The 139503-nt window shown below is 47.6% G+C and overlaps 1 protein-coding gene and 1 long non-coding RNA gene across 2 annotated transcripts; both read right to left on the bottom strand.

The window, feature by feature from the left end:
* Positions 1-92997: 92997 nt before the first annotated feature.
* LOC123083107 (uncharacterized) lies at positions 92998-97225 on the bottom strand. Its single transcript, XR_006439209.1, has 5 exons — positions 96254-97225; positions 95976-96077; positions 95802-95908; positions 94256-95727; positions 92998-93125 (listed from the first exon to the last, which is right to left on the bottom strand). It is a non-coding gene; the product is annotated as an uncharacterized lncRNA (long non-coding RNA).
* A 25246-nt stretch (positions 97226-122471) lies between these two features.
* On the bottom strand, positions 122472-125083 carry LOC123083106 (subtilisin-like protease SBT1.2). The gene has a single exon (XM_044505237.1). The coding sequence runs from the start codon at positions 125027-125029 to the stop codon at positions 122642-122644; it is 2388 nt and encodes a 795-aa protein (XP_044361172.1). The 5' UTR covers positions 125030-125083; the 3' UTR covers positions 122472-122641.
* Positions 125084-139503: the final 14420 nt, after the last annotated feature.

The following is a 139503-nucleotide window of genomic DNA, read 5'->3' as shown; positions in this document are numbered from 1 at the left end:
TAAAGTGGCTACTAGAACTGGTAGAATGACTTAGGAACCTTTGTATCCTGAAGGCCACCCTAAGAGAATTGAACAAGATTCTCAGAGAAATAATATTGATGCACCTAGTTCTTCTAAAAAGAAGAAAAAGAAAAATGATACTGTGCAAACTTCTAGTGAACCTATTGCTGAACCACCTGATAATCCAAATGATATCTCTGTGTCTGATGCTGAAACACAATCTGGCAATGAACATGAACCTAATGAAAATGTTAATGATGATGTTCATAATAATACTCAACCTAGTAATGATAATGATGTAGAAACTGAACCTACTGTTGATCTTGATAACCCACAATCAAAGAATCAACGTTATGATAAGAAAGACTTTATTGCTAGGAAACATGGTAAAGAAAGAGAACCTTGGGTTCAGAAATCCATGCCTTTTCCTCCCAAACCATCCAAGAAAAAGGATGATGAGGATTTCGAGCACTTTGCTGAAATGATTAGACCTATTTTTTGTGTATGCGATTAACCGATATGCTCAAAACAAATCCTTATGCTAAGTATATGAAAGATATTATTACAAATAAAAGAAAGATACCAGAAGCTGAAATTTCCACCATGCTTGCTAATTATACTTTTAAGGGTGGAATACCAAAGAAACTTGGAGATCCAGGAGTACCTACTATACCATGCTCCATTAAAAGAAACTATGTTAAAACTGTTGGAAATATGCCCTAGAGGCAATAATAAAAGCATTATTATTATATTTCTTTGTTCATGATAATTGTCTTTATTCATGCTATAATTGTGTTATCCGGAAATCGTAATACATGTGTGAATAACAGACACCAACATGTCCCTAGTAAGCCTCTAGTTGACTAGCTCGTTGATCAATAGATAGTCATGGTTTCCTGGCTATGGACATTGGATGTCATTGATAACGGGATCACATCATTAGGATAATGATGTGATGGACAAGACCCAATCCTAAACATAGCACAAGATCGTATAGTTCGTTTGCTAGAGTTTTTGCAATGTCAAAGTATCTCTTCCTTCGACCATGAGATCGTATAACTCCTGGATGCCGTAGGAGTGCTTTGGGTGTATCAAACGTCACAACGTAACTGGGTGACTATAAAGGTGCACTACAGGTATCTCCGAAAGTATCTATTGTTTTATATGGATCGAGACTGGGATTTGTCACTCCGTATGACGGAGAGATATCACTGGGCCCACTCAGTAATGCATCATCATAATGAGCTCAAAGTGACCAAGTGTTTGGTCACGGGATCATGCATTACGGTACGAGTAAAGTGACTTGCCGGTAACAAGATTGAACGAGGTATTGGGATACCGACGATCGAATCTCGGGCAAGTAACATATCGATTGACAAAGGGAATTGCATACGGGGTTGATTAAATCCTCGACATCGTGGTTCATCCGATGAGATCATCGTGGAGCATGTGGGAGCCAACATGGGTATCCAGATCCCGCTGTTGGTTATTGACCGGAGAGCGATCTCGGTCATGTCTACATGTCTCCCGAACCCGTAGGGTCTACACACTTAAGGTTCAGTTACGCTAGGGTTGTAGGGATATGTATATGCAGTAACCCGAATGTTGTTCGGAGTCCCGGATGAGATCCCGGACGTCACGGGGAGTTCCGGAATGGTCCGGAGGTAAAGATTTATATATGGGAAGTCCTGTTTCGGGCATCGGGACAAGTTTCGGGGTTATCGGTATTGTACCGGGACCACCGGAGGGGTCCCGGGGGCCCACCGGGTGGGGCCACCCATCCCCGGGGGCCACATGGGCTGTAGGGGGTGCGCCTTGGCCTGCTTGGGCCAAGGGCACCAGCCCCACATAGGCCCATGCGCCTAGGGTTTAAGGGGGAAAGAGTCCTAGGAGGGTAAGGCACCTCCTAGGTGCCTTGGGGGGAGGGAAACCCCCCTTGGCCGCCGCACCCCCTAGGAGATTGGATCTCCTAGGGCCGGCCACCCCCCCTTGGCACCCCTATATATAGTGGGGGAGAGGAGGGACTTCATACCTTGAGTCCTTGGCCTTTGGTTGCCTCCTTCTCCCTCCCCAACACCTCCTCCACCTCCTTATTGCTTAGCGAAGCTCTGCCGGAGTACTGCAGCTCCATCAACACCACGCCGTCGTGCTGCTGCTGGTGCCATCTCCCTCAACCTCTCCTCCCTCCCTTGCTGGATCAAGAAGGAGGAGATGTGGCTGTTTCCGTACGTGTGTTGAACGCGGAGGTGTCGTCCGTTCGGTGCTAGGATCTCCGGTGATTTGGATCACGTCGTGTTCGACTACATCATCCCCGTTCTTTGAACGCTTCCGCTCACGATCTACAAGGTATGTAGATGCATCTATTCACTCGTTGCTAGATGAACTCCTAGATGATCTTGGTGAAACGAGTAGGAAATTTTTTATTTTCTGCAACGTTCCCCAACAAAAACTGTTTTATGTGATCTTGGAGCCGGTGTTAGTGTTATGCCTCTCTCTTTATATCGTAGACTTGATTTGAATAAGTTGACACCTACTGAAATATCTTTGCAAATGGCTGATAAATCAACTGCTATACCTGTCGGTATTTGTGAGGATGTGCCTGTTGTGGTTGCAAACGTTACTATTTTAACGAACTTTGTTATTCTTGATATTCCCGAGGACGATAATATGTCTATTATTCTTAGAAGACCCTTTTTGAATACTGTAGGGGCTGTTATTGATTGCACTAAAGGCAATGTCACTTTTCATGTTAATGGTAATGAGCATACGGTACACTTTCCGAGGAAACAACCTCAAGTTCATAGTATCGATTCTATCGGAAAAATTCCATCGATTGTATTTGGAGGTTTTGAATTTCCTCTTCCTACTGTCAAGAAGAAATATGATATACTTATTATTGGGGATGTGCATATCCCCGTTGAGGTAACCTAGTGTTATTCGAAATTTCTTTGGTTCCATGTTATTCGGAATGAGTTCGTTAACAAGACTTGATCAACCTTGTTAGTGGATTCCTTTTGATGAGCATGAGATGGATGAAACTAGAAGCACAACCTTCTGTACTCTCTCTATACTTTCTGTTATTTAGTTGAAATAAAGTGAAAATAAATAATTTTCTACCTGTTATCTGATTATCCGTGCAATATAAAAATACCTCAAAAATAAAAGTTCTCCAAATGCCCTGAAAATTAAATATGATTTTTTCTAGAATATTTGAGGATTTATGGAACAAAGAACACACCAGGGGGCCAACCACCTTGCCACGAGGGTAGAGGGCGTGCCCACCCCCTAGGGCGCGCCCCCTGCCTTATGGGCCCATGGTGGCCCTCCTCCACTTATTCCTGCACCCATCCTCTTCTTCTTCCTCCCACAAACACGAAAAACCAACTCAAGCACGAGTTCCAGCCCTCTTTGCTGCCATTTTCAATCTTCTTGCTCAAAGGACCTCTCACAAAACTGCTTGGGGAGATTATTCCTTAGTATGTGACTCCTCCATTGGTCTAATTAGTTTTTGTTCTACTGCTTTATTCATTACAAATTTTTGCTGCTTGGGTGACCCTGTTCTTGAGCTTGCATGTCAAATTTATATGGTCAAAAGTAGTTTTGATGCATGATATAGGCCCTAGGCACTTGTAGGAGTAGTTGCTATCAATATTATTGAGTTTGGTTTACTTTTATTTTGAAGTTACTAAAAATTTTCAGAATTTTTCAAAGGAAGAAATATGCTTAGGAAAATGTTCCAAGGTGGTTCTTCAAAGAAGCAAGGACCCAGGCTTGCAATGTGTGATGCTGACGAAGAGCCACCAAGAGACGCTCCAGTGCGTCCTTGTGAGTGGCCTTCTGAAAATTTTATGGATCGAGCGGGAATAAAAGAAGAATTCAACGCATATTTGCGTAACGCTGATCTTGTGAGCTTTGAGGAAGAGAAGTGCAGTCAGTATCATAACCTCACATGTTCCTTTGTGAGGAGGTTTGAATTTTCCACTTCACGTAATTCTCCAACTGTCCTGTTTGATCTATATGATAAATCTTACACCATGGACTTAGAGGATTTTACCACTGCATGAAACTTCCACAATGGGGTAGTATAAGGGATCCTCGCAAATCTGAATTTAGAGATTTTCTTGCTAATATAACTGTGGGAGAATCTAGAGATATTACACAAGCTACCATAGGGAGCATCCACTTTCCGGCTATACATTATTTTGCTCTCTTCGTAGGTAGATGCATAAATGGTAAAGATGAGGCATGTCATGTGTGTGTTCCTGACCTCAGTATTCTTAGGAGTGCTGTGTTAGAAGACAAATCATATAATTTGGGAGCTATTGTTGCACGTAGGTTGCATCATAATAGATATAATGGAGATTTCTTTGGAGGAATTTATGCAACCCGCTTAGCTAAATTTCTTGAGATAGACGTTCGTGAAGGATACATGGAGTTGCCTCCTGCTTATTTAGATTTAGATTCTATGGTTTCTCACCATTTTGTCGAGAGGAACGAATCACCTCTCCAGTACCGACAAATCTTTGACAGACGCCGTGCTGTCCGTATTACTCTCCTTGCTCCTGCTTTCTTTGATTATCAGGCAAGAGGAGGATATACTATTACCAGAGAGGAGGCAGATGAGTACGAGAGGAGAGCGGAGGCCGCTCGTCGCCACACTGCAGCTCAGGAGGCGATAGCCGCTGCATCACAGTACGACCCAACAACTATTATTATGGATATCAGTCAGGCCAGCCGTGGCCATAGACCAACTTAGGCCAAAAGCCTAAGCTTGGGGGAGTACGTATTTCTCATCGACATTACATTTATGTTCACACACACTCATTGCTAGATGTCGGTGCTCATACTTTTTCATTATATCATCCATGCTAATTTATTTTCCTTTTTATACTTTCTTCTTGTGTGTTTCATAAACCTTAAGAAAAACCAAAAAAATTAGTTGTAGCTTTTAATTAATTTACTTTCCATGCTTGTAGTAGTTATTAAAAAGAAAATCCAAAAATATTTCCCGTTCTTCTTTTGCTTGTTGGGAGCTTTCCCGTGTAAATAGTTTTATTTCTTTTCTTTTCTTTGGGGGTCAGTAGGAGAAGACCATGATTAAATTGTTGAAGTGGTTCTTATATGCTTTATTGTTGATTTAACCAAGAGCCCATATTGCTTTGTCTTCTCCTGTTTATTGAATGCTCGCAGATTCCAGCTTAGTCTAATGCACATGCACTCTTATTATTATTCACACCATTCGGTCGTGCAAGTGAAAGGCAATTATGATGATATATGATGGACTGATTGAGATGAGAAAAGCTGGTACAAACTCGACCTTTTTTGTTTTTGTAAATATGATGAGTTCATCGTTCTTGATTCAGCTTGTTATGAATAAACATGTTTGCAATGACAATTAGAGATCATAGTTGCTTGTGCCATGCTTGATTAGCTATGAGTTATAATGGTTTACCTTGCGTGCTAACATGCTATTAAAATGGTTATGATGTGGTATGATAGGGTGGTATCCTCCTTTGAATGATTTAAGTGACTTGACTTGGCACATGTTCACGCATGTAGTTGAAACAAATCAATATAGCCTTCACGATATTTATGTTCATGGTGGATTATATCATACTCATGCTTGCATCCAATGTTTATTAATTTTAATGCATGTACATGGCTGTTGTCGCTCTCTAGTTGGTCGCTTCCCAGTCTTTTGCTAGCCTTCATCTGTACTAAACGGGAATACTGCTTGTGCATCCAATCCCTTAAACCCCAAAGTTATTCCAGATGAGTCCACTATACCTTCCCATATGCGGTATCTTCCTGCCGTTCCAAGTAAATTTGTATGTGCCAAACTCTAAACCTTCAAATAATTATCCTGTTTTGTATGCTCGAATAGCTCATGTATCAACTAGGGCTGCCTGTATCTTCCATGTTAGGCGGGTTATTCTCAAGAGGAGTGGACTCCGCTCCTCACTCACGAGAAAATGGCTGGTCACCGGGATGCCCAGTCCCATGCTTTATGCAAACTAAATAAAAAATAATTGCAAAACAAAACTCCCCCTGGGATCTGATGTATGTTGGAGGCACTCGTTATTTCGAGCAAGCCATGGATTGATGTTTGTTGGTGGAAGGGGAGTATAAACTTTACCATTCTGTTTGGGAACCGCCTATAATGTGTGTAGCATGGAAGATATCGCCATTTCTTGGTTGTTATGTTGACAATGAAAGTACACCGCTCAAAATATTATTCACCTCTATTTCAAAACTGAGCTCTGGCACCTCTACAAATCCCTGCTTCCCTCTGCGAAGGGCCTATCTATTTACTTTTATGTTGAGTCATCACCCTCTTATTAAAAGCACTAGCTGGAGAGCGCAGCTGTCATTTGCATTCATTACTATTAATTTATATTTGGGTGTGACTATGATTGGATCTCTTTTACCATGAATTACAATGTCTAGTCAGTTCTTGATCTTTAAAGGTGCTTTGCATTTATGTTTTGCGGTCTCAGAAAGGGCTAGCGAGATACCATCTTGTTATATCATATTATGATTGTTTTGAGAAAGTGTTGTCATCCGAAATTTATTATTATGGCTTGCTAGTTGATTATGCTATCGATATGGGTAATCATGAGACCTGAGAATTATTGCAAATATGGTTAATTATAATCTTTGTTGAAAACTTGAATGCTAGCTTGACATATTTACAACAACAAGAGCAAACAGAGTTTGTAATAGTTTTTCTTTATTTCTTTCAGTTTGTCAACTGAATTTCTTGAGGACAAGCAAGGGTTTAAACTTGGGGGAGTTGATACGTCTCCGTCGTATCTACTTTTCCAAACACTTTTGCCCTTGTTTTGGACTCTAACTTGTATGATTTGAATGGAACTAACCCGGACTGACGTTGTTTTCAGCAGAATTGCCATGATGTTGTTTTATGTGCAGAAAACAAAAGTTCTCGGAATGACCTGAAACTCCACGGAATATCTTACAATAAATAATAAAAAATCCTCGCCAAAGATGAAGACCAGGGGGCCCACACCCTTGCCACGAGGGCGGGGGGCGCGCCCCCCCTAGGGCGCGCCCCCTACCTCATGGGCCCCTTGGAGACCTCCCGACTCCAACTCCAACTCTATATAACTGCTTTCGGGGAGAAAAAAATAGGAGAGAAGAAATCATCGCGTTTTACGATACGGAGCCGCCGCCAAGCCCTAAAACCTCTCAGGAGGGCTGATCTGGAGTCCGTTCGGGGCTTCGGAGAGGAGGATTCGTCGCCGTCATCATCATCAACCATCCTCCATCACCAATTTCACGATGCTCACCGCCATGCGTGAGTAATTCCATCATAGCCTTGCTAGACGGTGATGGGTTGGATGAGATTTATCATGTAATCGAGTTAGTTTTGTTAGGGTTTGATCCCTAGTATCCACTATGTTCTGAGATTGATGTTGCTATGACTTTGCTATGCTTAATGCTTGTCACTAGGGCCCGAGTGCCATGATTTCAGATCTGAACCTATTATGTTTTCATCAATATATGAGTGTTCTTGATCATATCTTGCAAGTCTATAGTCACCTATTATGTGTTATGATCCGTTAACCCCGAAGTGACAATAATCGGGATACTTACCGGTGATGACCGTAGTTTGAGGAGTTCATGTATTCACTATGTGCTAATGCTTTGTTCCGGTTCTCTATTAAAAGGAGGCCTTAATATCCCTTAGTTTCCATTAGGACCCCGCTGCCACGGGAGGGTAGGACAAAAGATGTCATGCAAGTTCTTTTTCATAAGCACGTATGACTATATTCGGAATACATGCCTACATTACATTGACGAACTGGAGCTAGTTCTGTGTCACCCTATGTTATGACTGTTATATGATGAACCGCATCCGGCATAATTATCCATCATTGATCCAATGCCTACGAGCTTTCCATATACTGGTTTACGCTTATTTACTTTCCCGTTGCTATTGTTACAATCACTACAAAATACCAAAAACATTACTTTGCTTTTGTTACTCTTTTGTTACCGTTACCATCACTATCATATTACTTTGCTACTAAACACTCTGCTGTAGATACTAAGTTTCCAGGTGTGGTTGAATTGACAACTCAGCTGCTAATACTTGAGAATATTCTTTGGCCCCCCTTGTGCCGAATCAATAAATTTGGGTTGAATACTCTACCCTCGAAAGCTGTTGCGATCCCCTATACTTGTGGGTTATCAGATGGCGATGGTCTAGTAGTTAGGTCGCGAACTAGACTACGCCCGCATGGCTGGGGCGGGCTGGGAGCGCGCCCGGCAAAGAAAGATTGCCGCGTATGTCATGCTCGTCGCGGAGCCACGTATCCCACAACGGGGAGTCGATGGCGTACCTCCAGTCATCGATGAGGTCCGGTGGCGGTTGATCTCCTTGCGGTGGCCGTGGCCTCTAACCGGGGTCAGAGGAATGGGCACCTGATCCGCAGAGAGATGCCAGTTATTGGGGAGGTGCACGTCGTTCCACGACAGCGGCGTCCATGTCTCCCAATATCTCTTGCAGATCTCCGCCTTGACGTACGGCCGCATCCGAGGTGCAGCCCATCCGACGAGATGTGGAATGCGGGCGGTGGAGGTGGAGGTGGAGTGGTGGAGCGGCGACGACGACTCGGCCTCGTGATCGTGCCTTGTCTTGTGGTTGGGAAACCAGCGACCAACCATTGTCCCCGGCAGGGATAGGTGGAGGAGCGACGGGCTAGGGTTTGCTTGTCGGAGCTTGAGGAGGCATGCGTCGATGGAAGTGGAAGCCTGTGGACTGGCCGGTCCACGGCTTCCACATTAAAAATGACGACGACCGGGTGGATGGGTGGCTGGCAGGTGGATCCGACCGCCCGTGTGCAATTAATTTGGGCAGTGGGAGGTGGGTGGGCAACCGACAGGCGGGCCTAAGGCGGACGAGGAGCGGGCGCGTGGACGTCCGTTCGCCGTCCGTCTGAACGCAAACTGGGCGCATGTTTGCGCCAGAAATGGGTCGAGCCGGACGTCAACGGCCGTTTTTTGCAGATGGGGTCACGCGTTGAGCCGTCTCCTCTGTCCGTTTGGCCGAAACGAACATGATTGGGTTGTGCGTTGGGGTTGGCCTTAGCTTAGCTGAGATCGATTATTTTGAAAAACAAATATGCTTAAACATTCTTAAATTTATTATAGACACATGTAAGGTTGGTTCGGACCGCTTCATCCCACAATACCGCCGAATCAAAATAAGACGTTGGTGATAAACAGTATGAACATCACCGCCCACAACTCCACATCTATGTTTCATAAACAACCTCAAAATGTTTCAGCTCCTAATCCGATTTACATTAATAGAAAAAAAGACTTGGAGTTGTAGACATATCCTACATAAATGTTGTTAAATGATTTCAGATTTTTTTGAAATGTCTAAATATGTTTTTTTATCTCACGATCTCATGTACTCGCCCTGGCGGGATGATGACTCGGATCACCTCGGGCACTGCGATGCCATGGGCATCTTCCGTGTACCGATGTCTGGACTGGACCGAGCAGAGCACTGACTGCGGTTGGGTGCTGATTGATCTTGACAAGCCGTGACTGTGCCCACCACGGGCTTGTTCGTTTCGATCCGCTTAATCATGAGTGGTAAATCAATATCGCATGCCAGAATGCAAACGTACGTACGTCCCACTGGATGGATAGAGGGACACCCGTCCGGCCATCGTCCAAAGGGCCTCTTCAATGCAGAGATTTTTCATGTGGATTTTTGAAGGAGCAGTATCCTTAGAAAAAATCCCAGTGTCAGTCGTTTTATTCCTAGGATTGAACCATCAGGAACTGTTCCTCCAGAGGATTTTTATTTTGCACCACATTTCATAGAAAAATCCGCATACGCTTAGGCCTCTTGTAAAGATTTTTTTTTCCTGTGATGCAACCAAACGAAACAAATTCTTATAGGTTATGTTTATCAGAATCACGTAGATCCTATTCGGTTGCACCCTGCAGGAGAACACAAGCAAGGGGAAAATGCAAGAAGGTGGGTGCGGCCGTGCGGGCATCATGAAGGAGAAGTCTTCCAGGAGCAAAGGCAAGAGAAGTGGCGCCTCAAAGGAAGGCTCTCTCATCCTTGATCCATCTTGTCAGTTGAGAGCTCTGAAAAGAAGGGAGGCGCGTGTCTTTAAAATTGAAGCGGCGCCTGTGGCGGTGATAGTTAGCTTTATTAAGGAGGAGGCATCGCTTTGAGCTGTTGCGAGTGGCAAGCACTTGAATAATATAATGCCGTGAGAATAATTCATCAGTGTTGTGCCGCTTTGGCGGTGTGTGTGTTACAAACTCCTCTTCTTAATGAATGAAAATGACAAATCTTTTGCCTTGTTTCAAAAAAGGAAGAAAAGTACTCCTCTTCTTAATGAATGAAAATGACAATTTTTTTGCCTTGTTTCAAAAAGAAAAGAATAATAGAAAAAGTGGCGCCACAATGAAGACGTCTAGGACTGCTTGATGGATGCCTCGTTGATGGCCGTTGTGTTTTCGGCAGGAGTTCCCTGACGAGATTGCGATCCATTTGTTCGGGAATTTGCGGGTGTAGCGTTTTGGGAGCTTTATGGAGGCCGTCTTTGCGGTCGTGGGGATTCATGCTTTGAGAGTAGTCTACATGTGGCCAAGTTGTACCAGTTTTCGTCCGGTTTCACCGTCAATTTGACATGGGTACTTGCTTGGAAAGATCAGAAGTGCTGGGTCATCGATTGGCATTCATTTACAGCTAGCAGCTACCACAAGGTAGCATCAGTCCTCTCTTATATTTCTTTGCAGTGGGAGTACTACCGAAAATCCCACAAATCACTCCGACTCTGATCGCCTCCGCAGTATGCTATGCGTCGTGCAGAGAAAGCGTTGAAAACAATCAGCCAACACAAAAAAGCCACAAGGGAATTAGACAGATGGAACGACCGATTAAACACACAAAGGCACCGTGGACCAGAAATCAGGAGACACGTAGATGCATGGGAAACGAAGAAGCAAAGCGCGCTCGAACTGAAGAGCACGTAGTAGTGGTAGTAGTACAGAAGAAAGGGAATCTGGTAATTTACATCCAAGTCGAACTAACAGAACAGCCAAGCATTAGACTTGCCTACATGCATGCATGCATGCACGCACGCACGCACGGTTGCGCGCAGCCCCAACGAATCAGTTAGCCCGTCCGGGGCAGCGCGGGCTCGGATCCATCCACAGGAGTCGCCGGCGGCGGTGTCCACTACGGCGACCCTCGCGCCCATGCGGCGTCGGCGGCGGCGGCGGCATTGGCCGGCGGGCGGAGGGAGCCGTCGTAGGTTTCCGGTGTGTGTTGGCCGGAGAAGAGACGAGAGGCGCCCAGTGGCTTCTTGGCTTGAGTGTCCCTAGCACAGAAGAGAGGGGAGAAGGGGAGGCGAGGCGAGGAGCGAGTGAAGTGCATGTGGCGGTCACACCTCCTCGCTGGCTGCCGGGATTTAAAGGCCACACATCATTCACACCACACACTGTGTAGTTTTCTTTTATGCTACATTGAGTAAACATCGCCCATTTTACTGAACTCTTTCCATAATGAACACCGTCCATGTTACTGAATCAAGCATGGCATCTCTTGTCTCATTTTCTTTGTCTTTGCAGGTTGCAGCTAAACCATCTCAAGGGATTTTAGAACTACTTTTAATACTGTCATCAGCACTGTTGATAAGTTTGTTGCTTCCCTAAAAAAATTGAATTTTGCTGCGTGGAGTACGTCAAGATGCATGACGGGTTGGCCAAATAATTGGTCGCCAAGACTCGACTCGAGCAGCGCCAATTGGTTGCAGGTCAGCACTGCCATCCATGCACTGGGAGATACTCCGTAAGAGAGAACAAGCTTGTACACGTACCTGAAACGAAACGAAACGATATACTGGAACAAGAGGCTGTGCGCACCTAAAACCTTGCGCTCCGTAGTGAATGAGATCGATAATAAAATCTCGCACGTCCCGTCGTGTCCTTTGTTAGGTGCTAATTTAACCGAGTAAATTGCACAGAAGTACCATAATTGGGGCATTGGAAGCAGATTGGTACCAAGTTTGGTAATTTTTACATGTCAGTACCAAGTCTGGGGCTATACGTTACAAAAAGGTCTAAATCACGTATAAACGCGTATTGACAGTGTATCTGACCGGCGGGGCCCGCCTGTCAGCTGCCGACGTGGCATTTTTTTTGCAGAAAACCCCCCGCACCTCCTTCGTCCTCACGCACGGCGGCGCTCGATCTGGATCGAGGGGAGGAGCCCCTCGAGCCCGAGCTCCTTCGCCTCCCGTAACCCCAGCCCGCCCCGGCCTCCTCCTCGCCTCGCCGTCGGCCGGCCACCGGAGCACCACCAACGGCGACTAGGACCAGGCCGTCCCCGGACCCTGCCTCTCTCCTTCTCTTCCTTCTTCTTCATGGACGTCATCAGCGGCAAGGCGCTCACCCGCGTCACCTGCGCGCTCGTCGCCTTCGTCGTCCTCGCCGCCGGGGTCACGCTGCTCGCCCGTCATCACATCTACCGCCCGCCCCTCGGCGTCACCGTCGAGGACGCGGCCCTCGCCCGCCTCGCCCTCGCCGACAGAAACGCCACGGCCACCGCGCTCGCCTGCGACGTCTCGCTCGCCATCGCCCTGCACAACCACCACTGGCTCAGGCGCGCCGAGCACACGGCGCCGCTCGACGCGGAGCTGCTCTTCGTCGGCGCGTGCTTCACCCGTGTCGCGCCTTCTTCCTGGACGCCATCGGCGGCAAGGCGCTCACCGAGGCAGTAGCAGCAGCAGCAGGGAGCGGAGGCGTCGCGGCGGACGCAACTGTAGGAGTCGGCGGAGGCGCGCGCGGCCGCGGCGCCGCTGCCGTGCCCACGGTGCCGGAGCCGGGAGACCAAGTTCTGCTCTTCACCGGCGCGCGCTTCGCCCGCATCGCGCTGGCCGGCGCGGGGGCCGTGGTCCGGGCGGGAAACACGGAGGCGTACCGCGCCGTGGCGGCGGCTGACAGGGCGGGCATCGCGCTCGGGAGCGCAGGAGTGGCCGAGTTCGTCAGGGAGAGCACGGCGGGACGCGCTCTGCCCGCTGGAGCTGCTGCAACGGAGGGGGGAGAGGCCACGACGCGATCAGAGGCCGCGGCGGGGCAACCAGAGGCCGCGGCGGCGCGAGCAGGGGCAGCTCCGGCGCGAGCGGGGGCGGCGGTGATGCGAGAGGAGCTCGGGCTCGAGGGGATCCTCCCCTCGATCCAGACCGGGCGCCGCCGTGCGGGGGTTTTCTGCAAAAAAAATGCCACGTCGGCAGCTGACAGGCGGGCCCCGCCGGTCAGATACACTGTCAATACGCGTTTATACGCGATTTAGACCTTTTTGTAACGTATAGCCCCAGACTTGGTACTGACATGTAAAAATTACCAAACTTGGTACCAATCTGCTTCCAATACCCCAATTGTGGTACTTCTGTGCAATTTACTCAATTTAACCGGGCTCATCATTGTCGGTACTGGCACTGTGCAGCAGGGGGTGTCTGAATCTGAATCTGGTGCCCGGCGCATGAGTTGAGACCCGAGATCTCGAGTAAGGAAACATTTGAACTTTTTACACCATCAGATGCCGATTGTTTTTTTTAAAACAGGGGCAAAAGATTTATTTAAGACAAGAAGAGAGCTTATTATAGAAGTCACCAATACATGGCATGAAAGATTACTCACACAAAATAATAGACCCTAATTTCTTTGCTCCTGCGGTGACCCAAAGATTTGCCTCGCAAACGATAAAGTTTAGCAAGATTGGTGGCGGAGCGCTCTTGTGCCGGAACACACGGGCGTTCCTATTACTTCAAATGGTTCATGACACGAGCATGGAAAGAGAGGTCATAGCCTTCCTATTGGGGACTTCGGTGCCGGTTCTAGTTGTCCACCACTCCTCCACCGAATCCTCTAGCTGCCATGTAGAAGTGCCCATGTGATGAAGGCCGAATTTTGCGATGGCGATTGTTACCTTGCTGGCTTAGGCTAGCTACACGCTCCCTCCGTCCCATAATATAAAAATATTTTTAACACTACACACTAGTGTTAAAAACACTCTTATATAAGAGAATGTCAAAAATGCTCTTATATTATTATGGGACGGAGGGAGTAGTAAACACTGGTGGAGCTACATATGCTCATGCAGGGGCCATGGCACCCCAACTTTGACAAAATGACTGAAGAAATTTTACCTGGAGGTGCGTAATTAGACAAAATATAGTGTATCCCCCCCCCCCCCCCTCCCCCTCCTCTCAGAGATTGATGTAGTTGTCTTTTGCGCCTCCAACATTTCCTGTCTAGCTCTGCCACTGGTAGTAAACATACACACCGGAGAGGCAGGTGGCTGGTGGCTGGGGTAGGCTGAGTGGCCGTTATCCATTTCCAGCAGTGGTGGCATGTGTTCCACAAGGAGGTAGGATGGTCTTGCAGTGTTTTGCTTGAATTTTCCTCAACAGAGAACTGCACAGCAGCAGCAGCTGGCTGCTAAATTGTGTGGCAACGGAGACACAAGGTGGGTGACCGGTGCAGCATCTCACTGTAAAGCCACTGCTTCTTTGTCGCATGGAGGTGTGGCCTTGAAGCAGAGCTACGCAGAGGAAGAATTACAGGCGCAGGCAGTAGAACAGTAGATGTGCTTATGTTCCTCTCCTTTTCAAGCAGGATATCATGATATCATGGGATTTGCTCCGCGGCCAGAAAGTCGAACCAGCTGCGCTGTGCGCAATACTTCCGCTGCTAATCTGAACCGAAGCTTTTTTACTCTTTGAGCATAGTCGTATCTGCCCAGGTAGGGGCCAGCTCGTGACCTCCATGGATCGCGTACAATACATGCATGGAGAGCTCTGTTGCACCAGGCAGTCAGGCACCAGCCAGCGGCCATCATGGGGGAAAGCCAGCATTGCATGTGTTGGGTGGTGGTGCAGGCCAGTGCGTGTCCGTGCGTGTTGGCAACTTTGTCAACCTCGAAAGGGCAAAAGCAGAGCCGCTTTGGATCTCCAGGACAACTGAGAGTCATCAAAGGAGCAGTGGCGCGCGATTCACGGGGAGCCGGCCTGCCACATTGGAGCAACTCTAGCAGAGTCTTATGTTGGTCTGATCGTTGTAATAATCGCCAATATGGTGATTTGCGGTTAAAATTACACTCTAGCAGAGACGTCATCCAACCTCAAACCGCCATAATTTATGGATGACGCTCTATATCGTGTCCACTAGCCTTCATAATTGAAGCGCTCCATCACCAATCACTATCGCCCTTGTCAATGGCGCAGACGGTTAGACGACCATGGCACGTGGAGTGTGTCAATTAATGGTAGCGGTCACGTGCCTGTTAGGGAACGTAGCAGAAATTTAAAATTTTCTATGCATCACCAAGATCAATCTATGGAGTCATCTAGCAACGAAGGGAGAAGAGTGCATCTACATACCCTTGTAGATCGCGAGCGGAAGCGTTCAAGAGAACGGGGTTGATGGAGTCGTACTCATCGTGATCCAAATCACCGAAGATCCTAGCGCCGAACGGACGGCACCTCCGCGTTCAACACACGTACGGAGTGAGGACGTCTCCCGCGCCTTGATCCAGCAAGGAGGAGGAAGAGGTTGAGGAATAGGGCTCCAACAGCAGCACGACGGCGTGGTAGTGGTGGATCTGCAGTACTCCGGCAGAGCTTCGCCAAGCTCTTGCGGAGGAAGAGAGGTGTTGGGGAGGGGAGGGGCTGCGCCTTGGATGTGGTATGCAGCCCTTCCCTTGCTCCTTTGTATATAGGGGAAGGAGGAAGGGGGCCGGCCCCCTCTAGATGAGATCTAGAGGGGGGGCGGCGGCCAAGGGGAGGGGTCTTGCTCCCCAAGCAAGGGGGGCGCCCCCCTTAGGGTTTCCCCCCCAACCCTAGGCACATGGGCCCAAGGGGGGATGCGCCCAACCCATGTAGGGCTGGTTCCCTTTCCTCTACAGCCCATTAGGCCCTCCGAGAGAGGTGGCCCCTCCCGGTGGACCCCCGGAACCCCTCCGGTGGCCCCGGTACAATACCGATATGCCCCCGAACCTTTCCGGTGACCGTATGACAACTTCCTACATATAAATCTTCACCTCCGGACCATTTCGGAACTCCTCGTGACATCCGGGATCTCATCCGGGACTCCGAACAACATTCGGTAATCACATACAAGTCTTCCTAATAACCCTAGCGTCATCAAACCTTAAGTGTGTAGACCCTATGGGTTCGGAAACCATGCAGACATGACTGAGACAACTCTCCGGCCAATAACCAACAGCGGGATCTGGATACCCATGTTGACTCCCACATATTCCACGATGATCTCATCGGATGAACCACGATGTCGAGGATCCAAGCAATCCCGTATACAATTCCCTTTGTCATTCAGTACGTTACTTGCCCGAGATTCGATCGTCGGTATCCCAATACCTCTTTCAATCTCGTTACCGGCAAGTCACTTTACTCGTGCCGTAATGCATGATCCCGTGACCAACTACTTAGTCACACTGAGCTCATTATGATGATGCATTACCGAGTGGGCCCAGAGATACCTCTCCGTCATACGGAGTGACAAATCCTAGTCTCGATTCATGCCAACCCAACAGACACTTTCAGAGATACCTGTAGTGCACCTTTATAGTCACCCAGTTACGTTGTGACGTTTGGTACACTCAAAGCACTCCTACGATATCCGGGAGTTGCACAATCTCATGGTCTAAGGAAATGATACTTGCCATTCAGAAAAGCTCTAGCAGACGAACTACACGATCTTGTGTTATGCTTAGGATTGGGTCTTGTCCATCACATCATTCTCTTGATGATGTGATCCCGTTATCAATGACATCCAATGTTCATGGTCAGGAAACCGTAACCATCCATTGATCAATGAGCTAGTCAACTGGAGGCTCACTAGGGACATGTTGTGGTCTATGTATTCACACATGTATTACGATTACCGGATAACACAATTATAGCATGAACAATAGACAATTATCATGAACAAGGAAATATAATAATAACCATTTTATTATTGTCTCTAGGGCATATTTCCAACAGTGCCAACTACCCATGGCCGCTCCCGCCACAATTTATCGATGCCCGCCATGTTTTCTTGTTGCCTGCGATTATAAAAAGGTTATTGCAATGGCCGAACATCTCACAACCTTTACTTCCAACATCGCTGCCCGTAGCCACTTTCTTCCTCCCTATAGCCACGCCACTTCCCCTGCAGTCGGACTAGGTGTCGCTCTCGTCGGAGGAGGAGTGGATGGTCGACGAGGAGCAAGAGGAAGATGAGGCATCCCTCATTCCTAGGAGAAAGAGGAGTATTGCCACTGTGCGATATGACGAATCTGCTAGAGTTGCTCTTACGTTCACTTTTGGTTGGACGGCTTCTTCTGAACCCTGTCTTTCTTTTTCAAAAAACGAGGAAAGCACTCCGGCCTCTGTATGGTGGATATCCACCATCATATATTATGATTTATTATTGATTATTCAAGTAAGGCTAAGTAAAGTGAAACATTAATGTCAAACGAATTGGCGTGCGAAGAAAAAAAAACCAAACTCATTTGCCTTGTAGCAGAATCTCAATCATCCTAACACAAACCCCGTGACATATGGCCAAAAAACATAAAAATACATTACTCCTAGAAAGAGCCTTAAAAAGGGACCATCGCACGAGTGCCCATGAGTTCAACCAAAGGTCGAGAAGCGGACCTTCGAGCCAACACATTCAACAAGATCATGTCATGTGGGCCTCGGCAATACCTGATTTAGCTGGAGAGGCAGGATCATGGGGTTTCATCCACAATAAACGCATACTTGTCGCTAAAACCGTCACGGCAATCTCTCTACCAGATGATGGCTCCACCCATCCCGCATGGGAAAACATCATAACCAGAGACGACAGTTGTCATCGCGCTTCCGATCTTTGCCGCACCTCCATATGATCCCCGTCGATGGAAGAGAGAGGAGCCAAATGTGATTAGGGGCAGCCACTGCCCTGGCTCTCTCCACCGTAGACCCACTGGTGGGATCGCGTTGATGTCAAGACACAATCATGTCCAGGGAGTATCTTATAGTCTTAACTTTATCAACACAACTCTTCCAATGAGTAGATGACAATGATTTGATAGTCAATCCCTTGTGTTATCTTCAAGAATTTGCCATCTTTTGTAGAATTAGCAATGTTGTATATATGCCCTAGATAACTCCAAAATTATGTTGTTATACCACAAGACTTTGACATATCACATAGTGTTAAATTCAGACTATAACAAACACAAGCTGAATAAAAGCTCTTGGAATTTATTTCCAGAAGTTTCTTTTGTATCCCTTGATGTTTTCTTCCATAGGGGAGTGCTTCGGTACAACCCCCCCTTAAAACGTATAATGGGTAGTATGGTCATTTCACATTAGGTATAGGAATACACACCCCGACGCCGTACGTCCGCGCGCGACGTCGTATGCCCGCCCGCGTATGCCGCACCAGTCGTTGTACGTCGCGCCCCGTACGCCCGCCCGCATACCCGCACCCGTCGCCGTACGTCGCCGCCGTACACCCGCACGTCTCCACGTTGGCGTCGATAGTTATTGAAAAAAAACGTCACGAGAGCCGCCGATGCCCGCCGTCGTAACCCTAAACCCTAAACGCATCGACGTCGTCTCCACGCCAGCCCCCGTCTCCACGAAGTCGCCGTCGCCCGGCTCGCCGCCCCAAACAGGCCGCCGTGCGTGCCCCGGTGCCGTTGCCGTTGCCGCCGCGTTCCTTTCCCGTCACGCAGATGGCCGCCCACCCATGATCTTCGTCGCCGCCTTCCTCCGCGGACTGCGCCTGCTACAACCGGTCGTCACCCTCACACCGTCGGCACCTGCCTCGGCCGGCCAGCAACGTCACGCCGTCAGCGCGTTCGTCATCGGACAAAATGGATCCAGCTGACATCCTCGCCGCCGTGCAAGAGGTTGGTTTGTGACGTCATTGTGCTTGATGAACAAATTATTTTAGGGATGATGTTACACGGTGTTCGATTGATCTTAGAATTTTTTTAAACATGTATAGTTAGAGGAGGAGGGTGATTATGATGGTGATGAGTACGGCGAGGACAACGGAACCTCGTCACCGGATATGGATGAATCTGCTGAGGAGAACTACATGAGTTTGGATGAATCTTATAGTGGCAATGTAAGTGTGATCAATGTTGATAAAAACAATAAATATGATAAACCGCACGGATAATTACATGTTTTTTGCATCATGTAGCGACATGATGATGATGTTGATAATATGGATATAGATGATTCATTTGCTGAAAGTGCACTCCGGGTATGTTTTAAAAAAAATAGGAGAAGAAATGACATAATAACCATATGAGCGCTTACATGTTTTTTTTTGAAATGTGCGCAGATGGACGAGGACGGGGACTTTGTGAGGAACATTGTGGACGATGAAAGTGACAAATCGCACGTGCATGCATCTCATGATGACAGCTCCAGCAAAGTAAGTTTTGAAACTTACATACATTACATATTAAAATAATAACTGACTGACATACATGGTTTCATGCATTAATTTACAGGGAGATGTAGATGGTCCAAGCGGGAAGGATGAGCATGTTGGTGATGATCTGTTTAATTTTTACATCGGATTTGATGAATATCAGCAAGAATCATTGGACATGCATTGGAAGGTCATGAGGAAGACGTTCAGGTCACTAGGAGAGGCTTACATTTTCTATAACCAGTATGCTTACGAGCGTGGTTTCAGCGTAAGAAAGGACTCGCTGAAATATTCGAAAGGTCGTGAGAGAACTAAGCGCTTGAGAAAGTATCTGTGTGCGAGAGCTGGGAAACGACAGGCAAAACTTTGTACAATCGAAGGCAGGACCCGCAGGCTCAGAGGGGAGACTCGTTGCTTCTGCGAAGCGCATATAACTTTGAAACTTGATAAAGAGCGTAACGTTTGGCATGTCAGCAGTTTCAGTGATGATCACCGTCACGTTCTAGCTAGACCAGATGAAGTCACGTTTCTTCGGTCTCATAATCAGATAAAAGAATATGAGAAATTTGAGATATTAACTATGGCATGTGCTGGAATCAGGAAACATATGATATATGATAATGTCGTCAGTAGGCACGGGTCATATGCAAAGGCTGGTTTTGGGAGGAAGAAGCTTTATAACATGTGTTATAGGAAAAAAAATGAAGTTGCTTGCACAAGGTGATGCAGACACTGCCATTGGGATCATGATGACCAGAAGAGAGAGGGATCCAGATTTCTTTGAGCACACCGTCGATGATGAAGGAAGGCTGAAAAACCTATTCTGGTGTGATTCTCAATCACGTCGAGACTATGTTGACTACGGTGATGTGATTGTCTTCAACAGGACATACATGATGAATAGATATGGCATGCCATTTATACCTTTTGTCAGTCTGAACAACCACCATTGCACCATGGTATTCGGTTGTGCTCTTGTGTCTGACGAGACGGAAGATACATATGTCTAGCCGCTTCAGACGTTTTTGAGGGCTCATTGTCAGAAGAGGCCCAGGTCAGTAATTACTGATGGAGATGCAGCTATGATTAAGGCCATCAGAAAGGTACTTTCGGAGGTTTGGCATCGTCTTTGCTCTTGGCATATTGAGAAGAACATGCAGAAACACCTTCATCATAAGTCTCTAAAGGAGTTCAGGTCTCTACTTTATTATGCCACTACAAAAAAATTATTTGAGGAGCGATGGGCAGCGTTTACCACCAAATGGCAGTCGGAGAAAATAAAGACATGGTTACGTAGGATGTACAAGAAGAAAAGGCTTTGGGCTGCATCATATCTGTCTGGTGGGTTTTTCCTAGGTATGAGAAGTAACCAGCAAAGTGAGAGTCTGAATTCATGCCTTCACTTGCATCTAGACTCCGGTATGACTATTGTTGATATGATTGTGCACTATGAGAACTGCATAGTTCGTCTCCGTGAGAACGAGGCGCATGACGATTACACAAACTCACAGACAGTCCCAGTACCAGTATTGGATGAGTGCAAAGATATTGAGAAATCAGCTGTCTGTGAGTTCACGGCGGCAAACTTTTATATCTTACGGGAAGATATGAAGAAGGCACGGGAGCTTGACGTCCTTGAGAGACTGAGAGGAGCAGACACTCACAGATTCATACTGACATGGAATGAAAATAGGGATATCAGATTCACTGTGGACTACTCCCCAGGTAACTCCGAAGAAACCATGAAGTGCAGTTGCAGAAGTATGGATCGCAGAGGACTTCCTTGCAAACATATTCGTCACGTTCTGATTCAGCTACGCTTACGCGAGATATCTAAGTGTTTAGTACTGCCGAGGTTGAGCCAAGTTGCAAGGGGTGGACTTCCCGTGAAGCGCACTAGCGATCTGTTTGCGCGGGGATGGGCAGGTGCAGGGGACAGAGCTAGGTACATCGAGTTGGCTATCTTATCTGCCGAAGCAATTCATAAATCATGCAATAAACCATTTTTATTTTACAAGTTGAAGGCGGCTCTGAGGGACATAATAGATAATATTACACTGAGCAGGATGAGCCTGGTGCGGAGAAAAAGTTTGTGAACGACGATGCATTTGAGCCTAATCAAGATCATGTTATGGTTTGTGATCCCACAAAAGTTAACACCAAAGGCGCATAAAACAGAGTGTTAAAGGCCACGGTAAGGATGGTCCTCATGTCACTAAAATGGGCGACCTAAAGCTTTTGATGAGAAAAGCAAACGTCAATGTGGCCAGTGCGGTCTTACTGGTCATTATAAGTCCACGTGCCCTCAAAATCCTAAGTACGATTTTCGTATGTTCATGTAAATCTTATTGTTCAAACCAAATTTATTTGTTTATTGTGAATTAACACAGATCTTACTATTTTAGTATGTAGGAACTTTGCTTGAATTCTGGAGTATGGAAGATTGCTTCGCCCTTTGATTGAAGACAATTTTTTGATGGATTGCTTCTATCTATGAGATCTTTTTTAATTGTTAGATTATGATATATGAGACTTATTTTACTTTGTTCATGTCAGACCTTTTTTATGTCAGACTATTTGCTAAGATACTCACATAAGTATTTGTTGATGACAGACTATGTTATGCAAGAAGTATTTTTACTCTGTTTATTCTGATGTGTTCATTGTGCACTGTAGTGCCGTCGTTGTTTACTGTTGTTTCTCTACACTGTCGTCGTTGCTTATAACACCGTCGTTTTTAGTTTTTTTAATAAAAAATAGCCCGACAAGTGCGCCGGCCAGTCTCACATTACACAGACTGGACCGACGGCACTGTCCCACAGGGGCAGCGTCGTACGGCGGTAGCATAGCGAGTTAATCAGAGGAGTTCGACGACTTCTGTGGCGCCGGGTATATAAGCAGGTCGTCGCGCGCTCCGTCGGGCGAGGTGGGACTAAACATTTCCCGTCGCCCCGCGGGGTACTTGGGCCGTCGTCTGTCCGACTGTAAAATGTTATTGGGCCGGCCCACGCGGTCACGCACGTCGCTCCCGACACGGCGGCGGCGAAGGAACGTTTAGTCCCACCTCGCCCGATGGAACGCGCGACGACCTGCTTATATACCCGGCGCCACAGAAGTTGTCGAACTCCTTTGATTAACTCGCTATGCTACCGCCGTCCGACGCTACCCTGTGGGACAGTGCCATCGTGGCTGCCCTGTCGGCCCGTTTGCCGACGTGGCGACGTGCAATATTCATCGGGCGGGCATTTTTTAAAACATTATATAAACATGGACTGTTTAAGTCACACAAGTAGATGACGGCAGAAGCATTTTTTAACATATGTTTTATTCAAACAAGTAGATGACAGGAGAAATATTCATTGGGCGAGCATTTTTTTAACATTATATAAACATGGGCTGTTTAAGTCACGGAAGTAGACGACGAGAGAAGTATGAATATGAGTAATTGAAAATTATAGATGACGACATGAAGACAAAATAATAATCCAAATGCCATTCTCAACTTAAATATTCAAACAAGTAGTGTCTTTTTCATCACAAAATATCCTAGTCAAAATAAATGAAAGCATCATGTGAGCGTACAAAATTTTTTGTTAGATAAATTTTGCCGCATTTATTTCTTCTTTGCAAGCCGGGTAACTTTGTCTTTCACATCGTTGAGCGTATTTCTCTCTAAAAAAATAAGTTGCGTAATCATTATGTCCCTTGATTTATTAACTAACCCCTGTTAGAACTTCATATTAGTCCAATGCGAATTGTATCACATAATGAATTCAATTAAATATAAGCATTTGAAATAAAACCATACCTGCGAAAAACGGCTTGTCCATTTGTCACTGTCCCAGTATTGAAAGCATCGAAAGACAAATATTCCACATGAATTGCTGGTCCATACAAACAACGATTCATAAGTTCGCATTTCAGATAAGATATTAAAATAATGTGAAAGTATATACGCACCCATCTTCCTGTTGTGGCACATTATACGTTTTAGTAGGCCAGGTAGACACATCCGGATAATTCACAGCACCACTCGCATTCGCATCACGTATGTCATGTCCAAGTTGTTTTCTCTGTTCATATGATTGATAGCACGCAAAGGTTTTAAGATAGTTAAATTACGAATTGATAGTTTCGATATGCCCATATAAATTTATGACGTACCAGCTCCTCAACTTTGTCTTTAACTTCACTGTCAAGTTTGCGTCCCATCAAAGAATCAAGAACCTGAAACTCTTCCTTCGGGGGATGCATGACGACCGAAATCCAGTGGGTATTTTCCTTATTAAGAGGAATATAAGTCTACATCACAATAAATATAAGATGTAATCAACACATATTGTTTTATTAGTTAAAACCCGTAAATGCATACATTAAGCCAGTCGAAGTTACCTTATCTTTTTTAAAATACTCATCGGTGCATCTATTCACGGGTCCATTCTTCTTCGCCATAACTTCGTTATCATTTTTTCCTGGCTCGGTGTCTGGTCTAAAATCTAGTAACCAATTGACCAGCCGGGTCGGTATTATATGACGATCGTCACCAACAACTCCCAACAGATACGACGAATAAGCATTGATAACCTGAAAATAATTTAAAAGATGTATAACAATTCCAATTTGCAGTGAACACTAATATAAAACACAACAATAACTTACATCGCCGGTTATCCATTGATGGTTAAGAATCTTACAAGCCCTCTCTACACTAAGACCTTCACGCATGCCATCATTGAATATTTCCTTCTTTTTATGTTTTCTTGACTGCTCATAAGCACGGACAAACTTAACAGACGCTTTCACCACATTGTATTCATCTTCAAACCAAATATAGGGAACACGTCATCAGGCCTCAGTGAAATCAACCCTTTATTTCAGGCTGCCTCTTGGACCATGAAATTTTTAGTACTTGGATTGAAACCTTGAATCATAAGCGCAAGCAAATTATCACGCATCTTCACCGAAGGTATTCGTAACATGCCCTCCATCTCCGTTTCGTAAAATGTGAATCGCTAACTTGGTGTTAACTTATTAACAAGACTAACCCACTTTTCTACGGAACATCCAATCACACCATCGATGTCCATACTGCATATAATAATATCTATGTGACGTTGCATGCAGCTGAGATGTTATATTATAAGAAAACATATTCTAAGAAATACCTAGCCGACGGCGGGTGCTGGCGGCGAGTAGTGCGGGTGACGGCGTGCGCTGACGGCGACCAGTGTGCGTGATGACGGGTGCTGACGACGACCATTTCGGGCGACGGCGGGCGCTAACGGCGAGCGCTGACGGCGACCAATGCGGGTGACAGCGGGCGTTGATGGCGACTAGTGCGGGGTGACGGCGGGCGCTGGGGGTGACGGTGGGCGGGATCAGATTGGGCGCGTCGTCGACACGTACGAGGTGGAAAGGGCATGCACGACGTGATTCGACACCGACGTCCGACATTGTCGGGAATATTCCATCAGATAGCGACGGCTCGTGGAGATATTTACTGCGTCGGGCCCGCGCTAATCAGTTCGCAATCAATACCCACCCGACGTGATATAACCGCCGGTCGTGCTTTTGTCCTACACGTGATATAACCGTCGGACTTGCGTCAATTTTAATAAGCGTTTGTTTGTAATTAACTCTATTTGGAGGAGATGTAGGGTCAATACAACAAGTGCTTCTCTCCTTCGCATCCGCCGAATGGGCCCTTCTTTTCCACGTGCTACAGTGACCATGCAGGGCACGCACGCAAATATTTTGTTGCGTTTCGAGGCTCTATGTAATTTCTACTATTTTCCAGGCCAAAAACCCCTTAAATACTGCACGAACGTGACGCAATGTGCGTTCGTTGTCAGATTTCGTTCATTTTTGGCGTGGGGTGCCCGGGTGGGGCCCCACACGCGCTGCTAAAAGTTGGGTGTTGTAACGCCCCAAGACCGATGTGCCAGGTGTCCTCCAGTTATTCGTTGTTGTTGCCTTGTCATTGCTTGCGTGTCTTGCATCTCATATCATGTCATCATGTGCATTTCTTTTACATACATGTTCGTCTCATGCATCCGAGCATTTTCCCCGTTGTCCGTTTTGCAATCCGGTGCTCCTATGTCACCCGGTGTCCCTTTCTACCTCTTTTTGTGTGCGAGTGTTAAACGTTCTCGGATTGGACCGAGACTTGTCATGCGGCCTTGGTTTACTACCAGTAGACCGCCTATCAAGTTTCGTGCCATTTGGACTTGTTTGATACTCCAACGGTTAACCGAGGGACCGAAAAGGCCTCGTGTGTGTTGCAGCCCAACACCCCTCCAAAGTGACCCAAAACCCACCAAAACCCCCTCCATCATCTCGGTCGTTCGATCATGATCGTGTGGCCGAAAACCGCACCTCATTTGGAGCTTCCTAGCTCCCTCTACCTATAAATATGTGGCCTCCCCCGTCAAAATTCGCGGATGAAACCCTAGCCATCTTCCTCCTCCCGCAGCCGGACATGTCCGTCCCGCCGCTGGACGTATCCACCGCCACCGCCATGTCGCTCGGACCAATCAGGGGCCGCTACCTCACCACCGCGCCGCCGTCGTCCACTCCCCTCGCGCCACGTGGCCGCCGGCTCCTCCCCGCCGCGCCACGGCCCGCAGAGCCCATGACCGGCCTGCGCTGGGCCGCGCCGGGCCTGACCGCGCTGAGCCGCCGCCCGGCCGAGCTCGCGTCTCGCACGCCGCCCCGTTGCACCTTCACCGGCGCGCCTCGCCGCTGCCCCGCCGGTCGTGCTCCGCCGCCCTAGCGCATCTCCGCCGTCGTCGCCCTCCTGCCGTTGCGCCGCCTCGCGCCCGCGTGGCATCGCCGGCCTCCGCCGCCCGACCTGCTTGGCCACCATGCTCCGCTGTGGCCCCGCCGCTTCTTCCTCGCCGTCGGCCTCCTCCCAGCTCGCCGGAGTCCGCGACGTCTCGCCGGAGTCCAAGTCCGGCCAGATCTGGGCCGGGTGTAACGCCCTGAGACCGATGTGCCAAGTGTCGATCAATTATTCGCTGTTGTTGCTTTGTCATTGCTTGCGTGTCATGCATTGCATATCATGTCATCATGCGCATTTCATTTGCATACGTGTTCGTCTCATGCATCCGAGCTTTTTCCCCGTTGTCCGTTTCGCAATCCGGCGCTTCGTTCTCCTCCGGTGGTCATTTCTACCTTTCTTTTGTGCGTGGGCATTAAACATTTCCGGATTGGACCGAGACTTGCCAAGCGGCCTTGGTTTACTACCGGTAGACCGCCTGTCAAGTTTCGTACCATTTGGACTTCGTTTGATACTCCAACGGTTAACCGAGGGACCGAGAAGGCCTCGTGTGTGTTGCAACCCAACACCCTTCCATTTTGGCCCAAAAACCCACCTAACTCTGCTCCATCATCTCAGTCGTTCGATCACGATCGCGTGGCCGAAAACCGCACCTCATTTGGAGCTTCCTAGCTCCCTCTACCTATAAAAGAGCACCCCTCCCCGAAATTTCGGATCATTTCGCAGTCTAAACCCTAGATCCACTCCTCCCCGCGCCACCGGACGCGTCCGCGCTGCACCGGACATGTCCGCCCCCGCGCGCCACCTCACTCCAGCCAATCAGAAGCCGCCATGTCTCCCCGCCGCCGCTTCCCCTCCACTCACCGCGCGCCACATGGCACCGCGCTGCCCCACTTCGCCGCCGGGCCCGGAGAGCCCGCAACCGGCCCCCGCGGCCCATCCAACGCCGCCGCCCGAGCCCACGGGGAGGCCGGATCCGCGCTGCCCGGTCCTCCCTTGCGCCGCCGCACGCTGTCTCGACGCTGGCCGCCCGACGACGCCGCTCGTCGGAGTTCGTCAGCCTCGCCGGCCCCTCTCCGCCGCCCTTCTCCTCCTCGTCGCCTGGCCTCGTCACGCGAGCGCCGCCGCCTTCACCCGGATCGGATCCGGCCTCGCCGGATCTATCAGGGTCCGCCCCGCCTCGCCTCGAAGCTCGCCGGAGCCCTCTGCCTGCCGTCGCCGTCGCCGCCATGGATCGGGGACCAGATCCCCGCTCGAAGACGAGATCCCTCCCCGCGTGGGCCACCTCGTCCGCACCGGCCCAGATGCGAGGCCCAGCCGGCCTCCTCCCCGCCGTGGCCTCCCAGACCCAGCGTGCCGTCCCCGCCTTCGGTCCAGATCCGCACCGCGCCAGCCCAGCCGGCCTCGCCTCGGCCTCCTTCCTCCTCTGCTGGGCCAGGCCCAAGGGTGAGCCGACCCCAGCGCCCCCTCCTCTATTTTCTTCCTCGCTGTTGGGCTTCCTCAGATTCGGCCCGATGCATGTTTTTTTCAGCGTCTGGACGATTTGTCTATTATCCTGAGACAACAGTTTTGCAGTTTAGACCCTCATATTCATGCATTTAAAAACTCACTAACCGTGCATCGGATTAAAATGTTTTATATATGAAACTTGCTCAGAATTTTGTGTAGATTAATAATATCCAACTTTCATCTATGTTTAAAATATTTAAAATGCTGTTTGCATTAATTTGCTCCTATGCCATGTTAAAATGATTTTATTCATAACTAAATAACCGTAACTCGGATTTTAATAATCTTTATATGTAAATGGGGTAGAATTTTGCCTAGTTTAACATGGTGGCATCATCTTGCATGTTTAACAACTCTAAAATTGTGTTTAGGGCAGAATAGTACCAAATCTATAATATGCTCATGGGGAGTTTCCGGAATTGTTTTCGTTGCTTCCGGCCTCATTTAACCTTGACTAGATAGGTAGTTTTCATTTGCTTCACCCTCTTGCCCTGTTTAATAACATTTAATATTGTTGGGTACATAAACGAGAGAGAACTAAATAATTGATGTGGTGTTTTGTCAATATGCATCCTGATGCATATTGAGCTCCACTTAATTTGTAGGATTGCTTGTGCACTTTGCCATGACATGTATCATTAAACCGGACATGCATCATACTTGTTTGTGCATCATGCCATGTCTATGTGGTGGTTGTTTACCATGATTGTTTGCTTCTTTCCGGTGTTGCTTCTTCGGGTTGGTTCCGGTAACGTCGTGTTGTGAGGATCCATTCGCCTACGTCCGTTTATCTTCTTCATGGACTCGTTCTTCTTCCTTGCGGGATTTCAGGCAAGATGATCATACCCTCGAAATCACTTCTATCTTTGCTTGCTAGATGCTCGCTCTTTTGCTATGCCTATGTTGCGATACCTACCACTTGCTTGTCATGCCTCCCATATTGTTGAACCAAGCTTCTAACCCACCTTGTCCTAGCAAACCGTTGATTGGCTATGTTACCGCTTTGCTCAGCCCCTCTTATAGCGTTGCTAGTTGCAGGTGAAGATTGGAGATGCCGTTCCTTGTTGGAACCTTTATTTACTTGTTGGGATATCACAATATATCTTATTTAATTAATGCATCTATATACTTGGTAAAGGGTGGAAGGCTCGGCCTTATGCCTGGTGTTTTGTTCCACTCTTGCCGCCCTAGTTTCCGTCATATCGGTGTTATGTTCCCGGATTTTGCGTTCCTCACGCGGTTGGGCTATAATGGGAACCCCTTGATAGTTCGCCTTAAGTAAAGCTCTTCCAGCAATGCCCAACATTGGTTTTACCATTTGCCACCTAGCCTTTTCTTTTCCCTTGGGAGTCGCGCTCCTAAGGGTCATCATTATTTACCCCCCCCCCCCGGGCCAGTGCTCCTCTGAGTGTTGGTCCAACTGTCAGCTGCCGGTGACCACCAGGGGCAACTCTGGGCTGGCCTACCCGTACCTAAGACAATCTGAGTGTGCCCTGAGAAAGAGATATGTGCAGCTCCTATCGGGATTTGTCGGCACATTCGGGAGGTGTTGTTGGTTTAGTTTTACCCTGTCGAAATGTCTTGTTGTACCGGGATACCGAGTCTGATCGAAACGTCTCGGGTGGAGGTCTATTCCTTCGTTGACCGTGAGAGCTTGTCATGGGCTAAGTTGGGACACCCTTGCAGGGATTTGAACTTTCAAAAGCCGTGCCCGCGGTTATGGGCAGATGGGAATTTGTTAACGTCTGGTTGTAGAAAACCTGAACTTGACCTTAATTAAAATTAATCAACCGCGTGTGTAACCGTGATGGTCTCTTTCCGGCGGTGTCTGAGAAGTGAACACGGTTGTTGGAGTTATGCTTGACGTAGGTAGTCCAGGATCACTTCTTGGTCATACTTTTATCGACCGTGCTTTGCCTTATCTTCTCGCTCTCATTTGCGTATGTTGGCCACCATATATGCTAGTCGCTTGCTGCAGCTCCACCTCATACCTTTACTTCACCCATAAGCTTAAATAGTCTTGATCGCGAGGGTGCAAGATTGCTGAGTCCCCGTGGCTCACGGATATTTCCAAAACCAGCTTGTAGGTGCCGATGAGTCCATGCAGATGATGCAACCAAGCTCAGGAGGATCTCGATGAAAATCTTGTCCTTTGTGTGGTTTCGTTCTAGTTGATCAGTAGTGGAGCCCAGTTGGGGTCGATCGGGGACCTTTGTCGCATTTGGGGTTCTTCTTTTATTTTGGTTCCGTAGTCGGACCATGAGTGTATTTGATTGATGTAATGTTTATTCATGTAATTGTGTGAAGTGGCGATTGTAAGCCAACTATGTATCTCTTTCCCTTATGTATTACATGGGTTGTGTGAAGATTACCTCACTTGCGACATATGCCTTCAATGCGATTATGTCTCTAAGTCATGCCTCGACACGTGGGAGCTATAGTCGCATCGAGGGTGTTACAAGTTGGTATCAGAGCCTTCCCCGACCTTAGGAGCCCCCATTGCTTGATCGTTTTAGCAGCCGAGTTGTGTCTAGAAAAAAAGTTTTGAGTCATTTAGGAATTATATATCGGAGAGTTTAGGAATTCTTTTTACTTCCCAGTCTCCTCATCGCTCTGGTAAGGCATCCTGACATAGAGTTTTGACTCTTCTCTTCTCAAATTTCACTAAAAAATTTTAGGATCACGCGGGTATCTTAGAATCGTTCCGATGGTTTTATGATGAGAACATTGTCTTGGTGCCTCCTGTCAGGGGTTTAGTGGAAGTGTCCCGGGGAGTTGAGCTCTGAGGTGTTGTCGTCATAATTTTATCGTTGCAATTCTGGAATACCTGAGTTTAGTACGCCAACATCGAAAATCTCTTTTACGCAGTTAGTTGGTGAGATAACCTCGACGCCACCCAGTACTGGGCGGGAGTTCGGGAGTATCGCCATAACTTGTATAACAGATGATTTTCGAAGGTTGAGGTAGATGGTTTCCGAAGTTTTCTTGGTTATGTGTTAAGGATGGATATAGCTGGATGTAGGATTTGCTAGTTTGGGTGAGATATTATGCTTCCCCTGTATCCCCAACACCTGATTGCATAACCGGAAAGGTTTGGGAGTTTCATAGGTGGGAATTCAAGTAGCTCTTAGAATATCTTTCCGACAGATGTATGATATGAAATTGGGGTTCGACGTCTAGTGGTCCGCCTATTCACGGTCGGTTTTACAGTGGTCTCGTTGTGTCTTAAAGAGTCCTTGGCTATGCCGACTCGGGGACGCTTCGTATGTCATGTGCACTACCTTGTACATGATGGTGCTGTACGATTGGGCCCGTGTAGGCCCCATCACGAAAACTTCGGACGAAATCTCTATCATATGTTTGTTCCGGCTTATTCCGCAAGCCAATCCTTTGTTTTGTTTTTGAATTGTGGTATTCGAGTTGCTTCAATGTCAAGTGTTGATTCCATACCTTTCCCAAATGGTGTTCTCATACTCCGGTGCAAATACTAATCCTTCTTGATCATCGAGATTGTGCTGTCAATCCTTTTTAACCGGTGTGCTTCTCTTCAAGTGGATCCGTTCATTTTTCAACATCCGCAAGATTCAATCTCAGTTTTCTCAACGGTGTTCATTTCTTCCATCTCCAAGTTGTCTTTCTTTTTCCCACCCTCCCTCCCTTTGTTTTCTTCAAGGACTCAGATTTCTTAATCAAGTACCATCTTATTGGTGTGAAGTCTCTCCATTCTTTTCCTTCTTGTTCTTATTCGGTGATTCTCATGAAGATACTAATGGAGCTTCTAGTTCATCATTATTCTTTCTCTTTCTTCTCCGGGGGAATAAATTCAAGCTTTGTTGATCATACCCTTCTCTCTTTTCAAATGCCTTCTCATACCGGTGCACCTCATAATCATTCACCTCTCGATATTCAATTGTTCTGGAGTGCTGAAGATATCTCGAAGATTCATGTATCCACTCTTCTTTCATTCAAGCTATTTCGAGGATGTTATATCATTCGAGCCTTTTTTATTCAACTGGTGCATTCTCTCTTTTAAATCCTTCAACGGTGTTTCTTTTGAGTGGGCCCTAACCCACAGGTCTTTTTCCAGGATCTTACCTGACTCTTCTTATTTTCCCGGCGTTACTCTCAAATTCTTTTTTGAAGTTTGATGTCAGAATGAATTATCATCAGTCAAATGTATTTCTCCAAGATCTTTCAAATTCTTTTCATCGTTGGCTCAACCTTTCCATTCTTCATCCCGGAGTGCCTCAACAATTCTTGGCGGTGTTTCCCGTTGTAATTCTCAGATTTTGAAGACCGAAGAAGAGTTTCTCTTTAATCTTGCTCCATTCTCTTCAAGATTCGTGATTCTAGCTTGTTGCCATCCTCTCGTAATTGTTTTGATCGTGAGAATTCTTTTCACCTATCTGGAGTAATTCAAGAGTCGTCTCAGTTTGATTATCCGGAGTCCATCAATTCATGTTTATTCATTCTCAGCTTTCAGTTGCCATTCTCCAATCTTACCGGTGCATCATTCAAGTATTCTCTTATCAGCTCGTGACCTTTTCGTTCTCATGTATCTAAATCCTAACAAGCATTTTCATTCATTTGCTAATTCTTCCCGGTGTTTCTTATCTTTTCTTCGTTCTTTTTCAATTCTTACGGTGGTTCATTCAAGAGTTTTCTTCCTTTGTGTATCATATCTATGCATTCGTGCTTTTCAAATTCTACCGGTGGTTCGTTGAAGACCTTCTCAAGTTTGATATATCTCTTTTAATCCTTTCTACGAGAATAAGTAGTATGCCAAATCCATTGTTTGTCATCAATTTAATTGGTGAGGATAAGCATAACATAATTCTTATTCTTGTTTCATCCAAGTATTTAATTCTTTATTCCGGAGGCCCATCAAATTCTCGGTTTCACTTGATTCATTTTGCGTTCCCGGAGTCTCAAGCTCTGGCAATTATATCACCACGGAGATTCATCTAAATCACTACAAGGTTTCACCTTGTGTTTTCAACTTCTTTTTCCTTCCGTTGGATCATCTTTTGTACCGGAGTTCTTCATGGAGGTTCTACATGATGGTTCATCAAGGATTTATTTCCTTCTCGAAGTTTTCATCGAGATTCTTTTAAAGAGCTCAAGCACTCTTCTTCTTGTAATCCGGAGTGAGATTCTGTCTACCATATTATCGGAGGTGGTGTTATGTCATTTCCGATAATTTCCTTCGTGTTTCATGATTCACAAGTTATCAAGTATGAGATATTTTAAATCCATCAACCTATTCGTTGGAATTATCTTGGGTTATATTCCACCTAAAGCCTTCCCTAAGGTTTGTTGCTATCTATGGTGCTTATAAATGACCCAAGTTCTTCATTTATCCTCCCGGCGAAATAAGTTCTCGTCTCCTTGTTGATATCAATCCAATCCTTTTCCCGTGAGTGGCAGGTTGTCACCTCATAATTTGAGATCTATTCCATAAGACCATATCAACCTTATTCTTTTCGTTGGTGGTTTTCCAACAACCCCGTTCAACCCTTCTCCTAAAGATGCCTTGTCAAGCTCTTTTGCGGCAGAAGTTGGCATTTTCTTCTCCATTCCCCTATCTCAATTATCTATCTTCTATTCTTTTGTTCCGGAGGCATTGTGATGTTGCTCCCTTCTACCCATCTACTTGTTTTGTCATGATAGTATTCTTTTCTTTGCTTATCCATTCAACCGGAGTGTCGTGTTCTTCTTTCGAGCTCTCTCATCTTATCAATTTTTGCATCCCTTCTCAACCGGAGTGCTGTCCAAATTATATAAGTCTTATTCCTTCTCTATCTTGTCTTAACTGGAGTGGTTTCAATATATATCTTGCCTTTCAACCTCAAGGTTTTTTCGCAATGCTCTTTGTCCCTCTTTTCTAACGGAGTGTTTTCGACCTAGTTCACCTTCGTTGTATTCTTTTCTTGAATTTGTTTAACCTCGCAAGGTTCTTGGTTTCACTCGTTTGTCAAAGAAGCAATTTGGTTTACCTCTTCTCTTTCTCTTCCGTTTTCCCTCTGGTGCCATTCTAGATCTCGGGACGAGATCCTCTCGTAGTGGTGGAGTGTTGTAACGCCCCGAGACCGATGTGCCAAGTGTCGATCAGTTATTCGCTGTTGTTGCTTTGTCATTGCTTACGTGTCATGCATTGCATATCATGTCATCATGCGCATTTCATTTGCATACGTGTTCGTCTCATGCATCCGAGCTTTTTCCCCGTTGTCCGTTTCGCAATCCGGCGCTTCGTTCTCCTCCGGTGGTCATTTCTACCTTTCTTTTGTGTGTGGGCATTAAACATTTCCGGATTGGACCGAGACTTGCCAAGCGGCCTTGGTTTACTACCGGTAGACCGCCTGTCAAGTTTCGTACCATTTGGACTTCGTTTGATACTCCAACGGTTAACCGAGGGACCGAGAAGACCTCGTGTGTGTTGCAACCCAACACCCTTCCATTTTGGCCCAAAAACCCACCTAACTCTGCTCCATCATCTCGGTCGTTCGATCACGATCGCGTGGCCGAAAACCGCACCTCATTTGGAGCTTCCTAGCTCCCTCTACCTATAAAAGAGCACCCCTCCCCGAAATTTTGGATCATTTCGCAGTCTAAACCCTAGATCCACTCCTCCCCGCGCCACCGGACGCGTCCGTGCTGCACCGGACATGTCCGCCCCCGCGCGCCACCTCACTCCAGCCAATCAGAAGCCGCCACGTCTCCCCGCCGCCGCTTCCCCTCCACTCACCGCGCGCCACATGGCACCGCGCTGCCCCACTTCGCCGCCGGGCCCGGAGAGCCCGCAACCGGCCCCCGCGGCCATCCAACGTCACCGACCGAGCCCACGGGGAGGCCGGATCCGCGTCGCCCGGTCCTCCCTTGCGCTGCCGCACGCTGTCTCGACGCTGGCCGCCCGACGACGCCGCTCGCCGGAGTTCGCCAGCCTCGTCGGCCCCTCTCCGCCGCCCTTCTCCTCCTCGTCGCCTGGCTTCGTTGCCGCGAGCGCCGCCGTCTTCGCCCGGATCGGGTCCGGCCTCGCCGGATATATCAGGGTCCGCCCCGCCTCGCCTCGAAGCTCGCCGGAGCCCTCTGCCTGCCGTCGCCGTCGCCGCCATGGATCCGGGACCAGATCCCCGCTCGAAGACGAGATCCCTCCCCGCGTGGGCCACCTCGTCCGCACCGGCCCAGATGCGAGGCCCAGCCGGCCTCCTCCCCGCCGTGGCCTCCCAGGCCCAGCGTGCCGTCCCCGCCTTCGGTCCAGATCCGCACCGCGCCAGCCCAGCCGGCCTCGCCTCGGCCTCCTTCCTCCTCTGCTGGGCCAGGCCCAAGGGTGAGCCGACCCCAGCGCCCCCTCCTCTATTTTCTTCCTCGTTGTTGGGCTTCCTCAGATTCGGCCCGATGCATGTTTTTTTCAGCGTCTGGACGATTTGTTTATTATCCTGAGACAACAGTTTTGCAGTTTGGACCCTCATATTCATGCATTTAAAAACTCACTAACCGTGCATCGGATTAAAATGTTTTATATATGAAACTTGCTCAGAATTTTGTGTAGATTAATAATATCCAACTTTCATCTATGTTTAAAATATTTAAAATGCTGTTTGCATTAATTTGCTCCTATGCCATGTTAAAATGATTTTATTCATAACTAAATAACTGTAACTCGGATTTTAATAATTTTTATATGTAAATGGGGTAGAATTTTGCCTAGTTTAACATGGTGGCATCATCTTGCATGTTTAACAACTCTAAAATTGTGTTTAGGGCAGAACAGTACCAAATCTATAATATGCTCATGGGGAGTTTCCGGAATTGTTGTTCGTTGCTTCCGGCCTCATTTAACCTTGACTAGATAGGTAGTTTTCATTTGCTTCACCCTCTTGCCCTGTTTAATAACATTTAATATTGTTGGGTACATAAACGAGAGAGAACTAAATAATTGAGGTGGTGTTTTGTCAATATGCATCCCGATGCATATTGAGCTCCACTTAATTTGTAGGATTGCTTGTGCACTTTGCCATGACATGTATCATTAAACCAGACATGCATCATACTTGTTTGTGCATCATGCCATGTCTATGTGGTGGTTGTTTACCATGATTGTTTGCTTCTTTCCGGTGTTGCTTCTTCGGGTTGGTTCCGGTAACGTCGTGTTGTGAGGATCCATTCGTCTACGTCCGTTTATCTTCTTCATGGAGTCGTTCTTCTTCCTTGCGGGATTTCAGGCAAGATGATCATACCCTCGAAATCACTTCTATCTTTGCTTTCTAGATGCTCGCTCTTTTGCTATGCCTATGCTGCGATACCTACCACTTGCTTGTCATGCCTCCCATATTGTTGAACCAAGCCTCTAACCCACCTTGTCCTAGCAAACCGTTGATTGGCTATGTTACCGCTTTGCTCAGCCCCTCTTATAGCGTTGCTAGTTGCAGGTGAAGATTGGAGATGTCGTTCCTTGTTGGAACCTTTATTTACTTGTTGGGATATCACAATATATCTTATTTAATTAATGCATCTATATACTTGGTAAAGGGTGGAAGGCTCGGCCTTATGCCTGGTGTTTTGTTCCACTCTTGCCGCCCTAGTTTCCGTCATATCGGTGTTATGTTCCGGATTTTGCGTTCCTCACGCGGTTGGGCTATAATGGGAACCCCTTGACAGTTCGCCTTAAGTAAAGCTCTTCCAGCAATGCCCAACATTGGTTTTACCATTTGCCACCTAGCCTTTTCTTTTCCCTTGGGAGTCGCACTCCTAAGGGTCATCATTATTTACCCCCCCCCAGGCCAGTGCTCCTCTGAGTGTTGGTCCAACTGTCAGCTGCCGGTGACCACCATGGGCAACTATGGGCTGGCCTACCCGTACCTAAGACAATCTGAGTGTGCCCTGAGAAAGAGATATGTGCAGCTCCTATCGGGATTTGTCGGCACATTCGGGCGGTGTTGCTGGTTTAGTTTTACCCTGTCGAAATGTCTTGTTGTACCGGGATACCGAGTCTGATCGGAACGTCTCGGGTGGAGGTCTATTCCTTCGTTGACCGTGAGAGCTTGTCATGGGCTAAGTTGGGACACCCCTGCAGGGATTTGAACTTTTGAAAGCCGTGCCCGCGGTTATGGGCAGATGTGAATTTGTTAACGTCCGGTTGTAGAAAACCTGAACTTGACCTTAATTAAAATGAATCAACTGCGAGTGTAACCGTGATGGTCTCTTTCCGGCGGTGTCCGGGAAGTGAACACGGTTGTTGGAGTTATGCTTGACGTAGGTAGTCCAGGATCACTTCTTGGTCATACTTTTATCGACCGTGCTTTGCCTTCTCTTCTCGCTCTCATTTGCGTATGTTGGCCACCATATATGCTAGTCGCTTGCTGCAGCTCCACCTCATTCCTTTACTTCACCCATAAGCTTAAATAGTCTTGATCGCAAGGGTGCGAGATTGCTGAGTCCCCGTGGCTCACAGATATTTCCAAAACCAGCTTGCAGGTGCCGATGAGTCCGTGCAGATGATGCAACCAAGCTCAGGAGGAGCTCGATGAACATCTTGTCCTTTGTCTGGTTTCGTTCTAGTTGATCAGTAGTGGAGCCCAGTTGGGGTCGATCGGGGACCTTTGTCGCATTTGGGGTTCTTCTTTTATTTTGGTTCCGTAGTCGGACCATGAGTGTATTTGATTGATGTAATGTTTATTCATGTAATTGTGTGAAGTGGAGATTGTAAGCCAACTATGTATCTCTTTCCCTTATGTATTACATGGGTTGTGTGAAGATTACCTCACTTGCGACATATGCCTTCAATGCGATTATGTCTCTAAGTCGTGCCTCGACACGTGGGAGTTATAGTCGCATCGAGGGTGTTACACCGGGTTGGATCAGATCCACCCATCCCTCCAACCAAACGGTGTCCCGCGTCCCCGGATCCCTCCGTCCCGCACCGTCCCGGCCCAGGTTGACTTTTCGCGAGGGTATAATTTCACTAAGTCCCCAGATTCCAGTAATTTTATGCATTTGTCATCGCATCATAACTTCATCACCGTGGCTCCGATTCGTGCGTGTAGCATATCAAAATGTTCGTCTCGACGAGTACATCATTTCATCTCATTGCATCATTCTCATTTGAGCACATCTTGATTCCCGAAATGCTGTTGGAAGAGGGCTATGTGATGATTATGTCAGATCTGTTTCAGCAAATGCCCTTTTGTCATTTTTGCCATGATTAATGTGTGCATGCTATGATCCTGAGCTCTACATGTGTTTTGTAGAATGCCATGCCATCTTTATAGGGGTGTATGCCATGTATTTTGTGATCTTTGTGGTGACTAGCACAAGCATGCAAAGTAACCTACTCAATGATGCCATGTATTTTTGTGATCTTCAGGGACTTAGAATTTCACTAAAGTCCTTGTCCTAATTTTGTTGTTATGCCATATGTTCTTGTTGTTTCCTAGTGATCCGTGCCTCTTTTGAGGATGATCAGTAAGGATGTTTTGTTAATATTGTGGTGCTCTATCCATCCATGTCTTTGTTTGTATTTATGGAGCACCCTAGCTTGAATCAATCGAGCTCTACTTTTGCTATAAAATGTTCCTGGCAGATTGTTAACATGTTTAGCGATTTTGCCGAGCTTGTTGTTGTTGATCCGTGCATGCTATGATGTTGTTCTTGCCATGTCTAGATTCTATGCCATGTCTTCTTGATGGGTGCATGCTTAGTTTGTCATGCAATGCCTCGTAGTGAGTGCATCGAGCTCATAGACATGCCTACTTGTTAACTGTTTTGCCATGCTCCAGTTTTTCACTAAGTCTGAATCTATTTATGTTTTTTCTATGTTCACATGCTTGCAATTGTACTTTCTGATCCCTTTTGGCTCATGGTCACTAAGGGACTTTTGTTATATGCTTTGGGTAGCTTCATCCATGCCTTGCTTTGCCATGATATGTTCCTGTAGCATGTAGTTTTCATGCTCTAAACATTGCTTCCTGATAACAAATTCCTGACTTGTTGATAATTTCACAAAGTCTGTAACATGTTATCATTTGCACTTTTGCCATGCTTGTTTGAACCTGTTAATGAGTGAATTAGCCGTAGCTTAGTGTTCATATTTCGTTAAGCATCATGAGTGAATCCCTGCCATGTATTTTGTTGCTATGTTGGAGTGCTTTAGCATGTTGTTCTTGATGTATTTAGATGGCTTCTTGCTGAATAGAGCAGACCGGTGCCATATTTCTTTTGTTTGCCATTTCCAAACCGTGCATCCGATTCCGGTGATCTTTATATCGATTTGAACCGAAATCACCTCCTCTTTCCAGTGCCACTCTTGGATTTCCAAGTTGAGGCTAGGTTCAATCATTCCTTTCCAAATCATGCATATGCATCATATACCGCATACCGCACATCATGTCATGTTCATGTGTTGGTTGTTTACTGTGTTGTGTGCTTCTTTGGGTTGGTTCCAATAACGTTGCATTTGTGAGGACCCGTTCGACTACGTCCGTTTGTCTTCTTCATGGACTCGTTCTTCTTCCTTGCGGGATTTCATGCAAGATGACCATACCCTCGAAATCACTTCTATCTTTGATTGCTAGTTGCTCGCTCTTTTTCAATGCCTATGCTGTGATACCTACCACTTGCTTATCATGCCTCCCATATTGTTAAGCCAAGCCTCTAACCCACCTTGTCCTAGCAAACCGTTGTTTGGCTATGTTACCGCTTTGCTCAGCCCCTCTTATAGCGTTGTTAGTTGCAGGTGAAGATTGGAGCTTGTTCCATGTTTTGAACATGGTTATTTTGTTGGGATATCACAATATCTCTTATTTAATTAATACATCTATATACTTGGTAAAGGGTGGAAGGCTCGGCCTTATGCCTGGTGTTTTGTTCCACTCTTGCCGCCCTAGTTTCCGTCCTATCAGTGTTATGTTCCCGGATTTTGCGTTCATTACATGGTTGGGTTATAATGGGAACCCCTTGATAGTTCGCCTTGAATAAAACTCCTCCAGCAAGGCCCAACATTGGTTTTACCATTCGCCACCTAGCCTTTTTTCCCTTGGGTTAGGCTAGCCCAAGGGTCATCTTTATTTTAACCCCACCGGGACAGTACTTGTCTAAGTGTTGGTCCAAACTAGAGCCCCTTGCAGCGCCACCTCAGGGAAACTCGAGGGCTAGTTTTAGTTGTACGGATTGCTTATCCGGTGTGCCCCGAGAACGAGATATGTGCAGCTCCTATCGGGATGTCAGCGCATCGGGCGGTCCTGCTAGACTTGTTTTACCATTGTCGAGGATGTCTTGTAACCGGGATGCCGAGCCTGATCGGATTGTCTTGGGAGAAGGAATATCCTTCGTTGACCGTGAGAGCTTGTGATGGTCTAAGTTGGGACACCCCTGCAGGGATTTGAACTTTCAAAAGTTGTGCCCGCGGTTATGGGTAGATGGGAATTTGTTAATGTCCGGTTGTAGAAAACCTAAAGTTTAACTTAACTAAAATGCGTCAACCGCGTGTGTAACCGTGATGGTCTCTTCTCGGCGGAGTACGGGAAGTGAACACGGTGTTGGAGTTATGCTTGACGTAGGTTGTTCTAGGATCACTTCTTGATCATAGTTGTTCGCCCGTGCTTTTGCCTTCTCTTCTTGCTCTCATTTGCGTATGTTAGCCACCATATATGCTAGTCGCTTGCTGCAGCTCCACCTCATACTTTTACCCTTCCTATAAGCTTAAATAGTCTTGATCGCGAGGGTGTGAGATTGCTGACTCCCCGTGACTCACAGATAATTCCAAAACCAGCTTGCAGGTGTCGATGATGTCGTGCAGGTGACACAACCGAACTCAAGGAGGAGCTCGATGAAGATCTTGTCCTTTGATTTGTTTCGTTTCAGTTGATCAGTAGTGGAGCCAAGTTGGGACGATCGGGGATCTCTGTAGCTTTGGGGTAGTCTTCTTTTATTTTGGTTCCGTAGTCGGACCTTGATTGTATATGGTTGATGTAATGCTTTATTCATGTAATTGTGTGAAGTGGCGATTGTAAGCCAACTATGTATCTCTTTCCCGTTAATTTATTTACATGGGTTGTTGTGAAGATTACCTCACTTGCGACATTGCTTTCAATGCGGTTATGCCTCTAAGTCGTGCTTCGACACGTGGGAGATATAGCCGCATCGAGGGCGTTACAAGTTGGTAATCAGAGCCTTCCCCGACTTTAGGAGCCCCCTGCTTGATCGAATCGCTGGCGTTGTTGAGTCTAGAAAAAATGTTTTGAGTCAATTAGGATTATATATATCGGAGAGTAGGAATTCTTTTTACTCCTTAGTCCCTTCGTCACTCTGGTGAGGCATCCTGACGTAGAGTTTTGACTCTTCTCTTCTCAAATTTCACTAAAAAAATTTAGGATCACGCGGGTATCTTGGAATCGTTCCGATGGTTTTGTGATGAGAACATTGTTCTTGGTGCCTCCTGACATTTAGGGGTTGTGGCAGTGTCCCGGGGAGTTGAGCTCCGAGGTGTTGTCGTCATAAATTTATCATCGCAGTTCTGGAATACCTGAGTTCGCCGACATCGAAAATCTCTTTTATGCAGTTGTTGGTGAGATAACCTCGACGCCACCTAGTACTAGGGCGGGAGTTTGGGAGTATTGCCATCACTCGTATAACGGATGCTTTTCGAAGGTTGAGATAAACGATTTCCGAAGGTTTCTTGGTTATGTGTTGAAGGATGGATACAGCTGGATGTAGGACTTGTTAGTTTGAGTGAGATATTATGCTTCCCCTGTATCCTCAACACCTGATTGCATAACCGGAAAGTTTCGGGAGTTTATAAGTGGGAATTCAAGTAGCTCTTAGGATTTCTTTCCGACAGATGTGTGATTTGAAATTGGGGTTCGACGTCTAGTGGTCCGCCTATCCACGGTTGGTTTTACAGTGGTCTCGTTGTGTCTTAAAGAGTCCTTGGCTATGCCGACTCGGGGACGCTTCGTATGTCATGTGCACTACCTTGTACATGATGGTGCTGTACGATCGAGCCCGTGTAGGCCCCACCACGAAAACTTCGGACGAAATCTCTATCATATGCTTGTTCCGGCTTATTTTTTAAGTCAATACTTTGTTTTGTTTTTGAGCTGTGGTATTCGAGTTGCTTCGAAGTCAAATGTTGATTCCATACCTTTCCTAAGCGGTGTTCTCATGTTCCTATGTGAATACCAATCCTTCATGATCATCGAGATTGTCATGTCAATCCGTTTCAACCGGCGTGTTTCTCTTCAAGTGGATCCGATCATTTCAACATCCGTAAGATCAACTCAAGTCTTCTCAATGGTGTTTGTTTCATTCGTCTCCAAGTTGCCTTTGTTTTCCCGCCCACCCTCCCTTTTTCTTCGAGGACTCAGAATTCTTAATCAAGTATCCATCTTATTGGTTATGAAGCCTCTCCATTCTTTTCTGTCAATATTCTTACCCGGCGGTTCTCATGAAGATCCTAACGGAGTTGAAGTTCATCATTCTTCATTCTTTTTCTTCTCCGGTGGATTCAATTCAAGCTTTTGGTGTTGATCATACCCTTTCCTCATTTCAATGCTTTCTCATGCCTGTGCAATTCTTAATCAGTCACCTCTCGCTATTCATTTGTTCCGGAGTGCTGAAGATATCTCAGAAGATGCTAGTGTTTATTCTCATTCATTCAAGATCTTTCGAGTTTGTTACCTCATTCAAGCCATTTAATTCAACCGGTGTTTTCTCTCTTTTGAATCGTTCTATGGTGTATCTTTTCAGTGGGCCCTAACCCACAGGTCTTTTTCCAGGATCTTACCTGACACTTCTAATTTTCCCGGAGCTATCCTCAAAAATTCTTTTCGAAGTTGACGTAAGAATGAATTATCATCAGTCTTATGTTTTTCTCCAAGATCTTTCAAATTCTTTTCACCGTTGGATCAACCTTTCAATTCATCATTCTAGAGTATCTCAACTATTCACGGTGGTGTTTCTCGTCGTCATTCTCAGATTTTGAAGACCGAAGAAGAAATTTTCCTCCATATCTTACTCCATTCTCTCGAAGATTCGTCATTCTAGTTTGTTGCCATCCTCTCATAATTGTTTTAATTGTGAGAATTCTTCTCACCCATCCGGAGCAATTCAAGATTCTTTTCAGTTTGATTATCCGGAGCCTATCATCTCAGATCTATTCATTCCAGCTTTCAGCTCTTGCTCTCCAAATCTTACCAGTGCAGCATTCAGGTATTCTCTTATCAGCTCGTGATCTCTTTGTTCTCATGTATCTATATTCTCTCAAGCATCTTCGTTTATTTGCTAATCCTTCCCGTTGTTTCTTCATGTTTTATTCATTCTTTTTCAATCCTTACGGTGGTTATTCCAAGATTCTTCTTCCTTCGTGTATCATATCAATTCATTTGTTGTTTCCAAATCCTACCGGTGGTTCGTCGAAGACCTTCCCAAGGTTGCGCTATATCTCTCTTAATCTTTTCTACAATAATAAGTAATATGTCAAATCCATTGTTTGTCATCAATTTAATTAGTGAAGGATAAGCATAATGTAATTCTTATTCTTTTCATCGAGTGAATTCAATTCCTTATTCCGGAGGCTCATCAATTCCTGATTTCAATTGTTTCATCTTTCTTTTCTCGGAGTTCCAACCTTTTTCAATTATTTCAACACGGATATTCATTTAAATCGGTACAAGGATTCACCTTGTGTTCTCAACTTCTCTTTCCTTCCGTTTGTTCATTCTTTTGTTTACCGGAGTTCTTCATGGAGGTTCTACATGATGGGTCATAAAGGATTTAATTCCTTTTTGAAGTGTTCATCAAGATTCTTTTCAAAGGAGTTTAAGTGTTATTCATCATTGCAATCCGGTGTGCAATTCTTTCTACCGTATCATTGGAGGTGGTATTATGTCATTCTTGATAATTAGAGTTCATGTTTCATGATTCACAGGTTGTTAAGAATGGGGTATTTTAAATCCATCAACCTCTTCGTTGGAGTTATCTTGGGTTATATTTCACCAAAAACTTTCCCTAAGGTTTGTCGCTATTAATGGTGATAATATATGATCCAAGCTCTTCATCTATCCTCCTGGTGAAATAATCTTCTCGTCTCCTTGTTCATATCAATCCAATTTATCGTTTCCGTTAGTGGCAGAATTTCACCTTGTAGTTTTGAGATGTTTTCTATAAGTCCATATCAAGCTTATCTTTTCGTTGTTGGTTTTCCAACAACTCCGTTTGAACCTTCTCCCAAAGATGTTTTTGCAAGCTCTTTTAAGGTAGATGTTGTTTTCTCCTCCGTTCATTCCATTCCATTTCTCTCTTTTCTTCCGGAGGCATTGTGTTGTTGCTCTCTTCAACCCTTCTTCTTGTTCTTGTCAGGACCTTGTTCTTTTCATGCTTATCCATTTAACCGGAGTGTTGTGCCCTTTTTCTCAAGTTCTTTTCATTTTATCAAGTTTTGGCCTTCCTTTTCAATCGGAGTGCTGCCCGAATTTGGTCTTCCTTGTTCCTCTTCCCTACCGGAGTGCTTTCAACTTTGTACATCTTCGTTGTTTTCTTCCGTTCAACTTGTTCAACATCTAAAGGTTCTTTGGTGTCACTCGTTTGTCAAAGAAGCAACTTAGCTTTACCTCTCCTCTTTCTCTTCTGTTTTCCCTCCGGTGCCATTCTAGATCTCGGGATGAGATCCTCTCATAGTGGTGGAGTGTTGTAACACCCCGAGACCGATGTGCCAGGTGTCCTCCAGTTATTCGCTGTTGTTGCCTTGTCATTGCTTGCGTGTCTTGCATCTCATATCATGTCATCATGTGCATTTCTTTTGCATACATGTTCGTCTCATGCATCCAAGCATTTTCCCCGTTGTCCATTTTGCAATCCGGCGCTCCTATGTCACCCGGTGTCCCTTTCTACCTCTTTTCGTGTGCGGGTGTTAAACATTCTCTGATTGGACCGAGACTTGTCATGCGACCTTGGTTTACTACCAGTAGACAGCCTATCAAGTTTCGTGCCATTTGGACTTCGTTTGATACTCCAACGGTTAACCGAGGGACCGAAAAGGCCCAGTGTGTGTTGCAGCCCAACACCCCTCCAAAGTGGCCCAAAACCCACCTAAACCCCCTCCATCATCTCGGTCGTTCGATCACGATCGCGTGGCCGAAAACCGCACCTCATTTGGAGCTTCCTAGCTCCCTCTACCTATAAATATGTGGCCTCCCCCGTCAAAATTCGCGGATAAAACCCTAGCCATCTTCCTCCTCCCGCAGCCGGACATGTCCGTCCCGCCGCCGGACGTGTACACCGCCACCGCCACGTCGCCCGGACCAATCAGGGGCCGACACCTCACCACCGCGCCGCCGTCGTCCACTCCCCTCGCGCCACGTGGCCGCCGGCTCCTCCCCGCCGCGCCGCGGCCCGCAGAGCCCATGATCGGCCCGCGCTGAGCCGCCGCCCGGCCGAGCTCGCGTCTCGCATGCTGCCCCGCTACACCTTCGCTGGCGCGCCTCACCGCTGCCCCGCCGGCCGTGCTCCACCGCCCTAGCGCATCTCCGCCGCCGCCGCCCTCCTGCCGTTGCACCGTCTCGCGCCCGTGTGGAATCGCCGGCCTCCGCCGCCCGACCTGCTCGGCCACCGTGCTCCGCTGTGGACCCGCCGCTTCTTCCTCGCCGCTGGCCACCTCCCTGCTCGCCGGAGTCCACGATGTCTCGCCGGAGTCTAAGTCCGGCCAGATCTGGGCCGGGTTGGATCAGATCCACCCATCCCTCCAACCAAACGGTGTCCCGCGTCCCCGGATCCCTCCGTCTTGCACCGTCCCGTCCCGGGTTGACTTTTCGCGAGGGTATACTTTCACTAAGTCCCCAGATTCCAGTAATTTTATGCATTTTTCATCGCATCATAACTTCATCACCGTGGCTCCAATTCGTGCGTGTAGCATTTCAAAATGTTCGTCTCGACGAGTACATCATTTCATCTCATTGCATCATTCTCATTAGAGCTCATCTTGATGCCTGAAATGCTGTTGGAAGAGGGCTATGTGATGATTATGTCAGATCTGTTTCAGCAAATGCCCTTCGGTCATTTTTGCCATGATTAATGTGTGCATGCTATGATCCTGAGCTCTACATGTGTTTTGTAGAATGCCATGCCATCTTTACAGGAGTGTATGTCATGTATTTTTGTGATATTTGTGGTGACTAGCACAAGCATGCAAAGTAACCTACTCAATGATGCTGATTTCAGGGACTTAGAATTTCACTAAAGTCCTTGTCCTGATTTTGTTGTTATGCCATATGTTCTTGTTGTTTCCTAGTGATCCATGCCTCTTTTGAGGATGATCAGTAAGGATGTTTTGTTAATATTGTGGTTCTCTATCCATCCATGTATTTGTTTGCATTTATGGAGCACCCTAGCTTGACTCAATCGAGCTCTACTTTTGCTATAAAATGGTCCTGGCAGATTGTTAACATGTTTAGCAATTTTGCCGAGCTTGTTGTTGTTGATCCGTGCATGCTATGATGTTGTTCTTGCCATGTCTAGCTTCTATGTCATGTCTTCTTGATGGGTGTATGCTTAGTTTGTCATGCAATGCCTCGTAGTGAGTGCATCGAGCTCGTAAACATGCCTACTTGTTAACTGTTTTGCCATGCTCCAGTTTTTCACTAAGTCTGAATCTGTTTATGTTTTTGCTATGTTCAGATGCTTGCAATTGTACTTTTTGATCCCTTTTGGCTCATGGTCACAAAGGGACTTTTGTTATATGCTTTGGGTAGCTTCATGCCATGCCTTGCTTTGCCATGATATGTTCCTGTAGCATGTAGTTTTCATGATCTAAACTTCCTGATAATAAATTCCTGACTTGTTGATAATTTCACAAAGTCGGTAACCTGTTATCATTTGCACTTTTGCCATGCTTGTTTGAACCTGTTACTGAGTGAATTAGCCGTAGCTCAGTGTTCATCTTTCGTTAAGCATCATGAGTGGATCCCTGCCATGTATTTTGTTGCTATGTTGGAGTGCTGTAGCATGTTGTTCTTGATGTATTTAGATGGCTTCTTGCTGAATAGAGCAGACCGGTGCCATATTTGTTTTGCTTGCCATTTCCAAACCGTGCATCTGATTCCAGTGATCTTTATATCGATTTCAACCGAAATCACCTCATCTTTCTAGTAGCACTCTTGGATTTCAAGTTGAGGCCAGGTTCAATCATTCCTTTCCAAATCATGCATATGCATCACATACCGCATCCCGCACATCATGTGATGTTCATGTGTTGGTTGTTTACTGTGTTGTGTGCTTCTTTTCGGTGTTGCTTCTTTGGGTCGGTTCCGATAACGTTGCGTTTGTGAGGACCCGTTCGACTACGTCCGTTTGTCTTCTTCATGGACTCGTTCTTCTTCCTTGCGGGATTTCATGCAAGATGACCATACCCTCGAAATCACTTCTATCTTTGCTTGCTAGTTGCTCGCTCTTTTGCTATGCCTATGCTGCGATACCTACTACTTGCTTATCATGCCTCCCATATTGTTAAGCCAAGCCTCTAACCCACCTTGTCCTAGCAAACTGTTGTTTGGCTATGTTACCGCTTTGCTCAGCCCCTCTTATAGCGTTGTTAGTTGCAGGTGATGATTGGAGCTTGTTCCATGTTTGGAACATGGTTATTTTGTTGGGATATCACAATATCTCTTATTTAATTAATGCATCTATATACTTGGTAAAGGGTGGAAGGCTCGGCCTTATGCCTGGTGTTTTGTTCCATTCTTGCCGCTCTAGTTTCCGTCATATCGGTGTTATTTTCCCGGATTTTGCGTTCCTTACACGGTTGGGTTATAATGGGAACCCCTTGACAGTTCGCCTTGAATAAAACTCCTCCAGCAAGGCCCAACATTTGTTTTACCATTCGCCACCTAGCCTTTTTCCCTTGGGTTAGGCCAGCCCAAGGGTCATCTTTATTTTAAACCCCCCGGGCCAATGCTTGTCTAAGTATTGGTCCAAACTAGAGCCCCTTGCAGCGCCACCTCGGGGAAACTCGAGGGATGGTTTTAGTTGTACGGATTGCTTATCCTGTGTGCCCTGAGAACGAGATATGTGCAGCTCCTATCGGGATGTCGGCGCATTGAGCGGTCTTGCTGGACTTGTTTTACCATTGTCGAGGATGTCTTGTAACCGGGATGCCGAGCCTGATCGGATTGTCTTGGGAGAAGGAATATCCTTCATTGACCGTGAGAGCTTGTGATGGGCTAAGTTGGGACACCCTTGCAGGGATTTGAACTTTCGAAAGCCGTGCCCGTGGTTATGGGCACATGGGAATTTGTTAATGTCCGGTTGTAGAAAACCTAAAGTTTAACTTAATTAAAATGCATCAACCGCGTGTGTAACCGTGATGGTCTCTTCTCGGCGGAGTCCGGGAAGTGAACACGGTGTTGGAGTTATCCTTGACGTAGGTTGTTCTAGGATCACTTCTTGATCATGGTTGTTCGACCATGCTTTTGCCTTCTCTTCTTGCTATCATTTGCGTATATTAGCCACCATATATGCTAGTCGCTTCCTGCAGCTCCACCTCATACTTTTACCCTTCCTATAAGCTTAAATAGTCTTGATCGCGAGGGTGTGAGATTACTTACTCCGCGTGACTCACAGATACTTCCAAAACCAGCTTGCAGGTGCCGATGATGTCGTGCAGGCGACGCAACCAAGCTCAAGGAGGAGCTCGATGAAGATCTTGTCCTTTGTGTTGTTTCACTTCAGTCGATCAGTAGTGGAGCCCAGTCGGGACGATCAGGGATCTGTGTAGCTTTGGGGTAGTCTTCTTTTATTTTGGTTCCGTAGTCGGACCTTGATTGTATCTGGTTGATGTAAGGCTTTATTCATGTAATTGTGTGAAGTGGCGATTGTAAGCCAACTATGTATATCTTTCCCCTTAATTTATTTACAAGGGTTGTTGTGAAGATTACATCACTTGCGACATTGCTTTCAATGCGGTTATGCCTCTAAGTCGTGCTTCGACACGTGGGAGATATAGCCGCATCGAGGGCGTTACAGGTGCATTCCATGAAACCGCTCAGGTATTTGGTGTGGAAGGGGGTGGTTTCGGTATGGGCGGAGGGGACCCTAGGGCGCACATCTCTCCTTCGCGTCCGCCAAACGAACCCATTTTTTCCTACGTGCTACAGTGACCATGCAGGGCACACACGCAAAAAAATTCATGTTTCGAGGCTCTATGTAATTTCTATGATTTTTCGGACCGAAAACCCCTTAAATACAGCCCGGACGTGACGCAATGTGCGTTCGTTATTGGATTTAGTTCATTTTTGGCGTAGGGTGCCCGGGTGGGGCCCCACACGTGCTGGCAAAAGTAGGGTGCACTCCGTGAAACCGCTCAGGTACTTGGTGTGGAAGGGGGTGGTTTCCGTCTGGGCGAAGGGGACCCTCGGGCGCACGTCTCTCATTTGCATCCGCCAAACGGGCCTATTATTTCCACGTGCTACAGTGACCATGCAGGGCACGCACGCAAAAATTTGTCGCGTTTCGACGCTCTATGTAATTTCTACTATTTTCCAGGCCAAAAACCCCTTAAATACTGCCCGGACGTGACACAACGTGTGATCGTTGTCGGATTTCATTCATTTTTGGCGTGGGGTGCCCGGGTGGGGCCCCACACCCGCTGCCAAAAGTTGGGTGCATTCCGTGAAACCGCTCAGGTACTTGGTGTGGAAGGGGTGGTTTCAGTATGGGCGGAGGGGACCCTAGGGCGCATGTCTCTCCTTCGCATCCGCCAAACGGACCCATTTTTTTCTGCGTACTACAGTGACTATGCAGGGCATGCACGCAAAAATTGAGAAAATTCCTTATTTGACAATGTCTTAAAATCTGGTTCCTTATTTGACACTGGAAAAGTTTTTTTCCCTATTTGACGCTAGTCCTAAATTTTACTCCCTATACGACACTTCCGTCCATTTTGAGCCTAAATGACACCTGAAAAGACGATTTTGCCCTTCATGTGGTATGTGTGTGTGTGCGCGCGCGCGTGTGCTATTGCGTGTGTGGGTGCACGCGCACATGTGTGCTGCTGCTGCATGTGTGTGTGCATGTGTGCTGTTGCGCGTGTGTTTGCTCCTGCGTGTGTGTTTGCTGCTACATGTGTACGTGTGTGTGTGTGTGTGTGCTGTTGCGTGCCTATGTGCTGCCTGCGTGTGTGCTGCTGCGTGTGTTTGCTACTGTGTGTGTACGTGCGCGCGCGTGTGTGTGTGTGCGGTTGTGTGCCTATGTGCTGCCTGCGTGTGTGCTGCTGCTGCTGCGTGTGTGTGTATGTGTGTGTGCTGCGTGAAGTGTGTGTTGCTGCGTGTGTGTGTGCGCGTGCATGTGTGTTGCTGCGTGTGTGTGTGTGTGTGTGTGCACGTGCGCGCGCGTGTTGTTGCGTGTGTGTGCGCATGCGTTGTGTGTTGGTGCATGTGTATGTGTTGCTGCGTGTGTGCTCCTGCCCTCGCACTGATGCTGCGTGTGCGCGCTATTGCCCCCACACACATACCACATGAGGGGCAAAAGAGTCTTTTCAGGTGTCATTTAGGCTCAAAATGGACGAAAATGTCATATAGGAAATAAAATTTAGAACTTGTGTCAAATAGGGAAGAAAAACTTTTCCAGTGTCAAATAAGGAAGCATATTTTAAAATAGTGTCAAATAAGGAATTTTCTCGCAAAAATTTGTCGCGTTTCGAGGCTCTACGTAATTTCTATGATTTTCTGGACCGAAAACCCCCTAAATACTGCCTGGACGTGACGCAACGTGCGTTCATTGTCGGATTTCGTTCATTTTTGGCGTGGAGTGCCTGGGTGGGGCCCCACACGCGCTCGCAAAAGTTGGCTGCATTCCATGAAACCGCTTAGGTACTCGGTGTGGAAGGGGGTGGTTTCTGTATGGGCGGAGGGGACCCTCGGGCGCACGTCTCTCCTTCGCATCCGCCAAATGGAACCATTTTTTTCCGCGTGCTACATTGACCATGTACGGCACGCACGCAAAAAATTGTCGCGTTTCGAGGCTCTATGTAATTTCTAATATTTTCCGGGCCGAAAACCCCTTAACTACTGCCATGACGTGACGCAACGTGCTTTCGTTGTCGGATTTCGTTCATTTTTGGCGTGGGGTGCCTGGGTGGGGCCCCACACGCGCTGCCAAAAGTTGGGTGCATTCCGTGAAACCGCTCAGGTACTTGGTGTGGACGGGGGTGGTTTCGGTATGGGCGGAGGGGACCCAAGTGCGCACGTCTCTCCTTCGCATCCGCCAAACGGGCCCATTTTTTCTACGTGCTACAGTGACCATGCAGGCACGCACACAAAAATTTTCGCGTTTCGAGGCTCTATGTAATTTCTATGATTTTCCGGACCGAAAACTCCTTAAATACTGCCTGGACGTGACGCAACATGTGTTCGTTGTCGGATTTCGTTCATTTTTGTCGTGGGGTGCCCGGGTGGGGCCCACACGCGCTGCCAAAAGTTGGGTGCATTCCGTGAAACCGCTCAGGTACTTGGTGTGGAAGGGGGTGGTTTCGGTATGGCCGGAGGGGACCCTAGGGCGCACGTCTCTCCTTCGCATCCGCCAAACGGGCCCATTTTATTTCTACGTGCTAAACTGACCATGTAGTGCACGCACGCAAAAATTTGTCGCGTTTCGAGGCTCTATGTAATTTCTATGATTTTCCGGACTGAAAACCCCTAAAATACTGCCCGGACGTGACGCAACATGCATTCGTTGTCGGATTTCGTTCATTTTTGTCGTGGGGTGCCCGGGTGGGCCCCCACACGTGTTGGCAAAAGTTTGGTGCATTCCGTGGAACCGCTCAGGTACTTGGTGTGGAATGGAGTGGTTTCCGTGTGGGCGGAGGGGACCCTCAGGCACACGTCTCTCCTTCGCATCCGCCAAACAGGCCCATTTTTTTCTACGTGCTACAGTGACCATGTCGGGCACGCACGCAAAAATTTGTCACGTTTCGAGGCTCTATGTAATTTCTAGTATTTTCCGGGCCAAAAACCCCTTAAATACTGCCCGGATATGACGCAATGTGCGTTCGTTGTTGGATTTTGTTCATTTTTGGCGTGGGGTTCCCGGGTGGGGCCCCCCACACGCTGCCAAAAGTTGGGTGCATTCCATGAAACCGCTCAGGTACTTGGTGTGGAAGGGGGTGGTTTCGGTATGCGCGGAGGGGACCCTAGGGCGCACGTCTCTCCTTCGCATCCGCCAAACGGGCTCATTTTATTTCTACGTGCTACAGTGACCAGGCAGGGCACGCACGCAAAAAATTCTCACGTTTTGAGGCTCTATGTAATTTCTACGATTTTCCAGACCGAAAACCCCTTAAATACTGCCCGGACGTGACACAATGTGCGTTCATTGTCGGATTTCATTCATTTTTGGCGTGGGGTGCCCGGGTGGGGCCCCACACGCATCGCCAAAACTTGGGTGCATTCCATGAAACCGCTCAGGTACTTGGTGTGGAAGGGGGTGGTTTCGGTATGGGCGGAGGGGACCCTAGGGCGCACGTCTCTCCTTCGAATCCGCCAAACAGGCCTATTTTTCTCCACGTGCTCCAATGACCATGCCGGGCACTAATGCAAAAATTTGTCGCGTTTCGAGGCTCTATATAATTTCTACGATTTTCTGGACCGAAAACCCCTAAAATACTGCCCGGACATGACGCAACATGCGTTCGTTGTCGGATTTAGTTCATTTTTGTCGTGGGGTGCCTGGGTGGGGCCCACACGCGCTGCCAAAAGTTGGGTGCATTCCGTGAAACCGCTCAGGTACTTGGTGTGGAAGGGGGTGGTTTCGGTATGGCCGGAGGGGACCCTAGGGCGCACGTCTCTCCTTCGCATCCGCCAAACGGGCCCATTTTATTTCTGCGTGCTAAGGTGACTATGTAGGGCACGCACGCAAAAATTTGTCGCGTTTCGAGGCTCTATGTAATTTCTATGATTTTCCGGACCGAAAACCCCTTAAATACTGCCCGGACGTGACGCAACGTGCGTTCGTTGTCGGATTTCATTTATTTTTGGCAGGGAGTGCCCGGGTGGGGCTCCACACGCGCTGGAAAAAGTTGGCTGCATTCCATGAAACTGCTCAGGTACTTGGTGTGGAAGGGGGTGGTTTCTGTATGGGCGGAGGGGACCCTCGCGCGCACGTCTCTCCTTCGCATCCGCCAAATGGGCCCATTTTCTTCCACGTGCTACAGTGACCATGCAGGGCACGCCGGAAAAATTTGTCGCGTTTCGAGGCTCTATGTAATTTCTACTATTTTCCGGTCCAAAAACCCCTTAAATACTGCCCGGACGTGACGCAACGTGCTTTCGTTGTTGGATTTCGTTCATTTTTGGCGTGGGGTGCCCGGGTGGGGCCCCACACGCGCTGGCAAAAGTTGGGTTCATTCCGTGAAACCGCTCAGGTACTTGGTGTGGAAGGGGGAGGTTTCGGTATGGGCGGAGGGGACCCAAGGGCGCACGTCTCTGCTTCGCACCCGCCAAACGGGCCCATTTTTTTCTACGTGCTACAGTGAACATGCAGGGCACGCGCGCAAAAATTTGTCGCGTTTCGAGGCTCTATGTAATTTCTACGATTTTGCAGACTGAAAACCCCTTAAATACTACACGGACGTGACGCAACATGCGTTCGTTATCGGATTTCGTTCATTTTTGGCGTGGGGAGCCCGGGTAGGGCCCCACACGCGCTTGCAAAAGTTGGCTGCATTCTGTGAAACCGCTCTGGTACTTGGTGTGGAAGGGGGTGGTTTCTGTATGGGCGGAGGGGGCCGTCGGGCGCACGTCTCTCCTTCCCATCCGCCAAACGGGCCCATTTTTTCCACGTGCTACAGTGACCATGCAGGGCACGCACGCAAAAATTTGTCGCGTTTCGAGGCTCTATGTAATTTCTACGATTTTTCGGACTGAAAACCCCTTAAATACTGCCCGGACGTGACGCAACATGCGTTGGTTGTCGGATTTCGTTCATTTTCGGCGTGGGGTGCCCGGGTAGGGCCCCACACGCGCTGGCAAAAGTTGGCTGCATTCTGTGAAACCGCTCAGGTACTTGGTGTGGAAGGGGGTGGTTTCTGTATGGGCGGAGGGGACCCTCGGCCGCACGTCTCTCCTTCGCATAAGCATAATGGGCCCAATTTTTTTCATGTGCTATAGTGACCATGCAGGACACGCACGCAAAAAATTGTCACGTTTCGAGGCTCTATGTAATTTCTACTATTGTCTGGGCCGAAAACCCCTTAAATACTGCAAGAACGTGACGAAACGTGCTTTCGTTGTCGGATTTCGTTCATTTTTGGCGTGGGGCGCCCGGGTGGGGCCCACACGCACTGCCAAAAGTTGGGTGCATTCCGTGAAACCGCTCAGGTACTTGGTGTGGAAGGGGGTGGTTTCGGTATGGGCGGAGGGGACCCTAGGGCGCACGTCTCTCCTTCGCATCCGCCAAACGGGCCCATTTTTTATACGTGCTACAGTGACCATGCCGGGCAAGCACGCAAAAATTTGTCACGTTTCGAGGCTCTATGTAATTTCTAGTATTTTCCGGGCCAAAAACCCCTTAAATACTGCCCGGACATGACGCAATGTGCGTTCGTTGTCGGATTTCGTTCATTTTTGGCGTGGGGTTCCCGGGTGGGGCCCCCACACGCTGCCAAAAGTTGCGTGCATTCCATGAAACCGCTCAGGTACTTGGTGTGGAAGGTGGTGGTTTCGGTATGCGCGGAGGGGACCCTAGGGCGCACGTCTCTCCTTCGCATCCGCCAAACGGGCTCATTTTATTTCTACGTGCTACAGTGACCAGGCAGGGCACGCACGCAAAAAATTCTCACGTTTCGAGGCTCTATGTAATTTCTACGATTTTCCGGACCGAAAACCCCTTAAATACTGCCCGGACGTGACACAATTTTCGTTCGTTGTCGGATTTCATTCATTTTTGGCGTGGGGTGCCCGGGTGGGGCCCCACACGCGCCGCCAAATCTTGGGTGCATTCCGTGAAACCGCTCAGGTACTTGGTGTGGAAGGGGGTGGTTTCGGTATGGGCGGAGGGGACCCTAGGGCGCACATCTCTGCTTCGAATCCGCCAAACAGGCCCATTTTTCTCCACGTGCTCCAGTGACCATGCCAGGCACTAATGCAAAAATTTGTCGCGTTTCGAGGATCTATATAATTTCTATGATTTTTCGGACCGAAAACCCCTAAAATACTGCCCGGACGTGACGCAACATGCTTTCGTTGTCGGATTTCGTTCATTTTTGTCGTGGGGTGCCCGGGTGGGGCCCACACGCGCTGCCAAAAGTTGGGTGCATTCCGTGAAACCGCTCAGGTACTTGGTGTGGAAGGGGGTGGTTTCGGTATGCCCGGAGGGGACCCTAGGGCGCACGTCTCTCCTTCGCATCCGCCAAACGGGCTCATTTTATTTCTATGTGCTACAGTGACCAGGCAGGGCACGCACGCAAAAAATTCTCACATTTCGAGGCTCTATGTAATTTCTACGATTTTCCGGACCGAAAACCCCTTAAATACTGCCTGGACGTGATGCAACATGCGTTCGTTGTCGGATTTCGTTCATTTTTGGCGTGGGGTGCCCGGGTAGGGCCCCACACGCGCTGGCAAAAGTTGGCTGCATTCTGTGAAACCGCTCAGGTACTTGGTGTGGAAGGGGTGGTTTTTGTATGGGCGGAGGGGACCCTCGGGCGCACGTCTCTCCTTCGCATCAGCCAAATGGCCCAATTTTTTTCCACGTGGTACAGTGACCATGCAGGACACGCACGCAAAAAATTGTCACGTTTCGAGGCTCTATGTAATTTCTACTATTGTCTGGGCCGAAAACCCCTTAAATACTACAAGAACGTGACGAAACATGCTTTCGTTGTCGGATTTCGTTCATTTTTGGCGTGGGGTGCCCGGGTGGGGCCCACACGCACTGCCAAAAGTTGGGTGCATTCCGTGAAACCGCTCAGGTACTTGGTGTGGAAGGGGGTGGTTTCGGTATGGGCGGAGGGGACCCTAGGGCGCACGTCTCTCCTTCGCATCCGCCAAACGGGCCCATTTTTTTATACGTGCTACAGTGACCATGCCGGGCAAGCACGCAAAAATTTGTCACGTTTCGAGGCTCTATGTAATTTCTAGTATTTTCCGGGCCAAAAACCCCTTAAATACTGCCCGGACATGACGCAATGTGCGTTCGTTGTCGGATTTCGTTCATTTTTGGCGTGGGGTTCCCGGGTGGGGCCCCCACACGCTGCCAAAAGTTGCGTGCATTCCATGAAACCGCTCAGGTACTTAGTGTGGAAGGGGGTGGTTTCGGTATGCGCGGAGGGGACCCTAGGGCGCACGTCTCTCCTTCGCATCCGCCAAACGGGCTCATTTTATTTCTACGTGCTACAGTGACCAGGCAGGGCACGCACGCAAAAAATTCTCACGTTTCGAGGCTCTATGTAATTTCTACGATTTTCCGGACCGAAAACCCCTTAAATACTGCCCGGACGTGACACAATTTTCGTTCGTTGTCGGATTTCATTCATTTTTGGCGTGGGGTGCCCGGGTGGGGCCCCACACGCGCCGCCAAAACTTGGGTGCATTCCGTGAAACCGCTCAGGTACTTGGTGTGGAAGGGGGTGGTTTCGGTATGGGCGGAGGGGACCCTAGGGCGCACATCTCTGCTTCGAATCCGCCAAACAGGCCCATTTTTCTCCACGTGCTCCAGTGACCATGCCGGGCACTAATGCAAAAATTTGTCGCGTTTCGAGGATCTATATAATTTCTATGATTTTTCGGACCGAAAACCCCTAAAATACTGCCCGGACGTGACGCAACATGCGTTCGTTGTCGGATTTCGTTCATTTTTGTCGTGGGGTGCCCGGGTGGGGCCCACACGCGCTGCCAAAAGTTGGGTGCATTCTGTGAAACCGCTCAGGTACTTGGTGTGGAAGGGGGTGGTTTCGGTATGCCCGGAGGGGACCCTAGGGCGCACGTCTCTCCTTCGCATCCGCCAAACGGGCTCATTTTATTTCTATGTGCTACAGTGACCAGGCAGGGCACGCACGCAAAAAATTCTCACATTTCGAGGCTCTATGTAATTTCTATGATTTTCCGGACCGAAAACCCCTTAAATACTGCCCGGACGTGACGCAACATGCGTTCGTTGTCGGATTTCGTTCATTTTTGGCGTGGGGTGCTCGGGTAGGGCCCCACACACGCTGGCAAAAGTTGGTTGCATTCTGTGAAACCGCTCAGGTACTTGGTGTGGAAGGGGTGGTTTTTGTATGGGCGGAGGGGACCCTCGGGCGCACGTCTCTCCTTCGCATCAGCCAAATGGGCCCAATTTTTTTCCACGTGCTACAGTGACCATGCAGCACACGCACACAAAAAATTGTCGCGTTTCGAGGCTCTATGTAATTTCTACTATTGTCCGGGCCGAAAACCCCTTAAATACTGCCCGAACGTGACGCAACGTGCTTTCGTTGTCGGATTTCGCTCATTTTTGGCGTGGGGTGCCCGGGTGGGGCCGACACACGCTGCCAAAAGTTGGGTGCATTCCGTGAAACCGCTCAGGTACTTGGTGTGGAAGTGGGTGGTTTCGGTATGGGCAGAGGGGACCCTAGGGCGCACGTCTCTCCTTCGCATCCGCCAAACGAGCCCATTTTTTATACGTGCTACAGTGACCATGCAGGGCGCGCACGCAAAAATTTGTCGCGTTTCGAGGCTCTATGTAATTTCTACGATTTTCCGGACCGAAAACCCCTTAAATACTGCCCGGACGTGACGCAGCGTGCGTTCGTTGTCGGATTTCGTTCATTTTTGTCGTGGGGTGCCCGGGTGGGGCCCCACACGTGCTGGCAAAAGTTGGGTGCATCCCGTGAAACCGATCAGGTACTTGGTGTGGAAGGGAGTGGTTTCCGTATGGGCGGAGGGGACCCTCGGGCACACTTCTCTCCCTCGCATCTGCCAAACGGGCCCATTTTTTCCACGTGCTATAGTGACCATGCAGGGCACGCACGCAAAAATTTGTCGCGTTTCGAGGCTCTATGTAATTTCTACTATTTTCCAGGCCAAAAACACCTTAAATACTGCCCGGATGTGACACAACGTGTGTTCGTTGTCGGATTTCGTTCATTTTTGGCATGGGGTGCCCAGGTGGGGCCCCACACGCGCTACCAAAGGTTGGGTGCATTCCGTGAAACCGCTCACATACTTGGTGTGGAAGGGGGTGGTTTCGGTATGGGCGGAGGGGACCCTAGGGCGCACGCCTCTCCTTCGCATCCGCCAAATGGGCTCATTTTTTCTACGTGCTACAGTGACCATGCAGGGCACGCACGCAAAAATTTGTCGCGTTTCGAGGCTCTATGTAATTTCTACGATTTTCCGGACCGAAAACCCCTTAAATACTGCTCGGACGTGACGCAACGTGCGTTCTTTGTCAGATTTCGTTCATTTTTGGCGTGGGGTGCCCGGGTGGGGCCCCACATGTGCTGCCAAAATTTGGGTGCATTCCGTGAAACCGCTCAGGTACTTGGTGTGGAAGGGAGTGGTTTCTGTATGGGCGGAGGGGACCCTCGGGCACACGTCTCTCCTTCGCATCCGCCAAACGGGCCATTTTTTTTCCACGTGCTACAGTGATCATGCAGGGCACGCACGCAAAAATTTGTCGTGTTTCGAGGCTCTATGTAATTTCTACTATTTTCCGGGCCAAAAACCCCTTAAATACTGCCCGGACGTGACGCAACGTGCGTTCGTTGTCGGATTTCGTTCATTTTTGGCGTGGGGTGATAATCCCCAAGTGCAAGGAATCATCGTAGCAATTACCAAAGGTGGAAGTGATAAGTATGGAGTGTCGAACCCACAAGGAGCTAAAGGTAAGACCAATATTCTCTCAAGCCCTATCTGCCACTGATACGACTCTACGTACACCGAACGTTTGCTTCCAACTAGCAACGAGAAATAAAACTATGCTGTGGGTATGAAGAGGATAACTTTGTATGATATCGGAGAGCTAAAATATAAAAGTAGGTGTTGTTATGATGAAGTTAGAATATATTACTAAATATTATAAATAGCGAGTGTGGAATATGTTGGGGAACGTTGCAGAAAACAAAAAATTTCCTACGGTTTCACCAAGATCCATCTAGGAGTTCATCTAGCAACGTGTGATTAGATGCATCTACGTACCTTGTAGATCGCGAGCGGAAGCGTTCAAAGAACGGGGATGAGGGAGTCGTACTCGACGTGATTCGAATCACTGAAGATCCTAGCACCGAACGGACGACACCTCCGCGTTCAACACACGTACGGAACAGCCACGTCTCCTCCTTCTTGATCCAGCAAGGGGGAAGGAGAGGTTGAGGGAGATGGCTCCAGTAGCAGCACGACGGCGTGGTGGTGATGGAGCTGCAGTACTCCGGCAGGGCTTCGCCAAGCACTATGGAGGAGGAGGGGGTGTTGGATAGGGAGAGGGAGGCACCAAAGGAAAAGGTAAGAAGTCCTCCATCTCCCCCACTATATATAGGAGGGCCAAGGGGGGCGCCGGCCCTAGGAGATCTAATCTCCTAGGGGGGTGCGGCCAAGGGGAGGAATCCCTCCTCCCCAAGGCACCTAGGAGGTGCCTTCCCCTCCTAGGACTCTTCCCTCCTTGAAACCCTAGGCGCATGGGCCTCTTGGGGCTGGTGCCCTTGGCCCATGTAGGCCAAGGCGCACCCCCTACATCCCATGTGGCCCCCCGGGACAGGTGGCCCCACCCGGTGGACCCCCGGGACCCTTCCGGTGGTCCCGGTACAATATCGGTGACCCCGAAACTTGTCCCAATGCCCGAAATAGCACTTCCTATATATAATTCTTTACCTCCGGACCATTCCGTAACTCCCTGTGACGTCCGGGATCTCATCCGGGACTCCGAACAACATTCGGGTTACTGCATATACATATCCCTACAACCCTAGCGTCACCGAACCTTAAGTGTGTAGACTCTACGGGTTCGGGAGACATGTAGACATGACCGAGACGACTCTCCAGTCAATAACCAACAGCGGGATATGGATACCCATGTTGGCTCCCACATGCTCCTCGATGATCTCATCGGATGAACCACGATGTCGAGGATTCAAGCAACCCCGTATACAATTCCCTTTGTCAATCGGTATGTTACTTGCCCGAGATTCGATCGTCGGTATCCCAATACCTTGTTCAATCTCGTTACCGGCAAGTCACTTTACTCGTACCGTAATGCATGATCCCGTGACCAGACACTTGGTCACTTTGAGCTCATTATGATGATGCATTACCGAGTGGGCCCAGTGATACCTCTCCGTCATACGGAGTGACAAATCCCAGTCTTGATCCGTGTCAACCCAACAGACACTTTCGGAGATACCCGTAGTATACCTTTATAGTCACCCAGTTACGTTGTGACGTTTGGCACACCCAAAGCACTCCTACGGTATCCAGGAGTTACACGATCTCATGGTCTAAGGAAAGGATACTTGACATTGGAAAACTCTAGCAAACGAACTATACGATCTTGTGCTATGTTTAGGATTGGGTCTTGTCCATCACATCATTCTCCTAATGATGTGATCCCGTTATCAATGATATCCAATGTCCATAGTTAGGAAACCATGACTATCTGTTGATCAACGAGCTAGTCAACTAGAGGCTTACTAGGGACATGTTGGTGTCTATTATTCACACATGTATTACGATTTCCGGATAACATAATTATAGCATGAATAAAGACAATTATCATGAACAAGGAAATATAATAATAATGCTTTTATTATTGCCTCTAGGGCATATTTCCAACAGAATAATGGTGCATCGGTGTGTGGAATTGTCCTGGGCAATTATTAACAAGACCGGTATGTGAACGTTAGAATCTATCACACCCAATCATCACGTGGTGCTTCGAAACAACGAACTATCACAACGGTGCACAGTTAGGGGGAACACTTTCTTGAAATTATTATGAGGGATCATCTTATTTACTACCATCGTTCTAAGCAAACAAGATGAAAAACATGATAAACATCACATGCAATCAAATAATAATAGTGACATGATATGGCCAATATCACATAGCTCCTTTGATCTCCATCTTGGGGCTCCATGATCATCTTGTCACTGGCATGACACCATGATCTCCATCATCATGATCTCCATCATCGTGTCTCCATGAAGTTGCTCGCCAACTATTACTTCTACTACTATGGCTAACGCGTTTAGCAATAAAGTAAAGTAATTTACATGACGTTTCTCAATGACACGTAGGTCATACAAAAAATAAAGACAACTCCTATGGCTCCTGCCGGTTGTCATACTCATCGACATGCAAGTCGTGATTCCTATTACAATAGCATGAACATCTCATACATTAAATATAGATCATTCATCATTCATCACAACTTTGGCCATATCATATCACAAAGCACTTGCTGCAAAAAACAAGTTAGACGTCCTCTAATTGTTGTTGCAAGTTTTACGTGGCTGAAATAGGGTTCTAGCAAGAACGTTTTCTTACCTACGTGAAAGCCACAACGTGATTTGTTAACTTCTATTTACCCTTCATAAGGACCCTTTTCATCGAATCCGCTCCAACTAAAGTGGGAGAGACAGACACCCGCCAGCCACCTTTATGCAACTCGTGCATGTTAGTCGGTGGAACCGGTCTCACGTAAGCGTACGTGTAAGGTTGGTCCGGGCCACTTCATCCCACAATACCGTTGAAGCAAGATAAGACTAGTAGCGGCAAGAAAGTTGACAACATCAACTCCCACAACAAATTGTGTTCTACTCGTGGAAGAGAACTACGCATAGACCTAGCTCATGATGCCACTGTTGGGGAACATTGCAGAAAACAAAAAATTTCCTACGGTTTCACCAAGATCCATCTAGGAGTTCATCTAGCAACGAGTGATTAGATGCATCTACGTACCTTGTAGATCGCAAGCGGAAGCGTTCAAAGAACAGGGATGAGGGAGTCGTACTCGACGTGATTCGAATCACTGAAGATCCTAGCACCGAACGGACGGCACCTCCGTGTTCAACACACGTACGAAACAGCCACGTCTCCTCCTTCTTGATCCAGCAAGGGGGAAGGAGAGGTTGAGGGAGATGGCTCCAGTAGCAGCACGACGGCGTGGTGGTGATGGAGCTGCAGTACTCCGGCAGGGCTTCGCCAAGCACTATGGAGGAGGAGGGGGTGTTGGAGAGGGAGAGGGAGGCACCAAAGGAAAAGGTAAGAAGTCCTCCATCTCCCCACTATATATAGGAGGGCCAAGGGGGGGCGCCGGCCCTAGGAGATCTAATCTCCTAGGGGGGTGCGGCCAAGGGGAGGAATCCCTCCTCCCCAAGGCACCTAGGAGGTGCCTTCCCCTCCTAGGACTCTTCCCTCCTTGAAACCCTAGGCGCATGGGCCTCTTGGGGCTGGTGCCCTTGGCCCATGTAGGCCAAGGCGCACCCCCTACATCCCATGTGGCCCCCCGGGACAGGTGGCCCCACCCGGTGGACCCCCGGGACCCTTCCGGTGGTCCCGGTACAATACCGGTGACCCCGAAACTTGTCCCAATGCCCGAAATAGCACTTCCTATATATAATTCTTTACCTCCGGACCATTCCGTAACTCCCCGTGACGTCCGGGATCTCATCCGGGACTCCGAACAACATTCGGTACTGCATATACATATCCCTACAACCCTAGCGTCACCGAACCTTAAGTGTGTAGACCCTACGGGTTCGGGAGACATGTAGACATGACCGAGACGACTCTCCAGTCAATAACCAACAGCGGGATATGGATACCCATGTTGGCTCCCACATGCTCCTCGATGATCTCATCGGATGAACCACGATGTCGAGGATTCAAGCAACCCCGTATACAATTCCCTTTGTCAATCGGTATGTTACTTGCCCGAGATTCGATCGTCGGTATCCCAATAACTCGTTCAATCTCGTTACCGGCAAGTCACTTTACTCGTACCGTAATGCATGATCCCGTGACCAGACACTTGGTCACTTTGAGCTCATTATGATGATGCATTACCGAGTGGGCCCAGTGATACCTCTCCGTCATACGGAGTGACAAATCCCAGTCTTGATCCGTGTCAACCCAACATACACTTTCGGAGATACCCGTAGTATACCTTTATAGTCACCGAGTTACGTTGTGACGTTTGGCACACCCAAAGCACTCCTACGGTATCCGGGAGTTACATGATCTCATGGTCTAAGGAAAGGCTACTTGACATTGGAAAACTCTAGCAAACAAACTATACGATCTTGTGCTATGTTTAGGATTGGGTCTTGTCCATCACATCATTCTCCTAATGATGTGATCCCGTTATCAATGACATCCAATGTCCATAGTCAGGAAACCATGACTATCTGTTGATCAACGAGCTAGTCAACTAGAGGCTTACTAGGGACATGTTGGTGTCTATTATTCACACATGTATTACGATTTCCGGATAACACAATTATAGCATGAATAAAGACAATTATCATGAACAAGGAAATATAATAATAATGCTTTTATTATTGCCTCTAGGGCATATTTCCAACAGTCTCCCACTTGCACTAGAGTCAATAATCTAGTTACATTGTGATGAATCGAACACCCATGGAATTCTGGTGTTGATCATGTTTTGCTCTAGGGAGAGGTTTAGTCAACGGATCTGCTACATTCAGGTCCGTGTGCACTTTACAAATATCTATGTCTCCAGCTTGAACATTTTCACGAATGGAGTTGAAGCGACGCTTGATGTGCCTTGTCTTCTTGTGAAACCTGGGCTCCTTGGCAAGAGCAATAGCTCCAGTGTTGTCACAGAAGAGCTTGATCGGCCCCGACGCATTGGGTATGACTCCTAGGTCGGTGATGAACTCCTTCACCCAAGTTGCTTCATGCGCTGCCTCCGAGGCTGCCATGTATTCCGCTTCACATGTAGATCCCGCCACGACGCTCTGCTTGCAACTGCACCAGCTTACTACCCCACCATTCAAAATATACACGTATCCGGTTTGTGACTTAGAGTCATCCAGATCTGTGTCGAAGCTAGCGTCGACGTAACCTTTTACGACGAGCTCTTCGTCACCTCCATAAACGAGAAACATTTCCTTAGTCCTTTTCAGGTACTTCAGGATATTCTTGACCGATGTCCAGTGTTCCTTGCCGGGATTACTTTGGTACCTTCCTACCAAACTTACGGCAAGGTTTACATCAGGTCTGGTACACAGCATGGCATACATAATAGAACCTATGGCTGAGGCATAGGGGATAACAGTCATCTCTTCTATATCTTCTGCCGTGGCCGGACATTGAGCTGAGCTCAATTTCACACCTTGCAACACAGGCAAGAACCCCTTCTTGGACTGATCCATATTGAACTTCTTCAATATCTTATCAAGGTATGTGCTTTGTGAAAGACCTATGAGGCGTCTTGATCTATCTCTGTAGATCTTGATGCCTAATATATAAGCAGCTTCTCCAAGGTCCTTTGAAAAACTCTTATTCAAGTAGGCCTTTATGCTGTCCAAGAGTTCTATATCATTTCCCATCAAAAGTATGTCATCTACATATAATATGAGAAATGCTACAGAGCTCCCACTCACTTTCTTGTAAACACAGGCTTCTCCATAAGTCTGTGTAAACCCAAACGCTTTGATCATCTCATCAAAACGAATGTTCCAACTCCAAGATGCTTGCACCATCCCATAAATCGAGCGTTGGAGCTTGCACACCTTGTCAGCATTCTTAGGATCGACAAAACCTTCCGGCTGCATCATATACAATTCTTCCTTAAGGAAACCATTAAGGAATGCCGTTTTGACATCCATCTGCCATATTTCATAATCATAAAATGCGGCAATTGCTAACATGATTCGGACGGACTTCAGCTTCGCTACCGGTGAGAAAGTCTCATCGTAGTCAACCCCTTGAACTTGTCGATAACCCTTAGCGACAAGCCGAGCTTTATAGATGGTCACATTACCATCCGCGTCTGTCTTCTTCTTAAAGATCCATTTATTTTCTATGGCTCGCCGCTCAACGGGAAAGTCAGTCAAAGTCCATACTTCGTTTTCATACATGGATCCTATCTCGGATTTCATGGCTTCTAGCCATTTGTCGGAATCCGGGCCCGCCATCGCTTCTTCATAGTTCGAAGGTTCACCGTTGTCTAACAACATGATTTCCAAGACAGGGTTGCCGTACCACTCTGGTGCGGAACGTGTCCTTGTGGACCTTTGAATTTCAGTAGGAGCTTGATCAGAAGTATCTTGATCATCATCATTATCTTCCTCTCTAGTCGGTGCAGGCACCTCAGGAACATTTTCTTGAGTTGTGCCATTTTCCGGTTCAAGAGGTAATACTTCATCAAGTTCTACTTTCCTCCCACTTACTTCTTTCAAGAGAAACTCCTTTTCTAGAAAGGATCCATTCTTGGCAACAAAGATCTTGCTTTCGGATCTGAGGTAGAAGGTATACCCAATAGTTTCTTTAGGGTATCCTATGAAGACGCATTTTTCCGATTTGGGTTCGAGCTTTTCAGGTTGAAGTTTCTTGACATAAGCATCGCATCCCCAAACTTTTAGAAACGACAGCTTAGGTTTCTTCCCAAACCATAATTCAAACGGTGTCGTCTCAACGGATTTCGATGGAGCCCTATTTAAAGTGAATGCGGCAGTCTCTAAAGCATACCCCCAAAAGGATAGCGGTAAATCGGCAAGAGACATCATAGATCGCACCATATCTAATAGAGTGCGATTACGACGTTCGGACACACCATTACGCTGAGGTGTTCCAGGCGGCGTGAGCTGTGAAACTATTCCACATTTTCTTAAGTGTGTGCCAAACTCGTGACTCAAGTATTCTCCTCCACGATCTGATCGTAGGAACTTGATTTTCTGTCACGTTGATTCTCAACCTCACTCTGAAATTCCTTGAACTTTTCAAAGGTCTCAGACTTGTGTTTCATTAAGTAGACATACCCATATCTACTCAAGTCATCAGTGAGGGTGAGAACATAACGATAGCCACTGCGAGCCTCAACACTCATTGGACCGCATACATCAGTATGTATGATTTCCAATAAGTTGGTTGCTCGCTCTATTGTTCCTGAGAACGGACTCTTGGTCATTTTACCCATGAGGCATGGCTCGCACGTGTCAAATGATTCGTAATCAAGAGACTCTAAAAGTCCATCAGCATGGAGCTTCTTCATGCATTTGACACCTATGTGACCAAGGCGGCAGTGCCACAAGTATGTGGGACTATCATTATCAATCTTATATCTTTTGGTACTCACACTATGAATATGTGTAGCATTACGCTCGAGATTCATTAAGAATAAACCATTTACCATCAGAGCATGACCATAAAACATATCTCTCATATAAATAGAACAACCATTATTCTCGGATTTAAATGAGTAGCCATCTCGAATTAAACGAGATCCTGATACAATGTTCATGCTCAAACTTGGCACTAAATAACAATTATTGAGGTTCAAAACTAATCCCGTAGGTAAATGTAGAGGTAGCGTGCCGACGGTGATCACATCGACCTTGGAACCATTCCCGACGCGCATCGTCACCTCGTCCTTCGCCAGTCTCCACTTATTCCGCAGCTCCTGCTTTGAGTTACAAATGTGAGCAACTGCACCGGTATCAAATACCCAGGAGCTACTACGAGTACTCATAAGGTACACATAAATTACATGTATATCACATATACCTTTCGTTTTGCCGGCCTTCTTGTCTGCTAAGTATTTGGGGCAGTTCCGCTTCCAGTGACCACTTTCCTTGCAATAAAAGCACTCAGTCTCGGGCTTGGGTCCATTCTTTGGCTTCTTCCCGGCAGCTTGCTTGCCGGGCGCGGCAACTCCCTTGCCGTCTTTCTTGAAGGTTTTCTTACCCTTGCCCTTCTTGAACTTAGTGGTTTTATTCACCATCAACACTTGATGTTCCTTTTTGACTTCTACCTCTGCTGATTTCAGCATTGCAAATACTTCAGGAATGGTCTTTTCCATCCCCTGCATATTGAAGTTCATCACAAAGCTCTTGTAGCTCGGTGGAAGCGACTGGAGGATTCTGTCAATGACCGCGTCATTCGGGAGATTAACTCCCAGCTGAGTCAAGCGGTTATGTAAAACAGACATTGTGAGTATGTGCTCACTGACAGAACTATTTTCCTCCATCTTACAACTGAAGAATTTGTCGGAGACTTCATATCTCTCGACCCGGGCATGAGCTTGGAAAACCATTTTCAGCTCTTCGAACATCTCATATGCTCCATGTCTCTCAAAACGCTTTTGGAGCCCCGGCTCTAAGCTGTAAAGCATGCCGCACTGAACGAGGGAGTAGTCATCAGTACGTGCCTGCCAAGCGTTCATAACGTCTTGTTCTGCTGGGAGAACAGGTGCATCACCTAGCGGTTCTTGTAGGACATAATCTTTCTTGGCAGCTATGAGGATGATCCTCAGGTTCCGGACCCAGTCCGTGTAGTTGCTGCCATCGTCTTTCAGCTTGGTTTTCTCTAGGAACGCGTTGAATTTGAGGACTACGTTGGCCATTTGATCTACAAGACATATTGTAAAGATTTTAGACTAAGTTCATGATAATTAAGTTCATCTAATCAAATTATTCAATGAACTCCCACTTAGATAGACATCCCTCCAGTCATCTAAGTATAACATGATCCGAGTTAACTAGGCCGTGTCCGATCATCACGTGAGACGGACTAGTCAACGTCGGTGAACATCTTCATGTTGATCGTATCTTCTATACGACTCATGCTCGACCTTTCGGTCTTCTGTGTTCTGAGGCCATGTCTGTACATGCTAGGCTCGTCAAGTCAACCTAAGTGTTTTGCATGTGTAAATCTGTCTTACACCCGTTGTATGTGAACGTTAGAATCTATCACACCCAATCATCACGTGGTGCTTCGAAACAACAAACTGTCGCAACGGTGCACAGTTAGGGGGAACACTTTCTTGAAATTATTATGAGGGATCATCTAATTTACTACCGTCGTTCTAAGCAAACAAGATGAAAAACATGATAAACATCACATGCAATCAAATAATAATAGTGACATGATATGGCCAATATCACATAGCTCCTTTGATCTCCATCTTGGGGCTCCATGATCATCTTGTCACCGGCATGACACCATGATCTCCATCATCATGATCTCCATCATCGTGTCTCCATGAAGTTGCTCGCCAACTATTACTTCTACTACTATGGCTAACGCGTTTAGCAATAAAGTAAAGTAATTTACATGACGTTTCTCAATGACACGCAGGTCATACAAAAAATAAAGACAACTCCTATGGCTCCTGCCGGTTGTCATACTCATCGACATGCAAGTCGTGATTCCTATTACAATAGCATGAACATCTCATACATTAAATATAGATCATTCATCATTCATCACAACTTTGGCCATATCATATCACAAAGCACTTGCTGCAAAAAACAAGTTAGACATCCTCTAATTGTTGTTGCAAGTTTTACGTGGCTGAAATAGGGTTCTAGCAAGAACGTTTTCTTACCTACGTGAAAGCCACAACGTGATTTGTTAACTTCTATTTACCCTTCATAAGGACCCTTTTCATCGAATCCGCTCCAACTAAAGTGGGAGAGACAGACACCCGCCAGCCACCTTTATGCAACTTGTGCATGTTAGTCGGTGGAACCGGTCTCACGTAAGCGTACGTGTAAGGTTGGTCCGGGCCACTTCATCTCACAATACCGTTGAAGCAAGATAAGACTAGTAGCGGCAAGAAAGTTGACAACATCAACTCCCACAACAAATTGTGTTCTACTCGTGGAAGAGAACTACGCATAGACCTAGCTCATGATGCCACTGTTGGGGAACGTTGCAGAAAACAAAAAATTTCCTACGGTTTCACCAAGATCCATCTAGGAGTTCATCTAGCAACGAGTGATTAGATGCATCTACGTACCTTGTAGATCGTAAGCGGAAGCGTTCAAAGAACAGGGATGAGGGAGTCGTACTCGACGTGATTCGAATCACTGAAGATCCTAGCACCGAACGGACGGCACCTCCGCGTTCAACACACGTACGAAACAGCCACGTCTCCTCCTTCTTGATCCAGCAAGGGGGAAGGAGAGGTTGAGGCAGATGGCTCCAGTAGCAGCACGACGGCGTGGTGGTGATGGAGCTGCAGTACTCCGGCAGGGCTTCGCCAAGCACTATGGAGGAGGAGGGGGTGTTGGAGAGGGAGAGGGAGGCACCAAAGGAAAAGGTAAGAAGTCCTCCATCTCCCCCACTATATATAGGAGGGCCAAGGGGGGGCGCCGGCCCTAGGAGATCTAATCTCCTAGGGGGGTGCGGCCAAGGGGAGGAATCCCTCCTCCCCAAGGCACCTAGGAGGTGCCTTCCCCTCCTAGGACTCTTCCCTCCTTGAAACCCTAGGCGCATGGGCCTCTTGGGGCTGGTGCCCTTGGCCCATGTAGGCCAAGGCGCACCCCCTACATCCCATGTGGCCGCCCGGGACAGGTGGCCCCACCCGGTGGACCCCCGGGACCCTTCCGGTGGTCCCGGTACAATACCGGTGACCCCGAAACTTGTCCCAATGCCCGAAATAGCACTTCCTATATATAATTCTTTACCTCCGGACCATTCCGTAACTCCCTGTGACGTCCGGGATCTCATCCGGGACTCCGAACAACATTCGGTACTGCATATACATATCCCTACAACCCTAGCGTCACCGAACCTTAAGTGTGTAGACCCTACGGGTTCGGGAGACATGTAGACATGACCGAGACGACTCTCCAGTCAATAACCAACAGCGGGATATGGATACCCATGTTGGCTCCCACATGCTCCTCGATGATCTCATCGGATGAACCACGATGTCAAGGATTCAAGCAACCCCGTATACAATTCCCTTTGTCAATCGGTATGTTACTTGCCCGAGATTCGATCATCGGTATCCCAATACCTCGTTCAATCTCGTTACCGGCAAGTCACTTTACTCGTACCGTAATGCATGATCCCGTGACCAGACACTTGGTCACTTTGAGCTCATTATGATGATGCATTACCGAGTGGGCCCAGTGATACCTCTCCGTCATACGGAGTGACAAATCCCAGTCTTGATCCGTGTCAACCCAACAGGCACTTTCGGAGATACCCGTAGTATACCTTTATAGTCACCCAGTTATGTTGTGACGTTTGGCACACCCAAAGCACTCCTACGGTATCCGGGAGTTACACGATCTCATGGTCTAAGGAAAGGATACTTGACATTGGAAAACTCTAGCAAACAAACTATACGATCTTGTGCTATGTTTAGGATTGGGTCTTGTCCATCACATCATTCTCCTAATGATGTGATCCCGTTATCAATGACATCCAATGTCCATAGTCAGGAAACCATGACTATCTGTTGATCAACGAGCTAGTCAACTAGAGGCTTACTAGGGACATGTTGGTGTCTATTATTCACACATGTATTACGATTTCCGGATAACATAATTATAGCATGAATAAAGACAATTATCATGAACAAGGAAATATAATAATAATGCTTTTATTATTGCCTCTAGGGCATATTTCCAACAGAATAATGGTGCATCGGTGTGCGGAATTGTCCTGGGCAATTATTAACAAGACCGGTAATCACTATTGCAGTTTCATATGAGGGTGAGGCATAAGCTAACATACTTTCTCTACTTGGATCATATGCACTTATGATTGGAACTCTAGCAAGCATCCACAACTACTAAACATCATTAAGGTAAAACCCAATCATAGCATTAAAGCATCAAGTCCTCTTTATCCCATACGCAACAACCCCCTTACTCGGGTTTGTGTTTCAGTCACTCACGCAACCCACTATAAGCGAATCATAAACGTATTGCAACACCCTACAGCGGGAACCCCTCACGCTTGCGCGACACGGAGGACACCATGGGACAGCACCAAAGTAAAACATACAACTCATACCAATCTAGATCATAAATCAACCCAAAGACAAAGGATAACTACTCAAAACATCATAGGATGGCAACACATCATTGGATCATAATATGTGGCATAAAGCACCATGTTCAAGTAGGGATTACAGCGGGGTGTGGTAGAGTGGACCGCGTAAAAGAGATGAGGGTGATGATGATGATGGTGATGTTGATGAAGACGATCACCGCGGCGATGATTCCCCTCCCGATGGCACTCCGGTGCCACCGAGAGAGAGGAGGAGAGGTTCTCCCCCTTGTGCTTCCTCCTCCATGGCCTCCCCCTAGATGGGGAGAGGTTCTCCCTCTGGTCCTTGGCCTTCATGGTTATGATGGCCCCTCCGGGATCCTCCTCCATGCCCTCCGGTGATGATGGCCCCCTCTGGCAGGGTACCAGAGAGGGCCTAGATTGGTTTTCGGTGGCTACGGAGGCTTCTGGCGGCGGAACTCCCGATCTAGGTTAATTTTCCGAGTTTTCTGTATTTATAGGAATTTTTGGCATCGGTCTCACGTCAAGGAGGTGCCCGAGGCATCCACGAGGCAGGGGCCCACGCCTAGGGGGGTGGGCGCGCCCCCCACCCTCATGGACAGCCCGAGACTCTTCTGGCCCAACTCTTTTACTCCGGGGTCTTCTTTTGGTCCATAAAAATTGTCAAAAATTGGCACGTCAATTGGACTTCGTTTGATATTTCTGTTCTGTAAAACACAAAACAAGGAAAAACAGAAACTGGCACTGGGCTCTAGGTTAATAGGTTAGTCCCAAAAACCATATAAAATAGCATATAAATGCATATAAAACATGCAAGGTTGATAATATAATAGCATGAATACTTCATAAATTATAGATACGTTGGAGACGTATCAGCATCCCCAAGCTTAATTCTTGCTCGTCCTCGAGTAGGTAAATGATAAAAGAAATAATTTATGAAGTGTGAATGCTAGCAAGTGCATAAGTTTCATCAATGATAGTTCCAATCACTTTTTCTAGCATCATTATATATCATAACAGTAGCTCATTTTCATAAAACTTTTCATGATCAAGTAACAAGCTATTCGTATGTTAAAGTATAGATCATAAACTCTCTTGAAACTAACAAACTATATTCTCGGTCATCAAACAATTGCAATTCATCTTACTTTCAGGAAGGGTCTATGTCAGAGTTTTGATTTAGCAAACTCCACATACTCAACTATCATTTAGTCTTTCACAATTGCTGACACTCACGTGATATTTATGGGTTCAAAGTTTTAATCGGACACAGAGAAATATAGGGGCTTATAGTTTTGCCTCCCAACGTTTTACCTCAAGGGTAATGTCAAAAACAATAGTTCATGAAAACTTACATCCAATTGGATTTATATATCAAGATCTTTCCAACACAATGTGCTTGCCAAAGGATAAAATGTAAAAAGGATAGGTGAAGATCACCATGACTCTTGCATAATGGTAGAAGATAAAAGTAAAAGATAGGCCCTTTGCAGAGGGAAGCAGAGGTTGTCATGCGCTTTTATTGTTGGATGCACAAAATCTTAATGCAAAAGAACGTCACTTTATATTGCCACTTGTGATATAGACATTTATTATGCAGTCCTTCGCTTTTATTTCTTCCACATCACACGATCGTATAAAGCTTATTTTCTCAACATTAATAGATCATACATATTTAGAAGGCAATTTTTATTGCATGCACCGATGACAACTTACTTGAAAGATCTTACTCAATCCATAGGTAGGTATGGTGGACTCTCATGGAAAAACTAGTTTAAGGAATGTTTGGAAGCACAAGCAGTATCTCTATTTGATGCAAAGAATTTGGCTAGCATGAGGGGGAAAAGCAAGCTCAACATGTTGGATGATTCAGGACAATATACTTTATTTCGGATATAAGAAAACATAACCCATTACGTTGTCTTCCTTGTCCGACATCAACCTTTTAGCATGTCATATTTTAATGAGTACTCACAATTACAAAAGATGTCCAAGATAGTATATTTATATGTGAAATCTCTCTTCCTTCAATATTCTTTCATGAATTGTTCAAGTGACCAATTCTACGTTTGCTAACTTTCAATAAGTTTACTGCCTATACTTATTCTATGTGAAGTCATTACTCCCCATGGTATAAGCATATGAAACATATATAAATTCAGATTTATGATGTTCAATTATTCAACCATTTAATCATAGGATATACGTGAAGCACGTGAGTAAATGACAAACTACTCGAAAAGATAATAGTGAAGGACACTGAGTAGTCAAATAATTAACTAGCCATGGGAGGATTCTTTTTCATTTAATATTTCAGATCCAATGATTTTATTCAAATGGCAAGTAAAATTGAAAATACGCTCCAAGCAAAACACATATCATGCGACGAATAAAAATATAGCTCTGAGTAAGGTATAGCGATAGTTTTGAAGACGAAAGAGGGGATGCCTTCCGGGGCATCCCCAAGCTTAGGCGCTTGAGTCTTCCTTGAATATTACCTTGGGGTGCCTTGGGCATCCCCAAGCTTAGGTTCTTTCCACTCATTATTCTCCGCATATCGATATCTCACCCAAAGCTTGAAAACTTCTATCACACAAAACTTAACGGAACTTCGTGAGATAGGTTAGTATGATAAAGAGTAAACCAATCACCTTGGTACTGTCAAAGACAAAGATCATAATTTTTCTCACACAATGCTATCGGATTTCGGGTTCCGGCAGACCCTCGAGGTTCGAACACTGGGGTGCGCACGGAGATTTCGCCTTCTACCTACTTGCACCCCTCCGCCTCGCTAAGATCTAAGCTATGGAAAGAACAGCACAAGAGACACAGGGTTTATACTGGTTTGGGCCACCGTTGTGGTGTAATACCCTACTCCAGTGTGTGGTGTGGTGGATTGCCTCTTGGGCTAATGATGATGAGCAGTACAAGGAAGAACAGCCTCACGAGGGTCTGTTCTTGGCTGGGGGGATGAACTGCTGGGAGGAGTTCAGTCGCCCTTCTCTCTCTCTGTGTGATGCTACTCGATCCTATCCTAGCTTGTTTCTCTCTTGGCTTCTAGATTCTCCCTTCTTGATTGCCCCCCAACCCTGGGGGTGGCTAGTCCTATTTATAGGCAAAGGCCCTGGGCCTCTTCCCAAATATTGAGCGGGAAGGGCGCCAACAATTGGCCATTTTGAAGGGGAACATCCGGTACACTTATCCTGACTAAAGTTGGTCCTCGCCCGCCAAAGGCTCTGGTGGTGACGCTAGCTTGGGCTCCACAATGACTTCCTCCCTGCCGTTGGACTGGTCTTGGTCTCGTTGCACCGAAACGGGTGCCTTTACTTGATACTCTCGCCTGCGCTTGCTCCCTTTGCACCAAAGAGGAAAGGAGGACACTGCGCGGGCTGGCGCGCGCCTGGCGCCCTTGGTCGTCATGGCTTGCGTCACGGTCACCTCGTGAGGTACCCCGCCTTGATCTCTCCGCCTCCTCGCGAGCCAGCCTGATGAGGCCATGCCTGAGGAAGCTCCGTGTCGTCCGCCCCGCGAGGCTTGGCAAGTCTGGGGACCCCCATTCCCAGAACGCCAACAGTAGCCCCCGGGCCCAAGGCGCGCCCGGACTTGGCCGTGCAGGGAGGCGAAAGGGCAAGAGCGGAGCGCCATGGGCCCTAACAGCCTGCGGCCTTGGGCGCCGCATGGCGGTTGATTGGACGTGGGCGTCTCCACTTCCCCAGGGCGCCTTGGCAACTGCACGGATTGGACAAGTCCCTGCTTGGGAGGTGGTAGCACGTCTGCCCGCCGTCGCGCCTCGATGAAGCGCGAGAAGGAGTCTGCCTGAGCCCCGGAGGCAGCTCGAGTCTTCCCTGCAGGCCGGTGTGAGGCGAGTTGCGCCTGATTTGTTCTTTCTTTTCCTTTTTCCTGCGTAAAAATACAGTAGCGTGGAGCCCCGCGGGGGCGTGTTTGGGTTATTGCTGTTAATCATCGCTTTGCTTCCGTTATCGTGCCTTCCAGCTACGTGCCCGCGCGTGGATAGTTCTCGGCCCCTGCCGTGGGGGGGGTGACCGACCCAGGCCCTGTGTTCGTGTCGCGGTGCCCGTGGGGCACGGACTGGAGGGGTGCTCCTGATTGGACCCAGGTTGCGAAACCTTTGAACGACTAGGACGGAAACACTCACGAGGGCGCTCGGCTGCCCCCCTCGCGAGGCCTTGCATAAGAGAAATCGAGGCAGGAGAGGGAAAAGTCGAAGAACCACAAGTCAAAGACGGCAACAGCTTCAATAAAACTTCGAATGAGAATGAACAAGCCAACTGCGGAAAGCAAATGAAAAAGGCGCGTCCAGCACCTAATCTAGTCTTCGACGTCTTCTCACTAGCGCGGAGCTAAGTGCTGCCACTGGGCGTGGGAGGGAGCCCCGGGGCCTAAGGCCGGCGCTCCTGAGACTCTGGGGCGTGTACAACCCCAACTCATTATTACGTGAGAGTGTCACGGGCGGCGAGCTTCACAGGCGTTGGCCTTCTTCACAGGCTTCGGGCCTTTCTTGGGGGGGAGCAGGCTTCACGGGCATTTGCCCTCTTCACAGGCTCCGGGCCTTTTCCCAAACGCGACAGCTTCACAGGCATTCGCCTTCTTCACAGGCTCTGGGCCTTTTCCAAAAAGGATAATCTTCACAGGCATTCGCCTTCTTCACAGGCTCTGGGCCTTTTCCAAAAAGGATAATCTTCACAGGCATTCGCCTTCTTCATAGGCTCTGGGCCTTTTCCAAAAAGGATAATCTTCACAGGCATTCGCCTTCTTCATAGGCTCTGGGCCTTTTTAGGGGTAGAACCTCCGGAGCTGCTGGATGTTCCATGCGTTCTGGACCGGCACCCCCTCCTGAGTCTCCAAGCGCGCGGAGCCAGGCCTGGAAACATTAACAACCTTGAACGGGCCCTCCCACATGGGAGAGAGCTTGTGCAGTCCCTCCCTGGAGAGAACCTGCCTGAGCACGAGGTCGCCTACCTCGAGAGTTCTGGGGCGCATGTTGCGGCAGTGATATCGTCGCAGTGCTTGTTGGTACCTCGCCGCTCGCAGCGCGGCCTCTCGGCAACATTCCTCCCCCAGCACGAGGTCCATCCCCCGCATGGCGTCCTGCTGCGCCTCGTCGAACGCCAGGACCCGTGCAGAGCGACGTCTGACCTCGTGAGGGAGGACCGCTTCGGCTCCATAGACCAAGAAGAACAGGGTCTCTCCAATCGGCTTGGTCGCGGTTGTGCGGATGGACCACAACACGGATTGAAGCTCGTCGTACCAACCTCTGCCGCAGGCCTCCAGCTTCTTCTTGAATGTCCTAGTCTTGAGGCCCCTCAGGACCTCTGCGTTGGCTCGCTCGGCCTGACTGTTGCTTCGGGGGTGCGCCACCGAAGCGTAGCATATCTGCGTTCCAAGGTTAGAACAGTATGTTTTGAAGAGGTTACTGGTGAACTGCGAACCTTTGTCTGTGATAATGCGGTTCGGCAACCCGAACTGGCTCACGATACCCCTGATGAACTTGACCACGGAACCCGCGGGGATGGTGCGGACGGCCTCTACTTCAGCCCACTTGATGAACTTGTCCGCGGCGACGTAGAGGTAGTGGTAGCCCCCTGGCGCCCGAGGAAACGGGCCCAGGATGTCCAGCCCCCAGACTGCGAATGGCCACGAAAGGGGTATAGTCTGCAGGCCTCCTGCCGACTGATGGATCTGCTTGGCGTGGAACTGGCAGGCCTCACAAGCCTTCACCAGTTCGACAGCGTCATTGAGTGCGGTGAGCCAATAAAACCCACTGCGGAACGCCTTGCCGACGAGGGTCCGTGATGATGAATGATGTCCACAGTCTCCGCCGTGTATATCTTCCAGCAGTTCCTTTCCTTGCTCCCTGGAGATGCAGCGCAGGGATACATCGTTTGGTCGCTTCCGGTAGAGCTCTCCATCCTTGATGCAGTATGCCGTGGCCAGCCGTGCCACACGCTCCGCTTCCTCCTCCTTCTCCGGCAGGGTCCCTTGTGTTAAGTAACTCCGGAGCTCCGTGATCCAGCACCCCTCCTGGGGTTCCATCGTCAGGAGCAGGCATGCTCCTGAGGCCGGGCCACAGACCGGGGCTCCTGAGGCAGGTGGCTGGGGGAGCTCCTCCCGAGGCTGAGCTGTGTTTGACATTGACGGCAGGGCTGAGGGCTTGAAGAGCCGCTCCTCGAAGACGCCAGGCTCCTGAGGTAACCGCCTGGACGCCTGTTTGGCGATGTCGTCGGCCTCCTGATTGGTGCCACGGGGAACATGCTGCAACTCCAACCCCCAGAACTGCTTCTCCATCCTGCGGACCTCCGCAAGGTAGGCTTCCATGTGCTCATCTTTCGGCTCGTACTGTTGGGGAACGTAGCAGAAATTCAAAATTTTCCTACGTGTCACCAAGATCTATCTATGGAGAAACCAGCAACGAGGGGAAGAAGAGTGCATCTACATACCCTTGTAGATCGCTAAGCGGAAGCGTTCAAGTGAACGGGGTTGATGGAGTCGTACTCGTCGTGATTCAAATCACCGATGATCAAGTGCCGAACGCACGGCACCTCCGCGTTCAACACACGTATAGCCCGGTGACGTCTCCCATGCCTTGATCCAGCAAGGAGAGAGGGAGAGGTTGAGGAAGACTCCATCCAGCAGCAGCACAACGGCGTGGTGGTGGTGGAGGAGCGTGGCAATCCCGCAGGGCTTCGCCAAGCACCATGGGAGAGGAGGAGGAGGAGGAGAGGCAGGGCTGCACCAAGAGGGAGAGAACTCATGTGTTATGGGTAGCCCTAGGCCTCACTATATATAGGGGAGAGGGGGGCTGCGCCCCCTTTAGGGTTTCCCACCCCAAGGGGTGCGGCAGCCCCCAAAACCCATCTATGGGTGGCGGCCACAAGGGGGGAGGAGAGGGAGGCGCAGGGAGTATGGGCCTTAGGGCCCATCTGCCCTTAGGGTTTGCCCCCTCTCCCCTTCTAGCCGCATGGGCCATGGTGGGAGGCGCCCCAGCCCACCTAGGGGCTGGTGCCCTCTCATACTTGGCCCATGTATGCCTCTGGAGCATGTGGCCCCACTTGGTGGACCCCCGGGACCCTCCCGGTGGTCCCGGTACGTTACCGATAAAACCCGAAACTTTTTCGGTGACCAAAACAGGACTTCCCATATATAAATCTTTACCTCCGGACCATTCCGGAACTCCTCGTGACGTCCGGGATCTCATCCGGACTCCGAACAACATTCGGTAACCACATACAAGCTTCCTTTATAACCCTAGCGTCATCGAACCTTAAGTGTGTAGACCCTACGGGTTCGGGAGACATGTAGACATGACCGAGACGTTCTCCGGTCAATAACCAACAGCGGGATCTGGATACCCATGATGGCTCCCACATGTTCCACGATGATCTCATCGAATGAACCACGATGTCAAGGACTTAATCAATCCCGTATTCAATTCCCTTTGTCTATCGGTATGTTACTTGCCCGAGACTCGATCGTCGGTATCCAATACCTTGTTCAATCTCGTTACCGACAAGTCACTTTACTCGTTCCGTAACACATCATCCCATGATCAACTCCTTGGTCACATTGTGCATATGATGATGTCCTACCGAGTGGGCCCAGAGATACCTCTCCGTTTACACGGAGTGACAAATCCCAGTCTCGATCCGCATAAAACAATAGATACTTTCGGAGATACCTGTAGTGCACCTTTATAGTCACCCAGTTACGTTGTGACGTTTGATACACCCAAAGCACTCCTACGGTATCCAGGAGTTACACGCTCTCATGGTCGAAGGAAGAGATACTTGACATTGGCAAAGCTCTAGCAAACGAACTACACGATCTTTGTGCTAGGCTTAGGATTGGGTCTTGTCCATCACATCATTCTCCTAATGATGTGATCCCGTTATCAACGACATCCAATGTCCATAGCCAGGAAACCATGACTATCTGTTGATCACAACGAGCTAGTCAACTAGAGGCTCACTAGGGACATATTGTGGTCTATGTATTCACATGTGTATTACGATTTCCGGATAATACAGTTATAGCATGAATAAAAGACAATTATCATGAACAAGGAAATATAATAATAACACTTTTATTATTGCCTCTAGGGCATATTTCCAACAGTCTCCCACTTGCACTAGAGTCAATAATCTAGTTCACATCACCATGTGATTAACACTGACAGATCACATCACCATGTGACCAACATCCAAAGAGTCTTGGGTTTGATCATGTTGCTTGTGAGAGAGGTTTTTACTCAATGGGTCTGAACCTTTCAGATCCGTGTGTGCTTTACAAATCTCTATGTCATCTCCTAGATGTAGCTACCACGTTCTATTTGGAGCCATTCCAAATAACTGTTCCACTTGGAGCTATTCTAAATTGTTGCTCCACTATACGTATCCGGTATCTCTACTCAGAGCTATCCGGATAGGTGTTAAGCTTGCATCGACGTAACCTTTACGACGAACTCTTTTACCACCTCCATAATCGAGAAAATTTCTTAGTCCGCTAGTTACTAAGGATAACTTTGACCGCTGTCCTATGATCCATTCATGGATCACTCTTATACCCCTTGACTGACTTATGGCAAGGCACACTTCAGGTGCGGTACACAGCATAGCATACTGTAGAGCCTATGTCTTAAGCATAGGGGACGACCTTCGTCCTTTCTCTCTATTCTGCCGTGGTCGAGCTTTAAGTCTTAACTTCATACCTTATAACTCAGGCAAGAACTCCTTCTTTGACTGATCCATCTTGAACACCTTCAAGATCACGTCAAGGTATGTGCTCATTTGAAAGTACCATTAAGCATTTTGATCTATCCTTATAGATCTTGATGCTCAATGCTCAAGTAGCTTAATCCAGGCTTTCCAGAAATTCATTTCTGATCATCAATATGTCAACAACATATACTCATCAGAAATTCTATAGTGCTCCCACTCACTTCTTTGGAAATAGAAGTTTCTCATAAACTTTGTACAAACCCAAAATCTTTGATCATCATCAAAGCATACATTCCAACTCCGAGATGCTCACTCCAGTCCTTAGAAGGATTGCTGGAGCTTTGCATACTTATTAGCATCTTTCGGGATTGACAAAACCTTCCGGTTGTATCACATACAACCTTTCCTCAAAATCGTCGAGGAAACAATGTTTTGACATCCTATCTGCAAGATTTCATAAATAATGCAGTGATCGCTAACATAATTCTAACAGACTCTTAGCATCGCTACGAGTGAGAAATTCCCATCGTGGTCAACTCCTTGAACTTGTCGGAAAACATCTTAACGACAAGTCGAGCTTTCTTAATGGTGATATTTACCATCATCGTCTGTCTTCCTTTAAAATCCATCTGTACTCAACAGCCTTACGACCATCAAGTAGTTCTTCCAAAGTCTATACTTTGTTTTTATACATGGATCCTATCTCGGATTTCATGGCTTCTAACCATTTGTCGGAATTTGGGCCCACCATTGCTTCTCCATAACTCGTAGGTTCATTGTTGTCTAGCAACATGACCTTCAAGCCAGGATTATTGTACCACTCTGAAGCAGTACACATCCTTGTCACCCTACGAGGTACGGTAGTGACTTGATCCAAAACTTCATGATCACTATCATAAGCTTCTACTTCAATTGGTGTAGGTGCCACAGGAACAACTTCCTATGCCCTGCTACTCACTAGTTGAAGTGACGGTTCAATAACCTCATCAAGTCTCCACCATCCTCCCACTCAACTCTTTCGAGAGAAACCTTTCCTCGAGAAAGGACCCGATTCAAGAAACAATCCATATTGCTTTCGGATCTGAATTAGGAGGTATACCCAACTGTTTTGGGTGTCCTATGAAGATGCATTTTATCCGCTTTGGGTTCGAGCTTATCAATCCTGAAACTTTTTCACATAAGCGTCACAGCCCCAAACCTTTAAGAAATGACAACTTAGGTTTCTCTAAACCATAATTCATACGGTGTCATCTCAACAGAATTACATGGTGCCCTATTTAAAGTGAATGTGGTTGTCTCTAATGCCTAACCCATGAACAATAGTGGTAATTCGATAAGAGACATCATGGTACGCACCATATCTAATAGGGTGCAGTTATGATGTTCGGACACACCATCACACTATGGTGTTCCAGGCGGTATTAATTGCAAAACAATTTCCACAATGTCTTAATTGTGTGCCAATACTCGTAACTCAGATATTCATCTCTATGATCATATCATAGACATTTTATCCTCTTGTCACAATGATCTTCTACTTCACTCTGAAATTACTTGAACCATTCAATAATTCAGACTTGTGTTTCATCAAGTAAATATTCTCAACATCTACTCGAATCATCTGTGAAGTAAGAACATAACGATATTCACTGCATGCCTCAGCACTCATTGGACTACACACATCAAAATGTGTTACTTCCAACAAGTTGCTATCTTGCTCCATCTTACTGAAACCGAGGCTTTTCAGTCATCTTGCCCATGTGGTATGATTTGCATATCTCAAGTGATTCAAAATCAAGTGAGTCCAAACGATCCATCTGCATGGAGTTTCTTCACGCATATACACCAACAGACATGGTTCGCATGTCTCAAACTTTTCAAAAATGAGTGAGTCCAAAGATCCATCAACATGGAGCTTCTTCATGCGTTTTATACCATTATGACTTACATGGCAGTGCCACAAGTAAGTGGTACTATCATTACTGTCTTATATCTTTTGGCATGAAAATGTGTATCACTACGATCGAGATTCAATAAACCATTCAGGTTTAATACTAATCTTGATGGTAGAGGGAGCGTGCGATGTTTGATCACATCAAACTTGGAAACACTTCCAACATATATCGTCAGCTCACCTTTAGCTAGTCTCCGTTTATTTCGTAGCTTTTTATTTCGAGTTACTAACACTTAGCAACCGAACCGGTATCTTATACCCTGGTGCTACTAGGAGTACTAGTAAAGTACACATTAACATAATGTATATCCAATATACTTCTATCGACCTTGCCAGCCTTCTCATCTACCAAGTATCTAGGGTGGTTCCGCTTCAGTGTCCGTTCCTCTCATTACAGAAGCACTTAGTCTCGGGTTTGGGTTCAACCTTGGGTTTCTTCACTAGAGCAGCAGCTGATTTGCCGTTTTATGAAGTATCCCTTCTTGCCCTTGCCCTTCTTGAAACTAGTGGTTTCACCAACCATCAACAATTGATGCTCCTTCTTGATTCCTACTTTCGCGGTTTCATAACATCGCGAATACCTCAAGGATCATCATATCTATCCCTGATATGTTATAGTTCATCACGAAGCTCTTGCAGCTTGGTGGCAATGACTTTGGAGAAACATCACTATCTCATCTGGAAGATCAACTCCCACTCGATTAAAGTGATTGTTGTACTCAGACCATCTGAGCACAAGCTCAACGATTGAGGTTTTCTCCTTTAGTTTGCAGGCTAAGAAAATCGTCGGAGGTCTCATACCTCTTGACGTGGGCACGAGCCTGAAATCCCAATTTCAGCCCTCGAAACATCTCATATGTTCCGCGATGTTTCAAAAACGTCTTTGGTGCCTCTACTTAAACCATTTAACTGAACTATCACGTAGTTATCAAAACGTGTATGTCCGATGTTCGCAACATCGACAAACTACGTTTGGGGTTCGGCACACTGAGCAGTGCATTAAGGACATAAGCTATCTACTGTCCGCATAATCGCTACTTTCAACTTTCAACTATAATTTCTCTAGGAACATATCTAAACAGTGGAACTAAAGCGTGAGCTACGACATAATTTGCAAAGATCTTTGACTATGTTCAGGATAATTAAGTTCATCTTATGAACTCCCACTCAGATAGACATCCCTCTGGTCATCTAAGTGATTACATGATCCGAGTCAACTAGGCCGTGTCTGATCATCACGTGAGACGGACTAGTCATCATCGGTGAACATCTTCATGTTGATCGTATCTACTATACGACTCATGCTCGACCTTTCGGTCTCCGTGTTCCGAGGCCATGTCTGCACATGCTAGGCTCGTCAAGTTAACCCTAAGTGTTTTCCCTGTGTAAAACTGTCTTACACCCGTTGTATGTGAACGTAAGAATCCATCACACCCGATCATCACGTGGTGCTTAGAAGCGACGAACTGTAGCAACGGTGCACAGTTAGGGGAGAACACTTCTTGAAATTTTGTAAGGGATCATCTTATTTACTACCGTCGTCCTAAGTAAACAAGATGCATAAACATAATAAACATCACATGCAATTATATAGTTGTGACATGATATGGCCAATATCATATAGCTCCATTGATCTCCATCTTCGGGGCTCCATGATCATCTTGTCACCGGCATGACACCATGATCTCCATCATCATGATCTCCATCATCGTGTCTTCATGAAGTTGTCACGCCAACGACTACTTCTACTTCTATGGCTAACGTGTTTAGCAATAAAGTAAAGTAAGTTACATGGCGTTCTTCAATGACACGCAGGTCATACAATAAATAAAGACAACTCCTATGGCTCCTGCCGGTTGTCATACTCATCGACATGCAAGTCGTGATTCCTATTACAAGAATATGATCAATCTCATACATCACATATCATTCATCACATTCTTCTGGCCATATCACATCACAAAGCATACCCTGCAAAAACAAGTTAGACGTCCTCTAATTGTTGTTTGCATGTTTTACGTGGCTGCTATGGGTTTCTAGCAAGAACGTTTCTTACCTACGCAAAACCACAACGTGATATGCCAATTGCTATTTACCCTTCATAAGGACCCTTTTCATCGAATCCGTTCCGACTAAAGTGGGAGAGACTGGCACCCGCTAGCCACCTTATGCACCAAGTGCATGTCAATCGGTGGAACCTGTCTCACGTAAGAGTACGTGTAAGGTCGGTCCGGGCCGCTTCATCCCACAATACCGTCGAAACAAGATTGGACTAGTAACGGTAAGCATATTGAACAAAATCAACGCCCACAACTATTTTGTGTTCTACTCGTGCAAAGAATCTACGCAATAGACCTAGCTCATGATGCCATTGTTGGGGAACGTAGCAGAAATTCAAAATTTTCCTACGTGTCACCAAGATCTATCTATGGAGAAACCAGCAACGAGGGGAAGAAGAGTGCATCTACATACCCTTGTAGATCGCTAAGCGGAAGCGTTCAAGTGAACGGGGTTGATGGAGTCGTACTCGTCGTGATTCAAATCACCGATGATCAAGTGTCGAACGCACGGCACCTCCGCGTTCAACACACGTACAGCCCGGTGACGTCTCCCATGCCTTGATCCAGCAAGGAGAGAGGGAGAGGTTGAGGAAGACTCCATCCAGCAGCAGCACAACGGCGTGGTGGTGGTGGAGGAGCGTGGCAATCCCGCAGGGCTTCGCCAAGCACCATGGGAGAGGAGGAGGAGGAGAGGCAGGGCTGCACCAAGAGGGAGAGAACTCATGTGTTATGGGTAGCCCTAGGCCTCACTATATATAGGGGAGAGGGGGGATGCGCCCCCTTTAGGGTTTCCCACCCCAAGGGGTGCGGCAGCCCCAAAACCCATCTATGGGTGGCGGCCACAAGGGGGGAGGAGAGGGAGGCGCAGGGAGTATGGGCCTTAGGGCCCATCTGCCCTTAGGGTTTGCCCCCTCTCCCTTCTAGCCGCATGGGCCATGGTGGGAGGCGCCCCAGCCCACCTAGGGGCTGGTGCCCTCTCATAATTGGCCCATGTATGCCTCTGGAGCATGTGGCCCCACTTGGTGGACCCCCGGGACCCTCCCGGTGGTCCCGGTACGTTACCGATAAAACCCGAAACTTTTCCGGTGACCAAAACAGGACTTCCCATATATAAATCTTTACCTCCGGACCATTCCGGAACTCCTCGTGACGTCCGGGATCTCATCCGGGACTCCGAACAACATTCGGTAACCACATACAAGCTTCCTTTATAACCCTAGCGTCATCGAACCTTAAGTGTGTAGACCCTACGGGTTCGGGAGACATGTAGACATGACCGAGACATTCTCCGGTTAATAACCAACAGCGGGATCTGGATACCCATGATGGCTCCCACATGTTCCACGATGATCTCATCGGATGAACCACGATGTCAAGGACTTAATCAATCCCGTATTCAATTCCCTTTGTCTATCGGTATGTTACTTGCCCGAGACTCGATCGTCGGTATCCAATACCTTGTTCAATCTCGTTACCGGCAAGTCACTTTACTCGTTCCGTAACACATCATCCCGTGATCAACTCCTTGGTCACATTGCGCATATGATGATGTCCTACCGAGTGGGCCCAGAGATACCTCTCCGTTTACACGGAGTGACAAATCCCAGTCTCGATCCGCATAAAACAATAGATACTTTCGGAGATATCTGTAGTGCACCTTTATAGTCACCCAGTTACGTTGTGACGTTTGGTACACCCAAAGCACTCCTATGGTATCCAGGAGTTACACGCTCTCATGGTCGAAGGAAGAGATACTTGACATTGGCAAAGCTCTAGCAAACGAACTACACGATCTTTGTGCTAGGCTTAGGATTGGGTCTTGTCCATCACATCATTCTCCTAATGATGTGATCCCGTTATCAACGACATCCAATGTCCATAGCCAGGAAACCATGACTATTTGTTGATCACAACGAGCTAGTCAACTAGAGGCTCACTAGGGACATATTGTGGTCTATGTATTCACACGTGTATTACGATTTCCGGATAATACAGTTATAGCATGAATAAAAGACAATTATCATGAACAAGGAAATATAATAATAACACTTTTATTATTGCCTCTAGGGCATATTTCCAACACGTACACCTTGTTGGAGAAATTGACAAGGAGCTGTGAATCGCCCTTGATGGTGAGGCGTTTCACCCCCAGGGTAGCTGCGGCCTTCAAGCCCGCTATTAGACCTTCATACTCCGCTATGTTGTTGGAGACCTTTTCACCTTGCTGGAAACAGAGTTGTACAGCGTAGTAGAGCTTGTCCTGAGTGGGCGATATGAGCACCGCCCCAGCCCCAGCGCCATGCCTGGAGAACGCCCCATCGAAGTACATGACCCATCCTTCTGGCGCCTCGCTTCCCAGGGAGAGGGACCAATCTTCGTCGGCCTTGAAGCCTGGGGCCTCCGTCCATTCTGCCACAAAATCCGCTAATGCTGCTCCCTTGATGACTCTGGTCGTGCTGAATTCGAGCTGAAACGCTTGCAGTTCTATGTTCCACTCAGTGACCCTTCCGGCTGAGTTAGGGCTCCTGAGCACTCTCTCCAAGGGGTATGACGAGACGACCTTGATGGGGTGACCCTGAAAATAGTGTCGCAGCTTGCGCGAGGCCACCAGTAGCGCGAGGAGGAGCTTCTGAGGCATGGGGTACCGTGCCCTCGCGTCCCGCAACATCGTCCTGACGAAGTACACTGGGTGCTAGACGAGGTTGTGTGCGTCAGTGCTGGTGATGCCCCCCGGAGACCATGGCGCCTCCTGAGGCGATGGGACCTCCGGAGGCTGGCCATCTGGGAGAGGGGCCCCTTCCGCCTCCGGTGCACTCCTCTGCGGCGGCTGATCCTCCTTAGCCGCGGTGACGGTTTCTGTGGGCCTTCCTTGTTCCTGTTTTGCCTTGTCCCGGGTTGCTGCTGTGGTTTTGATTCGACGCTCCTCCCTAACCGCCACCAGGGCTGCGCTAGCGGAGTAGGGAGTGGCGGCGAGGTAAAGCACTAGGGGCTCTTGAGGGCGCGGAGCCACCATGACCGGAGGGCTGGTCAGGTATCTCTAGAGATCTTGGAACGCCTTGTCGGCCTCTTCAGTCCATTCAAAGGGCCCCTTTTTCTTCATTAGCTGGAAGAAGGGCAGCGCTCGCTCCCCCAACTTGGAGATGAAGCGCCCTAGCGCGGTCACGCGCCCAGTGAGCTTCTGCATTTCTCTGAGGGTCTTTGGCGGGCTCATGTCCTCGACCGCCTTGACCTTTTTCGGGTTAGCCTCGATGCCTCGGTGGGACACGAGGAAACCCAAGAGCTTGCCCGAGGGGACTCCGAACACACACTTCTCTGGGTTGAGCCGCAGGTTCACTGCGTTGAGGCTCGCGAAGGTTTCCTCCAGGTCTTGTATCAGGGTCCTGGCCTCCTGAGACTTCACCACTATGTCATCGACGTAAGCCTCGACGTTCTTCTCGAGCTGCGGGCCCAAGGTGATGTGCATCAGCCGCTGAAAGGTCGCCCCTGCGTTACGCAGCCCAAATAGAATGCATGTGTAGCAGTACACCCCACACGGGGTTAGGAAGGCTGTCTTTTCGACGTCTTCTACCGCCATCTTGATCTGGTGGTACCCAGAGAAGGCATCCAAGAAGCATAGCAGGTCGCATTCTGCGGTGGAATCGACGATCTGGTCGATGCGGGGGAGCGGGAATGGATCTTGCGGGTATGCCTTGTTGAGGTTGGTGAAGTCGACACACATGCGCTCCTTCCCTCCCTTCTTTGGCACAACGACAGGGTTGGCCAACCAATCCGGGTATCGGACCTCGCAAATGACCCCAGCGGCTTCTAGCTTGCGAGTCTCTTGGACGATGAAGGCCTGCTTTTCTGTGGACTGCCGCCTTGCCTTCTGCTTCACAGGGCGCACGTTGGGGCACACGTTGAGGTGATGCTCGATTACGCTCCTAGGGATCCCCGCCAACTGGTCAGGCTCCCAAGCGAATACCTTCTTGTTCGCGCGCAGGAACCTGACCAGGGCCTCCTCCTGCTCAGGCTCGAGGTTGGCTCCTATGGTGAAAGTGGCATTGGTGGACCCGTCCTCATCGACGGGTATCTGCTTGGTTTCTGCCTTGTCTTGGGTGAACAACTATTTCTTCTTGGCGGGTGCAGCCCCCTTGGCCTCGGGGGTCTCCGAGTCGGCGGGCTGTGCCGACGCCGCCGTCTTGAAGGCGAGCTCAAGCACTCGCAGCGCATCTTCGGTGTCCCCGTGCACGGTGAGGACACCGCTGCTCCCGGGCATCTTCATGAGGTTGTACGCCGGGTGCGTCGCGGCCATGAACTGGGCCAGCGCTGGATAGCCGAGGATGGCGTTGTAGGGGAGGCCGATGGGGGCGATGTCGAAGTCGACTAGCTCCGTGCGGAAGTTTTCATAGGTGCCGAAGGTTACTGGGAGCCGGATCTGTCCCAAGGAGCTGGATGACCCGCCCCCAACGCCTGAGAAGGGTCGGCTGGGTTGCAGCCGTTCCAGGGGTATGCGGAGGAGGTTGAAGGCCTCAACCGAGAGCACGCTGAGGCCCGCGCCGCCATCGATGAGAGTTCTGGTGACGGCCACCTGGCAGATGGTAGGGGTGCACAGCATGGGGAGCGCACCCGAGCAGGCCGAGTTGGAGGGGTGGTTCTCCGAGCTGAAGGTCAGGCCGGCCTTGGGCGCCGCCCGGTCCGGGGGAGCCCCCTGCCACGTGGAAGCAACACTGACCCGGCGGATGAACGGCTTGATGTGGTGACTTGTAGGCGGCGCCTGCGAGCCGCCCAGGAGGGCCGCGACGACCGGGGGTGTTGGTGTAGCGTGGTGGGCGAGGAAGAGGCTGCGGAGCTCTTCCCAAGAGGCCACAGAGGCTGCCGGCAGGTGGAGCAGCCATGCGCGCGGAGCGCCGGTGAGGGCCATGGGAAGCCAGTTGGCCATGACCCTATCATCACCTCCAGCTTCGAGGATGTCCTCCTCGTACGCTAGCAAGAAGGCCAGCGGATCAGTCGCACCGCTGTAGCACGGCGGCGTCGTTGGCTTGAACTTGTCTGGCCACCGTACCCGTTGCAGGGCTGGGGCCAGGGCTCAGAGCCCCCTGGCCCCCGTGCTGGCGCCGGCAGCCGGCGGCCGGAGCGGGCGACGCGCTACTCATCGCGGGGCAGGTCGTGGCGGTGGCAGAAGGGAAAACTCCGGTGCACCCCTACCTGGCGCGCCAAATGTCGGATTTCGGGTTCCGGCAGACCCTCGAGGTTCGAACACTGGGGTGCGCGCGGAGATTTCGCCTTCTACCTACCTGCACCCCTCCGCCTCGCTAAGATCTAATCTATGGAAAGAACAGCACAAGAGACACAGGGTTTATACTGGTTCGGGCCACCGTTGTGGTGTAATACCCTACTCCAGTGTGTGGTGTGGTGGATTGCCTCTTGGGCTGATGATGATGAGCAGTACAAGGAAGAACAGCCTCGCGAGGGTCTGTTCTTGGCTGGGGGGATGAACTGCTGGGAGGAGTTCAGTCGCCCTTCGCTCTCTCTCTCTCTGTGTGATGCTACTCGATCCTATCCTAGCTTGTTTCTCTCTTGACTTCTAGATTCTCCCTTCTTGATTGCCCCCCTACCCTGGGGGTGGCTAGTCCTATTTATAGGCAAAGGCCCTGGGCCTCTTCCCAAATATTGAGCGGGAAGGGCGCCAACAATTGGCCATTTTGAAGGGGAACATCTGGTACACTTATCCTGACTAAAGTTGGTCCTCGCCCACCAAAGGCTCTGGTGGTGACGCTGGCTTGGGCTCCACAATGACTTCCTCCCTGCCGTTGGACTGGTCTTGGTCTCGTTGCACCGAAACGGGTGCCTTTACTTGATGCTCTCGTCTGCGCTTGCTCCCTTTGCACCAAAGAGGAAAGGAGGACACTGCGCGGGCTGGCGCCCGCCTGGCGCCCTTGGTCGTCATGGCTTGCGTCACGGGCACCTCGTGAGGTACCCCGCCTTGATCTCTCCGCCTCCTCGCGAGCCAGCCTGATGAGGCCGTGCCTGAGGAAGCTCCGTGTCGTCCTCCCCGCGAGGCTTGGCCCCTCGCGAGGGTCTTGGGTCTGTGTTGATGAAGATGGGCCGTGCTGGGCCCCTCCTCGAGCCACGCCGCAGGCCGTAGGCAGGCAAGTCTGGGGACCCCCGTTCCCAGAACGCCAACAAATGCCTACTGTACCATATCATTTCTACAATTTATATTGAGAAATATAAGTCATAGAAACTAGAAAACAAGCAAACTATACAATGAAAACAGAATCTGTGAGAAACAGAACAGTCTGTAATGATATGAACACTAACCATACCTTTGCTACTCAAAAAATTATGAAATAAATTGTTGGACATGAGGAATTTGTCTATTAATCTTCTTCAAAAAGAATCAACCTAATCGCACTCTCCAATAAAAAAAATGTCAGCAAATCTCGTGAGCGCAAAGTTTCTGTTTTTTACAGCAAGATCACATTAACTTTCACCCAAGTCTTCCCAAAGGTCTTACTTGGCACTTTATTAAAACAAAAGCTATAAAACATGATTACTACAGTATCTTAATCATGAGAACACACAAAAACATTAAGGGTAAATATTGGGTTGTCTCCCATCAAGCGCTTTTCTTTAATGCCTTTTAGCTAGGCATGATGATTTCAATGATGCTCACATAAAAGATAAGAACTGAAACATAAAGAGAGCATCATGAAGAATATGACTAGAAAATTTAAACATAACCCACTTCCTATGCCTAGGGATTTTGTGAGCACACAATTTATGGGAACAAGAATCAACTAGTATAGGAAGGAAAAACAAGTATAACTTCAAAAATTTAAGCACATAGAGAGAAAAACTTGATATTATTGCACTCCTACAAGCATGTATTCCTCCCTCATAATAATTTTCAGTGGCATTATGAATGATTTCAACAATATAACCATCACATAAAGCATTCTTTTCATGATCCACAAGCATAGAAATTTTTCTACTCTCCACATAAGCAAAATTCTTCTCATTCGGAATAGTGGGATCACTAGTTCCTAGAGTTGACACTCTTCCAAACCCGCTTTAGATGATAGTATTATTCATACTCCAAAAGATATAAGTGAAGTTCATGGAGCTTTCTACAATTAATATAAACTAACCAATGTCCAAGCTCAAAATGTATAAGTGAAGCACACGAAGCATTCTATAAAACCATACTCAAAAGATTTAAGTGAAGCACAAAGAGCAATTCTATAAGATCATACTTAAAAGATATAAGTGAAGCACATGAAGCATTCTATAAATCAATGAAGGGCTATCTCATACTAGCTTGGTTCATAAAGGAAGAACAAAAAAACAAAGGACACAAATCATGTGAACAAAACAAAAACCAAGGTATGCCGATAATTGTTGAAGAAGAAAGATGGGATGCCAACCGGGGCATCCCCAAGCTTAGATGCTTGAGTATCCTTAGAATATTTACTTGGGGTGCCCTGGGCATCCCCAAGCTTAGATGCTTGAGTATCCTTAGAATATTTACTTGAGGTGCCCTGGGCATCCCCAAGCTTGAGCTCTTGCCTCTCTTTATTCTTCTTATATTGATAGCTCCTCGATCTTCGAACACTTCATTCACACAAAACTTTAACAAAAACTTTGTGAGATCCGTTAGTATAATAAAGCAAATCACTTCCTTTAGGTACTGTTTTGAACTCATTCTAAATTCATGTTGGTGTAATATCTACTGTATTCTAACTCATCCATGGTTCATACCTTCCGATACTACTCATAGATTCATCAAAACTAGTAGACTGCCCGTGCGTTGCCATGGGCTCTTGAAATAGTTTGCAAGAGTTACATGTTAACTTTTTAAGGTTTTGCCTCGCCATAGATCCAGACCCCCACCACTGATTCCACTCCGCCTAGGCCGCCGCATGCCGCCGCGCTGCCCCATCGTGTTCGCCTCCGCCCCGACCCCGCCCGCCTCCTCTCCGGCCACCTCCGCCTCCGGTCCATCCTCCGCCAGGCCCCGCTCCGTCTGCCTCCCCTCCGGCCCTGCTCCGTCCGCCTCCTCTCCAGCCCTGCTCTGTCCGCCTCCTCTCCGGTTCGTCCGCCGCACCGCTCCGTCCGCTTCCGCCCCGTGCCGCACGCTGCCGCCCCGCTCCGTCCGCCTCCGCCCCGCGCCGCACGTCGCCGCCCCGCTCCTTGCTCGGCCGCCGCCCGCTCCCCGATGGCGCCGAAGAAGACGCCGAAGGGAAAGTCCGGTTTCTTCGGCATGAGGGCGAAGCCCTCCGAGAACTTTGGACTGGAGTTTTCCGATGTCGGGCAGCGTTGGTGGCTCGGCACGTATCCCACCGCCGATGAGGCCTCTCGTGCCTACGACGTGGCGGTGTGGCATGCCGGATGGCCGAAGACGGACCTAAACATCCTGGAGGTTGAGTCCCAGGCGGTGGCGGAGTGGCTCGTGCTGCAGGCATCCGAATGGAGGAGATGCCGACTAAGAAGGCGAAGAAGAGACCCGCGGTTGTTGTCGCTCCCGGCCAGAGCGACGAGGCGGCAATAGCTTGGTTTGCGTGATTTGCGTTTTGCTGCAAAGCCATCTCTAATGAAATGCTATTTGCTACATTTTTAAATAGAAAAATTTATTCCGATGAGCCAGCCATAACTCAACAGACCAATCTCTAATGAAATGATATTTGCTACATTTTTTAAATAGAAAAATTATCCGATCAGCCAGCCATAACTCAACAGACCAATCCGAACCCACATTTTCTAAAGTAAAAAAAATATTTCCCTTGATAGATCAAGATGCCAAAGTGTCGTTTGCCCGACTGCTATGTTCCTATACACGCAGAGCAAATTATTTTTCAAATCAAGGAATTAAGAAAAGGAAGAATATCATGATGTTCGTGGCACTTGCTAGGTCTGCCATGCTACCATGGCATTGTCTTTTTAGTCTCTACCCACATGCCGAGTTGAGAAATAATCTTCAGATATACCCACTGCTAACACGCTCACGTACATAATGGCCCTTGGCTGATTGATTTGGCTGGCTGTTAACACAAGCACACAACACACAAAATCAGTCAATGGCCACACAAGTATGCATTGTTTACTTTATTCCAATTGTGATGCAATCGTGACACCTACAAGCCCCGTCCGCTCGCCCGTCACGGTAATTGCCTACTCGCCGCTGGTGCCAACCTCTCGACCTCACCACCGCCGCTCACCACTCAGTCTCCACCGGCTGCCCATTGCCTCTTGCGCCACCCGCGCGCTCGCTCGGCCCAATGTTGTTGATTGGAATGCGGGACTGAAGGTAATCCATGGACAGGTTTTAGTTCTGCTTGGCATCAATCTTTGGTACTTGTCAATCCATCTAACGCACAAAAAATCGACTCTCAGACAGAAAAGTGATCTAACTCTATTGATGAGCACAACAGTACATACCATCCCATCATGATGTTGCCATCGCTCACACTTGATGATTCTTGTTATTTATAACATGTACACCATCGGCGATTGCTTTATTAGAAATATATTTACACAATATGATCAGAGCAACATCAAGGAGTCGGATGCTGGTGCACAGATTCTCCTCAAATTCCACATGCAACCCTTGTAGAGAAGAACAACATATTTTCCTTAGGTGATTTTTGACCGAGCACCTACAGAAAAATTCAAAGAAATCATGAGGAGCATGGAGCCAAGCAAACTAATCATAGTAAATCATGAGAGGAGAAGCCTCTCAACCTACTACAGGGAATCGAGTCAACATTAATTCGTGTAAGAATTAAACCGTAATGTAGATCAACAACCCAGTAGTTGATAAAATAACCCTGACACAACCCATTAATACAATATATGGTCATAGAAGTAGATTGAGATTGTGCAGATATCATGATCTACGAACCGTATCTACAATTGATGCAAGTCACAAACAGAACCTCCTCACATCACAAAACAAATGTTTCATCAACAGAAACTCTAGCAAATGCCAATTGGATTATATAAGTAAGATAGAGACATCAAAAAAAAAAGATAATTCAAAGAGTATATATTCTATTTTCTTACTTGACATCACAGAGAATGCAAGTCAAAGATATTGCGATACATCTTACCCTTCTATAAATTGACTGCAAGGCACAATCCCCAGCAAAATATACAGAATGAATTGCTCCTATGGTCCAAGTATTGCATAAATAGTTATATACAAACTATTCAACAGTGAGCATAAACATGGCATGTACTACCAAAATCCCTTGGATATGGAGCTTAGTCTGCATGTCTATTTGTTTTGTTTCCATAGTACAATGTCAATACTTGTTTCCCTAGTACAATGCCCGTGCGTTGTCACTGGCCTTTTAATTTTTTTTCTGATTGCATACATAAGCATAATGCATTTCCAATTTCACATGTATAGAAAAAAATTACAGTAACAATCAAAAAATGTATTTGATGCAATGTATTTTCATTATTCCACTCCACTTGCATCTCCTAGTAGAACGTCGTGCGTTGCAACGGGCTATATTGACGACTTCTTTTTTTACGTCAAAGCACTCTTCTTTTCTCCCATTCTTCCTTCCCCCAATTAAAAATGTTTCTCGGAGTGATATGTGAATGGATAAATTTACAACGATACTAAAATATGAAGGACTAAAACCATATTTATGGAAGAACATTTCTACAACACATTCGACATGAAACTTATGGTGTTTGATAGATTGGATAAAACACGATGCTGACTTAGCACCAAATCTCATTGATAGTTCAGAACATGGTTGTCATACCATTGTACCTGAAAGATTTGTCTCCCCCTTCCTCGCTCCCTCTCTAGTAGCTGTCTCATGAGCCGGTCGTCATTGTTGCTGTTGATGGCGATGACAATAATGAGGAGGAACACCACAAGAGCTAGATGTTCTTGACCTCTTCCCTATGGTAACTGCCGCCTCTGCATTGGGTGTCGTTCATCAACACCACCGCTGCGCCAGCTGCTACTTGTATAGAAAATAAGAAGATAGAAACTTTGTGTGTTGGGTCGCCAGCTGCTCATTTGCTTGTATGATTGTGGAGACTGCGCTAAACAAGCAGGCCGGTAATTGTACTCCAGCTTGAATGGAGATGCACCAAGTTCACTTGATCCACCAATCAACTTTGGACTGTGGATCCCAAGTCCGAGAACAAAAACTCGCTGAAAGTCTGCATGTGTATCCAACAATCATGACATGTACTCCATATGTAAAGAAATATAAGAGCGTTTAGATCACTTCTTTAGTGATCTAAACACTCTTATATTTCTTTTAGGAGGGATTATGGACCAAAAGAAGAAAATAAACATTGCATGCTACAGAAATGGATAATAAAATCTATCTGCATGAGATGCCACATGAATGTCACAAACATAAGCATAGTTTCGATGCACACTATCTCATGTTGCATGTTAAATACAGGTTTGTGCACGTTGACTTTTGCTGGTAGATGGAGATACTAAGATGAAAAAATGGTCACACAAAAATTGCTTTTCAAATGTTAATATTACCAAGACTAATCCATGAATAAAATGTATGCAACTATGCACAGTAAAGATACTTAAAATAGTTACTGGACTAAACTTACTGATATAGAGCTATCAAAACCGGAGCCAAGGCTCAAATCTTGAATAACGATCAAAGCAGACTTCAGCCTTGTGGTTGCCGCATAGGCTCACCACACTGACAACACCAACTCTCTTCCGTCTTCTCAGTTTCTTGACAAAAAATGATACTGCTATTTGCACATTAGGAAGTAAATTATGCTTCAAGCATTACTCAAACCAAATCGGCAATATGTAGGCTTAAAATATCAGCAGGCATCCACACAGATTTCTACAGCTGAAATATAGTGTTGTGATTTGTGTACCCACAATGCAGAATAACCTATTGTTCTATTTGGTGGTTAAATAAATAAACATTATTGTTTTTGGCTAGTGCCTGTAGAGCTACTAAATGATAGTCAGCGTCACTGTATATTTCTAAGAAAGAAAATTATAAGACTTCATTGGTTGTAAATAACGCTAATTGTATTGGTTGCCACCAATGTCGACTTGAAAAGAAAATTATGGAGCTTCAGTTCATATGCATCTAGTCATATAAAAAATAAGAACACATGCTTCAACTCCTGTTAGTTCAGTCACAAAAAAAATCATCACCAAAAATCAGAAGACAAAGTATCATTGTTATATTTGTTGACTTGATTGATTACTGTAGGTTAACACACCCAACTGGAATTAACCTGCAATAGGATAAAAGAAATTAAGATTTGAGACGTGTGTTATAGGGTTCATAGAAGAGAGAAGAGGGAGGTACCATATCAAATCATTGGTCGCACAGTTTGACATTCAACTTTCCATTTTCCAATGAGACCTCAGGGATTCATATACATAAACGTTGATTGATATATCAGGTCCAACTCCCTGTAACACATAAAAGTTACTGGGAAGTCAACTAAAAAACAATTCTCAGCAGAAACATACGGCTTACCAATAAGGTGGACCAAAGGCCTTTATACAATCCTCTACTATTCTCTTCTCTACAAATTGTAGACAACGTGTGAAAGATGCCCTTGTAATACCTAGTGGTTTTCTGCAGAATTTTATAGACATGAAAGTTTAGCTTACTAAAACCTGTTCCTTTGGTCTGTAAAGCTACATTGCATGAAAGCGTTAGGTAAAGATGCTCTAAGTTCTAACTGGAAGTTATATTGATTGACTGGTTGGCTTAGTGTTATTCACAAATCACGAAAGGAAGAAAAGCATCACCTGTGTTGTCAGGTGATTTCGAAGAACATCCAATGGGTAAGTTACAGATGCAGGTGTCACTCACGCTAGACCACCACCAAGTAAACATATAGACACTAACATAATTTGGGCCGTCCATTCCGTGAAGCTGCAACTATATTTCGAAATTTATAAACCTATAACAAAAAAACATAGTCGTGAGAAATCTTGCAAGTTAACATACTAAAATTCAGTGCTGAACTTTTTGTATCGCTCATATCAATAGAAGCTGATGACGGAATAAGAAAATCGATGTATAATTTTCACAAGATTGCCTTTCGAATATGCCCAAAACACTTCTTGTTGAACAACCCACGAAGCCATGTGCCATATACTACCCTTCCTTAGAGCTGCAACATCTGAATGCATACCTGCCACCTGTCGGATCAGTATGCCACAAGCTCATACAACAAACTTTATCATCAGCATATGGGTTATGTGACAAAAAAATTACTGTATTCAAGAACATTTTCGCGAGATTGCAATTTTGTAGCTATGAACAGCATATGGTACATACAATGAATCCACAACCAAGTTGAAGTTTGGACCATGATTGGACAATACAGCGCAGAGTGTTGTAAATTAACAACAATAATAATAGGCCATGACTGTCAACCAGAGATATATTGTTTGGGGCAATCAATTCAAAGCGAGGGAAGAATATATATCACATTCAGGGAACTTAGTTGATATTATCAGCATCCAATTCCTTTGAAGAATCTATATATGTGCAGTGTGAAAGCAGAAGGAGCACAGCAGCACCATGAAATAGAAGAGAAATATTCCTTCACGCTCACAATCCGTGCACACGAGAACGCCGGAGATAAAAGAGGGGGCGGAAAGCCTATTACCTGCAAGAGGATGGAGAGTGGCGAGGATCGAGATGCAGATCTTGCCGACCACGCCGGTGAGGTGTGCGACGGTGATCCAGCCAAGGAGCCGCTACGCTTGGCAGGGGAAGGCCCCGATGACGCCATGGAAGAGGAGAAGTTGGCCGCCGCCAGTCGACGACAACGGGGATCTGGCGGATATCACCTCCATCATCCCAGACACGCCTTCATGGTGGGCATCCTCACGGCCCCTTGAAACCGCAGCAGCTTCTCCTTGCATCCCCGTCGCCAGATCATAGCAAACTGCACACACGCCCGAATCGGATCAAGATGCGGAAATAACCAAACCAGAAGAAGTGGAGGAGGGATTCGTACCTAGTCGAGGCCATGGACCAGAGGGTGATCTCCGGCGCCAACGCCAGATCGGTCATCATGGCCGCGGGCGAGGGAGGCGGCGGCGACCTCGTTCCCCAACGGCGGCAGCGGCGGATCCTATCGGGGCTGGGGCGTCTCCTCTCGGCGGCGGCAGCGGCGGCGGTGGGTCCTCTCGGGGCTGGGGCGTCTCCTCTCGGCGGCGGCGGCGGCTCCTCTCGGGGCTGGAGGCTGAGATGAAACAGATCGAGATTGAGGTTTGTTTTACGTGCGGGGTGAGATACGAAAGAAAAACCAGACAAGATCGAGATCGCACAGTTTGCTGTTTTTTTCGCTAGTTAATTTTCGCCGGTTTGTGCTCCGTGGTTTATTTTCAATCATTTTAGTTAATAACGACGGGAGTTTGGGCGTGTGCGGGACTCGATCGCGGGGTTTTCTTTGGTTTTTCGCGGCTGAGGTGGAGGTGGGAGGAAGTACCAAAGAAGTACCAAAAAAGACCGGGTGAGGTGGGACGAAAATAAAACCCGAAACGCGGACTACCAACTGAGACATTAGAAGTAGAGATAAGCAAACAACACATAGAAAACAGAATCTGTCTAAAACAGGACAGTCTGTAGTAATCTAGAAGTTTAGTGAACTTCTGTGACTCCAATAATTATGAAATAAATTTGATAATTTGAGAAATTTATGCAGAAGTAATGTGCAAAAAGTTTCAGACCCATTTGACTTTCTAGTAAAAGATGTAAAATCACGCGCTACAGCTAAAGTTTCTGTTTTTGTTCTGCATATAGTAAACAAGCAATCTAATCATCCTAAAACCAAAGCTTGGCACATCATTTTTATAATACAATGGATATATACAAGGGGATAATTATTTATAGAGAAACTTCCATGAAAAATTCTACATTGTTTCCATGAGCATGAACACAAGTGCTCAAGGTTGACCCTCACTTCTTCAATGCATAACTTTCCAATCACTTCTCTTTTTGAAAAACTTTTTAGGCATGAGAGGCAAGTAATAATTTTTTTTTGTATTTTCATTCTTTAAATTTTTTTTGTATGTTTCACCCACAACTAAACAGAACAAAAAAGGAAAAACAAAATCTATTTAGTGAAGAAAGCAAACAAACACACACGAGAATATCAACCCCACACTATTGCTCCCCGGCAACGGCGCCAGAAAAGAGCTTGATAATCCCCAAGTGCAAGAAATCATCGTAGCAATTTCCAAAAGTGGAAGTGATAAGTATGGAGTGTTGAACCCACAAGGAGCTAAAGGTAAGATCAATATTCTCTCAAGCCCTATCTGCCACTGATATGACTCTACGTACACCGAATGTTTGCTTCCAACTAGCAACGAGAAATATGTTGGAAATATGCCCTAGAGGCAATAATAAAAGGATTATTATTATATTTCCTTGTTCATGATAATTGTCTTTTATTCATGCTATAATTGTGTTATCCGGAAATCGTAATACATGTGTGAATACATAGACACCAACATGTCCCTAGTAAGCCTCTAGTTGACTAGCTCGTTGATCAATAGATAGTCATGGTTTCCTGACTATGGACATTGGATGTCACTGATAACGAGATCACATCATTAGGAGAACGATGTGATGGACAAGACCCAATCCTAAACATAGCACAAGATCGTATAGTTCGTTTGCTAGAGTTTTTCCAATGTCAAATATCTTTTCCTTAGACCATGAGATCGTGTAACTCCCGGATACCATAGGAGTGCTTTGGGTGTACCAAACGTCACAACGTAACTGGGTGACTATAAAGGTATACTACGGGTATCTACGAAAGTGTCTGTTGAGTTGACACGGATCAAGACTGGGATTGTCACTCCGTATGACGGAGAGGTATATCTGGGCCCACTCGGTAATGCATCATCACAATGAGCTCAAAGTGACCAAGTGTCTGGTCACGGGATCATGCATTATGGTACGAGTAAAGTGAATTGCCGGCAACGAGATTGAACGAGGTATTGGGATACCGACGATCGAATCTCGGGAAAGTAACGTACCGATTGACAAAGGGAATTGTATACGGGGTTGCTTGAATCCTCGACATCGTGGTTCATCCGATGAGATCATCGAGGAGCATGTGGGAGCCAACATGGGTATCCAGATCCTGCTGTTGGTTATTGACCGGAGAGCCATCTCGGTCATGTCTACATGTCTCCCGAACCCGTAGGGTCTACACACTTAAGGTTCGGTGACGCTAGGGTTGTAGAGATATGAATATGCAGTAACCCGAAAGTTGTTCGGAGTCCTGAATGAGATCGTGGACGTCACGAGGAGTTCCGGAATGGTCCGGAGGTGAAGAATTATATATAGAAAGTGCAGTTTCGGCCATCGGGAGAGTTTCGGGGGTCACCGGTATTGTACCGGGACCACCGGAAGGGTCCCGGGGGTCCACCGGGTGGGGCCACCCATCCCGGAGGGCCCCATGGGCCAAAGTGGGGAGGGGAACCAGCCCATAGTGGGCTGGTGCGCCCCCCTTGGCCCACCCCATGCGCCTAGGGTTGGGAACCCTAGGGTGGGGGCGCCCCACCTGGCTTGGGGGGCACTCCACCCCTTGACCGCCGCCCCCCTAGGAGATCCCATCTCCTAGGGCCGGCGTACCCCCTAGGGGGCCTATATAAAGGGGGGAGGGAGGGGGCAGCCGCACCCTTGAGTCCTGGCGCCTCCCTCTCCCCTGCAACACCTCTCCCTCTCGTAGTAGAACGGCGAAGCCCTGCTGCGGTGATAGCTGCATCCACCACCACGCCGTCATGCTGCTGGATCTTCATCAACCTCTCATTCCCCCTTGCTGGATCAAGAAGGAGGAGACGTCACGCTGATCGTACGTGTGTTGAACGCGGAGGTGTCGTCCATTCGGCGCTAGGATCTCCGGTGATTTGGATCACGTCGAGTACGACTTCGTCATCCCCGTTCTTTGAACGCTTCCGCGCGTGATCTACAAAGGTATGTAGATGCAATCCGATCACTCGTTGCTAGATGAACTCATAGATGGATCTTGGTGAAACCGTAGGAAAATTTTTGTTTTCTGCAACGTTCCCCAACAGTGGCATCATGAGCTAGGTCTATGCATAGTTCTCTTTGCACGAGTAGAACACAATTTGTTGTGGGCGTTGATGTTGTCAACTTTCTTGCCGCTACTAGTCTTATTTTGCTTCAGCGGTATTGTGGGATGAAGCGGCCCGGACCGACCTTACACGTACGCTTACGTGAGACTGGTTCCACCGACTGACATGCACTAGTTGCATAAGGTGGCTAGCGCGTGTCTGTCTCTCCCACTTTAGTTGGAGCGGATTCGATGAAAAGGGTCCTTATGAAGGGTAAATAGAAGTTGACAAATCACGTTGTGGCTTTTACGTAGGTAAGAAAACGTTCTTGCTAGAACCCTATTGCAGCCACGTAAAACTTGCAACAACAATTAGAGGACGTCTAACTTGTTTTTGCAGCAAGTGCTTTGTGATGTGATATGGCCAAAGTTGTGATGAATGATGAATGATATATATGTGATGTATGAGATCATGTTCTTGTAATAGGAATCATGACTTGCATGTTGATGAGTATGACAACTGGCAGGAGCCATAGGAGTTGTCTTTATTTTTTGTATGACCTGCGTGTCATTGAGAAACGCCATGTAAATTACTTTACTTTTTTGCTAAACGTGTTAGCCATAGTAGTAGAAGTAATAGTTGGCGAGCAACTTTATGGAGACACGATGATGGAGATCATGATGATGGAGATCATGGTGTCATGCCGGTGACAAGATGATCATGGAGCCCCAAGATGGAGATCAAAGGAGCTATGTGATATTGGCCATATCATGTCACTATTATTATTTGATTGCATGTGATGTTTATCATGCTTTTGCATCTTGTTTACTTAGAACGGCGGTAGTAAATAAGATGATCCCTCATAATAATTTCAAGAAAGTGTTTCCCCTAACTGTGCACCGTTGCGACAGTTTGTTGTTTCGAAGCACCACGTGATGATCGGGTGTGATAGATTCCAACGTTCACATACAACGGGTGTAAGACAGATTTACACATGCAAACACTTAGGTTGACTTGACGAGCCTAGCATGTACAGACATGGCCTCGGAACACAGAAGACCGAAAGCTCGAGCATGAGTCGTATAGAAGATACGATCAACATGAAGATGTTCACCGATGTTGACCAATCCGTCTCACGTGATGATGACACAGCCTAGTTAACTCGGATCATGTTATACTTAGATGACTGGAGGGATGTCTATCTGAGTGGGAGTTCATTATATAATTTGATTAGATGAACTTAATAATCATGAACTTAGTCTAAAATCTTTACAATATGTCTTGTAGAGCAAATGGCCCACGTTGTCCTCAACTTCAACGCGTACCTAGAGAAAACCAAGATGAAAGACGATGGCAGCAATTATACGGACTGGGTCCGGAACCTGAGGATCATCCTCATAGCTGCCAAGAAAGATTATGTCCTACAAGCACCGCTAGGTGATGCACCCGTCCCACAGAACCAAGATGTTATGAACGTTTGGCAGACACGTGCTGATGATTACTCCCTCGTTCAGTGCGGCATGCTTTACAGCTTAGAACCGGGGCTCCAAAAGCGTTTTGAGCGACACGGAGCATAAGAGATGTTCGAAGAGCTGAAAATGGTTTTCCAAGCTCATGCCCGGGTCGAGAGATATGAAGTCTCCGACAAGTTCTTCAGCTGTAAGATGGAGGAAAATAGTTCTGTCAGTGAGCATATACTCACTATGTCTGGATTACATAACCGCTTAACTCAGGTGGGAGTTAATCTCCCGGATGACGCGGACATTGACAGAATCCTTCAGTCGCTTCCACAGAGCTACAAGAGCTTTGTGATGAACTTCAATATGCAGGGGATGGAAAAGACCATTCCTGAAGTATTTGCAATGTTGAAATCAGCAGAGGTAGAAGTCAAAAAGGAACATCAAGTGTTGATGGTGAATAAAACCATTAAGTTCAAGAAAGGCAAGGGTAAGAAGAACTTCAAGAAGGACGGCAAGGGAGTTGCCGCGCCCGGTAAGCAAGCTGCCGGGAAGAAGCCAAAGAATGGACCCAAGCCCGAGACTGAGTGTTTTTATTGCAAGGGAAGTGGTCACTGGAAGCGGAACTGCCCCAAATACTTAGCGGACAAGAAGGCCAGCAAAACGAAAGGTATATGTGATATACATGTAATTGATGTGTACCTTACCAGTACTCGTAGTAGCTCCTGGGTATTTGATACCGGTGCAGTTGCTCACATTTGTAACTCAAAGTAGGAGCTGCGGAATAAATGGAGACTGGAGAAGAACGAGGTGACGATGCGCGTCGGGAATGGTTCCAAGGTCGATGTGATCGCCATCGGCACGCTACCTCTACATTTACCCACGGGATTAGTTTTAAACCTCAATAATTGTTATTTAGTACCAACTTTGAGCATGAACATTGTATCAGGATCTAGTTTAATTCGAGATGGCTACTCATTTAAATCCGAGAATAATGGTTGTTCTATTTATATGAGAGATATGTTTTATGGTCATGCTCCTATGGTGAATGGTTTATTCTTAATGAATCTCGAGCTTAATGCTACACATATTCATAGTGTGAATACCAAAAGATGTAAGGTTGATAATGATAGTCCCACATACTTGTGGCACTGCCGCCTTGGTCACATAGGTGTCAAACGCATGAAGAAGCTCCATGCAGATGGACTTTTAGAGTCTCTTGATTACGAATCATTTGACACGTGTGAACCATTCCTCATGGGTAAGATGACCAAGACTCTGTTCTCAGGAACAATGGAGCGAGCAACCAGCCTATTGGAAATCATACATACTGATGTTTGCGGATCAATGAGTGTTGAGGCTCATGGTGGCTATCGTTATGTTCTCACCCTCACTGATGACTTGAGTAGATATGGGTATGTCTACTTATTGAAACACAAGTCTGAAACATTTGAAAAGTTCAAGGAATTTCAGAGTGAGGTTGAGAATCAACGTGACAGGAAAATCAAGTTCTTACGATCAGATCGTGGGGGAGAATATTTGAGTCACAAATTTGGCACGCACTTAAGGAAATGTGGAATAGTTTCACAACTCACGCCGCCTGGAACACCTCAGCGTAATGGTGTGTCCGAACGTCGTAATCGCACTCTATTGGATATGGTGCGATCTATGATGTCTCTTACCGATCTACCGCTGTCATTTTGGGTCTATGCTTTAGAGACTGCCGCATTCACTTTCAATAGGGCTCCGTCGAAATCCGTTGAGACGACACCGTATGAATTATGGTTCGGGAAGAAATCTAAGGTGTCGTTTCTAAAAGTTTGGGGATGCGATGCTTACGTGAAGAAACTTCAACCTGAAAAGCTCGAACCCAAATCAAAAAAATGCGTCTTCATAGGATACCCTAAAGAAACTATTGGGTATACCTTCTACCTCAGATCCGAAGGCAAGATCTTTGTTGCCAAGAATGGATCCTTTCTAGAGAAAGAGTTTCTCTTGAAAGAAGTAAGTGGGAGGGAAGTAGAACTTGATGAAGTATTGCCTCTTAAACCGGAGAGTGGCGCAGCTCAAGAAAATGTTCCTGAGGTGCCTGCACCGACTAGAGAGGAAGTTAATGATGATGATCATGAAACTTCAGATCAAGTTGCTACTGAACTTCGTAGGTCCACAAGGACACGTTCCGCACCAGAGTGGTACGGCAACCCTGTCCTGGAAATCATGTTGTTGGACAATGGTGAACCTTCAAACTATGAAGAAGCGATGGCGGGCCCAGATTCCGACAAATGGCTGGAAGCCATGAAATCCGAGATAGGATCCATGTATGAAAACGAAGTATGGACTTTGACTGACTTGCCCGATGATCGGCGAGCCATAGAAAATAAATGGATCTTTAAGAAGAAGACAGACGCGGATGGTAATGTGACCATCTATAAGGCTCGGCTTGTCGCTAAGGGTTGTCGACAAGTTCAAGGGGGTTGACTACGGTGAGACTTTCTCACCCGTAGCGAAGCTGAAGTCCGTCTGAATCATGTTAGCAATTGCCGCATTCTATGATTATGAGATATGGCAAATGGACGTCAAAATGGCATTCCTTAATGGTTTCCTTAAGGAAGAATTGTATATGATGCAGCCGGAAGGTTTTGTCGATCCTAAGAATGCTGACAAGGTGTGCAAGCTCCAACACTCAATCTATGGGCTGGTGCAAGCATCTCGGAGTTGGAACATTCGATTTGATGAGATGATCAAAGCGTTTGGGTTTACGTAGACTTATGGAGAAGTATGTGTTTACAAGAAAGTGAGTGGGAGCTCTGTAGCATTTCTCATATTATATGTGGATGACATACTATTGATGGGAAATGATATAGAATTCTTGGAAAGCATAAAGGCCTACTTGAACAAGTGTTTTTCAATGAAGGATCTTGGAGAAGCTGCTTATATATTAGGCATCAAGATCTATAGAGATAGATCGAGACGCCTCATTGGTCTTTCACAGAGGACGTACCTTGACAAGATATTGAAGAAGTTCAATATGAATCAGTCTAAGAAGGGGTTCTTGCCTGTGTTGCAAGGTGTGAAATTGAGCTCAGCTCAATGTCCGACCACGACAGAAGATATAGAAGAGATGAGTGTCATCCCCTATGCCTCAACCATAGGTTCTATTATGTATGTCATGCTGTGTACCAGACCTGATGTAAACCTTGCCGTAAGTTTGGTAGGTAGGTACCAAAGTAATCCCGGCAAGGAACACTGGACAGCGGTCAAGAATATCCTGAAGTACCTGAAAAGGACTAAGGAAATGTTTCTCGTTTATGGAGGTGACGAAGAGCTCGTCGTAAAGGGTTACGTCGACGCTAGCTTCGACACAGATCTGGATGACTCAAAGTCACAAACCGGATACGTGTATATTTTGAATGGTGGGGCAGTAAGCTGGTGCAGTTGCAAGCAAAGCGTTGTGGCGGGATCTACATGTGAAGCGGAGTACATGGCAGCCTCGGAGGCAGCACACGAAGCAGTCTGGGTGAAGGAGTTCATTACCGACCTAGGAGTCATACCCAATGCGTCGGGCCCGACGACTCTCTTCTGTGACAACACTGGAGCTATTGCCCTTGCCAAGGAGCCCAGGTTTCACAGGAAGACCAGGCATATCAAGTGTCGCTTCAACTCCATTCGTGAAAGTGTTCAAAATGGAGACATAGAGATTTGTAAAGTACATACGGACCTGAATGTAGCAGATCCGTTGACTAAACCTCTCCCTAGAGCAAAACATGATCAACACCAGAATTCCATGGGTGTTCGATTCATCACAATGTAACTAGATTATTGACTCTAGTGCAAGTGGGAGATTGTTGGAAATATGCCCTAGAGGCAATAATAAAAGGATTATTATTATATTTCCTTGTTCATGATAATTGTCTTTTATTCATGCTATAATTGTGTTATCCGGAAATCGTAATACATGTGTGAATACATAGACACCAACATGTCCCTAGTAAGCCTCTAGTTGACTAGCTCGTTGATCAATAGATAGTCATGGTTTCCTGACTATGGACATTGGATGTCATTGATAACGAGATTACATCATTAGAAGAATGATGTGATGGACAAGACCCAATCCTAAACATAGCACAAGATCGTATAGTTCGTTTGCTAGAGTTTTTCCAATGTCAAGTATCTTTTCCTTAGACCATGAGATCGTGTAACTCCCGGATACCGTAGGAGTGCTTTGGGTGTACCAAACGTCACAACGTAACTGGGTGACTATAAAGGTATACTACGGGTATCTCCGAAAGTGTTTGTTGAGTTGACATGGATCAAGACTGGGATTTGTCACTCCGTATGACGGAGAGGTATATCTGGGCCCACTCGGTAATGCATCATCACAATGAGCTCAAAGTGACCAAGTGTCTGGTCACGGGATCATGCATTATGGTACGAGTAAAGTGACTTGCCGTAAACGAGATTGAACAAGGTATTGGGATACCGACGATCGAATCTCGGGCAAATAACGTACCGATTGACAAAGGGAATTGTATACGGGGTTGCTTGAATCCTCGACATCGTGGTTCATCCAATGAGATCATCGAGGAGCATGTGGGAGCCAACATGGGTATCCAGATCCCGCTGTTGGTTATTGACCGGAGAGCCATCTCGGTCATGTCTACATGTCTCCCGAACCCGTAGGGTCTACACACTTAAGGTTCGGTGACACTAGGGTTGTAGAGATATGAATATGCAGTAACCCGAGAGTTGTTCGTAGTCCCGGATGAGATCCGGGACGTCACGAGGAGTTCCGGAATGGTCCGGAGGTGAAGCATTATATATAGGAAGTGCAGTTTCGGCCATCGGGAGAGTTTCGGGGGTCACCGATATTGTACCGGGACCATCGAAAGGGTCCCGGGGGTCCACCGGGTGGGGCCACCCATCCCGGAGGGCCCCATGGGCCAAAGTGGGGAGGGGAACCAGCCCATAGTGGGCTGGTGCACCCCCCTTGGCCCACCCCATGCGCCTAGGGTTGGGAACCCTAGGGTGGGGGGGCGTCCCACCTGGCTTGGGGGGCACTCCACCCCTAGGGCCGGCGCACCCCCTAGGGGTCCTATATAAAGGGGGGAGGGAGGGGGCAGCCGCACCCTTGAGTCCTGGCGCCTCCGTCTCCCCTGCAACACCTCTCCCTCTCGTAGTAGAACGGCGAAGCCCTGCTGCGGTGACAGCTGCATCCACCACCACGCCGTCGTGCTGCTGGATCTTCATCAACCTCTCCTTCCCCCTTGCTGGATCAAGAAGGAGGAGACATCACGTTGACCGTACGTGTGTTGAACGCGGAGGTGCCGTCCGTTCGGCGCTAGGATCTCCGGTGATTTGGATCACGTCGAGTACGACTTCCTCATCCCCGTTCTTTGGACGCTTCCGCGCGTGATCTACAAAGGTATGTAGATGCAATCCGATCACTCGTTGCTAGATGAACTCATAGATGGATCTTGGTGAAACCGTAGGAAATTTTTTGTTTTCTACAACATTCCCCAACAAAATAAAACTATATTGTGGGTATGAAGAGGATAACTTTGTATGATATCGGAGAGCTAAAATATAAAAGTAGGTGCTGTTATCATGAAGTTAGAATATATTACTAAATATTATAAATAGCGAGTGTGGAATAATGGTGGATCGGTGTGCGGAATTGTCCTAGGCAATCGTTAACAAGACCGGTAATCACTATTGCAGTTTCATATGAGGGAGAGGCATAAGCTAACATACTTTCTCTACTTGGATCATATGCACTTATGATTGGAACTCTAGCAAGCATCCGCAACTACTAAAAATTATTAAGGTAAAACCCAACCATAGCATTAAAGCATCAAGTCCTCTTTATCCCATACGCAACAACCCCCTTACTCGGGTTTGTGTTTCAGTCACTCACGCAACCCACTATAAGTGAATCATAAACGTATTGCAACACCCTACAGCGGGAACCCCTCACGCTTGCGCGACACAGAGGGCACCATAGGATAGCACCAAAGTAAAACATACAACACATACCAGTCTAGATCATAAATCAACCCAAAGACAAAGGATAACTACTCAAAACATCATAGGATGGCAACACATCATTGGATCATAATATGTGGCATAAAGCACCATGTTCAAGTAGGGATTACAGCGGGGTGCGGGAGAGTGGACCGTGTAAAAGAGATGAGGGTGATGATGATGATGGTGATGTTGATGAAGACGATCACCGCGGCGATGGTTCCCCTCCCGATGGCACTCTGGTGCCACCGAGAGAGAGAGAGAGAGGAGGAGAGGTTCTCCCCCTTGTGCTTCCTCCTCCATGCCTCCCCCCTAGATGGGGAGAGGTTCTCCCTGTGGTCCTTGGCCTTCATGGTGATGACGGCCCCTCCGGGATCCTCCTCCATGCCCTCCGGTGATGATGGCCCCCTCCGGCAGGGTGCCAGAGAGGGCCTAGATTGGTTTTTGGTGGCTACGGAGGCTTCTGGTGGCGGAACTCCCGATCTAGGTTAATTTTCCGACGTTTCTGTATTTATAGGAATTTTTGGCGTCGGTCTCACGTCAAGGAGGTGCCCGAGGCGTCCACGAGGCAGGGGCCCACGTCAAGGGGGGGTGGGCGCGCCCCCGACCCTTGTGGACAACCCGGGACTCTTCTGGCCCAACTCTTTTACTCCGGGGTCTTCTTTTGGACCATAAAAAATCATCAAAAATTGGCACGTCAATTGGACTCCGTTTGATATTCCTTTTCTGTAAAACTCAAAAACAAGGAAAAACAGAAACTGGCACTGGGCTTTAGGTTAATAGGTTAGTCCCAAAAACCATATAAAATAGCATATAAAACATCCAAGGTTGATAATATAATAGCATGAATACTTCATAAATTATAGATGCGTTGGAGACGTATCATGGGGTGCCCGGGTGGGGCCCCACATGCGCTGCCAAAAGTTGGGTGCATTTCGTGAAACCGCTTAGGTACTTGGTGTGGAAGGGGGTGGTTTCGGTATGGGCGGAGGGGACCCTAGGGCGCACGTCTCTCCTTTGAATCCTCCAAACAGGCCCATTTTTTTCCACGTGCTGCAGTGACCATGCCGGGCACTCACGCAAAAATTTGTCGCGTTTCGAGGCTCTATATAATTTCTACGATTTTCCGGACCGAAAACCCCTAAAATACTGCCCGGACATGCGTTCGTTGTCGGATTTCGTTCATTTTTGGCGTGGGGTGCCCGGGTGGGGTCCCACACGCGCTGACAAAAGTTGGGTGCATTCCGTGAAACCACTCATGTACTTGGTGTGGAAGAGGTGGTTTCCGTATGGGCGGAGGGGACCCTCAGGCGCACGTCTCTCCTTCGCATCCGCCAAACGGGCCCATTTTTTTCTACGTGCTACAGTGACCATGTAGGGCACGCACGCAAAAATTTGTCGCGTTTCGAGGCTCCATGTAATTTCTATGATTTTCCGGACCGAAAACCCCTTAAATACTGCCCGAACATGACGCAACATGCGTTTGTTGTCAGATTTCGTTCATTTTTGGCGTGGGGTACCCGGGTGGGGCCCCACATGCGCTGCCAAAAGTTGGGTGCATTCCGTGAAACCGCTCACGTACTTGCTGTGGAAGGGGGTGGTTTCGGTATGGGCGGAGGGGACCCTAGGGCGCACGTCTCTCCTTCGCATCCGCCAAATGGGCCCATTTTTTCTATGTGCTATAGTGACCATGTAGGGCACACACGCAAAAATTTGTCGCGTTTCGAGGCTCTATGTAATTTCTATGATTTTCCGGATCGAAAACCCCTTAAATACCGCCCGGACATGACGCAACGTGCGTTCGTTCTCGGATTTCGTTCATTTTTGGCATGGGGTACCCGGGTGGGGCCCCACACACGCTGCCAAAAGTTGGGTGCATTCCGTGAAACCGCTCACGTACTTGGTGTGGAAGGGGTGATTTCGGTATGGGCGGAGGGGACCCTAGGGCGCACGTCTCTCCTTCGCATCCGCCAAATGGGCCCATTTTTTTCTACGTGCTACAGTGACCATGCAGGGCACACACGCAAAAAATTGTCGCGTTTCGAGGCTCTATGTAATTTCTACGATTTTTCGGACCGAAAACCCCTTAAATACTGCCTGGACGTGATGCAACGTGCGTTCGTTGTCGGATTTCGTTCATTTTTGGCGTGGGGTGCCCGGGTGGGGCCCTACACGCGCTGGCAAAAGTTGGGTGCATTCCCTGAAACCGCTCAGGTACTTGGTGTGGAAGGGGTGGTTTCTGTATGGGCGGAGGGGACCCTCGGGCGCACATCTCTCCTTCGCATCCACCAAACGGGCCCATTTTTCCATGTGCTACAGTGACCATGCATGGCACGCACGCAAAAAATTGTCGCGTTTCGAGGCTCTATGTAATTTCTACGATTTTCCGCACCGAAAACCCCTTAAATACTGCCCGGACATGACACAACATGCGTTCGTTGTCGGATTTCGTTCATTTTTGGCGTGGGGTGCCCAGGTGGGACCCCACACGCGCTGCCAAAAGTTTGGTGCATTCCGTGAAACCCCTCAGGTACTTGGTGTGGAAGGGGTGGTTTCGGTATGGGCGGAGGGGATCCTAGGGCGCACGTCTCTCCTTCGCATCCGCCAAACAGGCCCATTTTTTTCCACGTGCTACAGTGACCATGCAGGGCACGCACGCAAAAATTTATCGTGTTTCGAGGCTCTATGTAATTTCTATGATTTTCCGTACCGAAAACCCCTAAAATACTGTCCAGACGTGATGCAACGTGCGTTCATTGTCGGATTTCGTTCATTTTTGGCGTGGGGTGACCGTATTGTTCCCTACACGCGCTGGCAAAAATTGGGTGCATTCCGTGAAAAGGTGGTGGTTTCGGTGTGGAAAGGTGTGTCCGGCACATCGTTTTTTCTGTACCCTTCAAACATGCCCAAATTTTTATATCGCATTGTATCTACATGAGAATCATGCGTGCAAATTTTTAGTGCATTTTGGGACTGTTTGCATGTTTTTACGGTTTTTGGCGTCGACAATCCGAAAACACTGTTATAAATCAAAATTATTTCATACTAACTTTTTTAAAATAATTACGAATTCGCCTTTCAAATTTCGTTTTTCCTCTTCCTTTCTTCCTCTCTTTTTCTTTTCTTTTATATCATTTTTATTCTTCTTTCAATTTTCCCGGTAAACTATCAAATTTTAATTTCTTTCCGCTAACTTTTATTTTATAAAATGATTCAAAATCTATAAACTTTTCCACAATATTCCATAATAATTTTCATCTAAATTTCATTCCAGCATAAATATAGTTCATTAAACCTTACGACGGTTCATTTTACATTACTGCATAAAAAACTTAATTAAACAGGAACTAAGCGAAATTAATTAAACATAACAGGACCTAATATAAACCTAATCTGCTCGTCGTCGGAGGCGGCGAGGTCCACGATCTCGCCCGCACCGCCGTCGTCATCGCTGCTCTTGCTGCCGTCGTCCCAGTCGCCGGCGCCGTCCTCCATCGAAGCCGCCTGCGCCTGCCCCGCACCGATGCCCGCCGCCGCGGCGTCGAGTGCGGCCTGCAGCTCGGCGGCCTCTCTCGCCTCCGCGACCACGGCCGCGGCCGCCTCTTCTGCCTGCGACGCACGCTGTGCGATGAGGTAGCCGGGGCAGTCGTCGGGGTCGCCGTCCTCGCGCAGCGCGAACTGCTCCGGCGGGATCTCGACGGCGGGAGGGGAGGCCGGCCCAGCGAGGGTGGGCACCGGACGGCGGGACGAGCTTGGAGACGGCGTGGCCGCCGGAGGGGGTCGGCAGGGCCGGCGCGGGGCAGACGACGAGCCGCCCGGTGCAGACGACGAGCCGCCCACTGCAGACGACGAGCCGCCCGTCCGCGACTCCCGACGAGCCTACGCGACGACTCTCCGGTAGTCCTTCCCCTTCCAGAACTTAGCGCGGCCGACGATGTTCCAGCGGACGCCCTCGTGGCGGCGGAGCTCATCCCGGGACGCGTCGGGCCCCCTCGTCGGGTACCCGTCGGCGGTCATGCGGAAGGCGTGCGGCGGACGGCAGCCCGGCGGCACCATCAGCCCGATCCGGATGCGCTCGTCGGCCTCCGGCGTGCTCAGGCTAGTCGGACACGAGCCGCCACTGCCGTCGCTGCCGTCGGACGCCATGGAGGCCACCGGGAAGGGAGCATGTCGTCAGAGGGCGCGTCGTCGATGGAGTGCGTCGGTGGGTGAGGTGAGTGGGGCGAGACGCGCCGACTGGGGTGGGGGAGGCAGACGGGAGGAGAGTGGAGTGTTTATGAACGGGCGTCGGTGGGTGGGGGAGGCAAACGGGTAGGTGACCGACGTCCCGGCTTAACGCCGGGATTAATGGCGTGTCGGGTGCGGCGGCCGCCTCGGGAACCACCAGTGACTGACGCCACGACGGCACGCAACCGTCCGTCCACACGTCGCGTCGTATTTTTTTTCGTTTTTTGTTTTTTTTCTCTGGCCGACACCACGTCGCCACGCAAACGCCGCTCGACATGTCGTGTCGTCTTTTTTTTTCTTTGACCACGACTGGTCGTCGTCGTACGTACGCGGACGGCCGCGTGTACGGGCAGTCGACGTACAGCTCCGTCGTGCGGATACAGCCCGTCGCGCGGGCGGCGGCTTTTTATGTGATGGGACGATCCTACCCTTTTCAATGAAGGGGTACAGAGCGATCTCAGACGTTGTTGTATTTAGGGGGTTGTATCGAAGAAGTGTTCTTCCATATTCGACAGTTATCATATCCTTGTCCTCTCACATTGTCCACATTGAGGTCGAGACTCTTTAGTTCCTTTTATAGAACACCAAACAATTCTTGTCCGATGGTATTTTTCACATCCAGATAACCTAAGAAAGATTCTTCAAAGCAAGGTGAACTTGAAGATGGATCAAAAAACATTTATTCTTGATGGCTTGCATTAGGAGCACTGTCATACTGTCAAGTATAAAGGAGAAGTACTTTGCTACTTTAACATTTCCAATAAATTTAGACTTGATTGCCGCAGCAAGCAAATTTATTAACTCAAGATAGAACGACAAGATAATGATCAGAAATTTTATCATCGGTGATGCGGACCTTTTGACAACTAGATCGAACTGAGCCAACATTGGAGCCAGTCCTAAGAAATTACCAATGTGAATTTTGTAAATTTCAACCAACCAAGCAGCAGGACCATAATCAACAGACTAATAACTAGCGCGAAGCAACGAGGGAAGCAGATGAACTCTCTGATATAGTATCAGCTTCGGAGAACACGCTCGCACCGCGCGAGGAATCAAATCTGGTTGCAAATGGAAGCAACACAACAGCCAAGAATTAGACCTGCCGACGACATGGACGCTCGCACAGCGCTCCAACAGATCAGTTAATCCGTGGATCGACCCGACCAGCTCTTTCTCTTCTTGCACCTCGGCCCCTCCGCAGGGGCAGCGACAGACGCCATCCACACGAGTCTCCGGCGGTGTCGACGACGACGATGACGATGATCCTCGCGCCTCGGCGACGGCTGGCGACACCCGCTTGCCGTTGCTACAGCCCACAGAAGAGAGGAGGAGGAGGGAGAGGTGGCCAGGTGAGGTGAGGGTCACGCCTCGACGCTGCTGGAATTTAAAGGTCACACTCACAGGCCATCCACCGGCAGCACTATTTGTTTCTATCTATAATAAACAGCACTGCTATTCAGGTGTTTTCAAGGCACCTCATGTCATGGCATTTCCTCCCCTCTTTACTTCGCTTTTGAACACAAATCATTGCACTGTTTTTGGACAAGTAGATTAATATCCAGATTATTGGATGGGGTGCGTCATGCATGATGGTTTTGCCGAATAATTGAGACTCGGGCAGTGTCAAGTAGGGGTATTTTTGCAGGTCCACTGAGAAGAAAAGAAGCAAAATATTCATCAAAGAACAAGGGGCTCTCCAGGCTGTGCGGACCTAAAATGCCGTGCTCCATGGTGAGCGAAATAATAAGACGCGCACCTTGTCATGTCCTTGTTAGGTTCTAATTTACTCGGGTCCATCATTACCAGAACTGTGCAGTGGAAGGTGTCTGAATCCGGTGGGCAGTGAGCCCAGATCTCGAGCCGGAAAACTACTATTCTCTCCGATCTATATTATTCGTCGTTCAAAGAGATGTATCTTGATATATTTCAGTGCTTGATATATACATCTCGTTTAAGCGGCAAGTAATATGGATCTGATTAAACATCAAATGAAATGGAGAGGGCCATTTACACCGAATAATCAAAACAGCAGACGCTGCCCGCCCAGTAATTAAACATCAAATGAAATCAGAGAGGGCCATGTAGCCCCCGTACGTTCCCCGTTGGCGCTATCCGTCTCCAGCAGTGACGGCATGCGTTTCACAGTCACAGGGAGACGTTGGGTCAGCTGTTCCCTCCATTTTATAATATAGTGCGTCCGTGCTTTTCGAGGTCCAACTTTGATCATAAATTAAACAACGAGACCAACTGCGGTGCGAGAAAAAATTATATAACTGAAAACTTCTTTCAAATATAAATTCACTGATATAATTTTTGCTCCCGCCGCAATCGGTTTTGGTAGTTAAATTTACGGTCAAAGTTGAAGCACATGGATACAGAAAGCACTATATTATGGAATGAAGGGAGTAGTAAACAGCAAGAACAGAAACTGCTGCCAGCAGCAGCAGAGAAGATGGCGTTGGGCGGGCACAACACAACAGCGGCTGCCGAATCATCTGGATTTTGGCAGCAGAGGCGGACAGACAGAGCGATGTGGCACAGGTGCAGAATCTCACTTTGAAGCCACTTGTTATCTTTTGTGCGGCAATGGGGATGTGACCCCAAAGCAGGGGCCAGGGGGTAGCAACTTGCAGCGGGATTTGAAACCACATATCCACCTTGGCCTGAGCCACCCGACCCGTCATCAAAGAAACGGCGCGGTGATAAACTGAAGGCTGATTATGGAATGAGTGCACGTAGAACATTGGACAGAAAAGCAAAAAGCCTACGCAACCTAACCTAGCAGCAGCAGCCCCGCCACCTGCCAGCTGCTTCCTCCCTTTCTCTCCCCTCGTCGCCCCACACGCGGGCGGTCGAGGGGCCCCAACCTTAGCTGCCGGTCACTCCTTTTTTCATCCCTTCTCTCCGCCGTCGTTGGAGGAAGCCACTAAGCTAAGCCCGGGTGGCTGACGGCGGTGGCGGAGGAGCCTCTCCTTCTCGCGCGCGAGGATGGTGCGGGGCACCCGGGCGAGCGGAACGGTGCCTTGGATCTGAGCCTCCACGGCGGTGGCTCGCTCCCGGTGGCGAGCGGCGGCGTTGCGGCACCTCGGATCGGCGCCGACGTGGAGGGCTTTGGTGTACTGGTCGGTTGCGGGCGTGGTTGGCCCTCCGGTCAGATCTGATCTAGCTAGAGTGGCTTGCTCGCTCCGTGGCGGCGGAGATTGGTGGTGGTCCGTGCGCACGATGCGAGATGGTGGTTCGTCGAGCGGATTCGGGTGAAAACCTCGTTCTCGGATTGTTGCTAAGACCGGCGATGGCGGCACTCCTTTGTGTCATTACCTTCTTGAAGGCATCGCCGTGCAGAAGCTCCACATCTGTCTGCTACCTCTGGGGGAAACCCTAAATCAGTAGATCGGATAACGGCGGCACTCTGGTGTCGTTTTCTCCTTGGGGGCGTCATTCTTGGAGGTGTACACGGGTTCGAGGGATCAGTGGACGGCTTCTTTGGTGGAGCGGTGCTTCATCTTACTCATTGATGGCGGCGGATCTCGGGGGCGTGGCGCAGTGGAGATTCGGCGTCCGATGCGCGGAGATGGACTCGCGCTAGAGAAGGACGATGTCTGACGTCATGGTGGCGTCGACGACAAAGAGGCCTAGCAAGGTCGATGCGTTAGTTTGTGCTCTGAAGATGGATTGGTGGAAGACGGGCGACGACAACACACGAGAGTGCATCGGACCGGTTTGTACCCAAACCCAGTATATGGCTCGCTTGGAGCCTCTGGTTTTAAATGTTAGGCTTTTGTGCGATGTCTATTTGGTATTAGACTTGGATTATCGGCACCCCTTCATCAAGTGGATAGAAGTAGCAATAGTTGTTGCTAAGATGATGGCTTCAGACTACCTGATGTACTACTTTGTAAGGGTCTTGTGAATAATTAATAAAATGGCTACATGCTTCACCCTGATGCAGAGGTCGGAGTAATCTTTTTTTCAGAAAAAACATAGAACATTATAGTATGTGACTATGTCTAAGCAGGACAATAGCGGATCTGCACTCAACATTGTAGAAAGTGGAACAGATCCAACGCTCTCAGGGATGCAGAGTTTCTGTCCCCGAGCTCAAATGAGCTGAGTAAACAGTAAAATAATAATAAAAAGTCTATTTTTTAAAAAACATTGAGAAAAGTCTTAAGGGGTTACAAAAATTCGTCATGAAATGACATTTCTAGAAGGCGTGATAAAAAAACAAAATCGGTACTTTGAAAATGCTACTTTCAAAAGCATTTTGGAGCACTGAATTTGTATTTTTTTTTTTGCCACGCCTTACAGGAATGAGATTCCATGACAAAATTTTGCAAGTACTTAGAACTTTTGTCGACGTTTCTCCCAAAAAATATTTTTTTTTCTTAAATTTTTTCACTTTTACTATTCACGAGCTCATTTGAGGGAGCAGAAACACACTTTCGCGCTCGCGGCTGCTATTTTAACAGCGTATCTGAGCATGTTCATACCGGGTCCCCATGAATGTACTGTACTGATGTACGTACATGGAGGGCCCTGTTGCACCAGTTAGCACAAGGGAAAACATTGGAGGCGTGGTGCATGCCAGTGTGTGCAACTTTGTCAACTCAGAAAGGGATGAGCTTATTGATACAGAAAGAGATGGAATAAAAGCAAGAGCTGCTTTGGATCTATAGGACAAGTGAGGATCAACAAAGGTGCAGCCCGATGATGCTTCGTGTTCCCCTTCGGCTGTATGGCTCCTTCTCGATCATGTCTGACACGGGGGTACAGTTCTTACTAGGTGTATTGATGTTTATCTAAACTTGGAAAATTACCCGTGCGTCGCGACGGGATAAAAATGCATCGCATCCCTCGTCCAATCACTATGGTTTGAAAGAACAAAAAACATGGTCAAATATCTCTAACATGAAAAGGAATTGTTCTTTCAAGCCAATCATCTTTGCAAAAAGGTCTAATAAATACGCGTGGACACGTCCGTACCGACGCGGAGGATTAAGGTTTAGGATTTTTCTACACATCATTCCTCTCCACCGGCGTACCAATGCAGAGGCATCTCGATCGTTTCCTGATCATTTTCTAATGATGGTGCTACAGAGGCACAGAATGATAGAACGAAACAGTATATTTGCATGAACAATACCCCATTGGAAAAATAAGTTCTTAACCGATTACTATCCATTTTTACACCCATGACATCAGTGAACAGTTAAATAATAATTATCCAAACAAAAGCTGGAACAGTATCCAAATAAACTCATAAGTGCTAACCGAAATAATAGCCCAAATAAACCGAAACAACAAACCCGAATAACCTAGAATAGTGAAATCAGTGTCACGGAACAACACTTGAATGAACCGAAACACATTAACCCACCCAAACCATAAATCGAAACAGTTACTGAATTGTAACTCAAAGTAATACACACATATAAACCGGGACAACAAAAACAGTAAAACAACACTATGCATTCACGTGAACAACAATAGAAAAGAAAAACAAAAAAAACTGGGATTCCTCACCCGTCAACCGGGAACAATGAACAACATTTGAATAAACCGAAACATTAACTCATTGGAACCATAAACCAAAACAGTACCTAAATTGTAACCCAAAAGAATACACCCGGATAAACCAGAACAATAAAAATAGTAAATCAGCACTATCCATTTATGTGAATAGTAATCCAGAAGAAATACCAAAAAAATCCCTAAAGATAAACAGAGACTACTTCTCCCTCGATGCGTTCATCTACGCAAGGAGAATAGTCGATGTTGTTGCAGTCGTCTACCTCGCTTTCTCCTCCATGTGGCCAACCAGATTGAGCCTTCAACCACAATGCGGTCATGGAAGCCATTTCTACGACGCGCTCCATCATGCCAGTCTATAAGCAGCCAATGAGAAGAGGCAATATGAAAATAAAAGTGTCATTTGACGAACCTCTTCACTCCACTCCCTATTCTATTTCTTTGACCGATTCAAAGAGAAATAGAAAAATACAAGACAGGGGATCATCTGTGGAGAGCAATGTTTGCTCAAAAAACTATTGTAGAACCAGTTATTTCTTAGTCACCAAAATTTCCTGAAGTATGGATATACCACTTATGCTGCATTGCAGTTTGAAAAGCCCATTGGGTTGAGCGTCCTATAATCACATTAGCCATTCATAGATATTGCGTTAAAATAAGCTCTCTGCCAATTACTATTCATTTTTACACCCCGACAGTTTTGGGGTTTAAACTAAGTACAAAATTTTAATTTTAATTTTTATTAAATAAATCCATGTTTGAGAGAGAATGAAAGAGTGTCGAGTAGGAATGGATATGAAATGTAGGTGAAAAAGATGCACAAACTGGACAAGAAATATTTACCTACTATAGAGTCTACGCATCGTTTACAATCCCATTCGACCTCAATCCCATTGGAACCAGTTTTTTGGTCTTCTTTTAATTTTGAATATCTTTTGGAAAACACGAACATTTTGGAATCCTCAAACATTTTTTGAATACTGGAGCGGTTTTTGAATTTGTGATTTTTCTGGTAAGATGATCAATTTAAAAATTCTAAATAAATTTTTAAAAATCAATTTTCTAAATTTCCTGAACATTTTTGGAATTTTGAAAAAAAAAACATGTAAGGTTTTGAAACTCTAAACAATGTCTGAAAGCGCAAACGTTTTTTGTAATTCTTGATTTTTCAAATCCACTCATTTTTAAATTTAATGATATTTTTTCAACTGAGCATTGTTTTGAAACTACGAGCATTTATTTTTTTAATTTATTTTCCAAACATGTTGAAAAATGCAAACATATTTTCAATATGTAAACATTTAAAGCACATGAACATTTTTTAACAATATAAAGCGTATCTCTATTGGCATAGAAAGATAAAGATTAAATCGAAACATGAACATTTTGAAAAATGCTAACATTTTTTATATGTCTGATTTAAAAAAAAACATGTACTTTTTGAAAAATAAAAAAATTGCTTCTGCTAGTGTATATGAGATTTTGAGTCACTTTTAGGAAATCCTGAAATGGCTGTTAAAACAAATATCCATTTCCTTGTTCATGATTCGGTATTCTGGGGTCCTACGCATAGATGGACCACCCCAATCCTTTCCGAATTTGGCGGTTAATCTATAGCAGTATGAAAAGACCCAAAGGGGAATATCCAAACCATCACGACTGTCAAATCATATTATCTAGCGGTTGAAATCGCTCCAATGTTGAGCACCAAACACATTTAACGCTTTAATTACCCACCACTGCCATTGGTTATAAACACATTTTGACTCAACGCTATCCCATGAAATCTGTCATGTAATTAATATCCTAACATTTCCGTGAAAAAGTAATTGATATCTTACCAAATACCAATGTGCAACAGATATATCTTACCTAATATAACGTGCAACTAATATCCTACCTAATATAAACGTGCATTGCACGTACTACATTATTACTAGTCTCTACTAGGGTGACAATATTGTAGGGGATGTCCTGCAACAAAATAGCTCGATGCGAGAATGATAAACAACTTAACACCTGGATTAAAGTAAAAAAGAAAAATAAAAAAAGACAAGAAAAGAAACAAGAAACTGAAAAAACAAAACATATAAAATAAAGAAAAAGAAAAACTGAAAAGTTAAACGCTAAAGAAACATCAGAACCCAGTTGAAGATTGTTCTATAAGGTTCCCAAAAGCTATCAGGCACTTTCAGAAGGTTGCCAACACTGGATTCTGTAGAAGCACCACTTGCTGCTACAATTGGCTGGCCCATATTGGTCGATGGCCGCCTCACGTATCCTTACAGAAGCAGTTTGCTGCAGCGAGCGGCAAATAGGAAACACGGTACCAATCCCTGGGCTCATAGGATTGGATCAGCCCATTTGCCGCTGGGCAGAACAAGGGGTTTTATCCATTACTTTTCTCTTGATTTTAATTGACCTTTATTTTTAAAAATAATCAAATCTTTAGATAATTTTAGTAAGTTTTCAAAAGTATTCACGTACTTCTTAAAAATTCATACAATTTTGGATAATGTTTATGATTTTGCAAAGTTTTCATGAAATTTATAAGCGCTCGTAAAATTTTAGAAAGTGTCGTTGAATTTTCAAAAAAAATGTTTAAGAGGTTTTAAAACATGATTCAAACTTCTAAAAAATGTCCGCTCATTCTCAAGTTGTTCATGTTGTAAAATAAATGTTCACATACTTTGAAAATGTCTACACATATTTTGAAAAGGTGTTCACATGTAGTCCACGACCGTGTGACACGAGCTGATCTGAGCTAGTAACATGAACGTGTATTGCCGGTCAGAACTTAAAGTACGATCGAATATTGACGTGTCACGTTAGAACATTCAAACCTGTATATTTAGAGTCACATATGCACGGAATATGAGACTTGGGTTTAAGTCAGTTAGTTCATTGTGCATAAAAATAAATTATTCAATAAAGTATTGTCAACCTGGAACAAGAAACAAATAAAATAAGAGTGAATGGCAGTTCTTTAAGGACAAAAAAAACTTGAGAGAACTAAAGTATGGAAGAATCTAAATGAAGTGTTGAGGCGTGAGCATATTGTGCACTGATAGTCATAAAGTGTAAAAAGAAACAATACCAATTCACTTAGAAGAAAAGAATACACAAAACTAAATCATGAAAGATTCTAAAACAAATGAGAAGCGTAGGTGTTTTGAGAGTTGTGCATTATGGGTGTGTTTGGATCGGAGCCTACACCAGCCGAGCCAAAAAATTGGTCATTGACCAGGGCTACCTGTTTGTTTCCTGACCAATATTTTGGCTGACCATGGCTCATGCAGTTTCACTAGTTCATTTTGCGCCAATGAATTGGCAAGTCGCCGGCGGCTGAAAGGTGCGCCAAAAAATTGGCGTGCCCGCAGATTGGTAGGGCTGACAGGGGCAGCATCCAAACACACCCATAATGCATTCTGCTTAGGCTTTGTCATGAAGTCTTCTAGATAGTACACATGAAAAAAATCAGTGTAGTGAATAAAATATTCAATGGCCAACAATACTTGGATTTTCCAACTTTTCATTGTCGGATTGGCTTCATCCAACATCCAATAACTAAAATTATTTATATACTATATAGTTATATAGATTTGGATCGATGAGGTGCTTCGCACTTTTGTCTTTGTCATTGGTCTTGTATGCCGCTGTCCTATAGTCCGCACATGCTAGCTTGTCGTTGCATGTTCCGTTTACCATTAATATTGTGGTGACGACCTGTCCTGCATGTCAAAGTGTAAGAGCATCTTCAAAATAAGCGTTATATAAACGACGCGCGGTATAAAAGTTGATTTTAACGTGCGTGGATCTAATTTGAAGTCTCCAGCAGCCGCATAAAAAGCGCGTGCTATAACTAATGCAGCGCGCGCATTAAAAAGGCATCACGCGCAACATATTTAGTGCGCCCGATCTCGCGTGCTGCAAACTCTGGGCTGCTACAGATGAGACCGCTTGATTGGTACCGCTGGACTCGCGCGCGCTGCATATTTTACAGCGCTTGTTGGAGCAAACGTCTTCTAGCGCCCTAACGAAACCTACTTGCGCGTTATAAACCCATTTTTAGGCGCCACGCATTGGTCGGCTGTTGGAGATGCTCTAAGCGGCAATCGTAAACAAGCATTGCTTGGTGCACGCGCGTTTTCTGCCCGATGGTTGAACGACGAGGTGTGGTAGCCAGGGTACGTATGCGGCTCACAACCATTGGTTAGTGTGTCGTGTGCACATCGGGCAGAAAAGTATCGTGTGCATAGTCATTCTGATCCTAGATTCCTGATTTTATCAGGTGTAAATCAGAATGTTTAATATAGTGCATATAGAACTTTTTAAAAGCCAAACTATATAATTGGGAAAATCTATAGAGAGAACTATTTATATCTACAATAACAAATATATACAATATGAAAATGCATCTCATGATATATATAGTGATATGTATTTGGTATGTATATCAATATATGTAGATATGTTTCTTCATAAACTCGTTCAAAGTTTGTATAGTTTGCCTGTTGAAATTCTATAGACACATTATGGATCGGAGAGAGGGTTAGTTTCTTAGTGTTTTTTAAACAAGGCCTTAATTTAGATTTAGGCCCAACAAGAGCTTGCTCTGTTGGAACAAGATTTATTAGATGGCACTGCGCGTCCGCAACATCATGTGCTAGCAATTTGGACCATCATCCCTCAAAAAAATTTATTAGATGGCACTCCGTACTTGTGACAACAGGGACGAGACCTCCCTGCCTGGATACCATCGAATCCTGGATACAGACTGGAGACAAGAATCGGGCATGGGCTAAGCTACCAGCGAGCTGCTGATCATGCCTGATCGTCTGCTAAGTTGGCGCCTCTACTCCACGGGCCAGGTCACGGCAATGGGGCTCCTCACCGTGCGCCGCCTGCCCAGCCCCGCGCCCCGCTGCTTCCACACCAGGTACCCCTCCCCGCTGTCCCTCCCCGCCGCGCCTGACGCGTCCACCCACACCTGGAAGCTCTTCTTCTCGCCGAACTCCGCGAACGCCAGCGTCGTGGGCGCGACCGTGACCTTGACCCCCGGCGGCGCGCCCACCCGCGCCGTGTACGTCGAGTTGGGCGCGCCCACGTTGGTGACCGTCCTCCGGAGCACCGCCGAGGTCTCGCCGCCGCCGTCCTTGAACGCCACCGCCATCGACGGGTAGTTGAGCGTGAACCCAGGGTTCTCGTGCAGCAGCTCGCTGCAGTCGACGGCGCTGTGCGTGATCTTGAACACCTCCCTCTGCGTGTACCCCAGCGTGCACAGGTGCGTCACGTAGTCGGCCGGCTCGATGTCGTAGACGAGGCCTGGGTCGACGGCGAGGGCCGGGTTCACGTGCCCCGCGCCCATGCCGAACACGTCGGCGCGGTCGCCGCCGTCGCCGTCGGTGATCGGCTTGCCATGCCGGTCCGTCACGTCGGCCGTCGTCATGATCGCCGAACGCACCATCGCCGGGCTCCATGAAGGATGCGCCGACCTGACCAGCGCCGCGATGCCGCTCACGTGCGGGCACGCCATCGACGTCCCCGACAGCACCGTGAAGTTGGTCCGCCGCGCGTCGCCGTCCAGCCCCGACGGACCCACGCTGCCCGGCCACGCAGCGATGATGTTCACCCCGGGCGCGATCACGTCGGGCTTCAGCACCGATGGGCTCGTCACGCTCGGCCCTCGCGCCGAGAACAGCGCCACCGCCGGTGCGCGCGCTCGCCCGATCCGCGTGCCGCCGAACGCGATCCTTGCCACCGGCCGCGGCGTCGAGCTGATGTACTTCTTGAGCTCGACGGCTTCCTGGTAGCCGATGAGTGTCGCGGGGAGGACGTGCACATCGACGGAGTCCTCCTGCCGGTTGATCTCGGAGTTCGCGAGCACCATGGCCGCGCCGCCCGCTTCTTTCACCGCTTGGCCTTTGTCTGCCCGGCCGGTGATGCCGCGGTCACATACCACCATCTTCCCGGCGACGTCGGCCGCGGAGAGGGAGCCCTTCATGCAGTACATCACTTCCCGGGACCCACCGGCGGCGTAGAACAGCTCGAGCGCTTTCCCGCCATTTTTCAAACCAACTTTTCCCGGGTACATGGACTCACCGTACAGGACCCGGCCGTTGCCGAGCCGGACGTAGGCCGGGAAGCGGCGATCCAGTGTGGCAGCGCCGACGGTGAGCATCCAGGGCGCTTCGTTGGCCACGGAGCTCGGCTCCGGCCCGTTGTTGCCGGCGGCGCTGACGACGGAGACGCCGCGCACCGTGGCACGGAAGCTGCCGATGGCGATGCTGTCCTCGAAGAGCGGGATGGGGAAGCCGCCCAGGGAGAGCGACAGCACGTCGACGCCGTCGCGCACCGCGTCGTCCATCCCGGCGAGGATATCGGAGCTGAAGCATCCGTTGAACCAGCAGACCTTGTACGCGGCGACGTGCGCGCCGGGAGCCACGCCGCGCGCCTCCCCGGCCCCGGCGCCGAGGACACTGGCTCCGGCCACGGCAGACCCCGCGGCTGTCGACGCCGTGTGGGTCCCGTGCCCGTGCGCGTCCCGTGGCGAAGCGTACTCCCGCGTCCGCGCGGCGGCGTCCGACGGGTCCGTCGGGTAGTTGGCGCGGTGGCCGTTGGAGTAGAACCGCGCGCCGACGAGCTTCCGGTTGCAGTTGGTCGCGTTGAACCGCTCCCCGGTCTCGCACACGCCCCGCCACCGGTCCGGCACCGGCGGCATCCCGCGGTCGTCGAAGCTCGGGCTCTCCGGCCACACGCCCGTGTCGAGCACCCCGACCACCACGCCGCGGCCATACCGCGCGCGCGCCCACGCCCCGGTCGGGCACACGTTTAGGCCGAGGAACCGGTACGAGTACGTGGTGTGGAGCTCCACCCGGCGGTCCTCCCGCACCGACGAGACGCCCTGCAGCGCCCGCAGCGCCGCCGCCTCGCCGGCCGTGAGCCGCGCCGCGAAGCCGTCGAACACGGTGTGGTAAGAGTAGAGCAGCCGCGACGACGACATGTGACGCTTGTCATCTTGCTCCTCGGAAGAAGGCACGGATTTGGCGAGGAAGGCGAGGTGCCAGTCGTGGTCGGAGGAGGCTGACTCGCCGCCGCCGGTAGATCCGCGCGGGTGCAGCTGCACAATGTAGGTCTGCAGAGCCTCCTCCTGGTCCGCGGCGGCGCCATGAAGAAACGCCAACGAGGAGAGGAAGAGGAAGAAGAGCACCACGTGGGAGGCGAACGGGTGGAGGAAACCCATGGCTGCCTTGCTGAGCAACCGAGCAGGTGTCTGCTGTGGTTTGCAACGGTGAGGTGGGAGATGGAGGTGGGATTCATCGAAATGCGGGGTGCTATTTGAAGCGGCATGCAGCGCGCGGGCGCGGGGGGGAGGCACGGCGAGAATTTGAGACGGGGAGGGAGGCCTCGTGAGGAGGATCGCCCTCATCACCGGCCGTGGCACGAGACGGGTACCGGAGGGAGTAATGGCAGGCAGGGCCGTCCGGGCTCCGGCCGCCAGTCACCCACCCGATCGAGCTCTGACAGACGCTGGGTTCCTTAATGGCGCAGACACGGGTAGAGAGAGAGACAGAGGAGGAAGACGGGGGGAGGAGCGTACCTGCGCGTGCGTGGTGTAGCCTAGGAGTAATTGTTCAGCGTGCTACACGACGACGACGGGCGCGCAGGGCCTGAATCCTCCATTGCTCGTCCGTGCCAGTGCCAAGCCATGCAAGCGCCGGCCTCGCTGCCTCGTGCGCGCCATTTATGATGCCTGCTGCCTCCTTGCCATTCTCTGCACGCGTATATGGTGAGTGTGATGCGTGGCCGTGGCGCTCCCCCTGCGACAAGCTTTGCACCAGCGCATTTATCATCGTGCCCTGGACTGTGGTGTGCTTGCCATGGCTCGTGTCGAGAGAGGCGAAGCCAACTAGCCAAGCAGGGGAGCGCGCGCCTCTCCTCCAGACCTCCATGACCATGGACTGGACAAAGGCTCCATGCGTATCCAAAATCGTCTATTATTGTATTTATTTATTTTTATTAAAAGTACAATTTGTTTATCCAAATTTGGACAAAATACAACTTTTATTAAAAAAACTGAAAATCTAGTCATTCCCTTTAGCACTAAGCTTCCTAGTTTGAAGAGTCCACATTCAATTGAGGTCTTCAATTAGAATTTGATCGCCCGATTTTGACCAGGTCAACAATTTCTCAAAGCTCTCTCATTCAATTCTTTCATACTATACACTATGCTTTCTAATTTTTAACGTCTCACAATTAATTGAGGTATTCAATTTAGAATTGGGTCAACATATTTTGACCAAGTCAACACTTTCTCAAGCTCTCCCGTTTAATTGTTTTAATTCACTATGTTCTCTAATTTTGAACCTCTTTCGTTCAATTGAGGTATTCAGTTTTGGATTTGGTTTACGATTCTGACCGGGTGTAACACCCCGGATGTAACTTTCCCAATTTGTACTCCAACTCTTGCCGTTTCCGGCGTTAAGTTATTTTATTCTCTCGGGTTCGGGTCTTTGTCTTCGTGTGTTGTTGTCGTTGTCATGCATCTCATATCATGTCATCATGTGCATTGCATTTGCATACGTGTTCGTCTCATGCAATCGAGCATTTTCTCCGTTGTCCGTTTTGCATTCCGGCGCTTCGTTCTCCTCCGGTGGTCATTTCTATCTTTCTTTCGTGTGTGAGGATTAAACATTTCCGGATTGGACCGAGACTTGCCAAACGGCCTTGGTTTACTACCGGTAGACCGCCTGTCAAGTTTCGTATCATTTGGACTTCGTTTGATACTCCAACGGTTAACCGAGGGACCGAAAAGGCCTCGTGTATGTTGCAGCCCAACACCCCTCCATTTTGGCCCAAAACCCACCAAACTCTGCTCCATGTCCTAGAGCGTTCGATCACGATCGCGTGGCCGAAAACCGCACCTCATTTGGACTCTCCTAGCTCCCTCTATGCCTATTTAAACACCCCCCATTCCAAATCCCGGGTCTCCCCTCGTCCCTAACCCTAAATTCCAGATCCGCCGCCGCCGGACACATCCGCCACCGACGGACACGTCCGGTCCGCCCGCCGCCGCCACGTGGCACGCCACCATTGGCCCGCCTCCGCCGCCGTTCCACCCTGCCGCCAGACCCGGGAGGCGCGTGGCCGACCCCCGGGGCCCATCTCGCCTCGCCCCGCCGCCCGGTGAAGCCGCCTCCACGCGCCGCCGCCTCCGCGCCGCGCCGCAGCCACCGCCGCCTCCACGCGCCGCCGCCGCCGCCTCCACGCCGCGCTGCCGCCGCCGCCTCCGCCCGCCGCCGCCGCCGCCGCCACCGCGCCGGCCGGAGCCGCCCCGGCCTCGCCTCCCCTCTTCCCCGGCCGGCGAACCCACTCCGGCGAGCTCCGGGTCAGCTCCGGTGGGATCCCCGGCGAACTTCGTAATCCGTGCCCGGATCTCAGATCTGAAATCCTAACCCTAGGTCGTTTTTTTCCCGCCAAGTCCCAGAATTTTTACTTCATATGCTCATGTTCGAGGCCCCGTAACTTTGCATCTGTAGCTCCAATTTGGGCATATAGCATATCAAAATGTTCATCTCAGAGAGTACATAATTTCATTCCTTTGCATCATTTTCATTTGAGTTCATCTTGGTACCCGAAATGCTGTTAGAAGAGGGCTACTTGAGTTAATTGTCAGATCTGTTACTCCGTTTAGCACTTTTGTCATTTTTGCCATGATTATTGTGTGCATGATATGCCCGTGAGTTCTACATGTGTTTTGTTAAGGGTTTTGTCATCTTTCCAGAGGTGCAACCCATGTATTTTTAGGATGTGTGTGGTGACTTGTGCAAGCTTGCAAAGTGGTGCACTTGCTAAGTCTATTTTCAGGGACTTAGTAATTTCACTAAGTCCTGGGATTGTTTATCTCACGATGCCATATGTTCATGTTGTTTTCTAGTGATCCGTGCCTCTTTTGAGGATGATCAGTAAGGGTGTTTTGTTAATATTGTAGTGCTCTATCCATCCATGTCTTTGTTTGCAATTATGGAGCACCCTAGTTTGAGCCAATCGAGCTCTACTTTTGCTTCGTTGCGAATCTGGGCAGATCGTTAACTTGTTTGCGATTTTGCCGACGTTATTGTAGTTGATCCGTGCATGCTATGCCATTGTTCTTGCCATGTCTAGCTTGAATTTTGTGCCTTCTTGATGGGTGTATGCTTGTCTTGCCATGACTTGCACCGTAGTGAGTGCATCGAGCTCGTAAACATGCCTACTTGAGTTATATTTCAGCATGTCCCAGTTTTCCGTAAGTCTGAAAACTGATTATGTTTTTGCTATGTTCACGTGCTTGCAATTGTATTTTGTGATCCCTTTTGGCTCAAGGTCACTAAGGGACTTTTGTTAAGCTTGTTGAGTAGCTCCATGCCATGTCTTTCTTTGTCATGTTCAGGTCCTGTAGCATGTTACTTTGTTGCTCCGAAGAGGGCTATATGATCTGAAATTCCAGACAAGTGTTAATTTCATTAAGTCTGAGATCTGTTTTGCCATTTGCATTTTGCCATGCCTATTTGAACCGGTTAATGGATGAATTGGCCGTAGCTCAGTGCTAGACTTTTGTTAAGCAACTTGTGTGCATCCCTGCCATATATTTTGTTGTCATGTTTGGGTGCTGTAGCATGTTCATCTCATGGCATTTAGATGCCTACTTGCTGTAAATCGCAGACCGATGTCATTTTTGAATCGCTTGCCATTTCCAAACCGTAACTCTGATTCCGGCGTTCTTTATATCATTTTCAAGCGATTTCATCTCATCTTTCTAGTGGCACCCTTGGAATTCCAAGTTGAGGCCAGGTTCATGTATTTCCTGTCATATCTTGCATTTTGCATCCCGCATCGCATCCCGCATAGTATATCATCTTTGCATCATGTTGTTTGAGTTTGCACGTGGTTGATTGTATCCTTGTTGCTTGTCTGTCTTGTTTGGGTAGAGCCGGGAGACGAGTTCGCTAACGAGGAGCCCATTGAGTTTGCTTTTGAGGATCCAGTCAACTCTGACAACTGTGTAGGCAAGATGATCATACCCTCGAAATCACTACTATCTTTGCTATGCTAGTTTGCTCGCTCTTTTGCTATGACATTGCTACGATGCCTACCACTTGCTTGCAAGCCTCCCAAATTGCCATGTCAAACCTCTAACCCACCTTTGTCCTAGCAAACGCTTGATTGGCTATGTTACCGCTTTGCTCAGCCCCTCTTATAGCGTTGCTAGTTGCAGGTGAAGATTGGAGGCCGTTCCTTGATGGAACATCTTTTATTTACTTGTTGGGATATCATTATATTGCTATGTTATCTTAATGCATCTATATACTTGGTAAAGGGTGGAAGGCTCGGCCTCTCGCCAAGTGTTTTGTTCCACTCTTGCCGCCCTAGTTTCCGTCATATCGGTGTTATCTTCCCGGATTTTGCGTTCCTTACGCGGTTGGGTTATAATGGGAACCCCTTGATAGTTCGCCTTGGTTAAAGCTTTTCCAGCAATGCCCAACCTTGGTCTTACCATTTGCCACCTAGCCTCTTTTCCCTCGGGTTTCCGGAGCCCGCGGGTCATCTTATTTTAAAACCCCCCGGGCCAGTGCTCCTTTGAGTGTTGGTCCAAACTAAAGTCCTGTGCAGCGCCCCCTCGGGGAAACTCGAGGTTTGGTTTTAGTTGTATGGAGCGCTCATCTGAGTGTGCCCTGAGAAAGAGATATGTGCAGCTCCTATCGGGATTTGTCGGCACATTCGGGCGGTGTTGCTGGTCTTGTTTTAACCTGTCGAAGTGTCTTGAGTTACCGAGATACCGAGTCTGATCGGAACGTCTTGGGAGGGGTTTATTCCTTCGTTGACCGTGAGAGCTTGTCATGGGCTAAGTTGGGACTCCCCTGCAGGGATTGAACTTTCGAAAGCCGTGCCCGCGGTTATGGGCAGATGGGAAGTTGTTAATGTCCGGTTGTAGATAACTTGAACCTTAATTAAATTAAAATGAATCAACTGAGTGTGTTACCGTGATGGCCTCTTCTCGGCGGAGTCCGGGAAGTGGACACGGTGTTGGAGTAATGTTTACGCAGGTTGCTCTCTAGTTTCTCGCTCGTGCTTTGCCATCTCTTCTCGTTCTCTTTTGCGATAAGTTAGCCACCATATATGCTAGTCGCTTGCTGCAGTTCCACATATATTTTACCTTGCCATACCTTTAAGCTTAAATAGTCTTGATCGCGAGGGTGCGAGATTGCTGAGTCCCTGTGGCTCACAGATTACTATTACACCAGATGCAGGGCCTGATGATTCCGCTCCAGGAGACGCGTATGAGCTCAAGTGGGAGTTCAACGAAGACTCTCAACGATACTATGTTTCCTTTCCCAATGATCAGTAGTGGTGCCCGGTTGGGGGTGAACGGGACCGTGTCGCATGTTGGGTTCTCTTCTATTTTGGCGCCGTAGTCGGGCCATGAGTGTTTGGATGATGTAATTGTTGGAAATATGCCCTAGAGGCAATAATAAAAGCATTATTATTATATTTCCTTATTCATGATAATTGTCTTTATTCATGCTATAATTGTGTTATCCAGAAATCATAATACATGTGTGAATAATAGACAACAACATGTCCCTAGTAAGCCTCTAGTTGACTAGCTCATTGATCAACAGATAGTCTTGGTTTCCTGACTATGGACGTTGGATGTCATTGATAACGAGATCACATCATTAGGAGAATGATGTGATGGACAAGACCCAATCCTAAACATAGCATAAGATCGTATAGTTCGTTTGCTAGAGTTTTCCAATGTCAAGTATCTTTTCCTTAGACCATGAGATCGTGTAACTCCCGGATACCGTAGGAGTGCTTTGGGTGTACCAAACGTCACAACGTAACTGGGTGACTATAAAGGTATACTACGGGTGTCTTCGAAAGTGTCTGTTGGGTTGACACGGATCAAGACTGGGATTTGTTACTCCATATGACGGAGAGGTATCACTGGGCCCACTCGGTAATGCATCATCATAATGAGCTCAAAGTGACCAAGTGTCTGGTCACGGGATCATGCATTACGGTACGAGTAAAGTGACTTGCCGGTAACGAGATTGAACGAGGTATTGGGATACCGACGATCAAATCTCGGGCAAGTAACATACCGATTGACAAAGGGAATTGTATACGGGGTTGCTTGAATCCTCGACATCGTGGTTCATCCGATGAGATCATCGAGGAGCATGTGGGAGCCAACATGGGTATCCAGATCCCGCTATTGGTTATTGACCGGAGAGTCGTCTCGGTCATGTCTACATGTCTCCCGAACCCGTAGGGTCTACACACTTAAGGTTCGGTGACGCTAGGGTTGTAGGGATATGTATATGCAGTAACCCGAATGTTGTTCGGAGTCCCGGATGAGATCCCGGACGTCACGAGGAGTTTCGGAATGGTCCGGAGGTAAAGAATTATATATAGGAAGTGCTATTTCGGGCATCGGGACAAGTTTCGGGGTCACCGGTATTGTACCAGGACCACCGAAAGGGTCCCGGGGGTCCACCGGGTGGGGCCACCTGTCCCGGGGGGCCACATGGGCTGTAGGGAGTGCGCCTTGGCCTACATGGGCCAAGGGCACCAGCCCCAAGAGGCCCATGCGCCTAGGGTTTCAAGGAGGGAAGAGTCCTAGGAGGGGAAGGCACCTCCTAGGTGCCTTGGGGAGGAGGGATTCCTCCCCTTGGCCGCACCCCCCCTAGGAGATTAGATCTCCTAGGGCTGACGCCCCCCCCTTGGCCCTCCTATATATAGTGGGGGAGATGGAGGACTTCTTACCTTCTCTTTTGGTGCCTCCCTCTCCCTCTCCAACACCTCCTCCTCCTTCATAGTGCTTAGCGAAGCCCTGCGGGAGTACTGCAGCTCCATCACCACCACGCCGTCGTGCTGTTGCTAGAGCCATCTCCCTCAACCTCTCCTTCCCCCTTGCTGGATCAAGAAGGAGGAGACGTGGTTGTTTCGTACGTGTGTTGAACGCGGAGGTGCCGTCCGTTCGGTGCTAGGATCTTCGGTGATTCGAATCACGTCGAGTACGACTCCATCATCCCCGTTCTTTGAACGCTTCCGCTCGCGATCTACGAGGTATGTAGATGCATCTAATCACTCGTTGCTAGATGAACTCCTAGATGGATCTTGGTGAAATCGTAGGAAAATTTTTGTTTTCTGCTACGTTCTCCAACAGTGGTATCAGAGCTAGGTCTATGCGTAGTTCTCTTGCACGAATAGAACACAATTTGTTGTGGGCGTTGATGTTGTCAACTTTCTTGCCGCTACTAGTCTTATCTTGCTTCAACGGTATTGTGGGATGAAGCGGCCCGGACCAACCTTACACGTACGCTTACGTGAGACCGGTTCCACCGACTAACATGCACAAGTTGCATAAGGTGGCTGGCGGGTGTCTGTCTCTCCTACTTTAGTTGGAGCGGATTCGATGAAAAGGGTCCTTATGAAGGGTAAATAGAAGTTGACAAATCACGTTGTGGCTTTCACGTAGGTAAGAAAACGTTCTTGCTAGAACCCTACTTCAGCCACGTAAAACTTGCAACAACAATTAGAGGACGTCTAACTTGTTTTTGCAGCAAGTGCTTTGTGATATGATATGGCCAAAGTTGTGATGAATGATGAATGATCTATATGTGATGTATGAGATGTTCATGCTATTGTAATAGGAATCACGACTTGCATGTCGATGAGTATGACAACCGGCAGGAGCCATATGAGTTGTCTTTATTTTTTTGTATGACCTGCATGTCATTGAGAAACGCCATGTAAATTACTTTACTTTATTGCTAAACGCGTTAGACATAGTAGTAGAAGTAATAGTTGGGGAGCAACTTCATGGAGACACGATGATGGAGATCATGATGATGGAGATCATGGTGTCATGCCGGTGACAAGATGATCATGGAGCCCCAAGATGGAGATCAAAGGAGCTATGTGATATTGGCCATATCATGTCACTATTATTATTTGATTGCATGTGATGTTTATCATGTTTTTGCATCTTGTTTACTTAGAAAGACGGTAGTAAATAAGATGATCCCTCATAATAATTTCAAGAAAAGTGTTCCCCCTAACTATGCACCGTTGCGACAGTTTGTTGTTTCGAAGCACCACGTGATGATCGGGTGTGATAGATTCTAACGTTCACATACAACGGGTGTAAGACAGATTTACACATGCAAAACACTTAGGTTGACTTGACGAGCCTAGCATGTACAGACATGGCCTCGGAACACAGAAGACCGAAAGGTCGAGCATGAGTCGTATAGAAGATACGATCAACATGAAGATGTTCACCGACGTTGACTAGTCCGTATCACGTGATGATCGGACACGACCTAGTTAACTCGGATCATGTTATACTTAGATGACTAGAGGGATGTCTATCTAAGTGGGAGTTCATTGAATAATTTGATTAGATGAACTTAATTATCATGAACTTAGTCTAAAATCTTTACAATATGTCTTGTAGATCAAATGGCCAACGTAGTCCTCAACTTCAACGCGTTCCTAGAGAAAACCAAGCTGAAAGACGATGGCAGCAACTACACGGACTAGGTCCAGAACCTGAGGATCATCCTCATAGCTGCCAAGAAAGATTATGTCCTACAAGCACCGCTAGGTGATGCACCTGTTCTCCCTGCAGAACAAGACGTTATGAATGCTTGGCAGTCACGTACCGATGACTACTCCCTCGTTCAGTGCGGCATGCTTTACAGCTTAGAGCCGGGGCTCCAAAAGCGTTTTGAGAGACACGGAGCATATGAGATGTTCGAAGAGCTGAAAATGGTTTTCCAAGCTCATGCCCGGGTCGAGAGATATCAAGTCTCCGACAAGTTCTTCAGCTGTAAGATGGAGGAAAACAGTTCTGTCAGTGAGCACATACTCACTATGTCTGGGTTGCATAACCGCTTGACTCAGCTGGGAGTTAATCTCCCGGATGACGCGGTCATTGACAGAATCCTTCAGTCGCTTCCACCGAGCTACAAGAGCTTTGTGATGAACTTCAATATGCAGGGGATGGAAAAGACCATTCCTGAAGTATTTGCAATGCTGAAATCAGCAGAGGTAGAAGTCAAAAAGGAACATCAAGTGTTGATGGTGAATAAAACCACTAAGTTCAAGAAAGGCAAGGGTAATAAAACCTTCAAGAAAGACGGCAAGGGAGTTGCCGCGCCCGGCAAGCAAGCTGCCGGGAAGAAGCCAAAGAATGGACCCAAGCCCGAGACTGAGTGCTTTTATTGCAAGGAAAGTGGTCACTGGAAGCGGAACTGCCCCAAATACTTAGCGGACAAGAAGGCCGGCAAAACGAAAGGTATATGTGATATACATGTAATTGATGTGTACCTTACCAGTACTCGTAGTAGCTCCTGGGTATTTGATACCGGTGCAGTTGCTCACATTTGTAACTCAAAGCAGGAGCTGCGGAATAAGCGGAGACTGGCGAAGGATGAGGTGACGATGCGCATCGGGAATGGTTCCAAGGTCGATGTGATCGCCGTCGGCATGCTACCTCTACATTTACCTACGGGATTAGTTTTGAACCTCAATAATTGTTATTTAGTGCCAAGTTTGAGCATGAACATTGTATCAGGATCTCGCTTAATACGAGATAGCTACTCATTTAAATCCGAGAATAATGGTTGTTCTATTTATATGAGAGATATGTTTTATGGTCATGCTCCGATGGTAAATGGTTTATTCTTAATGAATCTCGAGCGTAATGCTACACATGTTCATAGTGTGAGTACCAAAAGATGTAAGATTGATAATGATAGTCCCACATACTTGTGGCACTGCCGCCTTGGTCACATAGGTGTCAAACGCATGAAGAAGCTCCATACTGATGGACTTTTAGAGTCTCTTGATTACGAATCATTTGACACGTGCGAACCATGCCTCATGGGTAAAATGACCAAGACTCCGTTCTCAGGAACAATGGAGCGAGCAACCAACTTATTGGAAATCATACATACTGATGTGTGCGGTCCAATGAGTGTTGAGGCTCGCGGTGGCTATCGTTATGTTCTCACGCTCACTGATGACTTAGTAGATATGGGTATGTCTACTTAATGAAACACAAGTCTGAGACCTTTGAAAAGTTCAAAGAATTTCAGAGTGAGGTTGAGAATCAACGTGACAGGAAAATCAAGTTCCTGCGATCAGATCGTGGAGGAGAATACTTGAGTCACGAGTTTGGTACACACTTAAGAAAATGTGGAATAGTTTCACAGCTCACGCCGCCTGGAACACCTCAGCGTAATGGTGTGTTCGAACGTCATAATCGCACTCTATTAGATATGGTGCGATCTATGATGTCTCTTACCGATTTACCGCTATCTTTTTGGGGTTATGCTTTAGAGACTGCCGCATTCACTTTAAATAGGGCACCATCGAAATCCGTTGAGACGACCTTGTTTGAATTATGGTTTGGGAAGAAACCTAAGCTGTCGTTTCTAAAAGTTTGGGGATGCGATGCTTATGTCAGGAAACTTCAACCTGAAAAGCTCGATCCCAAATCGGAAAAATGCGTCTTCATAGGATACCCTAAAGAAACTATTGGGTATACCTTCTACCTCAGATCCGAAGGCAAGATCTTTGTTGCCAAGAATGGATCCTTTCTAGAGAAGGAGTTTCTCTCAAAAGAAGTAAGTGGGAGGAAGGTAGAACTTGATGAAGTATTACCTCTTGAACCGGAAAAAGGCGCAACTCAAGAAAATGTTCCTGAGGTGCCTGCACCGACTAGAGAGGAAGTTAATGATGATGATCAAGATACTTCGGATCAAGCTCCTACTGAAATTCGAAGGTCCACAAGGACACATTCCGCACCAGAGTGGTACAGCAACCCTGTCTTGGAAATCATGTTGTTAGACAACGGTGAACCTTCGAACTATGAAGAAGCGATGGCGGGCCCGGATTCTGACAAATGGCTAGAAGCCATGAAATCCGAGATAGGATCCATGTATGAAAACGAAGTATGGACTTTGACTGACTTGCCCGTTGAGCAGCGAGCCATAGAAAATAAATGGATCTTTAAGAAGAAGACAGACGCGGATGGTAATGTGACCATCTATAAAGCTCGGCTTGTCGCTAAGGGTTATCGACAAGTTCAAGGGGTTGACTACGATGAGACTTTCTCACCGGTAGCGAAGCTGAAGTCCGTCTGAATCATGTTAGCAATTGCCGCATTTTATGATTTTGAAATATGGCAGATGGACGTCAAAACGGCATTCCTTAATGGTTTCCTTAAGGAAGAATTGTATATGATGCAGCCGGAAGGTTTTGTCGATCCTAAGAATGCTGACAAGGTGTGCAAGCTCCAACGCTCGATTTATGGGCTGGTGCAAGCATCTCGGAGTTGGAACATTCGCTTTGATGAGATGATCAAAGCGTTTGGGTTTACACAGACTTATGGAGAAGCCTGTGTTTACAATTAAGTGAGTGGGAGCTCTGTAGCATTTCTCATATTATATGTAGATGACATACTTTTGATGGGAAATGATATAGAACTCTTGGACAGCATTAAGGCCTACTTGAATAAAAGTTTTTCAATGAAGGACCTTGGAGAAGCTGCATATATATTAGGCATCAAGATCTATAGAGATAGATCAAGACGCCTCATAGATCTTTCACAAAGCACATACCTTGATAAGATATTGAAGAAGTTCAATATGGATCAGTCTAAGAAGGGGTTCTTGCCTGTGTTACAAGGTGTGAAATTGAGCTCAGCTCAATGTCCGACCACGGCAGAAGATATAGAAGAGATGAGTGTCATCCCCTATGCCTCAGCCATAGGTTCTATTATGTATGCCATGCTGTGTACCAGACCTGATGTAAACCTTGCCATAAGTTTGGTAGAAAGGTACCAAAGTAATCCCGGCAAGGAACACTGGACAGCGGTCAAGAATATCCTAAAGTACCTGAAAAGGACTAAGGAAATGTTTCTCGTTTATGGAGGTGACGAAGAGCTCGTCATAAAGGGTTACGTCGACGCTAGCTTCGACACAGATCTGGATGACTCTAAGTCACAAACCGGATACGTGTATATTTTGAATGGTGGGGCAGTAAGCTGGTGCAGTTGGAAGCAGAGCGTCATGGTGGGATCTACATGTGAAGCGGAGTACATGGCAGCCTCGGAGGCAGCGCATGAAGCAATTTGGGTGAAGGAGTTCATCACCGACCTAGGAGTCATACCCAATGCGTCGGGGCCAATCAAGCTCTTCTGTGACAACACTGGAGCTATTGCTCTTGCCAAGGAGCCCAGGTTTCACAAGAAGACAAGGCACATCAAGCGTCGCTTCAACTCCATTCGTGAAAATGTTCAAGATGGAGACATAGATATTTGTAAAGTACACACGGACCTGAATGTAGCAGATCCGTTAACTAAACCTCTCCCTAGAGCAAAACATGATCAACACCAGAATTCCATGGGTGTTCGATTCATCACAATGTAACTAGATTATTGACTCTAGTGCAAGTGGGAGACTGTTGGAAATATGCCCTAGAGGCAATAATAAAAGCATTATTATTATATTTCCTTGTTCATGATAATTGTCTTTATTCATGCTATAATTGTGTTATCCGGAAATCGTAATACATGTGTGAATAATAGACAACAACATGTCCCTAGTAAGCCTCTAGTTGACTAGCTCGTTGATCAACAGATAGTCATGGTTTCCTGACTATGGACATTGGATGTCATTCATAACGAGATCACATCATTAGGAGAATGATGTGATGGACAAGACCCAATCCTAAACATATCATAAGATCGTATAGTCCGTTTGCTAGAGTTTTCCAATGTCAAGTATCTTTTCCTTAGACCATGAGATCGTGTAACTCCCGGATACCGTAGGAGTGCTTTGGGTGTACCAAACGTCACAAGTAACTGGGTGACTATAAAGGTATACTACGGGTGTCTTCGAAAGTGTCTGTTGGGTTGACACGAATCAAGACTGGGATTTGTCACTCCGTATGACGGAGAGGTATCACTGGGCCCACTTGGTAATGCATCATCATAATGAGCTCAAAGTGACCAAGTGTCTGGTCACGGGATCATGCATTACGGTATGAGTAAAGTGACCTGCCGGTAACGAGATTGAACGAGGTATTGGGATACCGACGATCGAATCTCGGGCAAGTAACATACCGATTGACAAAGGGAATTGTATACGGGGTTGCTTGAATCCTCGACATCGTGGTTCATCCGATGAGATCATCGAGGAGCGTGTGGGAGCCAACATGGGTATCCAGATCCCGCTGTTGGTTATTGACCGGAGAGTCATCTCGGTCATGTCTACATGTCTCCCGAACCCGTAGGGTCTACACACTTAAGGTTCGGTGACGCTAGGGTTGTAGGGATATGTATATGCAGTAACCCGAATGTTGTTCGGAGTCCCGGATGAGATCCCGGACGTCACGAGGAGTTCCAGAATGGTCCGGAGGTAAAGAATTATATATAGGAAGTGCTATTTCGGGCATCGGGACAAGTTTTGGGGTCACCGGTATTGTACCGGGACCACCGGAAGGGTCCCGGGGGTCCACCGGAAGGGTCCCGGGGGTCCACCGGGTGGGGCCACCTGTCCCGGGGGGCCACATGGGCTGTAGGGGGTGCGCCTTGGCCTACATGGGCCAAGGGCACCAGCCCCAAGAGGCCCATGCGCCTAGGGTTTCAAGGAGGGAAGAGTCCTAGGAGGGGAAGGCACCTCCTAGGTGCCTTGGGGAGGAGGGATTCCTCCCCTTGGCCGCACCCCCTAGGAGATTAGATCTCCTAGGGCCGGCGCCCCCCCCCCTTGGCCCTCCTATATATAGTGGGGGAGATGGAGGACTTCTTACCTTTTCTTTTGGTGCCTCCCTCTCCCTCTCCAACACCTCCTCCTCCTCCCTAGTGCTTAGTGAAGCCCTGCCGAGTAATGCAGCTCCATCACCACCACGCCGTCGTGCTGCTGCTGGAGCCATCTTCCTCAACCTCTCCTTCCCCCTTGCTGGATCAAGAAGGAGGAGACGTGGCTGTTCCGTACGTGTGTTGAACGTGGAGGTGCCGTCCGTTCGGTGCTAGGATCTTCGGTGATTCGAATCACGTCGAGTACGACTCCATCATCCCCGTTCTTTGAACACTTCCGCTCGTGATCTACGAGGTACGTAGATGCATCTAATCACTCGTTGCTAGATGAACTCCTAGATGGATCTTGGTGAAACCGTAGGAAAATTTTTGTTTTCTGCTACGTTCTCCAACAGTAATGTTATTTATGTACTTGATTGACGTGGCGAGTGTAAGCCAACTATGTTATCTCCCCTTTATTATTTACATTACATGGGATGTTGTGAAGATTGCCTAACTTGCGACATATGCCTTCAATGCGATTATGTCTCTAAGTCGTGCCTCGACACGTGGGAGCTATAGTCGCATCGAGGGTGTTACAAGTTGGTAATCAGAGCCTTCCCCGACCTTAGGAGCCCCATTGCTTGATCGTTATTAGCAGACGAGTTGTGTCTAGAAAAATGTTTTGAGTCTTTAGGAATTATATATCGGAGAGTTTCGGAATTCTTTTTACTTCCCAGTCTCCTCATCGCTCTAGTAAGGCATCCTGACGTAGAGTTTTGACTCTTCTCTTCTCAAATTTCACTAAAAAAAATTTAGGATCACGCGGGTATATTGGAATCGTTCCGATGGTTTTAGGATGA

This window comes from Triticum aestivum, chromosome 4A (genome assembly GCF_018294505.1).
Source record: "Triticum aestivum cultivar Chinese Spring chromosome 4A, IWGSC CS RefSeq v2.1, whole genome shotgun sequence".
NCBI lineage: Eukaryota > Viridiplantae > Streptophyta > Magnoliopsida > Poales > Poaceae > Triticum > Triticum aestivum.
The sequence above is the reverse complement of the archived record's forward strand: the minus strand, read 5'-3'. Positions and strand labels throughout refer to the sequence as shown.

Bases quoted from the DNA above. Each gene is read 5' to 3' on its own strand.
- LOC123083106 (XM_044505237.1), bottom strand. From the start codon at position 125,029: ATGGGTTTCCTCCACCCGTTCGCCTCCCACGTGGTGCTCTTCTTCCTC.